At 44.2% G+C, this 144179-nt stretch overlaps 1 protein-coding gene across 2 annotated transcripts; it reads right to left on the bottom strand.

Moving 5' to 3' along the window:
* Positions 1 to 38784: 38784 nt before the first annotated feature.
* plppr4a (phospholipid phosphatase related 4a) lies at positions 38785 to 116127 on the bottom strand. Of its 2 annotated transcripts, XM_078219439.1 has the most exons (7): positions 116038 to 116127; positions 86991 to 87176; positions 73092 to 73221; positions 68580 to 68775; positions 49123 to 49180; positions 45058 to 45231; positions 38785 to 40125 (listed from the first exon to the last, which is right to left on the bottom strand). In XM_078219439.1, the coding sequence occupies exons 1-7, from the start codon at positions 116113 to 116115 to the stop codon at positions 38785 to 38787; spliced, it is 2163 nt and encodes a 720-aa protein (XP_078075565.1). In that variant the 5' UTR covers positions 116116 to 116127. The 2 variants fall into 2 exon arrangements, with proteins under 2 accessions (XP_078075565.1, XP_078075564.1); XM_078219438.1 differs by lacking the exon at positions 45058 to 45231 and having other exon boundaries at positions 116038 to 116115.
* Positions 116128 to 144179: the final 28052 nt, after the last annotated feature.

Genomic DNA, 144179 nt, shown 5'->3' on the forward strand with positions numbered 1-144179 from the left:
ACATTGTCTGTATCTCAAGATTAAATTACAGCGCGACTCACTTTCTACCATCAATCCTTTTAAAAATGTTCTAAGTAAGGTGAGACAATATCTATTTGAAATTAATTATCAGATAACTGACAGCATTGTGCAATAAATTTTAAACCTGTCTCCAAAAGCTGCACTGCTTAGCGAATGAATTGTAGACAGAATTAATCAATCATCGCGAATGGTCTTGTGTACCAGCATTGCTAACTCGCCATGTCAGTGGAGGAATGACCATACACTGGTGGTGGTGCAATATCTTTGTGGGAGCAGAAGGAGCCTGTGAAAAAATTGCCCCTCAAGTTGTTCCCCGGCCAATTTTGAAGTGGCCTCCACCTCGTCCTTCAAGGATCTCAAGGTAAGCCACGGGACCAATGGATCGGGTCTGTGCTGCACCAATTACTTCTTCAGAATTGCAAATGGCTTCCTAAACTGACACGGGACCCCATTTTCCAAATGTAAACAACTTTTCATGATGTGACCATTCAGCCTGCCTGAAAATCTTATCAAGCTGTCTTTGGGCTTGAGGGGCATCTGGTATTTTCAACTGCCAGGCAGCTCATAAACAAGGTAATTGAAAATCATGCCGTATCTATTTTTAAAAAATCCTCATTTCATTAAAGATTCATGGGAGTTAGCCATGCGGAGGGAGACTATTAAACCCATTGTCCCTGTTCTCCTCTGAATTAGCAATCTACTTCATTCTATTCCCTTGCTCCTACTCCACATTCTTGAAAATAAAACATTTTTCAAGTACCTATTCATTTCCCTTTTAATATATATCACGGATTCAGCTTCCAACAGTGGCTTTGGTCAGTTAGCTTTGCTTAAAAATTATCAGTCATATTGGATACGTATTAAGGTAATGGAAGGCTCAAACATTACAGGATGGGAAACTGAGACAAGTAGAAGGAATCACAAAGTCTCCTTGGAAAATTCCAACAAACTTGGATGGGATGATAATCCTTTCGGCATCAATTAAAACTAACTTCTTCCTATTTACTTCCATAGGAAATAAATGCATTCCTCAACATGTTGCAGCCAATAACATTGTGATGTCTGTGGTAATAATATTAAACAAATGTTTGTATTTGCATCATTTCAAATGGGTTAATGCCTTGGCTAAAGTGAACGGCACAGTGGTAGCACCAGGGACCCGGATTCAATTCCCGGCTTGGTTTCACTGTCTCTGTGGAGTCTGCACGTTCTCCCCGTGTCTGCGTGTGTTTCCTCCAGCTGCTCCGGTTTCCTTCCACAGTCTGAAAGTGGAGCTGGTTAGGTGCATTGGCCGTGCTAAATTCTCCCTCAGCGTACCCTTGTGGCGACGAGGGGATTTTCACAGTAACTTCATTACAGTGTTAATGTAAGCCTACTTGTGACACGAATAAATCAACTAAACTAAAATGCCCATGAATCCATAAAAGGAAGATTTTGGCATTTGGATTGAGTAACCCGCCATCAGAAGGCTGAAAGGCCAAAAAATAGGGAAAAATAGAGGAGGAAAAAAATGATAAGCAAACTGCATATGCAGCAAATCTGAAATTAAAACAGAAATTGGTGGAAATTGCAATAGGTGCACAAGTTATAAGAGAATGCACAGATTATGTCAGAATCCAATTAGTGGCAGCTGCGGGGGTTCAGTTGGCAGCAATGGAAAGGCAGGAGATGGAGAGAGGGAAAGCCATGAAGGGATTGGAGAATGCCAGTAATGGATTGTATGGAAGTAAAGGGTGGGTGGAAATTGAAAACATAGTGAATGAAATTTCCCCGATCAGAGCAAGGACAGAAAGAAGCACAAATGCAAAAATAGCAGAGGAAGAGGTCAAGGAGAGGTTGGACAAAGAACGATTCACAGTTCCTACAAAAAGAAAGACAGAGCTGGGATCCAAGTGGGTTTCCACGGTGACAATTTTTATCTGGAGCATGTGAGTAGAATTCAAAGTAAGGTTGTTCAAAGTGACAACAAACTCAGCTGCAGTGGAGGTAGATAATGGTAGATGGCAAATGAGAGGCTCATTGGAAATAGGAGAGTGCACAGAGGCCATCTTCATGATAGATAGAGATGTAGCGGGGGTGTGAGTCATGGGGACTAAAGGTTGCTTGGGGCTGAAGAGTCTGAAGCCATTAAAGTGGCGGAGGAACTCAGAAGAATCACAGATATATGATTAGGGTTTTATCACCCGGGATTAATAGCTAAGGACTAATGCTGTTGTGCACAGAAGTCAGTCAAAGTTTTCAGGCAGGGCAGATGCAACCATACAATTTTCATATAGCCATCTCATCCGCATGATTATACATTGGCCCAAGCACTGTTGTTTTCTCCTCCAAGCTACCTGTGATTTCTGTGCACAGCAGGGGAAGCGACAGCACTGTTTGCCAATCACTTGGTCCAGCCAGCCCATTCTTTTTAAAGGCAGATTGGATCTTGAGTAGAAATCGAATACAAATTTTACTGCAATGTAAACTATTGGAAAATGAACACCAGGACAGACAGAACATTCCAGAGTGATAGATGTGGCACTGGACGTATGGGTGGTGATGGGCAGGAGGAGAGATGTCATTGTGCAGGATGGCAGCATGAGGTGGATGGCCATCCACAGAAAGCAGTGAGAGATGGTGGCCAAGGATGTCAACTCCCATTGTCTGGACCCAAAGACCTGACAGCCATGTCACAAGAAGACTAACGAACTCACAGGGGTGGTTAAGGTCGAGATTGCATCTTCAACTTACACCTCCCACCCACCCCAAATCATCAATCTCTTACCCTCTTCAATGTACCAAACCCCATCCCTCACCCAGCAGCACTTCCTGGCGCTCAGCAGCATGCCTAACATCAATGCTAGGATTTTCCAGTCCTGTCAGCTGCAGGACTGGAAATTCACACCCAAAGTCAACAGACCTTTGACTGTTCTATCAAACATTCTATGAGTGTGACTGCAAGAGGTGATGCGTGAGGCAACGTTTCACCTTCATAAAAGTTAGTCTGGGTCAAATAATATTAGTGTTGCACCCTATGACAGTAATACCACTTTTGAATGGACCTACATCGTATTAAACTGATCTTTCTCTACACCCTAGCTATGACTGTAACACTACATTCTGCACCCTCTCCTTTCCTTCTCTATGTACAGTATGCTTTGTCTGTGTAGCGTGCGAGAAACAATACTTTTCACTGTACACCGATACATGTGACAATAAAAAATCAAATCAAATCACTTTGCAATGATGAACAAAGGGGAGAAGACTAGGCAGTTAAACCTTATTTAGGTACCCCTAATGTTATCGAAAAGAGAGACATGTTGCCAAAGCTTCTCATCTCTCACTCATCAGGACAAAGAGAAGAATACTAAATTTCAATCACTCGCAACAATTTGTACTACTGCTGAGTGCAAGACAAAAAGCTTTGGCAACATGCTTCTCAGCAATATTCGAGTTCAGTACTGCCAAGTGCTTGTTCGTACTGCTAATGTTGCTATAACTATTTTTAGGGGAATGAACCTATCTTAAATTCAATATGCCAATACCAACTACCTTATGGAATAATAATAGGGGAGATATATCACTATTAACAATCATAATTCATTTTAGCAAAATCTTTGGAATCAACCTGAGAGCCTAAATAGCGTTTTATATCCAGATTTATTTTTCTGGTTGGAGTCATTGCAACTAACAACGAGATGCAGCTATTGGATTTCATACTGTACATGGTGCCTTTCCTCCCCTTGCCAGGAGATAACGCCCATGCATTCATGCGAAAGCACTCTAGAAACATAGATAATTCAGAGGTGCAGACTCTTCAATATATAAAGCCTTTTAGCATCCAGTTGGGAATACAGTAACTCAGCGTTGTTGCATTTAAAATGGTGTCGGTTCATTTCATTAACTAACCCAAGACTTGAGAAAGTAATTTTCGTGGTTTCTTTACCTCACCCAGGGACTAGAGCAGTGCACCAGGAATGCACTGCACCTGTTCAGACTTGGGATCACTTCACTGTCTTGATCAAAAGTCAATGAAATAGCTCAAGGCATCCTTGGTGTAAATCAAAAAGTACTATATAGATTTGAATCTATTCCTGGAGAGGGGAAGGTCAAAATATATCAAGAGGTTTGCCTTGCATTTTTGATTTCTTAGCTCACTGCATTAGCAGATACTGTGCATACAAGGTCAAACATTGGGCTGGATTTAATGAGTCTGCCAGGGGTCTCTGCCAACAGTTCAATAGCCAGCGAGAGCCTTGTGTTACTTTTTTGTTGAATTAAGTGCCATTCAGTCAGTTAACTAGAGAGCATCAGGTCTTCCCTGGGTTCAAGGAACCAGGACGAAGCAAGTCCTATCCACCAAGAGTTCCCAGCCAGTCAATTGACTCAATTGAACAGCAGTGCCATTGGGGAGCTAGTGGCTGTTGCTGGTATGACACCCATCCAAGATCAAGGATTGTCACTGGATACCAGACCACAGTTGAGTAATGGAAAAGAGGGGGGTTTGTGGGGTGCAGTTTGCAGAAGAATGGGGACAACAGCAAGTGCTGTGGATGGCTCTCAGCAGCTTCCTGCTTCCTGATCTCAGGTCATTCGATGAGACACTAAGTGCCTTTGAATGCCACCTCTGTCCCCTCCACCTGGTCGGGAACTGGAGGGCAAGCCTGCACATGCTTGCTTGCATGGAGAGCCCCCTGCCCATTGTTGAGTTAATGCCAATGGTCGCAGGATGAGACCTTTAAGTGAACATGAATTGGCCACTTAAGAGCTTAAATTGGCGGTGGGGTGGGAAGACCATCCAGAGGTCTCCCTGCCTGGATTAAATAGGGGTGGATATGGGAAGATGGTGGTCTCCCCACCTGCAACCCTCCTGCTTGAGTAAATACCATGTCCCTTCACCAATCTCACGACAGGGTAGGGCAGAAGATTCCAGTCACTGCGTCACTCTGAGACCACCAGAAAATATCATGTAAATCATGCTTGTTCCTTTCCCACTGAACCTTACACGATTCTTTCAAGCTCCTTGATATATGTAACAGATATTGATACATTCAATTTTATTCTTAAATTATACATAACCAAAAATTTCTATTCAAAACTTATGTTAAAATGGAGTGAAGTATCACTAAAACAAATTATGCAATGCAGAGAAACATGCACTTATTTGTAATCTGAAACATGCACTTATTTGTAATCTGAAACATGCACTTATTTGTAATTCTCCCTAAGGTGAGCTAAAGGCTCTACCAAGTTATTTATTCTAAAAAAAACACCTCATGAATCTATGTCAGGGTTAGTCGTTTATGAGTGCAATGTGTGTTGGGATGATCACAAATTCCATACTATTCTGCTCCCGGGATTTGTTCTTCCCAACGTGTACTGAATTGTCAAATTTCCTTTCAATCTGGGCCTGTCATATAAAACAAAATATCCTCTTATTTGAAATTCAATTACACCATTCCCATTAGCATAGGCCATTGATCTGTGTCTCACAACACCTGGAGAGAATTCCCATAGAAAGCACAACATTCAATGCCAGTAATAAATCTGCCAGTCACGAGGAGATTTATTTCAAGGCTCACTGTCAGCACTAATGTACAATGTATTTAAATGTAATTTTTACCCAGGCAAAATCTAATTAAACTTATGTAAAACACCCGAGGCCTGATTTTCAATAGTTGGTGTTTTTACTGAGTTGGCCAAGCACTGTGCCATCTTTTCAGTTGCCCCTTTAATTGGCATTTTTAATGTTATCATGCCTGCATCTTAAACTTAGAAGGGCTCTTGATATCAAGGTAGATGGCAGATTAATGACACAAATGTTACTCCACTAATCCTCCTATTATCAATAATGTTCAAACTTGGTGCTTGCCTCATATTGTTAACCTTGCTGACACAATGATGGAAAAATTCTCCAAACACAGCCATTGTGCTCACAGATAAATAAGTGCATAATTAAGAACCTTGTTATTCTCGGCGTCAGTCACTGTCTGTGCAGAGTCTGCACTTTCTCCGTGTGTCTGCGTGGGTTTCTTCCAGGTGCTCCAGTTTCCTCCCACAGTCCAAAATACGTGCTAGTTAGGTGCATTGGCCATACTAAATTCTCCCTCAGTGTACCCGAACAGGCGCCGGAGTGTGGCGACTAGGGGGATTTTCACGGTAACTTCATTGCAGTGTTAATGTAAGCCTATTTGTGGCACTAATAAATAAACTTTATTCTTTACAAATGACAAATAACACAGCATCACAGTTTCTCACTAGTTAGACATAGTTACATATTTTGCTCACTTCAAAGGAATCAGTTTAACCTCTCACCCAAATAGTACCTTCAATAATAGTGAACCTTAGTACATCTAGTATCGCCTCCATTACAAGCCAAGACCTGAAATGGTTCCTTAATCTACAGTTTTTTAATTAAAAGGTACAGTTACTGCCAAATGACTCGAACACTATAGCAACACGTCAAAAAATATTGGCTTCTAAAGGCATCACTTCTATGGGAAATTGGTTAAAAGTTACCAAACAAGTAAAGATGTGATTTGGAAATCTATCTTCTAATTTAAATTTAATTCCAATTAACATTAATATTCCAAAGCATTCCGCAAAGCAGTCATTTATTATCATGCAGGAACAGATGCTACAGCCTTGCAATATCTGCTGCTATAAAATCTCTTGCATCCAGTGTCTCCCATAGGCAGAATTTTATTGTTCCCTACTTACACTGAAGTCAAAAATGTGGTTTTATTAAAAATTATTTTTGTCTGCATTTTCATTACAAATAATAAACAGAAGATACTGTCTTGGAGACATTTATAATTTTATTATTCATCAAGGAAACTTTCCCCAGCTATTCGAACTCACATAATATTGCTCCTGAAATTGCTGGAGTGGTGCATATCATGGTGCGCTCCCTAAATTAAATTATTTACCTCACCCTTCAGATCATACAAACTCTGCGCCATCAACTGCTGAAAATATGAATTGATAATGGCCAACAGCTCAATTGGGATCTCCGCAGGTGCAATAGTTCATCTCTTTTACCAATTAAATTTAAGAATAGAGAAATAAACAGAGAAAGAACAAAGAACAAAAATAATTACAGCACAGGAACTGGCCCCTTGGCCCTCCAAGCCTGCACCAACCATGCTGCCTGCCTGAACTAAAACCCCCTACTCTTATGGGGACCATATCCATCTATTCCCATCCTATTCATGTATTTGTCAAGACGGCCCTTAAAAGTCACTACTATCGTATCGGCTCCCACTAGCTCCCTCGGCAGTGAGCTCCAGGCACTCACCACCCTTTGTGTAAAAAACTTGAGGGTGAATTAGGATGAATTAGTATCAAATTAGACACAGAAAGAGGATTAAAAGGCAGAAAATACAGTAGGTCAGAAGAGAAGAGAAAGGAAAATTAGGATAATTTTTAATACAAAGACCTTTAGGAACTATCCAACACTGCCTGTGGGAGTGTTCCTCTGCAGCTTCAGTTGTTCCTTCTCTGGGTGTCCAAGGTTGAGTTTCATGCCAGGATCATAAGTCAGGGTTGGGATTTTACAGAGCATTGGTAGCCTTCATCCACCTGCCAGAATATATTGAGCAACCATACCTTGCCTGGCTATGGAAGAAACAACTTGGTTTGATGTGACTGACTGCAGTCAGGACTCCCATCCTCCTAAGGGTTGGGATCCCACCCCCAGGAGCTGCCAGTCTCTGGAAAGACATTGGTAAGGCCACACTTGGAATACTGTGTACAATTCTGGTCACCCTAATATAAAATGGATATTATTAAACTAGAAAGAGTGCAGAAAAGATTTTACTAGGATGCTACCGGGACTTGATGGTTTGAGTTATAAGGAGAGGCTGGATAGACTGGGACCTTTTTCCCTGGAGTGTAGGAGGCTTAGGGGTAATCTTATAGAAGTCTATAAAATAATGGGGGGCATAGATAAGGTAGATAGGTGGCACGGTAGCACAGTGGTTAGCACTGCTGCCTCACAGCGCCAGGGACCCAGGTTCAATTCCCAGCTTGGATCACTGTCTGTGCGGAGTCTGCACATTCTCCCCATGTCTGCGTGGGTTTCCTCGGGGTGCTCCAGTTTCCTCCCACAGTCTGAAAGACGTGCTGGTTAAGTGCATTGGTCATTCTAAATTCTCCCTCAGTATATAACCGAACAGGCGCTGGAGTGTGGCAACTAGGGGATTTTCACAGTAGCTTCATTGCAGTGTTAATGTAAGACTACCTGTGACTAACAAATAAACTTTTTAACTTTACTTTTTTCTTTTCCCAAAGGTAGGAGAGTCTAAAACTAGAGGGCATAGGTTTAAGGTGAGAGGGGAGAGATACAAAAAGGGCCAGAGGGGCAATTGTTTCACACAGAAGGTGGTGAGTGTCTAGGACGAGTTGCCAGAGGTAGTAGTAGAGGCGGGTATAATTTTGTCTTTAGACAGTTACATGGGTAAAATTGTTATGGAGAAATATGGGCCAAATGCAGGCAATTGGGACCAGCTTAATGGTAAAAACTGGGTGGTATAGACAAGTTGGGCTGAAGGGCCTGTTTCCACGCTGTAAACCTCTGTGACATTGTGACTCTGCAGTAGCAGCAGCACTCTGGGGACGTTGTCAATGCTGGGACTAAAACCATGCTGTGGAGATGTCGGTGTTGGACTGGGGTGGACAAGATGAGAGGTCACACAACACCAGGTTAGTCCAACAGGTTTATTTGAAATCTGACTTCACCTGACGAAGGAGCATCGCTGCGAAAGCTTGTGATTTCAAATAAATCTGCTGCACTAAAACTTGGTGTTGTGCAACCTCTCATCAAGACTAAAACCAGGCAGCAGCAGTTTCGATGGAAGAGGGCTCTGAACTCAGATGAGTCAGGTCGGTCTCAGTGGGGCCATTTAGGCAGATTAAGCAAGGGAGAGGGACAGTTGTCGTTCTTGAGGATTGGGGAGTTGCCAAAAGGATAGCCCCTTCTGTGGACTAAATGGTGCCCAAGTAGGATGGCCACAAAGTGCCCAGCAACAATGGGATGTAGACTTTAATTGGCCTCTTAAAGCTTTCAACTGGTCTAAGGGTAGCCGTGCCATCTGCCACCATAGATATTTGCTTTAGAATTTTGCGAGCCTGGCCTGTTGGAGTACGGTCCGTAACTACCTGCCCATGCTTGCAAAATCCAAAACAAGATGTCTACTGTTAGAATGATTCTTCAAGTGAGCAACAATCCTGAGTGTGGTAATAGCTACATTAGCAAGCAATTTCAGATAATCAGCTGAGCTCATAATATAGCTCATTTACACTTGCTGGAAGCAATGTACATTTATATGCAAGGTCCCATTCCCCGCAAACAAAAGAAATCTGTTTGAACCTTGCACCTTTTTTGAATTCCTCAGGAGCTTGGGAAGCCGATAGTTCCTTCTTGCTTTGTAAGAAGTCTCACAACACCAGGTGAAAGTCCAACAGGTTTATTTGGTAGCACAAGCTTTCGGAGCACTGCCCCTTCATCAGGTGAGTGGGCATAACGCAATGCCATCTGCACTCTCAAGACCAACCGCACATTGTCTTCAAACCAGCAAACAAAGGAGGGGCCACCATCATTTTGAACAGAATGATTACTGCAAAGAAGTGTACCAACAACTGAACAATCAGGAACACTACAGACAGTTACCCGCAGATCTGACCAAAGAACACACCCATCAACTCCACAGACTGATCAAGACCTTTGATCCAGATCTTCAGAGAACCCTCCATGCCCTCATCCCACATACTCCCCATGCTGGAGTTCTCTACTGCCTCCCGAAGATACAAAAGGCCATCACACCTGGCCGTCCTCCCGTATCAGGCAATGGGACCCTGTGTGAGAACCTCACTGGCTACATCGAAGGCATCCTGAAACCCATCGTACAAGGAACCCCCAGCTTCTGTTGCGACATTACAGACTTATTACAGAAACTCAGCACCCATGGAGTAGTTGAACCAGGAACATGCCTCGTCACAATGGACATCTCGGCACTCTACACCAGCATCCCCCAAAATGACAGCATTGCTGCAACTGCCTCAGTATTCAACACCGACAACTGCCAATCTCCAGATGCAATTCTACAACTCCTTTGCTTCATTCTGGACCACAACGTCTTCACCTTTAACAACCAGTTCTTCATCCAGACACAGGAACAGCTATGGGGACCAGATTCTCACCTCAATATGCCAACATCTTCATGCACAGGTTCAAACAAGACCTCTTCACCGCACAGGACCTTCAATCGATGCTATACACTAGATACACCTGATGAAGGAGCAGTGCTCCGAAAGCTCGTGCTATCAAATAAACCTGTGGGACTTTAACCTGGTGTTGTGAGACTTTTGACTGTGCCCACCCCAATTCAACACTGGTATCTCCACATCATGCCCTCTTGCTTTCTCCTTGGCAATGTGCTGGCCAATTAGAGCCACTTGCCAATCAATCAGCACCATTTTTTCCTGTACTATAACTTGTTGTGATTCTTTGAAATTTTGCATTCTTATATTTGTCCTGGTGAATGCAAAACAGAAAGCCTTGTCTTTCTTTTCAGTAATAAATATAACTGGTTAGGAATTCCAAGGTGAAAAAGGACTAAGGCCCATCTGAGATTTTCTTCAACATCATGTTGGTTGCATGATACAACACTAATGGATTTGTTAACTAATCATGGCAATCAATTAATTTACAATGGTCCCAGACGTGAGATGATAAAAATCCCCAGCTTTGAGAATACTATACCTGAAGTCCTTTCCACCAATTACCAATTACAGCCCGATCAGTCTACACTCAATCATCAGCAAAGTGATGGAAGGGGTCATTGACAGTACTATCAAGCAGCAGTTATTCAGCAATAGCCTGCTCACTGGCACTCAATTTGGGTTCCTCCAGGGCCATTCAGTTCCTGATCTTATTATAGATTTAATTCAAACATGGACAAAAGGCCTGAGGTGAGAGTAGCTGCCTTTGATGTATCATGGCCGTATTTTACCGTGTGTAGTACTAAGATGCCCTAGCCAAACTGGAGTCAATAGGAGTCATGGAGAAAACTCACCACTTTAGAGTCATACCTAGAACAAAGGAAGATATTTTTGGTTATTGGAAGTTAATCATCTTAGTCCCAGGACTTCACTGCAGGAGTTTCTTAGGGTAGTGCCCTCGGCCCAAACACCTTCAGCTGCATCATCAATAACCTTCCTTATAAAGTCAGAAGGAGAGCTATCCCCTGATGATTGTTCAATGTTCAGTACCATTCGTGACTCCTCAGATATTGATACAGCTCGCATCCTTATGCAGCAAGACATGGACAGCATTCAGGGCTGGACTGTTAAGTGGCAAGTAACATTTGCGACACACAAGTGTCAGGCAATGATCATCTCCAACAAGAGAAAATCCAATCATCTCTCTTGACATTCAATGGCAATACATAGAACATAGAACATAACAGCGCAGAACAGGCCCTTCGGCCCACGATGTTGCACCGACCAGTTAAAAAAAAACTGTGACCCTCCAACCTAAACCAATTTCTTTTCGTCCATGAACCTATCTACGGATCTCTTAAACGCCCCCAAACTAGGCGCATTTACAACTGATGCTGGCAGGGCATTCCAATCCCTCACCACCCTCTGGGTAAAGAACCTACCCCTGACATCGGTTCTATAACTACCCCCCCTCAATTTAAAGCCATGCCCCCTCGTGCTGGATTTCTCCATCAGAGGAAAAAGGCTATCACTATCCACCCTATCTAAACCTCTAATCATCTTATATGTTTCAATAAGATCCCCTCTTAGCCGCCGCCTTTCCAGCGAAAACAATCCCAAATCCCTCAGCCTCTCCTCATAGGATCTCCCCTCCATACCAGGCAACATCCTGGTAAACCTCCTCTGCACCCTCTCCAAAGCCTCCACATCCTTCCTGTAATGTGGGGACCAGAACTGCACACAGTACTCCAAGTGCGGCCGCACCAGAGTTGTGTACAGTTGCAACATAACGCTACGACTCCTAAATTCAATCCCCCTACCAATAAACGCCAAGACACCATATGCCTTCTTAACAACCTTATCTACTTGATTCCCAACTTTCAGGGATCTATGCACACATACACCTAGATCCCTCTGCTCCTCCACACTATTCAAAGTCCTCCCGTTAGCCCTATACTCAACACATCTGTTATTCCTACCAAAGTGAATTACCTCACACTTCTCCGCATTAAACTCCATCCGCCACCTCTCGGCCCAACTTTGCAACCTGTCTAAGTCTTCCTGCAAACTACGACACCCTTCCTCACTGTCTACCACACCACCGACTTTGGTGTCATCAGCAAATTTGCTAATCCACCCAACTATACCCTCATCCAGATCATTAATAAATATTACAAACAGCAGTGGCCCCAAAACAGATCCCTGAGGTACACCACTTGTAACCGCACTCCATGATGAATATTTACTATCAACCACCACCCTCTGTTTCCTATCCGCTAGCCAATTCCTGATCCAATTTCCTAGATCACCCCCAATCCCATACATCTGCATTTTCTGCAGAAGCCTACCATGGTGAACCTTATCAAACGCCTTACTAAAATCCATATATACCACGTCCACTGCCTTGCCCCCATCCACCTCCTTGGTCACTTTCTCAAAAAACTCAATAAGGTTAGTAAGGCACGACCTACCTGCCACAAAACCATGCTGACTATCACCTATCAATTCATTACTCTCCAAATAACTATAAATCCTATCCCTTATAATTTTTTCCAACATCTTGCCGACAACAGAAGTGAGACTCACCGGTCTATAATTCCCGGGGAAGTCTCTGTTCCCCTTCTTAAACAATGGGACAACATTCGCTAACCTCCAATCTTCTGGTACTATACCAGAGGCCAACGACGACCTGAAGATCAGAGCCAGAGGCTCTGCAATCACTTCTCTTGCCTCCCAGAGAATCCTTGGATAAATCCCATCCGGACCAGGGGATTTATCTATTTTCAGACCCTCCAGAATATCCTGCACATCCTCCTTATCAACTGTAATACTGTCTATTCTACTCCCCTGCAACCCAGTGTCCTCCTCAGCTATATTCATGTCCCCTTGCGTGAACACCGAAGAGAAATATTGGTTCAATGCTTCACCAATCTCCTCCGGTTCCACACATAACTTCCCTCTGCCATCTATAACTGGCCCTAAACTTGCCCTAACCAACCTTCTGTTCTTGACATACCTATAGAACGCCTTAGGATTCTCTTTAACCCTATCCGCCAAAGTCTTCTCATGTCCCCTTTTAGCCCTTCTAAGCTCGCTCTTCAACTCCCTCTTAGCCAATCTAAAGCTTTCTAGTGCACTACCCGAGTGCTCACGTCTCATCCGAACATAAGCCTCCTTTTTCTTTTTAACCAACAAAGAAACTTTTTTGGTGCACCACGGTTCCCTAGCCCTACCAATTCCTCCTTGCCTGACAGGGACATACCTATCACAGACTCGCAGTAGCTGCTCCTTGAAAAAACTCCACATGTCGGACGTTCCCAGTCCCTGTAATCTCCTAGTCCAACCTATGTTTCCTAATTCTCTCCTAATAGCCTCATAATTACCCTTCCCCCAGCTAAAACCACTGGCCCGAGGTTCATGCCTATCCCTTTCCATCACTAAGGTGAACGTAACCGAATTGTGGTCACTATCACCAAAATGCACACCAACTTCCAAGTCTAGCACCTGGTCTGGCTCATTTCCCAGCACCAGATCCAATATAGCCTCACCTCTAGTTGGCCTGTCTACATACTGAGTCAAAAAACCTTCCTGCATGCTTTGAACAAAAACTGACCCCTCTAACGAGCTAGAGCTATAACAATTCCAGTCAATATTAGTCAAGTTAAAATCCCCCATAACAATTGCCCTATTACTTTCACTCCTAAGCAGGATTGACTCCGCAATCCTTTCCTCAACCTCTCTAGAACTTTTAGGAGGTCTATAAAAGACTCCCAACAGGGTGACCTCTCCTCTCCTATTTCTAATCTCCGCCCATACTACCTCAACAGATAAGTCCTCATCAAACCTCCTCTCTGACACTGTGATACAATCTCTGACCAATAATGCTACCCCTCCCCCTCTTCTACCTCCTTCCCTACTTCGACTAAAACATTTGAACCCCGGGACCTGCAGCATCCATTCCTGCCCCTGCTCTATCCATGTCTCTGAAATAGCCACAACATCGAAGTCCCAGGTACTGATCCACGCTGCAAGTTCACCCACTTTATTGCGAATACTCCTGGCATTGAAGTATACACATTTCAAACCCTGCTCCACCCCACCTCTGCAATGCCGTGCATTGCAGTCCCCATCCATGCATCCCTCACTTTCAGCCCCACTACTCAGGATCCCTCCCCCCCCCCGAATCAGTTTAAACCTCCCTGCATGGCCTTAGCAAATTTACCCCCCAGGATATTGGTCCCCTTCTGATTAAGGTGTAGACCATCCTTCTCATAGAGGTCACACCTTCCCCAGTACGAGCCCCAATTGCTTAAGTACCTGAACCCCTCCCTCCTGCACCATCCCCTCAGCCATGAATTCAAACCTTCCCTCTCCCTATTCCTCTCTAAACTATCCCGTGGTACAGGCAAGAGTCCAGAGATAACCACTCTGTCAGTCTTGGCCTTTAGTTTCCACCCCAACTCCATAAATCCCTGCCTAATATCCCCTTCCCCTATCCTCCCTATGTCGTGTGTCCCCACATGTACAATAACTTGTGGTTTATCTCCCTCCCCCCTAAGAGTCCTGAATACCCTGTCAGACACATCCCGGACCCCAGCCCCTGGTAGGCAACACACCAACCCTGAGTCCCTACCTTTAGTTCCGACCCTCCTATCTGTCCCCTTAATTGTGGAGTCCCCAATCACAAGGCCCAGTCTTTTACAGCCCCTAACCACCTGAGCTTTCTCACTCGGCTCACCCCCAGAGATCTGCTCTCTATGCTCAGTTGATTCCTCCTCAACTGTAGCCTCCAGCACCGAAAACCTATTATGGAGGGGATCCGCCCCAGGGGATTGTCTTCCCGATTGCTTCTTACCCCTCCTCCTGGCATTGACCCAAGCCTCATTTCTAGGAGTTACTATTTCTCTATAACTCCTATCAACTTCCACCTCCGCCTCCCGAATTATGCGGAGTTCCTCTAACTCCCCCTCCAGCTCCTTTACACGCTTCTCCAGAAGCTGCAATCTAATGCACTTCTTACAACTAAAATCTCCTGAAACACTACTGGATTTCCTCACCACATACATCCCACAGGAGATGCAGCATACTGCCTGAACTGCCATCCCTGAAGCCATTACCAGCAAGAAAAAAAGAAAACAAAAAAACTTCCCCACACTTATAATTAGGTTAGAGGAGGATGGAAGGGTGGGATCCTCTACCAGTGTAGAGGATCGGGTATCTCCTCTGCACCAATTTATAGGGCTAGGGGCCCGAGAGAAAAAAAAACTACAGCTACCGGCAGGCTTCGCGATGCGGCCTTCCGGTTTCCGTTAATTACAAAAAACCTCCCGAAAATTAGACAAAAAAACCCCAGAATTTACTCACAGTCCGCGCTCTCTCTCTCACCGCTCACAGTCTCCACCCCGCAGGTCCGCTCCCAGAGGAACACTGAGGCCGATACCCCAAGGCGAGTACTTATAAGGTAAGTGAGAGAAAAAAAAAAACTACAGCTACCGGCAGGCTTCGCGATGCGGCCTTCCGGTTTCCGTTAATTACAAAAAACCTCCCGAAAATTAGACAAAAAAAAACCCCAGAATTTACTCACAGTCCGCGCTCTCTCTCTCACCGCTCACAGTCTCCACCCCGCAGGTCCGCTCCCAGAGGAACACTGAGGCCGATACCCCGAGGCGAGTACTTATAAGGTAAGTGAGAGAAAAAAAAAAACTACAGCTACCGGCAGGCCTCGCGATGCGGCCTTCCGGTTTCCGTTAATTACAAAAAACCTCCCGAAAATTAGACAAAAAAACCCCCCAGAATTTACTCACAGTCCGCGCTCTCTCTCTCACCGCTCACAGTCTCCACCCCGCAGGTCCGCTCCCAGAGGAATACCATAATTGAATCCCCAACTATCAACATTCGGGGGATTACCATTGACCAGAATACTGTGGCTACAAGAGCAGGTCAGAGGCTGAAAATTCTGCAGCAAGTAACTCACTTCCTGACTCCCCAAAGCCTGTTCATCACCTACAAGGCACAAGCCAGGAGTATGATGAAATTCTCGCCACTTGCCTGGATGGGTGCAGTTCCAGCAACAATCAAGGAGCTTGACAACATCCAGAACAAAGCAGCCCACATGATTGGCACACTTGTACCACCTCCAACATCTACTCCCTCCACCACCATTGCACAGTGGCAGCAGTTTGTGCCATCTACAAGATGCAACTCACCAACAGGCCTTCGACAGCACCTTCCAAAGCCATCATGTCTATAACTTGCTGCATAAGGCCAAGGGCAGCGAACGCACGGGAACATCACCATCTGCAAATTCTCCTCAAAGCCACACACCACCCTGATTTGGAACTATATCACCTTCACTGTAGGCCGGTCAAAATCCTGGAACTCCCTCCACTGTGGGCATCCCTAAACTAAATGGATTGTGTGGTTCAAGAAGGCGGATCATCACTCGCTTCTCGAGGGCAATTAGAGATAGGCAATAAAATAAATGATGGACTAGCTAGCGATGTCCATATCTTGGGAAATTTTAAAAAGGCACAAAAGCACGAGGCAATGACCATCTCCAACAAGACAGAATATAACCATCTTCTCTTGACATTCAATGGTATTACCATCACTGAATATCCCAGTGGTATATATGGATTTTAGTAAGGCGTTTGATAAGGTTCACCATGGTAGGCTTCTGCAGAAAATGCAGATGTATGGGATTGGGGGTGATCTAGGAAATTGGATCAGGAATTGGCTAGCGGATAGGAAACAGAGGGTGGTGGTTGATAGTAAATATTCATCATGGAGTGCGGTTACAAGTGGTGTACCTCAGGGATCTGTTTTGGGGCCACTGCTGTTTGTAATATTTATTAATGATCTGGATGAGGGTATAGTTGGGTGGATTAGCAAATTTGCTGATGACACCAAAGTCGGTGGTGTGGTAGACAGTGAGGAAGGGTGTCGTAGTTTGCAGGAAGACTTAGACAGGTTGCAAAGTTGGGCCGAGAGGTGGCGGATGGAGTTTAATGCGGAGAAGTGTGAGGTAATTCACTTTGGTAGGAATAACAGATGTGTTGAGTATAGGGCTAACGGGAGGACTTTGAATAGTGTGGAGGAGCAGAGGGATCTAGGTGTATGTGTGCATAGATCCCTGAAAGTTGGGAATCAAGTAGATAAGGTTGTTAAGAAGGCATATGGTGTCTTGGCGTTTATTGGTAGGGGGATTGAATTTAGGAGTCGTAGCGTTATGTTGCAACTGTACACAACTCTGGTGCGGCCGCACTTGGAGTACTGTGTGCAGTTCTGGTCCCCACATTACAGGAAGGATGTGGAGGCTTTGGAGAGGGTGCAGAGGAGGTTTACCAGGATGTTGCCTGGTATGGAGGGGAGATCCTATGAGGAGAGGCTGAGGGATTTGGGATTGTTTTCGCTGGAAAGGCGGCGGCTAAGAGGGGATCTTATTGAAACATATAAGATGATTAGAGGTTTAGATAGGGTGGATAGTGATAGCCTTTTTCCTCTGATGGAGAAATCCAGCACGAGGGGGCATGGCTTTAAATTGAGGGGGGGTAGTTATAGAACCGATGTCAGGGGTAGGTTCTTTACCCAGAGGGTGGTGAGGGATTGGAATGCCCTGCCAGCATCAGTTGTAAATGCGCCTAGTTTGGGGGCGTTTAAGAGATCCGTAGATAGGTTCATGGACGAAAAGAAATTGGTTTAGGTTGGAGGGTCACAGTTTTTTTTTAACTGGTCGGTGCAACATCGTGGGCCGAAGGGCCTGTTCTGCGCTGTTATGTTCTATGTTCTATGTTCTATTATCAACATCCTATGGGGTTGCCATTGATTAGAAATTGAACTGGACCAGTCATATAAACACGGGAGCTATAGTTTATGTTTATTTATTAGCTTCACAAGTAGGCTTACATTAACACTGCAATGGAGTAACTGTGAAAATCCCCTCGTCGCCACACTCTGGCGCCTGTTCGGGTACACTGCAGGAGAATTTAGCATGGCCAATGAACCTAATCAGCACGTCTTTTGGACTGTGGGAGGAACCCAGAGCACCCGGAGGACACCCATGCAGACATGGGGAGAATGTGCAGACTCCGTACAGACAGTGACCTAAGCCAGGAATCGAACCCGGGTCCTTGGTGCTGTGAGGCAGCAATGCTAACCACTGTGCCACCCCAAGGGCAGATCAAAGACTGGGAATTCTACGGTAAGTAACTCACCTCCTAAATCCCCAAAATCTGTTCACCATCTACAAGGCACAAGTCAGGAGAGTGATTGAATACTCTCCACTTGCCTGGGTGAATGAAATTCCAACTACACTCAAGAATCTCAACACTATCCATGACAAAATAACTCACTTGATTGATATCCCATCCATCACCTTAAACATTCACTCCCTAGTAATCAGAGCACAGTGGTAGCAGCATATATCAACTATAAAAGGTGCTGCAGCAGGTTCAGCAGCACCTTCCAAATCTATAACTTCTACCATCTAGAAGATTTTATTTATTGAATCATAGAATCATAGAATCCCTACAGTGCAGAAAGAGGCCATTCAGCCCATCGAGTCTGCACCAACCACAATCCCACCCAGGCCCTACCCCCCATATCCCTACTAATTTTTCCCGCTAATCCCTCTAACCTACGCATCTCAGAACACTAAGGGGCAATTTTAGCATGGCCAATCAACCTAACCCGCACATCTTTGGACTGTGGGAGGAAACCGGAGCACCCGGAGGAAACCCACGCAGACACGAGGAGAATGTGCAAATTCCACACAGACAGTGACCCGAGCCGGGATCGAACCCAGGTCTCCGGAGCTGTGAAGCAGCAGTGCTAACCACTGTTCTACCGTGCCGCCCCTATTGGTGTCACAAGTAGGCTCACATTAATACTGCAATGACATTATTGTGAAAATCCCCTCGTCACCACTCACTGGCGCCTGTTCGAGTACACTGCGGGAGAATTTAGCATGGCCAATGCACCAAACCAGCATGTCTTTCAGATTGTGGGAGGAAACCAGAGCACCCAAAGGGAACCCACCCATGCAGACACAGGGAGAACGTGCAGACTCCGCAAAGACAGTGACCCAAGTCAGGAATTGAACCCGGTCCCTGGCACTATGAGGCGGCAGTGTTAAGCACTGTGCCATCATGCTACCCATATGTCTATCACATACAGCAGTGGCTGAAGTGACTCATGACCACCTCCTCATCTTAGGGATGGCCAATAAATGCTGAACTTCACAAAAATGCTCATATCCCAGGAACAAATAAAAAAAATATTTTCTGGAAGAAACGTCTCTAATTTGCACTTGAATGAATCAAGAGTATCTTCTTCCATCCTCACACTGGGGAGCCTGGTCCACTGATAGACTACACGCTTACTGAAATAATGTTTCTATAGATTACTTTTGAATTTACAACTCTTTTAAAATATGGAGCATGTCTTCTAGTTCAACAGTTCGAGACAAGATGAAACATGTCATTATCTAAATTGTTATGATCACTGTAGAGATCAATAACTTTTAGAAAGAAATTTGAGCTCCAGTAAAAGATTGGCACGTCAAGATTTTACATTTTAAAACCCTTACTGTAACAAAGGAATAAAGGTACCATTGATTAAACACAATTTTCTTTTTGTAGGCAACTTATACTTTAAACAACACAGGTGACCATTATCTTTTATACTGATCACATAATGCATTCTCCATGGAATTATAGTTTATCCTTGCGTCCAGCTTCAAATGGACTCCTTATCCCCCTTTCATCGAATAATAACTTTGAGTGACTTTTGGAGAGTTTTGAAAAGCCAAACTAGAACAATAATGCCTGTTTCAAAGAATCTTCTTCCCATGGCCATGCCTGGCCAAATCTCCCTTAGATACCTGCAGAATGCGTTTCTTTGACTAAAGTTTATTCATTAGTCACAAGTAAGGCTTACATTAACACTGCAATGTAATTACAGTGAAATTCCCCTAGTCACCACAGTTTGGCGTCTGTTCGGGTCAATGTATTTAGCCAGCACGTCTTTCAGAATGTGGGAGGAAACCCATGCAGCACGTGGAGAATGTGCAAACTCCACACAGACAGTGACCCAAGCTGGGAAACAAACCTGTGTCCCTGACGCTGTGAAGCAGCAGCGCTAACCACTGTGCTACTATGCCATCTATTAGAGAACTTCTTCCTCCTGCATCTGCCTGTGATAGCTCACAGAGCTAAGTAGTTTCTTCTCTCCAATGACCACATAGAATTTCTGCTGTCTGCCCATAATTTCCATTGATTTTAAAGAAGCCTGTAACCTGATCTCAGAATTGACTTCCTCTGCCCTCTTCCCCATAGCAAAGTAAAACACATTGAACAGTCTCTTAAGAATCCTAAGAACAAAGGTCACATAACCTTTCAACCTTCCCTTTTCCAGTGATTGTGTGCTCAATTTACACAATTGCCCATTATAAACCAATCCATACATCCTTTCAATAATTTTAGTTGCCCTCTTCTATATCCTTTCAATAGCTGTTATATTTGTTTTTTGTACTGTGACTACCAGAACTGTCGACAATGGATGAATGAACACTGCTCGACAATCACAAGGCAAGAGTGTTGTCTTCCTATTGGGGAACACTTCAGCGGTCACGGGCATTCAGCCTCTGATCTTCGGATAAGCGTTCTCCAAGGCGGCCTTCACGACACAGGACAGCGTAGAGTTGCTGAGCAGAGACTGATAGCCAAGTTCTGCACATATGAGGATGGCCTCAACCGGGATCTTGGCTTCATGTCACACTACCTGTAACCCCCACGACTTGCCTGGGCTTGCAAAATCTCACTAACTGTCCTGGCTGGAGACAATACACATCTCTTTAACCTGTGCTTAACCCTCTCTCCACTCACATTGTCTGTACCTTTAAGACTTGATTACCTGTAAAGACTCGCATTCCAACCATTATTTTGTAAATTGAGTTTGTGTCTTTATATGCCCTGTTGGTGAACTGAACTCCCACTTACCTGACGAAGGAGCAGCGCTGCAAAAGCTAGTGGCTTTTGCTACCAAATAAACCTGTTGGACTTTAACCTGGAGTTGTGAGACTTCTTACTGTGTTTACCAGAACTGTACACAGTATTCTGAGTTCGGTCACATCAATGGTTAATGGTAGTTAACACCAGCAAAAGTATTTAGCAATGATAATTCTGAAATATGAACAAATAGCTTGCTGACTCCACTGTGAATTAATCTTTACAATCTACATAATGATATAGCCAATGATTACATTATTTCCATGTTTTCCTGCATTTAGATTTCTCTATATTTCATGACAGGATGTGTATAATTCAAATACATCCTGGTTAGTTTGCATTTAATTTGCCTTATATAGGTCAGTTTAAGAGTTCTGGTTGTCACAGTTAGGTTCTCATGGTTGGTTGCAGGCCGTACGAATGATAAAATGCCATAACGCATCTTTTCCAAAATCCTTGATGCTCACAGCAATATCTTTAAAATTACTTGTCAAGGGCTGAGCCATTAACTACCATGGACTGGAGCGGAGCTGTAATGGGAACATTACAATTGAAGCAGCGCTGCATTCAGAGTAAATACATTGCAGATTTCAGCAAAAGAACCATAATGATAACATTATGGAGACAAAATTCAATGGTCCCCCAAAAAGGGCCACAGATCACCATGTGAGATTAGAAGCACCCCAAATTCAGCCTGCCTGTTAATTTATTTTTTTATTTTTCTTTCATAGGATGTGGGCATTGAATAAATTAGACAGATTTTTCATTGGCAAGGGAGTGAAAGACAGAAATTTAGGGTTGGATTTTACCGGGCACTATATCCCCTATCTCCCCGACTAAAAAAAATAAAGTAAAAGTAAAATTTATTTATTAGTCACAAGTAGGCTTACATTAACACTGCAATGAAGTTACTGTGAAAATCCCCTAGTCGCCACAATCCGGCGCCTGTTCAGGTACACTGAGGGAGAATTTATCATGACCAATTCACCTAACCTGCACATCTTTGGACTTTGGGGTAAACCAGAGCACCCGGAGGAAACCCACGCAGACACAGGGAGAATGTGAAAACTCTGCACAGACAGTGACCCAAGCCGGGAATCGAAACCAGGTCCCTGGCGCTGTGAGGCAGCAGTGCTAACCACTGTGCCACTGTGCCACCCCAAAGGTTGTTTGAGAGCCCACCCACCAAATATCAACTGCCCCACAACCATTTTATACTCGGAGGCATTCATTAGCTCAAGGTGAGACTTCCGTCCCCACCATGGTTGGAAATCTTCGATGATTGCTAGCTAATCTGATTGGATGGTGTGATCTGTAATCCCATCAGCGGCAAGTTCAAATGGTGGTCATTAGTGGTACGGTCAGTCCAAGACTGGCTCCCCAACCTTCACCCTGGGTGGAGCTTGTTTCCCAGGTCATCTGACCCGCTCTTTTAAAGGGATGGTACATATCCCTATACATTTATACACTGTATATATAAAACACTTCCTTACCTAGATCTGTCAGCATGGCCCTGCCGATAACCAAAGTTCTCTTGAAGTCTGGCTGCATGACCTTCTTTTGTTCAGACACTGGCTGTAGTCCCGTGAACTGTACAAAGGAACACATTCCTAGCTAAAATCAGTTATTAGCCTGCATTCCCAGCATCTACTGCATGTTTACCAGACAAATTGGCTCGTGTAACAAAACACTTCTTCTTAAAGAAACCATGTCTTATACATAAAATATATCAAAATGGCACAGTATGATCACACTACTTCTACAGTTCTGGAGAAGTCAGATTGGATTCAAAACGTTAACATTTGCTCTCCACAGCTGAATTTTTCCTGCATTTTCTGCTTTTATCTCATTATATATGCTTGGCTGAGAGTCCAAGCAGCTATTAAATTATGAGACCACCTGCTCCCCAGAGTAAACATTGTTTAATTGACAGTTCAGGCTCAGAGATCTTTGCGGTAAATTTTGCAATGTGGTTTGCACAAGTTAAATGGTTTCAAGGGTTTATGGTTTATGGTTGCAGATGCTTCAAAAGCTCTGGATGATTGAAACTTTTATTAGCTTCTACTTCAGACACTTTTTTCAATAGGAGAAACCTCTCAATGAATGACTTATTTTTCAAGCTTTTAACACATTCCGCTATAGGGTTCCCTGCTTCTTCAAAGTGTACAGTGGGTCAATGGCAATGGGAGCGCCAAGCTTGGCATGGGGGCATTTGGTTTGGAATGCTTATTTTGTGTTGGCTCCTATTTTGGGATAATGGCCTAGTGGGTGCTATGATGGTTAGTAATAGAAGAAAAGTGAAATGTGGAACCATCAGAACTCTTTCTATTTGCACTTTGTGATTGCCATTTGTGCACAATATGTTCCAAAGTATAAACATCTGTTTGATTAAATCACCACGTATCAAACTTGAGAATGAAGAGTGAGTGCAAACATCAAAGTACAATAATCATATACGGCTATACATGATGGAATACATGCCAAAGATATCTTTGCAGCTCCAAGTAAAAATCTTCCATTTAGTCTCAATGATACTGGCTGTGTGACTGGGAATGACTCAAGTCAATACAAATGTCTTATTCCATAACCATGAAAGCCCAAAATCCCAAGATCTTGTTCAACTCCTATGGTGGAGTGGGAGCTTCAACTCACTGGTGACCTAAGTGTCTGTCCCCTTTTGATCTTCCAGTGTTTTTATAATAGTGGTGGGCACCTGTAACGGTATGGGCATCTCTCAAGCATCCACTAACTGGGGAGGGTAGTGCATGAGGTTAGAGGCAGCAAAATGCAGCACTGGCGCAACTTGTGAGTGAAGCTGTTAAGTCTGGCTGAAAAATTAAAGTAAACACAGTTTACTTTAATTAAAAAATTAATAAGAAAAATTAAATACATTGTACCCTCTTCAGCAAGAACGCTGGCCTTGAAGAGCAAAGTCATTTACTGATTTAATCAGGATGCAAACACGTATGTTCAAAACCAGGTCTGCTTGTTGCACAAAGGTACCACAGTCTTGTATCTTGCCAGGAATTGTATATGCTAGAGGCTCAGAAGGTCGAACTAGCAGTGCAAGGGATGAGTACAACAACTGGCTCTCCTCAATCTCACACAAAATTTTGTTTTCGCAAGACAGAGACCTGGAATTACTGGAACCTACTCCATTTTGTGCCCAATTAGTCTACATCTTCCCCAAACCCCAAGGAAATCCTAGATCAATGTATTCATTATTGCACAAGACTCCAAAACATTTTCTAACGTTTCTAATTAAGCAATCAACGTTGATGAGGATCATCTGGGGGGTTAGCATTGACCAGAAACTGAAATGGACTAGCCTTATAAATACAGTGGCTACAAGAGTAGGTCAAAGGCTAGGAATTCTGTGGCAAGTAACTCACCTCCTGACTCCCCAAAGCCTGTCCACCATCTACAAGGCACAAGTCAGGAGTGTGATGGAACACCCTCCATTTGCTTGGATGAGTGCATCTCCAACAACACTCAAGAAGCTTGACACCATCCAGGACAAAGCAGCCCACATGATTGACATCCATTCCACAAACATTCACTCTCTCCACAACCAACAACTAGTGGCAGCAGTGTGTACCATCTGTAAGATGCACAGCAATAACTCACCAAAGCTCCTTCGAAAGCGCCTTCCAAACTCACAACCACTACCACCCAGAAGGATAATAGTAGCAGACACATGCGAACACCACCACCTGGAGGTTCTCCTCCAAGCCATTCAACATCCTGAATTGGAAATATTTTGCCGTCCTTCATTGATGCTGGGTCAAAATCCTGGAACTTCCTCCCAAACAGTACTGTGGATGTACCTACACCACATGAACTGCAGCGGTTCAAGAGGGCAGCTCACCCACTACCTCCTCAAGGGCAATGAGAGATGGGCCTAGCCAGTGATACTCACATCCCGTAAATGAATAAAAGAATGGACTAATTCTATTCTGATGCAAATACTCTTGCTTATAGATACCTGCCAAACCCTTTAACTTTAAACTTTGTGCAGAGACTAGGCATTATATTACACCATTCCTCTGCTGAGTATAGAGTCATAAAATCCCTACAGTGCAGGAGGAGACCACTTGGCCCATCAAGCCTGCACTGACAATAATCCCACCCAGGCCCTATCCCCGTAACTCCATGTATTTACCCTAGCTTGCCCCCCTGACACTAAGGGGCAATTTAGCATGGCCAATCAACCTACCCTGCACATCCTTAGACTGTGGGAGGAAACCAGAGCACCCAGAGGAAACCCACGCAGACGTGGGGAGAATGTGCAAACTCCACACAGACAGTGACCCAAGCCGGGAATCAAATCTGGGTCCTTGGCGCTGTGAGGCAGCAGTGCAAACCACTCTGCCACCATAATAGTACATTACTATTTGGTTTCCTGTTCCAATCAGCATGGTTTTGTAACTCCTGAGACAGTTGTACAAGCATCTGATAAAAGGGTCATAGACCCAAAATGTTAACTCCATTTTTCTCTCTCCCCAGATGATGTCTGGCCTGCTGAGTATTCCCAACATTTCCTGTTTACATTTGAGATTTCCAGCATCCGCAGTTTTTTGACTTTTGTGTTATATAAATATCAGGGCCTGTATCCATTTGCTGTAATGGGGCATTACTCTTTTCGAGATTCCCATTGCCAAACAAGTTCCTGATAAACTTGAGTCCATTTTGAGCTTACTGCCTTTTTCAAAAATCGATGCAACTGTGGGTGGGATTTTCCAGCAGGGCAGTGCGGTCCCACCAAAAGTCAATGGACATTTGGCTGAGCGGTGGATCTCCCATCGTGGGTCCTGCCATGACTGTGCCAGAAAACCCCAGCATGTAAGTTTGATTGATGGGTGGAGCCAGTGTAGACAGTATGCTAGTGAGATCAGGAATAGGAGAAGCGACTGATCATAGGTGTGGCTGGAGAGACAGTGCAGGAGGAAGGGATTTAGCTTCCTTAGGCATTGGAACCAATTCTGGGAAAGATGGGACATGTGCAAGCTGGAAGGGTTGCAACCCAGCAGCACTGGGACCAATATCCCCACAGGGATTTTTTTTAATTTGTTCATGGGAGGTGGACATCACTGGCTGGGCCAACATTTGTTGCCCACCTGAGAGCAATTGAGAATCAACCACATTGCTGTGGGTCTGGAGTCACATGTAGGCCAGACCAGGTAAGGACAACAGATTTCCTTCCCTAAAGGGCATTAGTGAACCAGATGGGTTTTTATGACAATCAACAATGGTCATCATTGGGCTTTTTAAAAAACATTTCAGATACTTTTTGTTGAATTCAAATTTCATCATCTGACTTAGTGGGATTTGAACCCAGGTCCGCAGACTTTTACCCTGGGTCATCTGGGCCAGCGACAATACCACTGTGCTACTGCCTCCCCAAGTGCTGTTGGGGAGAGTTTAATCTAGAGTGGCGGGGGATGGGAAACCGAGTGGTTGCGTGGTGGGGGTGGGGAACAAGAGGAAGAAACAAAGATAAAAACGAAAGACAGAAAAGTAGAAACCAAAAATTAAAAGCAGAAGAAACAAGGGCCAGCACTAAATAGGACCATAGTACAAAAGAAATAAATAAAGTAAAATGCTAAAAAGATAAGTCTAAAGGCACTGATTCTGGAGCATTCACAATAATCTGGATGAATTAATAGTGCAAATACACGTAAATGGGCACAATATGATGGTAGGTAAGGAGAGATGTCTGCAGATTGACCAAGGTTGGGAACTGAAAATCCAAGGATACTCAATATTTCGGAACTTCAGGCAAAAAAGAAAAGGAGGTGGAATGGCATTGTTAGTTCAATAGCGACAGAGGATATTGTTTCAGAAAATTTAGATGTAGAATCAGTCTGGGTGGAGCTAAGAAGGAACAAGGAACAGAAAACATTCATGGGAGCTGGCCATAGGCCTCCAAACAGCAGTGGAAGGTAGGGGATAGCATTAAACGGGAAAATAGAGATGCATGTAACAAGGGCGATATAGTAAACATGAGTGACTTTAATCTGCATATAGGCTGTGCAAACAAAATTAGCAATAATATAGGAGCAGATGGATTCCTGGAGTATATACAAGATGTTTTGTTTTAGACCAGTACATCGAGGAAACAACTTAGAAGCAGGTTATCCTAGATTTGGCATTGTGTCATGAGAAGGGGTCAATTAATAATCTTGTTATGCGGAGTTCTTTAGGAAACAGTGATCATAACATGATAGAATTCTTAATTAGGATGGAAAGTGAAGTAGTCCAATCTGAAACTGGGATCTTATATCTAAATAAAGGTATGAGATGTGAGTTGGCTAAGATAAATCAGGGAATTTCATTAACAGGCATGATGGTAGATAGGTAATGGCTAATATTTAAGGAATGAATGTATGCATTGCAGCAGTTACACATTCCTTTCTGCCATAAAATGCTCAACAGGAAAAGCAGCCTAACAATGGCTTACAAAAGAAATTTAGGATATTATTAAGTCCAAAGATTGGCCATATAAAGTTGCTAGAAAATGTAGCAAGCTTGAGGTTTGGGAGCAGTTTAGAATTCAGCAAAGGAGCACCAAGAGATTGATTAAGAGGGGAAAAATAGAATATGAGAGTAAACTTGCGAGGAATATAAAACAGACTGTACAAACTTGGGGAGGCAGTGATGCAGTGGTATTGTCACTGGATTAGTAAGCTAGAGATCCAGGGTAATGCTCTGGGGACCCGAGTTCAAATCATACCATAGCAGATGGTGAAATTTGAATTTCATAAAAACCTGGAATTAAAAGTCTCATGGTGACTGTGAAACCATTGTTGATGGTCATAAAAAGCCATCTGGTTCACTAATGCTCTTTGGGGAAGGAAATCTGCCGTCCTTACCAAGTCAGGCCTATAGCAATGTGGTTGACTTTTAAATGTTCCCTCAAGGGCTATATAGGGATGGGCAACAAATGCTGCCTCAGGCAGCGGTGCCCACATTCCATGAATGAATTAAAAAATATTTTAAAACTTCAATACATAAGTAAGAGGAAAATGATTACACCCCAGTGTTCTAAAAGAGAGAGCTGAGGAAATTGTGGAGGCATTTGTGGTGATCTTTTAGGAATCACTGGAGGCAGGGAGGGTCCCAGAGGATTGGAAAGTAGCGAATATAACACCGCTGTTTAAGAAGGGAGGCAGCAGACAGGAAATTATAGGCCGGTTAGCCTGACTTCGGTCATTGGTAAGATTTTAGATCGTGGAGTACTTGGAAGTGCATGATAAAATAGGACTGAGTCAGCACAGCTTCATCAAGGGGAGGTCATGTCTGACAAATCTATTAGAGTTCTTTGAGGAGGTAACAAGGAAGTTAGATAAAGGAGAACCAGTGGACATGAATTATTTAGATTTCCAAAAGGTCCTTGACATGATGCCGCATCAGAAACTGTTAAATAAGTTAAGACCCCTTGGTGTTAAGGGTAAAATCCTGGCATGAATAGAGGATTGGTTGACTGGCAGAAGGCAGAGAGTAGGGATAAAGGGATTTTTTCAGGATGGCAGCCGGTGACTCGTGCTATGCCTCAGGGGTCGGTGCTGGGACCACAACTTTTCACAATATACATGAACGATTTGAAAGAAGGAACTGAAGGCACTGTTGCTAAGTTTGCAGATGATACAAAGATATGTAGAGGGGCAGGTAACATTGAGGAAGCAGGGGGGCTGCAGAACATAGAATATAGAACATTACAGCGCAGTACAGGCCCTTCGGCCCTCGATGTTGCGCCGACCTGTGAAACCAATCTAAAGCCCATCTAACCTACACTATTCCAATATCATCCATATGTTTATCCAATGACCATTTAAATGCCCTTAATGCTGGCGAGTCCACTACTGTTGCAGGCAGGGCATTCCACGTCCTTACTACTCTCTGAGTAAAGAACCTACCTCTAACATCTGTCCTATATCTATCACCCCTCAATTTAAAGCTATGTCCCCTCGTGCTAGCCATCACCATCCGAGGAAAAAGACTCTCACTGTTCACCTTATCTAATCTTCTGATCATCTTATATGCCTCTATTAAGTCACCTCTTCACCTTCTCTCTAACGAAAACAGCCTCAAGTCCCTCAGCCTTTCCTCATAAGACCTTCCCACCATACCAGGCAACATCCTGGTAAATCTCCGCTGCACCCTTTCCAATGCTTCCACATCTTTCCTATAATGCGGCGACCAGAACTGTACGCAATACTCCAAGTGCAGCCGCACCAGAGTTTTGTACAGCTGCAACATGACCTCATGGCTCCAAAACTCAATCCCTCTACAATAAAAGCTAACACACCATACGCCTTCTTAACAACCCTATCAACCTGGGTGCCAACTTTCAGGGATCTATGCACATGGACACCGAGATCTCTCTGCTCATCCACACTACCAAGTATCTTACCATTAGCCCAGTACTCTGTAATCCTGATACTCCTTCCAAAGTGAATCACCTCACACTTTTCCGCATTAAACTCCATTTGCCACCTCTCAGCCCAGCTCTGCAACTTATCTATGTCCCTCTGTAACCTGCAACAACCTTCTGCACTGTCCACAACTCCACCGACTTGAGTGTCATCCACAAATTTACTAACCCATCCTTCTACGCCCTCATCCAGGTCATTTATAAAAATGACAAACAGCAGTGGCCCCAAAACAGATCCTTGCGGTACACCACTAGTAACTGAACTCCAGGATGAACATTTCCCATCAACCACCACCCTCTGTCTTCTTACAGCAGAAGGACTTGGACAGGTTAGGAGAATGGGCAAAGAAGTGGCAGATGGAATACAATGTGGAAAAGTGTGAGGTTATGCACTTTGGAAGGAGGAATAGAGGCATAGAGTATTTTCTAAATGGGGAAATGCTTAGGAAATCAGAAACACAAAGGGACTTGGGAGCCATTGTTCAAGATTCTCTTAAGGTTAACGTGCAGGTTCAGTCGGTAGTTAGGATGGCAAATGTAATGTTAGCATTCATGTCAAGAGGGTGAGAATACAAGAGCAGTGATGTACTTCTGAGGCTGTATAAGGCTCTGGTCAGACCCCATTTGGATTATTGTGAGCAGTTTTGGGCCCCATATCTAAGGAAGGATGTGCTGGCCTCGGAAAGGGTCCAGAGAAGGTTCACAAGAATGATCCCTGGAATGATGAGCTTGTCGTATGAGGAACGGTTGAGGACTCTGGGTTCATGAAGGGCAGGTCATGTTTGACTAATTTGGTGGAATTCTTTGAGAACATTACATGTGCAGTGGACAATGGGGAACCTGTGGATGTGGTGTATCTGGATTTCCAGAAGGCATTTGACAAGGTGCTGCACCAAAGACTGCTACATAAGATAGAGGTGCACAGTGTTACGAGTAATGTATTAGCATGGATAGAGGATTGGTTAACTAACAGAAAGCAAAGAGCGGGGGTAAATGGGTGTTTTTCTGGTTGGCGATCAGTGCCTAGTGGTGTGCCTCAGAGATCAGTGTTGGGACCGCAATTGTTTACGATTTACATAGATGATTTGGAGTTGGGGACCAAGTGTCGTGTGTCAAAATTCGCAGATGACATTAAGATGGGTGGAAGAGCAAAGTGTGCAGAGGACGCTGAAAGTCTGCAAAGGGATATAGATAATCTAAGTGAGTGGGCGAGGGTCTGGCAGATGGAGTACAATGTTGGTAAATGTGAGGTCATCCATTTTGGTAGGAATAACAGCAAAATGGACTATTATTTAAATGGTAAAAAATTGCAGCATGCTGCTGTGCAGAGGGACCTGGGTGTCCTTGTGCAGGAATCTCAAGGAGTTGGTTTGCAGGTGCAGCAGGTAACTAAGAAGACAAATGGAATTTTGTCCATCATTGCGAGAGGGATGGAGTTTAAAAACAGCGAGATTATGTTGCAGCTGTATAAGGTGCTGGTGAGGCCATACCTGGAGTACCCTGTACAGTTTTGGTCTCCTTACTTGAGAAAGGATATACTGGCACTGGAGGGGGTGCAGAGGAGATTCACTAGGTTGATTCTGGAGTTGAGAGGGTTGGCTTATGAGGAGAGACTGAAGCTATACTCATTGGAATTCAGAAGAATGAGGGGAGATCTTATAGAAATATATAAGATTATGAAGGAAATAGATTAGAAGCAGGGAAGTTGTTTCCACTGGCGGGTGAAACTAGAATTAGGGAACATAGCTTCAAAATAAGGGGAAGCAGATTTAGGACTGAATTGAGGAGGAACTTCTTCACACAAAGTGTTGTGAATCTGTGGAATTCCCTGCCCAGTGAAGCAGTTGAGGCTACTTCATTGAATGTTTTTAAGGCAAGGATAGATAAATTTTTGAACAGTAAAGGAATTAAGGGTTCTGGTGAGCGGGCGGGTAAGTGGAGCTGAGTCCACAAAAAGATCAGCCATGATCTTATTGAATGGCGGAGCAGGCTCGAGGGGCCGAGTGGCCTAATTCTACTCCTATGTTTTATGATCTTATGGTCTTACGATTAGTGAAGACAAATGAAGATCCCGTACATTCTGAAAGAGGAGAATTTATAATAAAGGACAAGGAAATGGCAGAGGAATACTTTTGTTCTGTCATCATGGAGGAAGACACAAATAACTTCCTAGAAATTCTAAGGAACCAAGGGTCTAGTGAGACAGTGGAATTGAAAGGAATTACTAAAGGAATAGAAATTAATGGTATTGAAAGCTGATAAATCCCAGGGTCTAATAATTCATCCCAGTGGGTGACCATGGAAATAATGGATCCATTGGTCGTTATCTTCCAAAGTTCTGTGGATTCTGGAACAGTCCCAGCAGATTGGAGGGTGGCAAATGCAACTCCACAATTTAACAAAGGAGGGAGGGAGAAAATATGGAATTACAGACCGGCTAGCCTGACATCATTAGTAGTGGCAATACTAGCGTCTATTATAAAGGATATGTTAACAGGACATTTGGAAAATATCAACAGGATTTGACAAGGACTTGGGTTTATGAAAGGAGGATCATGTTTGTTAATCCCACTGAAGTTTTTTGAGGATGTAATGAGCAGAACAAACAAGGAAGAATAAATGGATGTTGCGTACTTGGATTTTCAGAAAATTGTTGATAAAGGTCCACATAAGAGGTTACTGTGCAAAATTAGATTGTGTGCGTTTGTCGGTAATATATTGGCATGGATTGAAAACTGGTTAACAGACAGGGAGCACAGAGTGGGACTAAATACGTTCTTTTCAGATGGCAGGCAGTGACAACAGGTATCAGAACTTGGGCCTCAGCTATTCACAATATCGTTGAATAATTTGGATGAGGGATAAAATGTAATATTTCCAAGTTTGCTGAGGACACAAAACATGATGGGAATGTGAGTGGTGAGGAGGAGGAGGAGGTTTCAAGGCAATTATGACAAGTTGAGTGGACAACTACATGGCAGATGCAGTATAACATGGATAAGTGTGAAGTTATCTACTTTGGTAGGATAAGTAGAATGGCAGAGCATTATTTGAATGGTGATAGATTGGGAAATGTTGATGTAAGAAGGGACCTGGGTGTCCTCGTACACCAGTCACTGAAAGCAAGCAAAGCGGTGCAGCAAGCAGTTAAGAAGTTATGTGGCCTTCATTGCCAGGTGACCTACAGGAGCATTGATGTTTTGCTGCAGCTGTACGAGACCACACCTAGAGTAGTGTATGCAGCTACAGTCTCCTTATCTAAGGAAGGATATACGTGACATGGAGGGAGTGCAGCAAAGATTCACCAGACTGATTCCTAAGATAGCAGAATTATCATATGAAGAGAGATTGGGTTGACTAGGTCGATACTCACTGGATTTCAGAAGAATGAAAGGGGATCTTACTGAAACGTATAAAATTCTGACAGAGCTGGACAGACTGGACACAGGGCTGTTGTTTGCTCTGGCTGGGAGCAAAGGCTCACAATCTCAGGGCATGGGATAGGCCATTTAGGACTGAGATGAGGAGAAACTTTGTCAACACTGGTGCCCCACAAGGCTGTGTTCTCAGCCCCCTACTATACTCCTTATACACCTATGACTGTGCAGCCAAATTCCCCTCCAATTCGATTTTCAGGTTTGCTGACACCACCGTAGTGGGTCGGATCTCAAACAATGACGAAACACAGTACAGGAATGAGATAGAGAATCTGGTGAACTGGTGCGGCAACAATAATCTCTCCCTCAATGTCAACAAAACGAAGGAGATTGTCATCGACTTCAGGAAGCGTAGAGAACATGCCCCTGTCTACATCAATAGGGATGAAGTAGAAAGGGTCGAGAGCTTCACGTTTTGAGGTGTCCAGATCACCAACAACAAGTCCTGGTCCCCCCATGCCAACACTGTAGTTAAGAAAACCCACCAATGTCTCTACTTTCTCAGAAGACTAAGGAAATTTGGCATGTCAGCTACGACTCTCATCAACTTTTACAGATGCACCATAGAAAGTATTCTTTCTGGTTGTATCACAGCTTGGTATGGCTCCTGCTCTGCCCAAGACCGCAAGAAACTAAAAAAGGGTCGTGAATGTAGCCCAATCCATCATGCAAACCAACCTCCCATCCATTGACTCTGTCTACACTTCCCGCTGCCTTGGCAAAGCGACCATCATAATTAAGGACCACGCACCCTGGACATTCTCTCTTCCACTTTCTTCCTTCGGGAAAAAGATACAAAAGTCTGAGGTCATGTACCAATCGACGCAAGAACAGCTTCTTCCCTGCTGCTGTCAGACTTTTGAATGGACTTACCTTGCATTAAGTTGATCTTTCTCTACACCCTAGCCATGACTGTAACACTGCATTCTGCACTCTCTCGTTTCCTTCTCTATGAACGGTATGTTTTGTCTGTATAGCGTGCAAGAAACAATACTTTTCTCTTTATGTTAATACATGTGACAATAATAAATCAAATCAAATCACTCAGAGGGTGATGAACCTGCGGAATTCTTTACCACAAAAGGCTGTGGGGGCTATGTCACGAAATATAATTAAGAAGGAAATAGATAGATTCTAGAGGAGTCTGTAATGAGTCTTCAGAAGCAGAAGTCCCTTCACCAAAATCCCTTTATTTACAAATTCTAACAGCAGTACACAGAGTGCTAGCAGTCAGCAGTCTATCTCTGGGAGTGTCAGAGGAACTGACAGTCCTGGTTAAATACAAGGCAAAGACTCCCCAATTGGCCCATCAATTAGACCCGCAATCAGGGAGTTCATACTCCAATAGGTCTGATTGAAGTCATTACAGCGTGAAAGGGTTTGGGGAGAGCACGGGAGGATGGCGTTGAGATAGAGTATCAGCCATGATCATATTGAATGGCGGAGCAGGCTTAAGGGACCACATGACCTTCTCCTGCTCTTATTTCTATGTTTCTGAAGATTGCAACTGCCATTTCCCCAGAACTCTTGAGGCTGGGCTCGCTGCAATGTTGTTCATCCAACCTTGAAATCCTGGAATTTGAATTTTGTCCTGTCTAAACCATATTTTGTGAATATGTTTGAAGTGGGTTGCAACTGTAAAGTCTTCCTGTTTAGGAATCTAAGTAAAGCTGAGGACTATAATAGGGACTGTGAGGACTGTAACTAAGTAATAGTTGCGGACTTCAACAACCCCAATGTCAATTGGTGGAAATATTGGAGCAAAAACTCTTTCACCCAGAGGGTGTTGGACATCTGGAATTCATTGTTGATAGTTGAGGCCAAAACATTTAATTTATTTAAAAGGTACCTGGATCGGAATTTGAAGCATTGTAACTTGCAGGGCTGTGGACCAGGTGCTGGGAAGTGGAATTCAGATGAGCGGCTAGTTTATTTTATTCTCTCTTTTATTGGCCAGGACAGACACAATGGGCTGAATGGCCTCTTTCCGCGTCGTAACTTTTCTATGGTTCTTTGCTTCCATGGCTGAGTTTACATCCTGGCTATTTGCTAAACATCAGTCAACTCGTACACCTAGAAATCTGAGACCACAGGGCTATATGACTTTAGTCTTCCCTTTCTCTACCCCTCCAAAAAGAGGAGAAACAGATTAAACATAGGTACTGAGCTGCTTGTTAATGGAATAAAACATGTTATCATCAGACAGCTTAGCTTTGATCCAAGTGAACCAATATGTGTTGGTGCATAAGCCACCTGATGTCTACTTATGAGACTTGTAAAATTTCGGTGATAGAGAATTAGAGGATAGCTGTGGCTTCCACCACCTTCACTGGTAGTGTGTCCCAGGTACCCAGCACCCTGTGTGTGTGAAAGACTTTCCCTGCATGTCTCCCCTACACTTATCACCTCTCACCTTAAACCTGTGCCCTCTTGTAGTCGACCCTTCCACCGTGGGAAAAGCCTCTGATTATCTACCCTATCGATCCTCTCATAGCCTTTCTTTACTTTCTACGTTTTTTGTACCACCTAACATTTTTTTGCATGCAGTACATGGCTAACCACCCACAGTTGTCCTGAGAAGGAATAGTGGGCTTCATTCCTGGATTGCTAAAGTCCACATGCTGATTTTCTCTGACAGTGTAGTGGATAAAAGCATAAAATGTTCCATGACATTATCACTTTTTCTAACTATGTACAGAGAGTATAACAATAAAGAAGAAATGGCAAATTTGTACAGATCAGTGGCATGGTCATTGAAAGTTTCAAGTTATCATTAAGAGAGTGAGGCAAAAGATAGGCAGAAACATCGGTAGAGAGAGCTTGGAGCATGCGATGCTTTGCGAGAGGGTTGTTGAGGTAGAAACCATGGTTGCTTTTGAAATTGGATAACTGAAATTAAGAAACAAGATTCTGGGGAGAGGAATGAGACAAGAGGATTAATTTAGAATTAATCTGACAAAGAACACGCACAAGCAGGATGGGTTAATGGGCTTCACTGTGTGCTGCAAGTGATTTAGGCGTTTTTATTTTTCGTTTTAGATGTTCACTAGTGCTGGAAAAAGTTGTGACAATATAATGCGTGATCATCGAAAATATGCAAATTGTTAGACAATGCTTGAATTAACACAGAGAATAAATTACGCGTTGGGTATCTTAAAAATTTGGATGAAATCTTGGTATGGTTCCTGCACTGACCAAGACCACAATAAACTACAAAGGGTCGTGAACGTAGCCCCGTCCATCACGCAAACCAGCCTCCCATCCACTGACTCCGTCTACACTTCCCGCTGCTTCGGAAAAACAGCCAGCAAAATCAAGGACCCCATGCACTCCAGATATACTCTCTTCCACCTTCCTCCAAGGGGTAAAAGATACAAAAGTCTGAGGTCACGTACCAACTGACTCAAGAACAGCTTCTTCCCTACTGCCATCAGAATTTTGAATGGACCTACCATATATTAATCTGATCTTTCTCTACACCCCAGCTACAACGGTGACACTACATTCTGCACTCTCTTGTTTCCTTCTTCCCTATGTACTCTATGAACAGTATGCTGTATAGCATAGTCTGTATAGCACAGAAGAAACAATACTTTTCACTGCATCCCAATACATGTGACAATAATAAATCAAAGGAAACTGTTGTGATCCAGTAAGAAAAAATAATACACTTCTATTTCTATTTGGGTGTTATAACGAAATAAAACATGATTTACAAGCATCCATTGCAATTAAGAAACATTTATTTTGTAAATAACCAACACACTTGGGAAAGGTACAGTGTAGCTGATATCTTTCAAATATGATAATAGAGGCATTGATTTTCTTTTTCAATAGAAATAAGTTCCAGTATTTCTCCCTTGGTTACTTTTTCACGAGACTTTTGTATACCACAATTTAAGAACTCTCACACAATAAAGTTTTGCGCACACTTACTGAACCAGTGCTCTTTTTTCAAAACACTTCTTGAAAAAATAGTTAACATGACATTTTAAACACATATGCCACTATACATACCTGTGCATACCTTAGTTAAACGGTCTTCCCTTTAACATACAAATCACTTAAATATAATTTTACTGGGCAAAGAAACAAACCTTCAAAAAGATATCACAGTTTGTACCAACTAGTAATTATTTACAATTAAAAAATGATGTCACCTGTTAAATAATTCCTTGATAAATATTGAATGAAGGTATTGTTGCAATGAAAATAAAGTTTAATTTTACAGGAGGTACTGTATAAAAGATACATGCAGATGTTTGGATTTTCTTCACAGTCCAATGCGTTACACCCACTCTTATAGTAGTAGGAACACTACAGCTTCACCTATCCATCATAATAAAACATAACTAGGTCATGGTGCAATGTAAAGAAGGTTTTTACTTTAGCCACTGGAATCGTTCAAGTTGATAGCTCTCCAAATGGAATGATTCCTTAAGGACAAAATGATTATGCTCACCAGGGTTTGAACAAAGACATTGAGGGAAAGTGTTGTAACACACTGTTTTAACTGTTGTCTGAAGGTGCCTGACTGTTATGTACCTTTTCGTATAAGCTGTATTCAAAACCACGAGTATAAACGAGTAAAAACTACACATCATTTTTTTTTCCTATCAATATGGATCTAGTAATAAAAGCCCAAACCATTTCCCTTAGCAACTCAAAAAGATAATACAGCATTATATTTGGTACACCATTGGGGTTAGTATGGGTGTGGGGAGGAGCTGGGGGTTTGCTGGGGGAGGGGAGAGGGTTTGGGGAAGTGCTGGTGGGGGTGGGGTGGAAATAGCAGCGGAGTTCTATTGGACACCTTCCTTCATTACTGAACAAAGTAGAAACAGCTTGGTACGAAGCCTGTAACTTATGATTAAAGGCAGATTTTATATTTTTAATCATTTTGAAATACAACCTTGTAAGCTTACAAAAAAAGATGGTGTCTATATTACTTAAAAAACACTTTTTTTAAAGGCATGATATCAGTATGCTAAGGCTACAGTAGGTATAAAAATCTATGATATAAATAGTGACCAGTAATCAATTACTGTTCATTTTACATTCTGTGAGAAAAAAATTCTAGTATTTGTAACGTACGTGGTGCACATGTATATGTATTTCAATATAGTTTGCATGTAATTTCTATAAAAGCTACATGATTTTCTCATCTACATGGTCCCCTTGGAAGGAAGCTTTGTAACTAACTAAAACTTTGACTGATTGTTGAGCAAGTAATCATTGCAACCCCAATAATGTTTCCACAAATAAAGTTTCACCAAACCCCTCATAACAGTTGGGTATATATGTACTACCTAAAGCTTTAATCAGGAAATAAATTCTAAATTGGTCGTTACAGAAAAAAGCAGTACAGCCAAAGCTTTCTGAAAATATATCCACTGCTCAATACATGAGTGACATGTTCAAAATGGGAGAAAATGCATTCACAGTTCATTGATATAGCAATGTAGCAAATACTTCTTTCACAAGGCTCAGGCTTTGCCCGTGTGCTTTTGATTAGTATGTAAAAATATCATATTCATGCAACCATGTTTAAATATCAGTAACTTCTCAAATAATAAACCACTGAATGGCACATTTATGCTGCTCAATCTATTATCGATAAGCACTGGCATTCAGCATCTGTTTACACTGGGATTGTCTTTCAGCAGGCTTCTGTGATCACGATTCACTCTTTGTAAGCTCGAGTGGGCGATGTTCCCTTGTAGAAGATATTTCTTGTACTTTCCGGGCTGTTTCCTCTTTCCGGTATTAAAATGATGTTAGCTTTCCGCCTGAGGGTTGAATCCCGACTGGAGGACACCGAGTGCGTTTCGGAAGCCGCTTCGCTGCCTTCCACTGGTGTCACTCTGATGGTGGTGATTCCGTGGTGATGGTGCTCACTGCTGTCTGGATTGGCTTTCTTCCTTTCCGCTGTAGCGTAGCTATCCTTTACTGATTCGCTGCTTTCAGAGTCCCTGTTAAGGTCGTTTAGCTCAAATGCTTGGCGAATGCTGGCCTTTTCGTGGGACTTCCATTTCCACGATCCACTCCCTTCACTGCCCGAGGGTACTTGCACCAGAGGCCTGTTGTTTTCCGGATGGGCTTCCACTCTGACGATACTACTGGGTTCATGCTCTGTTAGAGCTTTGTACCTTATAGATCCCGTGCAGGATACTGTACTGCCATCGGTACTTTTTGGGCTGCTCTGTAACATGCCTTGCTGCTTGGACATAGCAATAACCTGCATAATTCTCGGTTGAGTGTTTGCCCGACCAACTCCACTCTTCTCAGCTACTTTAAGCCACTTTGATCGAGCTGAACTAGCTTTTGGAGAAGTACTTATGTTCTCATGCGTTTCCTCAGGTATGTGAACCAGTTGTGATGAACCTGGGCGTGACTGCATGGAGACTCTTGCTCCTCCACCAATGTTACTGGTGCTGTTAGTCCCAGGGATAGTACCAGCCTGAATTTTCAGATACTGGTTGAGCTGTGCCTGTTGGTCTCCATTGAGGCCTACTCCTGCTGGTTCTGAACTGGATCTCATCTCCATGGACTTGGGCGGTGAGTGCCCAGTATCCGTCTCCATTACTTGCAGGGAGAGTTTCCGACTTTCATTCTTGGACTTCCACTGGGATAAGAGCTGCTTAGAACGGGCAGAGTCCATCGAAGCATGAATCGTCGCGTTCCTTCTGGCTGCCTCATCCAACGATGATGTGTTGACACGTGGCAATGTGTTGCTAAAGGTCACCATGTTCTCCTTCGCCATTGGACTACGAGGAGTAATGATCTCAACATCGGCACTGGTTCTCTTTAAGTTTGTGAGGGAGCCAGATTCTCTGTGGTTTCGGTTCAGAATGCTTTCTGAATGGTGCGATGAAATCCCATCAATGCTACTGCCAGTCTTTCCTTGGAGTTGTCTACTGCTTTCCTGGCTGAGGTCCGTCAGCGATCTCAAAGGTTCTCTGTGATGCGTCTGGTGGGTTATGCCATCGTCACTAGGCTGGAAATTGCTCACAGCATAAAGACCCTGCATGCAGAACACAAAATAACATGGAATTTTGTGGGGCTATTTATTTCACAGAATCAGACAGCTCAGAGGCTACTCAAGTCAATGTGTTTATTTTTGTTAACCAAATAAAGCAAATCAACAATCTCTAGGGCAGGCCAGTATGATTCAAAGCCGTGTGTGTTCCTCCTGCACTCTGTGGGAAGCCGGGAAAATTTCCAGTGCCCGGTGCCAGTTTGTGTGCAGGAAGTGTCTCCAGCTGCAGCTCCTGGAAGCCTGGATTTCAGAGCTGGAAAGGCAGCTGGGGACACTGTGGAGCATCCACAAGGTGGAGAGTATCGTGGATAACACATATAGAGGGGTGGTCACACTGCAGGCTATGACTCCACAGGTTGGAAGGGAATGGACGACCAGCAGACAGAGCAAGAGGCAGGCAGTGCAGGAATCTCCTGTGGCCATTCTCCTGGAAACAGATATACCACTTTGGCTATCGTTGAGGGGAATGGCTTCTCAGGGGAAAGCAGCACAGCCAAATTTGTTGCTCCATGGTTGACTCTGCAACACAGGGGAGGAGTAATAGCATAAGAGTATAATGGTTATAGGGGAGAGGTAAAAGTGCAGAAATCCAATGGTTATAGGGGAGTCAATCGTAATGGGAATAGATTGGCATTTCTGTGGCCGCAAACAGACTCTAGGATGGTATCTTGTCTCCCTGGTGCTAGGGTCAAGGATGTCTCAGGGCAGCTACAAGTACATTCTGAATAGGAAGGGTGAATAGCCAGTGGTCATGGTACAGATTGGTATAAATAACATAAGCAAAAAAAGGGATGAGGTCCTAAAAACAGTATATAGGAAGCTAGGAAGCAAGTTGAAAAGTAGGACCTCAAAGGTAGTGACCTCAGGATTATACCAGTGCCACCTGCTAGTCAGAGTAGAAATAGCACAATATATCAGATAAATACATGGCAGAGAAGATGGCGTAGGGGGGAAGCTTTCAGATTCCTGGGACATTGGCACTGGTTCTGGGGAGGTGGGACAGTACAAACTGGACAGGTTAAGCCTAGGCAGGATTGGGACTGATGTCCAAGGGGGAGTATTTGCTGGAGCAGTTAGGGAGGGTTTGAACTAAAATGGCAGGGGGATGAAATGTATCATGGAATGGGATGATATCATAAGAACAAAGAAAAGTACAGCACAGGAACAGGCCCTTCGGCCCTCCAAGCCTGCGTTGATCATGATGCCTGCCTAAACTAAAACCGAATGCACTTACAGAGTCCGTATCCTTCTATTCCCATCCTATTCATGTATTCGCCTCGTTGCCCCTTAAATGCCACTATCGTACCTGCTCCGATCGCCTCCCCAGGCAGCGCGTTCCATGTACATTTTTGGTCTCCTTATCTGAGGAAGGATGTTCTTGCTACAGAGGGACTACAACAAAGGTTTAGTAGACTGATTCCTGAGATGGCGAGACTGACTGATGAGGAGAGACTGAGTCGGGTAGGATTGTATTCACTGGAGTTTAGAAGAATGAGAGGGGGGATCTCATAGAAACCTATAAAATTTTAACAAGACTAGATAGGGTAGATGTAGCAGAGATGTTCCTGATGATGGCAGGGAGTCCAGAACCGAGGGTGATAGTCTAAGGACACGGGGCAAACAATTTAGGACTGAGATGAGAAGAAATTTCTTCCCTCAGAGAGTGGTGAACCTGTGGAATTCTCCATGACAAAAAGCAGTTGAGGCCAATACATTGTTGTGGCCTCAAGGGAAAGACTGGCCTCAAGGAAAAGACTCTTAGTACTGTAGAGGATCAGAAGGACCTTGGGGTCCGGGTCCATAGGACTCTAAAATCGACCCCGCAGGTGGAGGAGGTGGTTAAGAAGGCGTATGGTGTGCTGGCCTTTATCAATCGAGGGATTGAGTTTAGGAGTCCGGGGATAATGATGCAGCTATATAAAACCCTCGTCAGACCCCACTTGTGCTCAGTTCTGGTCGCCTCATTACAGGAAGGATATGGAAAAGATTGAAAGGGTGCAGAGGAGATTTACAAGGATGTTGCCTGGATTGAGTGGCATGCCTTATGAGGATAGGCTGAGGGAGCTCGGTCTTTTCTCCTTGGAGAGACGTAGGATGAGAGGAGACCTAATAGAGGTATATAAGATGTTGAGAGGCATAGATCGGGTGGACTCTCAGAGGCTTTTTCCCAGGGTGGAAATGGCTGCTACGAGAGGACACAGGTTTAAGGTGCTGGGGGGTAGGTACAGGGGAAATGTTCGGGGGAAGTTTTTCACACAGAGGGTGGTGGGCGAGTGGAATCAGCTGCCGTCAGTGGTGGTGGAGGCAAACTCAATAGGGTCTTTTAAGAGACTCCTGGATGAGTACATGGGACTTAATAGGATGGAGGGTTATAGGTAGGCCTAAAAGGTAGGGATATGTTCGGCAGAACTTGTGAGGCCGAAGGGCCTGTTTTGTGCTGTAGTTTTTCTATGTTTCTATTGTTATGCTTTCAAGAAGGAGTTAGATATAGTTCTAGGGGCTAAAGGGAGCATCGGATATGGGGAGAAATTGGGAAAAGGCTACTGAGTTGGATGATCAACCATGGTCATAATGAATGGTGGAGCAGGCTTGAAGGGCCGAATGGCCTACTTCTGCTCCTATTTTCTATACTTTTATATTTCTATGTCTGTGCAAGACACAAGTGACTATGTTTAAAATAACTTATTTGTCGGTAAAGTGTTTTGGGACTTCCTGAGGTTGTAATGGGTGCTACACAAATGCAAGTTTTAAAAATATTCCTCCTATTCAATTAGTCCTGCTCATTTGTTCTTTCCCCAGAAGGCTGCAAATCTTTTCTTCGTAAGTACAAAATCAATTTCCTTTTGAAAATTACGACTGAATCTGCTTCCACCATCTTGTTGGCACTCCAGATCAGGACAGCACAGTGGTATAGTGGTTCGCACTGCTGCCTCATAGCGCCAGGGACCCAGGTTCAATTCCAGCCTCGGGTCACTGTCTGTGTGAAGTTTGCACGTTCTCCCCATTTCTGCCTGTGTTCCCTCCAAATGTTACGGTTTCCTCCACATTCCAAAGATGTACAGGTTAGGTAGATTTGCCATGCTCAATTGCCCCTTAGTGTCAGGGGGATTAGCAGCGTAAATACTTGGGGTTACGGGGATAGGGCCTGGATGGAATTGTTGCTGGTGCAGGCTTGATGGGCCAAATGGCCTCCTTTTACACTGTAGGGATTCTGTGATTCCATGATAACTCATTTCTTTTAACCTAATAAACTTTTTCAATTTTCAACCTTACAGGTTACTTCTCAATTGCATGTTGTTTACAGTTTAGATTGAGTGTACATTTATTTTCTCACATTGTCCCTTTTTTGGAGAAACTCACCAGGATATCTTTATGAAATTGATGTTTAAACCTCTGTGTGTTATTTGTGGTATGTTCCAAGTGCTTCTCCCTTGCTACATCTGGTTCAGTTGAGCAGCAGATGTAACAGACATTGTGCTTTGTCTCACTGTACCACGTGGTGCCTGGGAATTAGGTCAGGTCCTGTGTTAACTGGAATTGCTGAGCTACTGTCTGCTCATTGCATCGTGTTCAATTGGAATATGTGCTTAAGCCTTTATCTGGATTTGTATCTGAAGTTCGTTTTGGGGGCAGGGTGAAGCTCTAAATAGATTTTCTCCACTTCTCATAGAATCATAGAATCTCTACAGTGGAGAAGGTGGCCATTCGGCCCATCAATCCTGCACCGGCAATAATCCCACCCAGGCCCTATCTCCGTAACCCCACGTATTTATTCCGCTGATCCCTCTAAACTACACACCCCGGGACACTAAGGGGCAATTTAGCATAGCCAATCAACCTAACCCGCATATCTTTGGACTGTGGGAGGAAACCGGAGCACCCGGAGGAAACCCATGCAGACATGGGGAGAATGTGCAAACTCCACACAGACGGTGACCCGAGGCAGGAATTGAACCTGGGTCCCTGGCGCTATGAGGCAGCAGTGCTAACCACTGTGCCACCATGCCGTCCTGATCTGGAATGCCAACAAGATGGTGGAAGCAGATTCAGTAGTTATTTTCAAAAGGAAATTGGTTTTGTACTTATGAAGAAAACTTGCCCTAATATGATGTTTGTCAGCCTGAATGTTAGAACAAAAGCTACATTTAAAAAATAAGATGGTAACCGTATCCATTTGAATTAAGGGCCGGAATTCTCTGGCCATACAAGCCCCTCACCGTCGACAGTGAGGACGGAGAATTAGGCGCTCAGCCAAATCTGTTCACTGCAGCGGGACGGGAGAATCCGAGCTACGAGCGAGGTTGGAGAATTCAGCCCTTAAGAGGACAGCACGGTGGCACAGTGGTTAGCACTGCTGCCTCACAGTGCCAGAGAGCCGGGTTCGATTTCGGCCTTGGGTGACTCTCTGAATGGAAGTTCCTCCAGTGTCTACGTGGGTTTCCTCTGGGTGCTTAAATTTCCTTCCACAGTCCAAAGATGTGCAGGTTACGGGGATTGGCTGTACTATATTGCCCCTTAGTGTCCAAAAATGTGTGGGTTAGTGGGGATTAACTATGGTAAATGCACGGGGGTGACAGGGATAGGGCGGAGAGGGGTGGGCCGGGGTAAGATGTTCTGTCAGAGAGTTGGTACAGACACGATGGGCTGAATGGCCTTCTTCTGCATTGTGGGGAATCCAAGATCACTTATTAGAAGTCAACCTACCTATCACTAAGGTAATCCTTCTGATTTAAGCTGAATGGGCCCACATATCTGTCTGGATTATCTGCACAGCTTTTTTCCCATCTAGTACCATAACTTATCGCAAAATTTGAGACCACCAGACTAATAGCACAAGTGGCTAAACATTTGCAAAATAATGAGTTTGCACCATCAAGAAATATACATCTGTAACAAATTCAAAGACGCGACACTTACCAAATAGACAGCAATTCCTCCTCCTATCATAAATCCACAGTACACATCAATCGGGTGATTCTTATACTGGATAATGCGTGTTAATCCAGCGATCACTGCACAGATGATAAATGTGAAGACTAGCAGTGGCTTGAGGAGTTTGGAGGAATCTGTCAGGGTTGCATTGAAGTACATCTAAATGATAAGTAGCAAATGATAAAAAACGGAATCAGTTTTGAAATAAACTAAACATATTATCGTGTTGCTGATCCATACACAACATTTATGAAAATCACTGAACTTAATCCAACATCTGAACTGCCTGAATTATATGGCTGAATGCCACAGAATTAGCAGCATAGAAAGAGTCCACTTAAACCAGTGTGAGTTTTGCAATTGAAGCTATCTACTGCCCTGCCCTTTCTCATATTACATCCATCTTTTTCAAATGTGTATCCAATTCCATTTTAAATGATGTAGAGTCAATGTGGGAAGGTAAGTACTGTGATAAATGTTTCTCTGTGTATTAAAATTTCTCCTAAGAGCTGTTGCACTCTTCTAATGATAATCCTCAGTCAATAGCCAGAATTCTCCGGTCGTTCACGCCCCGCTGCCACTGCCAGTGAGAACAGAGAATTTGGCACTCAGCCAAATCTCTGTTCCCTGCAGCAGGACTGGAGAATCCCAGTTGCGGCGAGGTCGGAGAATCTGGCCCAATGTCTATTTATTATCAATTCACCAACCATTACAAACCAGTATTCCATCATTTACTCTCTCAAAGTCTTTCATTACCTTGGAAAGTTCCATTAGATCATTGATCAAATTTCTGAATTCCAATTTAAATATTAAACCTCTCATCAACATAAAAAACTGATATCATGCTCGTGAATCTTCTCTGTACCCTTCCTGTGGTTCCATACACACTTTATTTTGTAGAGTCCTAGAATTCATGCAATCCCACTCTGGGGCCATTCAGTATCTGATATCACTTGATTTTTCTATTCAATGTCTCTACCAACAAAGCTAGAATCCTTATTTTTGCCTTATTTATGGCACTTTTAACCTGCATACCAACATTCAAAGGCATATTTGCACCTCTTGGTTTCAATGTTCATCCACCGTTACCATTTCAAGTCTAATTATTTTGTCCATTTTACATTTCTTTGTCTTAATATGCATGTGTGTACTCTGCTACCTTATCTATGTCTTCCTGCTATATTGTTTTTGGCATTCCTCCTAGTTTGCCGTCTTTGTCAAACTTTGATATCATTCACTGAGTACTACATCCAAATTATCTAAGTAAGTTGAAAAGAACAGACCCAACACACTTCCTTAGGATATGTGTCCTGTCAGTTTGAAAATTCCGTTGATCCTTCTAGCCATATTGTGACTTTCCCTTTCTATTTTATTCATGCATGGGATGTGGGCTGGCAAAGTCAGCGTTTATTACCCATCCCTTATTGCCTTGAACCGCTGCAGTCCATTTAGTAGGTACACCCATACTCCAGTTAGGGAGGGAGCTGCAGGATTTTGACCCAGCGACAGTGAAGGAATGGCAATATGTTTCCAAGTCACGGTGGTGAGTGGCTTGGAGTGGATCTTCCAGGTAGTCGTGTTCCCATGTATCTATTACTTTATCCTTCTTGATGGTTGTGGTTGTGTGTTTGGAAGCTGCTGTCTAAGGAGCATTTCTTTTAACAAAGGCACAATTGTTGTCACCGTCCAGTATTTTGGCACAATCCCCATTTCCACAATCTTTTTTGAAAAATTCTGGTTAGCATCTCCATTATCACTATCATAGATTTCTTCAGCATTGTGGGATGCATACTATCTCAGCCTGTGAGGATTCTATTTGCAGCTAATTCTTATTAATTTTTTAGGACTGTACTTTTTTGCTACTTTTTTGACTAGCCCACTGTCATATCCTATCCATAGTATTTGTACCATCCAAGTTTTCTTCTGAAAATATTGATGTTAAATATTTATTAAACACCTTGTCACTGTGAAGTACCGTTTGGCCCTCTTCATCTCTAATTATGTTTTTGATCAGTACATACAATGATCTCTTGCATAAATGTCCCTCTGTCCAACATTTTCCACGAGGGAGATCTTAGCCCATTTATTTAGGGCTAGTTAACATCCTTGCTAAAATAGTACTAGGAGGAATTTCAGATAAGCATGTTAAGTGTCTGTATGCTTTTGGGCTCAAGGCATCACATCCGGGCTACAGGTCAAATTGCACAGCATCATAACTTGTCCTTATAATGTTAAAGAAACTATTGTCGTAAATTGGAATTGAATAATTAATTACATAAATACATTTGCCAAAATAGATTGGGATAATAAAATTGCTGCTATGCTTACATTATGTAGTTTTGTTGCATCTTGCCAATTATCTTTCAATATAAAACATAGCTTAAAGATCACTTGCGCAATTAATTCAATTTTAAAGGGTGTGCAGGAACAGAGACCCAGGGTTAGACGTACACTAATTTTTAGTTGTAGGGCAAGTTGTGAAATCTGTAAAGAATTATAACAGATCCTTGGCTTTATGAATGGAAGTAGTTTACAAAAGCAAGGAGATTTACTCTAAACCTTTAGAAATCACTGGTTAGTCTCCAGCTGGCGGCCAGCTCAGTCAGTAGAGAATGAGGCTCTTTACCTCAAGGTCATGGCTTTGAGCGACATGTTGGGCACCATTGTTATGGGTGACTTGATGGCACAGTGGTTTGCACTGGTGCCTCACAGCATCAGGGACCTGGGTTTGATTCCCGGCTTGGGTCACTGTCTGTGTGGAGTTTGCACATTCTCCCCATGTCTGTGCGGGTTTCCTCCAGGTGCTCCGGTTTTCTCCCACAGTCCAGAAATGTGCAGGTTAGATGGATTTGACATACTAAATTGTCCCTTAGTGTCCCAAGATATGTGGGTTTGGGGGATTAGCGCGATAAATACGTGGGGCTAGGGGATTAGCGGGATAAATACGTGGGGTTGGGGGACAGAGCTTGGGTGGGAGAGTTGGTGCAGACTCGTGGACCAAATAGAATCACTACAGTGCAGAGTGAGGCTATGATTCTATGAATGAGCTGGCACAGCCCATGGTCTCCTTCAATACTGTTTAAGTCTATGATTCTATGACAAGTTACAAAAGTAATGTCTGAAGAGGACTGAGGAACATGCATTCAAATTGTAGGATGTTAAGCAGTTTTCCTTTTGCCAGGGAGTAGCGGGCCTTTAGAATACAATGCCACCTGGCATGTTAGTTGTTGACTCTCTGCCTTCAAGAGATAAGTTCTTGATTGCGACAGAAATAATTTCAAATGGAAGGCAAATGTCTTACCGGATAACACTCGGTTCATGTGAACTGTTGGAATGGTTTTATCATAGAATATCAAAAAGCCACACAGTGCAGAAGGAGGCCATTCGGCCCATTGAGCCTGCACTGAGAACAATCCCACCCAGGCCCTATCCCCATAACCTCACGTATTTACCCTGCCAATCCCCCTGACACCAAGGGACAATTTAGCATGGGCCAATCCATCTAACCTACACATCTTTGGACTGTGGGAGGAAACTGGAGCACCCAGAGGAAACCCGCGCAGACACAAGGAGAATGTGCAGGCTCATCACGGAGAGTGACCCGAAGCTGGAATTGAACCCGGGTCCCTGGCACTGTGGGGCAGCAGTGTTAATCACTCTGCCACCATGCCACCCTGATTTGGAGGCGGCGGGGGGGGGGGTGCGTCAGAGAGTTTTCCAGAATATGTTTTTCTCCTTTATTGACTGCATTTCTCTTTTTTTTTGGCCTCCCCCTGTGAGAATACATGGTTGTGGTGACGGGGGAGGGAGGAGTGTTTAATTATGATGGTTCAGCATAATAAACCAGCTGGTCTTTTCCTACCCGTCAATTTCATATGTTCTGGTCTGAATTATTTCTAATTTTCACGCTGATCATTTCACCTCCTAATGAGGAATGCAGCTAATCTTCATAGCCGAGCAAGGTCTTACTCACAGTTCATCATTAATTGACAGATTCAACTCTGCTGATTATAACACTGTGGATCACACAAGACGGCTCTGAATACTTACCGAAACATACACAGCTGCAAAGGCTGCGAGGGTAGCGTGCTGGGATGGGAAGGATTTTCTGCAAAGAGGAAAAACAACAATTTAATTATGCTGTTGATGTTCTAGTCACTTATTAGGACATTATCGTCGCGCAGAATAATTTCACTTCAGCAGATGAGTGTCATTGAACGGAATTATATACCACCTAAGTAGCTTTTTGTAGCTGCTGTTAATTTTGCTAATTTGCCCAAGCATTTCCCTGTGCCATATAATAAGACTGGACAATTAACTATTACATCTGTGCAGAATAACAGTCCTAAAGCTAATTAAGTTTATCTTTTACAGATTCTTTTTTCTTGATACTTTACAACTGGTGTCATTTGCTACATTTTATGTGAAGTACAGTGTTAAATGTGCTAATTCAAGACACAAGTTACCTTCTCAAAGGTAGCCCGCCATTCTTCAATATATATGCAACAACCTGTCCTAGTCCCTCCACACCAACACTATAATTAAGAAAGCCCACCAACACCTCTACTTCCTCAAGAGGCTAAGGAAATTTGGCATGTCCGCTACGGCTCTCACCAACCTTTACAGAGGCACTATAGAAAGCATTCTTTCGGGTTGTATCACAGCTTGGAATGGCTCCTGCTCTGTCCAAGACCACAAAAAACTACAAAGTGTTGTGAACAAAGCCCAGTCCATCACGCAACTCAGTCTCCCATCCATTGACTCTGTTTACACTTTCCGCTGCCTCGGAAAAGCAGCCAGCATAATCAAGGACCCCACACACCCCGGACATAGTCTTTTCCACCTTCTTCCGTTGGGAAAAATGATACAAAAGTTTGAAGTCAAGTACCAACTGACTCAAGAACAGCTTCTTCCCTGCTACCATCAGACTTTTGAATGGACTTACCTTGCATTAAGTTGATCTTTCTCTACACCCTAGCTATGGCTGTAACACTATATTCTGTACCCTGCTTTAACAAAAAACAAAGAACAGAGAAAATTTGTCTGTATAGCGCAAGAAACAATACTTTGCACTGTATACTAATGTATGTGACAGTAATAATTCAAACCAAACCAAGTCATCAATCAAAGAATTTCTTCTACCTAGAGAAATATATTATCTAAAGCACATTTTACTGATGGCAGTAATCTTCTGCATTTGTTACCTGACATTAGATTGACTTTTTTGGGGGAAACGAGAATTGAAAAGATTTAATCTATAAAAAGCGGTGTTAATATTTTTTCCATTACAGTCAGCAGACTTTTAAATCATCAGTTTTAAGTTGACATGCAATTGTTCATCGTGTGAAATCTTTATTACATGAAATTCAATAAGTCTCTCTGCCAGGAAATAAAATATAGTGGTTTAATTATGAAGACATCTTCAATCACTGCTTTCCTGTTGAATCTGTCAGCCTCCTCCATCTTACAGCCGCGTAAATAAGCAAACGCTAACTCTTTCCAGCTGAGATGCTATCTATGACCTATTGGCTTTCTGCATGGCTGTGTAGTTATTTACATCATATGTCACGTTGCCATGTTAGCATTACTGAACCTCCTGTCTGCTTGTATTAAATATTGGATTTTGAACAAGCACCAGTACTTTTCAATTGTAACATTCCAAAAAGGTCAGTGCTGGAAAATATCACCACGCTATCTGGCAGCGAACTGTCATGTGGTGGGTCTAACAGTAAGCAAATACATGATTCAGAAAGCATCTGTGGGTTTGTTCTTAGTAGCTGTGTTTGAAAGCAGCTTTAGTGTCTCTCAAATGAGCTTCTTAAGGTAAGTTGTCGTGAATGTATCAAGAAAGAACACTTTGCTATGATATCAAGTAGATTGTGGCATCTGAACACTTTTTTGGCAAACAACAAAGAGAACAAAGAACAAAATAACGCACAGGAACAGGCCCTTCAGTCCTCCAAGCCTGTGCCGATCATGATGCCCTAACTAAACTAAAAAAACCTTCCGCCCTTACTTGGTCCATATCCCTCTATTCCATTCCTATTCATGTATCCATCCAGAAGCTTCTTAAATGTTTCTAATCTGCCTGCTTCCACCACCTTCTCTGGCAGCCCATTTCAGGCACTCACCACTCTGCACGAAAAACTTCCCTTGCACATCTCTCTTAAACAGTCTCCCCTCACCTTAAACCTGTGCCTCCTTGTAATTGACACTTCCACCCTAGGAAAAAGCCTCTGACTATCCACCTATCTATATACCTCTCATAGTTTTGTAGGCGTCTATCTGGTCTTCCCTCAGCCTCTGTCTGAAGGCAACCCTAGTTTATTCAACCTCTTCTCAACACCCTTGAGACCAGGTCACATCCTGGTGAATCTTCTTTGCACTCTCTCTAAAGCTTCCACCAGTTAAACATGTCAATCCTGGGATGCTGCTGAATACTGAAGTTTCTACTTCCTATCTCATCCAGTAGAAAAGTGAGTTGACAGTGGGGCGGCACGGTGGCACAGTGGTTAGCACTGCTGCCTCACAGCACCAGGGACCCGGGTTAGATTCCCGGCTCAGGTCATGTCTGTGCAGAGTTTGCACGTTCTCGCTGTGTCTGCGTGTGTTTCCTCCGGATGCTCCAGTTTCCTCCCACAGTCCAAAAGACATGATGGTTAGTTGCATTGGCCATGCTAAATTCTCCCTCAGTGTACCCGAACAGTTTAAAGTTTATTTATTAGTCACAAGGGTTACATTAACACTGCAAGGAAGTTACTGTGAAATTCCGCTAGTTGCCACACTCCGGCGCCTGTTCGGGTCAATGCACCTAACCAGCACGTCTTTCAGACTGTGGGAGGAGACCAAAGCACCCAGAGTAAACCCACACAGACACGGGGAGAATGTGCAGACTCTGCACCAACAGTGAACCAAGCCAGGAATTGAACCCGGGTCCCTGACACTGTGAGGCAGCAGTGCTAACCACTGTGCCACCATGCCGGACAGGCACTGGAGTGTGGCAATTAGAGGATTTTCACAGTAACTTCATTGCAGTGTTAATGTAAGCCTACTTGGAACACTAATGAATAAACTGATTGAACATAATGACATAAGAAATAGGAGCAGGAGTAGGCCATCTAGCCCCTCGAGCCTGCCCCGACATTCAATAAGATCATGGCTGATCTGAAGTGGATCAGTTCCATTTACCCGCATGATCCCTATAACCGCTAATTCCCTTACCGATCAAGAATCCATCTATCCGTGATTTAAACATATTCAACGAGGTAGCCTCCACCACTTCAGTGGGCAGAGAATTCCAGAGATTCACCACCCTCTGAGAGAAGAAGTTCCTCCTCAACTCTGTCCTAAACTGACCCCCCTTTATTTTGAGGCTGTGCCCTCTAGTTCTAGTTTCCTTTCTAAGTGGAAAGCATCTCTCCACCTCTACCCTATCCAGCCCCTTCATTATCTTATAGGTCTCTATAAGATCCCCCCTCAGCCTTCTAAATTCCCACGAGTACAAACCCAATCTGCTCAGTCTCTCCTCATAATCAACACCCCTCACCTCTAGTATCAACCTGGTGAACCGTCTCTGCACTCCCTCCAAGGCCAATATATCCTTCCGCAAATAAGGGGACCAATACTGCACACAGTATTCCAGCTGCGGCCTCCCCAATGCCCTGTACAGATGCACAGATGATTGACATGATTTAGACTAGGTTGTCTATAAGCCACTGCGTATTCCTCTACAGACCTAGAAAGTCCAAGACCGCAGGTGCTGAAGCAATGAAAAATTCACTCTTGTTTTGAAACCTCGAAGTTCCTCAATATTCACGTTAAGATTAAGTTATTTTGCATTAACCAAGGTAGGATTTGCCAATACTGAGATATGGGTCATTTTTCCATTACTGATATCAGGGGCATTCTTTCATGCTGTACAATGATGATCATCACATCTACTTTGATCATGTTGTTGTTTCGATATATTTATCTTTAATAATGTAAATTAAAATGACATGGGCTCTAACAACTGTAACTGTTCCAGGAAATTAAGGAACATATGTAATCACACGGTCCGGCATACCACCGCCTCCCCACCTCCCACCAGTCTAATATTAACATCAAGTCGGGGGATCAACCCTGGTTAAATGAAGAGTGCAGGAGGGCCTACCAGGGGCAGCACTATGCAAACCAAAAATGAGGTGCCAATCTGGTGAAGGCACAATACAGGACTACTTGTGTGCCAAACAGTGGAAGTAGCAAGTAATAGACAGGGTTAACCAACAGATCAGATCTAAGCTCCACAGTCAAACTACATCCAGCCATGAATGATGGTGGACAATTAAACAACTAACAGGAGGAGGAGGCTCCATGAATGTCCCCATCCCCACTGAGCAGACTGGGATGAAATGCATTGGAATTTAGAAGAATAAGGGGGGGATCTTACAGAATCATATAAGATTATGAAGGGAATAGATAAGACAGAAGCAGGGAGATTGTTTCCACTGGTGGGTGAAACCAGAACTAGGGGGCATAGCCTCAAAATAAGGGGGAACAGATTTAGGATTGAGTTGAGGAGGAACTTCTTCACCAAAAGGGTTGTGAATCTGTGGAATTCCCTGCCCAGTGAAGCAGTTGAAGCTACCTCGTTGAATGTTTTTAAGGCAAAGATAGATAGATTTTTGAACAGTGAAGAAATTATGGTGAGCGGATGGGTAAGTGGAGCTGAGTCCACAAAAAGATCAGCCATAATCTTATTGAATGGCAAAGCAGGCTCGAGGAGCCATATGGCCTATTCCTGCTCCTAGTTATTATGTTCTTATCCTCAATAATGGGGGAACTCAGTGTATCAATAAAGCATTTGCAACCATCTTCAGCTAGAAGTGCTGAGTGGATGATCCATCTCGGCTTCCTTCTGACATCTCCAGCATCAAAATGTCAGTCTTCAATCAATGCAATTCACTCCACGTGATAAGACAAAATGGCCACAGGCATCAGATACCGCAAAGATTATGGGCCTTGACAATATTCCGGCAATAGTACGGAAGACAGGTGCTCCAAAACTAGCTGCATCCCGAGCCAATCTGTTCTAGTACAACTGCAACACTGGCATTTACCTGGCAATGTGAACGTTGCCCAGGGATGCCTTGTCTACAAGAAACAGGCCAAATCTAACCTGGCCACTTACAGCCCCATCAGTCTACTCTCAATCATCAGCAAAATGATGAAAGAGGCCATTAAAGTGGGAAACATTCTACTTGCCTGCCTCCCATTGTCCACTCGCCATCATTTCCAATTCATCCAGCAGCTTTTCATATCCTCTCCTGCATCAAGTTCTGCTTATTTCATCGCTATTTCATCATCACTATTGCTAACCTACACTGGCTGTTGGTCACACTGGCCGGAACTCTATCATCTTGCCCGCCATGGAATCGGCACGGGCGAGGGTCTGACAACAGAAATCTCCGTTGACTTCGGGAGGAAACTTCCGGTCTCACCTGAGAGAGGCCGTAGAATCCCGCCCACTATCTCTGTACCACCCCCTCCCCCTCCTCCCTCCTCACATTTGTTGTTCTTGTGCAGCTCTCTTTTTCAATCTCCACAAATGCTAGCTATGTTTTCACTGCCCATTTTGTTTCTGGAATCTCCGCCCTAAACCTCTTTGCCCCTCGCTCCTTCCTTTCTTTTAAGATATTGCTTAAAATCCATCTCTTTTCCCACCCTTTCATTCACCCCATCTCATCTCCCTCCTTTGGCTCAATGCCCATTCCCCTCAAACCTCCATGATCTGCCTTGAGGTGATTTTCCGAATTAAAGGCGTGATGTAACTGTAAATTGTTAATGAAAGAGAATGATGGTGAATAGAGATCAGCCTATTTTGGACCCATCACTCCTCAGAAAAGGAGAGCATTGGTTAAGTCGAATCAAAAAGCCCCCTTCAGGCAGCAGCATAATATGTCTCAGTGCTAATTACAGAAGGGCATCTTTAATCTATCAGCATGACAATTCCTAGATTAGTGTTCCTTCCCTGCTCCTGCTCTTCACAGTAGGAATGTGCAAATTATTAGAAATGAGTCCATCAGGAACTGAGTTAAAGATGCTTAACTCCATCTGACAGCTATCAAAGAGATGAGGCATTTGTCTAAGCAGTCTAAATGAGACCAGAACAAGGATCCTCTTAGTTTATTTCAATATTAAAAGCATAGAAAGCATTAGATAGCACTTAGTGGTAATTCCGTCATTAAATATCAATTTTTAAAAGAAATCTCATCTATTGAAAGTGACCTATGATGTGGACAGGGTAAAGGCAGCAATTCAGCATTTCCCCATTCACTTCTTGTCACACAGCTGGAAGCATCATGCCAGTTGTGGCAGCCCAACAGCATCTATTTTATTGATTCATTTACGGGATTTGGGCATCACTGGCTGGGTCAGAATTTATTGCCTATCCCGAACTGCCCTGCATTTCAGAGGGCATTTGATAGTCAATCATTGCTGTGGATCTGGAGTCACATGTAGGCCAGGCCAGATAAGGATGGCAGATTTCCTTCCCTAAAGGCCACTAAAGGACAACTGACTCAAGAACAGCTTCTTCCCTGCTGCCATCAGACTTTTGAATGCGCCTATCATATATTAAGCTGATCTTTCTCTACATCCTAGTAACACCACCTTGTGCACCTTCTCCTTTCCTTGATTTGATTTGATTTATTATTGTCACATGTATTAACATACAGTGAAAAGTATTGTTTCTTGCGCCCCACACATAGAGAAGGAAACAAGAGAGTGCAGAATGTACTATTATAGTCATAGCTGGGTGTAGAGAAAGATCAACTTAATGCAAGGTATGTCCATTCAAAAGTCTGACAGGAGCAGGAAAGAAGCTGTTCTTGAATCGGTTGTTACGTGACCTCAGACTTTTGTAACTTTTTCCCGAAGGAAAATTCTTTATGAATGATATGCATTAGAAATCATAGAAATCATAGAAACCCTACAGTACAGAAAGAGGCCATTCGGCCCATCGAGTCTGCACCGACCACAATCCCACCCAGGCCCTACTCCCATATCCCTACATATTTTACCCGCTAATCCCTCTAATCTACGCATCCCAGGACACTGAGGGGCAATTTTAGCATGGCCAATCAACCTAACCCGCACATCTTTGGACTGTATATTGTCCGTATAGCGTGCAAGAAACACTTTTCACTGTATTCCAATACATGTGACAATAATAAATCAAATTATCAGTGAACTAGACAGGTTTTTATGACAATCATTTCATGGTCATCACTAGACTTTTTTTTTATTTATTGAATCCAAATTTCACAATCTGCCGTGGTGGGATTTGAACTCGGATTCCCCAGGGCATTAGCCTGGCTCTCTGGATTACTAGTCCAGTGACAATACCACTATGCCACCACTTCTACTGAAAGAGAGACAAAGATGGAGCATGGTTGGATGCTATGCTGTCTGATTTTATAAAATAATCTTAATTATAATCCACTTTTCTTCAATACACCTCAAGAAATGTACTTAAAAGTTTACTGTAAATAAGTAATTAAAACAAACTGGGGAGGGGGAGGGGGCAGGAGTAATTAGATTATATTTTGCTCATTTTTCAGACAAAAAGACTGCCTGCTTAAAGTGTCATGATGTGGAGATGCCGGCGTTGGACTGGGGTAAACACAGTAAGAAGTTTAACAACACCAGGTTAAAGTCCAACAGGTTTATTTGGTAGCAAAAGCCACTAGCTTTCGGAGCCTTAAGCTCCTTCTTCAGGTGAGTGGGAATTTCGTTCACAAACAGGGCATATAAAGACACAAACTCAATTTACAGAATAATGGTTGGAATGCGAATACTTACAGCTAATCAAGTCTTAAAGGTACAAACAATGTGAGTGGAGAGAGCATTAAGACAGGTTAAAGAGATGTGTATTGTCTCCAGACAGGACAGCCAGTGAAATTCTGCAGGTCCAATGTCACAATGAATTTTCCTTCGGGAAAAAGATACAAGAGTCTGAGGTCACGTACCAACCGACTCAAGAACAGCTTCTTTCCTGCTACTGTCAGACTTTTGAATGGACGGGTTCATGTCACACTATCTGTAATCCCCACAGCTTGCCTGAACCTGCAGAGTCTCACTGGCTGTCCTGTCTGGAGACAATACACATCTCTTTAACCTGTCTTAATGCTCTCTCCACTCACATTGTTTGTACCTTTAAGACTTGATTAGCTGTAAGTATTCGCATTCCAACCATTATTCTGTAAATTGAGTTTGTGTCTTTATATGCCCTGTTTGTGAACAGAATTCCCACTCACCTGAAGAAGGAGCTTAAGGCTCCGAAAGCTTGTGGCTTTTGCTACCAAATAAACCTGTTGGACTTTAACCTGGTGTTGTTAAACTTCGTACTGTGCTTAAAGTGTGCCAGAAGTGCACGCAGCACCGTAACGCATTGGGTGCTCTTTAGATGTCCCTGGTGCACCCCCCCCTGACAGAAACCCCGGCATTCTTGAAATATGTTGATAAATATTGTTAAAATATATCATTTCCAGCAAGCATAAATAAGCCGTGGTATAAGAGCTCAACTGATTACATAGACTCATAAACAGAGCCACATTTTCAGCAAACAAAAGGAATATGTTCAAGCCTCGCACATTTATTTTCAATTACCTGGGAGCTTGGGGAGCCAACAGTTCCCTGTTGCTTTTGCCATGGCAACACCTCAGCCAACCAGAGTTGATTTGCCAACTAATCTGCACTCTCTTCTCTGTATAGATCATTGTGATCATTTGAAATTTCACCTTCTTGCGTTTGTCCTGCTATAGGGGGTGATCTTACCTAAAAATTACCTAAGAGTTTCAGACCTGTTCGGCACTGCCCATAGATGCCGCCCCCTTCCTGGGCACAAACCCGGTTTTTCGCCCCGCTCGCGATCTTATCAGCCCAACACGCCGGTCGACAGTAGACTTTTGGCAACATCTCTCCTTTTAGCTGTAAGTTTTCCACGCTTATGGCGATCAGAAAAGGTGACAGATGCACTGTTTGTGAGCCACCAATAATTCATCATCTGAGCAGGAGGAACGGTCACTAGGATCTTCTCATATTGCTTAACTTCCATAGGTGCAGGTCCATCCTAGGCTACGGGCTGAGTAAAACACACTGGTTCCACACCTAGAAGTTGACTACGTTCCAATATCCGGACCTGCCGTAGTCTCACGCCTAATAATAACGCTAATTGTCACCAATTAACTGCAATTGGCATAGGTCAGTGTCAGGTGACCCATCATATGCTTATTGGAAAGGAGAAACTGTGGATTGTGAAGACTGTTGAGTTTTGTAGTCTATTAAGTCTTTTAATTTGATCTTTTGTCTGACAACCATATCAATCTTCAGAGGTACCAAAATGTCATAAGTGTTCCACTTTTAGACACTGGGGAGTTGGACATTAATGACATATTTCCATGCGCAGGGATCTGCACCATTGGAGTGTGAGGTGAGGCATGCCAAAAGGGTTAAAACTGCCTTTAGATTCAGTCAGGTTGCCTCAATACCCTCCTGCATGCAGTTGAAGACCAGCCAATTATAGAACTGGGAAGAGGAGGAAACCTGTCAGAGATCTCATTGAAACTTACAGAATATTGAAAGGCTTGGATAGAGTGGACATGGGGAAGATGTTTCCATTAGTAGGAGAGACTAGGATCCAAGGGCACAGCCTCAGAATAAAGGGACGGCCGTTCAAAACCAAGATGAGAGGAATTTCTTCAGCCAGAGAGTGGTGTATTTGTGGAATTCATTGACAGAAGGCTGTGGAGGCCAGGTCATTGAAGGTATTTAAGACAGAGATAGATAGGTTCTTGATCAATTAGGGGATCAAAGGTTAGGGGAAATGGTGGGAGAATGGAGTTGAGAAACACATTAGCCATGATTGAATGGTGGGGAAGACTCGATGGACCGAATGGCTAAATTCTGCTCCTATATTTTACAATCTTATGGTCTAAGTCTCACCCTGAAGACATATTGTTCCCTTTTGACCAATCATTCCAGTTAATTAGGAAGTTGATTGGCTCAATTGGGTTTTAAATTGCCACTTAAATAATGCTGGCGGTTTCCTGGCTTTTTGACCCACCCACGTTTGGTATTATCATAAACTAGTGTGATGACATTGTGACTCAATGCAATCACACCCCAAAATACGCTCTATGAAATGGGAAATACCCCCGATCGCGGAACGCATTATTCAAACCTACACATGCGCAGCCCCTGCATACAACTCATCAGGGGGCAGCATGGTTTTACAACAGAAGGAGTTTCCATTTGTTTGATATTCAGCTTGTATGTGACTACAACTAGCGCAGGTCTGTGTTCAGTTTCTCAGCAATCGTCATGATGGGTTTGTGCTGCGCCAGTCCAGTCCCACTCAGCCCATCATGTGGCAAGCTGGGGGCTGCTTTCATGGCATCCTTGGTTGTCTTCCTTGTTGCAGTTCTTGCCCCTGATTTAGGAACCTCAAGGATTAACCCAGCAGAAGTTCCATATTCAGCAAGTGAGACTGGGTAGAATCACTGAAAGTGATTGGTCCCTCCACAAATTAACTGTGCAGAACTGTCTTGCAAACAAATACCTGTTAGTATAACTTGGCCCTAAAGCATTCTAGAAGCCTAAGATGACTAACCAGACTTACCCTAAGGATCCCTATACATTTCAAATGGGAAAACTGCTTGCCAGCTGTTCCCACAAAGATTTGTGGGTGAATTAAGAAAGAGTCACTGCAGGCATGCATGGATACCAATTTCCCAATAGGGGCCTGATTCAGGCACAGGATCTGTAATAACAAATTTAAGTGATGCCTACATTTGTATTAAGTAACTGCCAGTGACACCTATCAAGCACCCAATCTACACTATGATATTGGAATAGTGTAGATTAGAGGGGCTTTAGATTGGTACCACTGGTCGGCGCAACATCGAGGGCCGAAGGGCCTGTACTGCGCTGTAATGTTCTATGTTCTAATCCAATATAGCATAGGGCACACTTCCAGAACTACTCTGATGTAGGGCACCCCACTATAATCTCCACCTCTTGGCAGCTGTTTCAAGCCTGGAAAACATGCAAAATGCACACCAGTGAGGGGAGAGCAAGTGCCCTTGACATCAAGGCAGCATTTACAGAGTGTGGAATCACAGATCTCTCAGTTGATGTCACTGAGAATCCATGGAAAAACTCTCCATTGGTTGCAGTCAAACCAAGCACAAAAGGGGATGGTTGTGGTTATTGTAGGCCAAACATTTCAGCCTTTGGACATGGTTGCAGGAGTTCCTCAGAGTAGTGCCCTGAGCCTGACCATCTGCAGTTAGCACCGCTAACCACTGTGCCACAGTGCCAGGGACCCAAGTTCGATTCCTGGCTTGGGTCACTGTCTGTGTAGAATCTGCACGTTCTCCCCGTGTCTGCGTGGGTTTCCACCGGGTGCTCCAGTTTCCGAAATACGTGCAGGTTAGGTGGATTGGCCATGCTAAATTCTCCCTCAATGTCCCCGAACAGGTGCCAGAGTATGGCGACTAGGGGATTTTCACAGTAACTTCATTGCAGTGTTAATGTAAGCCTACTTGTGACAATAATAAATAAACTTTAAAAAACTGCTTCATCAATGTCCTTACCTCCATCATAAAGTTGTAAGTAGGAAGTTTACTTTCGATTGTACAATGTTGAGTACCATAAGCAACTCCTCAGATTCTGAAGCAGTCTGTGTGTAAACGTAGCAAGACCTGAACAATATTCAGGCTTGGGCTAGTAAGTGACAAGTAACATTTCACACAAGTGCCAGGTAATAACTACCTCCAACAAGTGATAGACATTCTTGACATTCAATGTTATTACCATCACTGAGTCCTCCACCATCAACATCCTGGGAGTTAGCATTGACCACAAACTGAACTGGACTAGCCATATACATACTGTGGCTACAAAAGCAGGTCACAGACTGGGAAACCAATAGTGAGTAATGCATCTTCTAACTTCACAAAGCCTGTTCATCATCTACAAGGCACAATGTCAGGATTGTAATGGAATACTCTCCCCTTGCCTGGATGAGGGTGGCCCCAATGACATTCAAGAAGCTTAACACAATCCAGGACAAAGCAATCCACTGGATAGACATCCTGTTCATCACCCTAAACATTCACTCCCTCCACCACCGACAAACAGTGACAGCTGTGCATACCATCTACAAGATGTACCGCAGCAACTCACCAAGGCTCCTTCAGCAGAATCTTCCAAACCCGCAACCTCTACCACCTAGAAGGACAAGGGCAGCAGACACATGGGAACAAATTCCCTTCCAAGTTACACATCACCCTGACTTGGAACTGCATGGTCTTTCCTTCACTGTCGCTGGATCAAAATCTTGGAACTCCCTCCCTAACAGCACTATGGGCATACTTACACCAGATGGCATGCAAAGGTTCATGAAGGTAGCAAACAACAAGCTTCTCAAATGCAATTAGGAATGTGAAACAAATACCTGTCTTGCCAACAACACCTATATCCCATGAAAGAATACTTTCTAAAATTATTTCCATGTTATAGTGTTTAGCTATACCCACACAGAGGCAATATTGCCCTGGTGTTGTAAGAAATTATGTATGATTCTGTGTATTTTTCACATTTTACTTTATATGCATAATTATAAAACTGCAGAATCATTTTGCATGCCAAAAAAGTATATATTTTTAAAAATCTACAGCGCAGGTAACCTACAGTAAGGATGATGTTGGGAGTTTATTATATTCAAGTATATTTAGCAAATTAAAGATGACTGTAGGTTTCCAAAGGATAGCTTATTTCATGTCGCTTAATTGGAATTCTATAACAGTGTCACTAGTGATTAATAAAGAACTTTTTTTCCTGTAGTGTCTTTAATATATTCAAGTTGTTCCAAGTACATTGCAATCATTAAATTACTAGTGCCATGACCGCTATCATATAATGATTTTCAAACAAAACGTACTGATCAATGTTAGAAACTATCAATTATAAAGCTTTGCAGGGATTGGTCCCAGGGTAATTATTGTCACTAATAATCACAGCATAGAAGGAGCTGGTACAAATAATGGATAGGACGAAATATGAAGAGGCTAGTGTAGTTGATGTTGTGCATTTGGACTTTCAAAAGGCTTTTGATATAGCACCACAGAATAGACTTAAGCAAAGTTGATGCCCATGGGATTGCAGAGACAGTGACAGTCTGGATATTAAATTAATTAGGGGACAGAAAGTAGAGAGTAAGTGGTGACCTGGAGCGATGACCTGGAGGGAAGGTGGTGTTCCTCAAGGATTGGTATATGGATCACTGCTCTTTATGCTAATTGTTCCTAACTTGGACTTGGGTATTTAGGTCAGAATGTCAAAATATGTAAATGACACAAAACTCAGAAATGCAGTGAACAATGTGAAGGACCCTAATAAAGTTCAGGTAAACCAGCTGGTTAAAAGGGCAGACAAATAGGATATTTAGGAAATTCACGCAAAGAATGAGGGTAGGCAAGCTAGGCTAAACAGTACAATTTTGAAGGGACAACACACACACACACACAATAAAACACAGTTGGTGTAGAGTAGGCACACTGAATGGTACCAGGATAAGGGACTTCAGTGACATGGAGATACAAGCAAAGCTGGACCTGTTCTCCTTAGAGCAGAGGAGATTTGATAGAGGTGTTTTATGTCATGAAGAATTTTGACAAAGTAAATTAAGGTTTTTTTCTGATTGGCAGTCATTGACTAGTGGGGTTCCACAGGGATAGGACCCCAAACGTTCACATTATATATTAATGATTTGAAAGAGGGAATTGAATGTATTATCTCCAAATTTGCAGATGATGCAAAGGTGAATGGTCGGGCGAGCTGTGAGGAGGATGCAGAGATGCTTCAGCATGATTTGGACAGGGTGAGTGCGTGGGCATCTGCATGGCAGATGCAGTATAATGTAGATAAAGGTGAGGTTTTCCACTTTGGTACAAAAATCGGAAGACAGATTATTACTTGAATGTGTGTAAATGGTGAGAGGTGGACCTTGGAGTCCTCATGCATCAGTCACTGAAAGTAAGCATCTCGAGTCCAGAACCAGGGGTCATGGTTTGAGAATAAGGGGTAAACTTTTTAGAACTGAGGTGAGGAGAAAGTTCTTCACCCAGAGGGTGGTGAATGTGTGGAATTCATTTTCACAGAATGTAGTTGAGGCCAAAACTTTGTCTGATTTCAAGAAGAAATTAGATATAGCTCTCGGGGCTAAAGGGATCAAGGGATATGGGGGGAAGGGGGAATCAAGATATTGAATTCGATGATCAGCCATGATCAAAATGAATGGTGCAGCAGGTTCGAAGGGCCGAGTGGCCTACTTCTGTTTCTAGTTTCTATGTTAAGAAGAAACTGTTTTCTGCGGTAGAAAGGTTGATACCGGAAGGTATTGACAAAAGAACCAGAGATGACATAAGGAAAAGAAGTTCTGACCCAGCAATGTTGCATTCTGGAAGACAGTTTAATGGTGAAAGCAGAGTCAAAAGCAACTCTCACAATGATATTGATGAATACTTCAAGGGGAGAATTTGAAGGGTTATGGGGAGAGAAGAGTGGGATCAATTGGATTCGCTCAAACAGACACAAGAATTGGCAAAGATACCATGGGCTTCATTTACGCCGAGTCACGATGACTTGGGAGTCCTTTAGAAATGGCGGGTGGGTCCCATTCCGGGATTCCCAACCCCATTCCTGGGGGATTCCGATCATCAGGAGTGCCTTTTAAGGATTTGAATTTAAAGCCTGCACCCTCAGCTCCTGACCTGGCGAGTTCTACTGCAAGATTAGGCTTGTCCTAGTCCTCCACAATTTTCATAGACATGGGCAAGCATGAGGGAACATTTTGAAAGGCAAGTTCAAAAGGTCCTGCTCATGCCCCCTTTGCTGTGCAATGCCCCACCCCTCAAAACAACCCTATTGCCCCTGTGCCCCCTATGCCAAGCTATGGCACTTCCATGCTCAAACAAAAAAGGAAAGGAGGTGGGGTGACGTTGTTAGTTTAGGATGAACTAGCGCAATAGTGCAAGAGGATATTGGCTCAGAAAATCTAGAAGTAGAATCAGTCTGAGTGGAACTAAGAAGCAACAAGGGGCAGAAAACAGTGGTGGGAGTTACCTAACGGCTTCCAAACAGTAGTGCTAACGTAAGGGATGGCAATAAATATGAAATTAGAGGTGCATGTAAAAAAATCATGGGTGACTTTCATTTAAATATGGATTAGACAAATAAAACTAGCAACAATACTGTGGCAGATAAATTCCTGGAATGCATATGAGATTTTTTTTTTAGACCAATATGTTAAGGGAACAAGCTATCCTAGATTTGGTATTGTGCAATGAGAAGGGGTTAATTAACAATCTTGTTTTGCAGGAACCTTTAGGAAACAGTGACCATAACATGACAGAATTCTTACTTTGGACGGAAAGTGAAGAAGTTCATTCTGAACTCGAGTCCTAAATTTGAATAAAGGAAAATATCAAAGTATGAGGTGTGAGTTGTCTAAGATTGATTGGGTAACTTCATTAAAAGGCATATCAATGGCTAGACAATTATTAATATTTAAGGAACAAACATATACATTGCAACAGTTATACTTTCCTTTCTGGCGCAAAAACACAACAAGAAAAGTGGCCCAACCATGGCTTACAACAGAAATTAGGGATAGCATTAGATCCAAATAGGAGTCATATAGCATTGCTGGAAAAAGTAGCAAGTCTGAGGATTGGGAGAAGTTCAATATGCAGCAAAGGAGAATGAAGAGATTAATTAAGGGGGAAAAATGGAGTACGAGAGTAAACTTGCAAGTACCATAAAAGCTTCCGTAAGTGTATAAAAAGAATAGTGAAGGTAAATGTAGGTCCCTTACAGTCCAAAATAGGAGAATTTATAATAGAGTACAAGGAAATAGTGGAGCAATTAAACAACTACTTTAATTCTTTCTTCCCAGAAGAAGACACATATAACTTGATGGAAATGTTAAGGAATCAAGGGTCCAGTGAGAAGGAGGAACTGAAGGAAAGTAGTATTACTGACAAAATACTGTTGGAGAAATTAATTGGACTGAAAACCAATAAGTCCCCAGGGTCTCACAACCTACAACACAGGGTACCAAAGGAGTTGGTCATGGAAACAGTGGATGTGTTGGCTGTCATTTTCCAAAATTCTGTAGACTCTGGAACAGTCCCAGCAGATTGGAGGGTGGCAAATGTAACCTGCTATTTAAAAAATGGAGGGAAGAAGAAAGCTGGGAACTGCTGACCAGTTAGCCTAACATCAGTTGTAGGGAAAATACTAGAGTTGATTATAAACAGAGGGACAACAGGACACTTATTAATGGGATTAGACAAAGTCAACGTGGATTCATGAAAGATAAATCATGTTTCACCAACCTACTGGAGTTTTTGAGGATGTTATTTGTAGATTAAATAAAGCTGAACCAGTGGATGTGGTGTATTTGGTTTTCAGAAAGTTTTTGATAAATTCCCACATAATGGGGCGGCACGGTAGCACAGTGGTTAGCACCACTGCCTCACAGCACTAGGGACCCAGGTTCAATTCCAGCCTTGGTCACTGTCTGTGTGGAGTCTGCACGTTCTCCCTGTGTCTGCATGGGTTTCCTCCGGGTGCTCTGGTTTCCTCCCACAATCCAAAGATGTGCGGGTTCGGTTGATTGGCCATGCTAAATTGCTCCTTAGTGCCTAGAGACGAGCAGGGGTTTCGGGGGTAGGGCTTGGGTGGGAACTTTATTGGTGCAGGCTCGATGGGCCGAATTGCCTCCTTCTGCACTGTAGGGATTCTATGATTCTATTCTACGATAAGAGGTTAGTGTGCAAAGAATTCATAGAATTGGGGAAAATATATTGACATGGATTGAGAATTGATTAGCAGACAGGAAACAGCTCATCTCAATGAAAGTGTCAGACCTTTTAAAGTATCAACAGCTGAAACTGCAAGCACTTGAAACCTCTTAATCTTATATAAATACGTATTATGAAATTGACAGATGGGATTAGAGAGCCAGAGCTGTTATTCAAGTAACATATTCCTGGGGAAATTGGATTGCATTTCTGGACTCGCTAAATACATGTCAGCATGTACGCAATTGCACCTTATGATACAGATTGGATGAGGGATATGAACATTGAGAATAGGATTGGCCTTTATTAACAGGCAAACCAAGTGCCATCTTTGACCAGCTCAACGTAAACTGCCATCATGATTTGTAGCAAAGCAAAAGCCTTGCCCTGTCGAAGGAAAACCTTAAGGGAGCTTTTCCCAGTGAGCAGAGATGCGCAAAAACTAAACTTGATCAGTACAGACAGTAAATCTCTCTGGTAATGTAGTTATAATTTAATCCTCGTCATAATTTGCAGAAGTAATACTATTTATATTTGATTACTGACTAGGAAGGATGACTGCATTCTAACAATTACGGAGTTTCACATTTAAGATTTATAAATGAAAGAATGTTGCTGCAATAAATTACTCCAAGTAGTTGTGTGTAATTGTGCACATTACTCAACTCCCAGACTTCAGATTTAATCACAACAGACAGGCAGTATGTCAGTGTTTATTTTCAATTTTGATAATTAGTATTTGAATGGCAGAGTAAAATGTTTGCAGCAAGGTTTTCAGCAACAGCAAGGACAACAAAACTGTCAGTCTATTTTTGATTCTGATTAATGTCGCAAGTGTCGAAACAAAGTTTGCTAGGAACTTTTAGAAAAATTGGGTATAATTTTATTGCTAAGTCTAAAAGCAAAATGCAAGTCCTATTCAAACATTTCCAACTTCAGCTGCAGTGACAAGACGTGCCCTCACACTATCAAACATGTTATACGTCACATGAGCAACTTGGAATGCATCTTAATTAACCCCATCATTGGCCGGGATTTTCCACCCCATCCTGCGGTGAGTTTTCCAGAGGTGGTCAGCATCTTCCGGTCCTGCCAAAGTCACTGGCTATTTGCATTGCTCACTGGCCGCAAGACCAGGGAACCCGCCGTGGGGGTTCACCTACGATGGGAAGGGCTGGAAAATCCCACCAATTGTCCTTTCCAATACTGCTGTCAAATATAAAGGCCAGATTTTCAGCAAAGTGTGCAAAACATCTAATTATAATTTGCAGAATAGACGTGACTACAAAAGTAAAAATAAAATACTGCAGATGCTGGAATCTGAAACAAAAACACAAAATGCTGGAAAATCCCAGCAGGTCTAACAGCATTTGTGGAGAGAGATTAGAGCTAACATTTTGAGCGCTCTATTCTCTCTGCACAAATGCTGTTAGACCCATTGAGATTTTCCAGCAGTTCTCTGGTTTTGTTGTTGAATACAAATGTTTTCGGGGAATGAGACAAGGAGACGCGTAAAAACAAAAATCAGGGATAATGGGCTTTACAGCTTTGCTCAAAGACCATCCATCCACTTAGTTAGTTTATTTATTAGTCACAAGTAGGCTTTCATTAACGCTGCAATGACGCGACTGTGAAAATCTTCTAGTCGCCACATTCCGGCACCTGTTTGGATACACCAGGGGAGAAGTTAGCATGGCCAATGCACCTAACAGGCACGTCTTTCAGACTGTGGGAGGAAACCGGAGCACCCGGAGAAAACCCATGCAGACACAGGGAGAACGTACAAACTCCACACAGACAGTGACCCAAGCCAGGAATCGAACCCAGGTCCCTGGCGCTGTGAAACAGCAGTGCTAACCACTGTACCACCGTGCCGCCCACATGTTTCAATGCAGTTTTAAATGAGGTGAGGTTCCTAAGGAATTTCTGGTGGGCATGTGTGCCCACATTACAGAATAAATCCCGATTTGCATGAATAATCCAGTTATAACTGTTGGAAATGATGGGAGGTGAGCCTCTTATGGCGGCTGGCGACATGGTGGCACAGTGGTTAGCACCGCTGCCTCACAGTGCCAGGGATCCGGGTTCAATTCCCGGCTTGGGTCACTGTGTGGACTTTGCACGTTCTCCCCGTGTCTGTGTGGGTTTTCTCTGGGTGCTCTGGTTTCCTCCCACAGTCCAAAAGACGTGCTGGTTCGGTGCATTGGCCATGCTAAATTCTCCCTCAGTGTACCCGAACAGGCGCCAGAGTGTGGCGACTAGGGGATTTTCACAGTAACTTCATTGCAGTGTTAATGTAAGCCTACTTTTGACTAATAAATATACTTCACTTTATATTACATGAAAAAGCTGCTCTGAGATGACGATTGAGGTCAGTTTTTAAGATAATAAAGAGCCGTGCAATTAATTCACCTGAGGGCGCTTTAAGCCTTTATTCCTTCGCTTGCAAGTTGGTTGGTGAACACTGCCTTGGGCTTCTGCACCATGATCAAACATGCTATTGCTGAAGTTATGCATTGATTAAACACATTCCCAAACTGAGCGCAGAATAAACAAGCCACTCTTTTGTCATACAGCAAGTGAAATGTAAAGTCTAACCTGCCAGCGTTAATGAGAGCAGGATCGGATCCTGTGCAGATATCCTCCACAACATATGGATTTTCTTCGCAGGAAGTATTTAGCACGGTATAATTGGGCTTGCACACGGTAAGAAAATATGGGGCATGGTACCCAGTTGACAGCTGAATGATGTCAGTGATGAGTGCGGTAGCACAAAGGCCAAACACATGAACTCCTGAAACACTCAAGAGAAATCAAAAATAATTAGCGTGACAATTTTTATCTCCAGCTGCTAGTTCAGAATCATATGGTACAAGAGTGTTAATCCCAAATAGTGACAAATTAATGCCAAAAATATCAAAGCTGCTAGAAAATACGCGTACCATTAAGGAACATAATTAGCCCAATCAGTATACCAGAGAGAATGAGAGTTTTGGACCTGTTGATGAACTGTGTTAAGTTGAATATACAGTTTCTATCAATATATTTTCACAGAATAATAACACTTCCAGCAAATGGGTGAATAAAATGTTGTCTCTATGATTCTTATTAAAAGTAATAATTGAAATATAAACTCAGCTGAAGAGCAGAAATCATATTCCACACAAAGAAACAAAGATTTTGTTTGTATATATTTATACCTTAATCTATGTTAGATGACATGCAGATAATTTTCCCTTTTAATGTTGGCTCAGATAAAGTTGAAGGGGTAGAAATTCATCTCGGGCAGTGGTGCCTGTTCCAAGCAACATCTCACACCTAATTCCAAGTCCAGTGGAGCTCAGTATCAGGAGCTATGTATAACGGTCAGCTGTTCCAATATTGTCTATATTTCACTACCACTTGAAGCAAATTTCTACCCTAAAGCGACAGAAGCATGAACCTACAAGCTAAGCAGTTCTATACAATCAAATGTTTCTTCACCCAAAGAGTGGTGAGCCTGTGGAATTAATTATCACAGGAAGTAGTTGATGCCAAAACATCAAATGTATTCAAGAGGCAGCTAGATGTAGACTTGGGGTGAATGGGATCAAAGGTTATGGGGAAAAAGCAGGATTAGGCTATTGAGTTGGATGATCAGCCATGATCGTAATGAATGGCAGAGCAGGCTTGAAGGGCCAAATGACCTCCTCCTGCTCCTATCTTCTATGTTTGCTATGTTTTGATAGTATAGCACTTGACTATGGCTGAAAAAAGAGATGTGATACCAAAGTTTTTTGTCTTTCCCTCATCAGGACAGCTTTGGCAAGAAATTACCAAACTAATGGAGAAACACCAATTTGTACTGCCTGAAAAGACAGTGCTGATTGGTTGGCAAGTGGAGGAACTGTCATGGAGAATGCAACCCAGCAGCTGCCCAGCTTGGGTCAAATTCTCTTCCATGCTGTATTCGCCATGGCAACACCTCCAACAATCAGTGTCCACTTGCCTATCAATTAGCACTCTCTTCTTGTGTAGTATAAATTGTCGTTTCCCTATCACTGTTGATGATTTCTTGCAAGCGATCCTGACGAGTGCAAGGTGAAAAGCTTTGATAACATGTCACTTTTTTCAGCAGTAGTCAATGTAATGTATTCTTATTGATTATCTACACACTAAAATTTAATTTCCACACCAAAAATATATTATAAATTAGTTTTGTTTCTTTAAAAAAATTGCAAGACGCAAAGAAACATTGGATTTGTTCTTATAAGCCTGATTGAATAAAATTAATTTTGTCAGCTTCAGTGTATTAATTAATCATTAGAGTTATGATGATTGTATACATGATGATATCTATGCAACATTCAATTTGAAATGTGCCTCTGAGACTCAGATCTTTGTTTATGATCACATATCCTGAACTGGAAGTAATCCCCCCAAAACATGAATGTGGTATTTGTGTAAGCAACTTATAAACACTGTGCTGTCAATAAATCATTGCAATGTCACAAGCAAATCATGTATCAAGACAATGGTGGCAGAGTGGTTAGCATTGCTGCCTCACAGCGCCAGGGACCCGGGTTCAATTCCGGCCTTGGGTGACGGTCTGTGTGTAGTTCGCACCTTCTCCCCATGCCTTCTTGGTTTCCTTCGGGTGCTCCAGTTTCCTCCCCCAGTCCAAAGATGTGCAGGTTAGGTGGATAGGCTGTGTTCAATTGTCCCTTAGTGTCCCAAGATGTGTAGGTTAGGGGGTCAGCAGGGATAAGGGCCTGGGTAAGATACTCTATCAGAGAGTCAGTGCAGACTCGATGGGCCAGGTGGCCTTCTTCTGCACTGTAGGGATTCTATGATTATTTTGCTTTTATAATTGGAATGCAAATTTAAACATCAGACCTAGAGATTTTTTAAATTAAATATTGCTGATACATTCAGGAGAATATCTCACTGTGAGTAAATCCGTATTTTCAATAGGAGCTTTTGTACTATCCACACTCTGCTCTACAATCTAGAACTGATTTTAAAAGGACACGATTAACAATCGAGTATTTTCTGTAACTCGATAGCGGTCAAATCTTGTTGCACTTGGTGCTGGGACAGTACAACCTCCCAAAATGATCACCAAACACAGTGAAAAGGAGCAGATGGGTGAGACACAGAGACTTGTATATTGAATGGAATAAATAGCTCTTTTAAAATTGATTCATAATTTATATCGTAGAGTTATTTTCACTTGCTGGCTGGTAATAGACTTCCTGTTGTTAGCACTGAAAACAGCTGGGATTTCTGAGGTAAACACAGTGAGAAGTCTCACAACACCAGGTTAAAGTCCAACAGGTCTATTTGGCAGCAAAAGCCACTAGCTTTCAGAGCGCTGCCCCTTCGTCAGGTGAGTGGGAGTTCAATTTGATTACCTGTAAAGACTCGCATTCCCATCATTATTTTGTAAATTGAGTTTGTGTCTTTATATGCCCTGTTTGTGAATGGAATTCCCACTCACCTGATGAAGGAGCAGCGCTCCGAAAGCTGGTGGCTTTTGCTACCAAATAAACCTGTTGGACTTTAGCCTGGTGCTGTGAGACTTCTTACTGTGTTTGCCCCAGTCCAACGCCGGCATCTCCACATCATTTCTGAGGTAACCCATCAGGTTTAAATGTAAAATTGACGTCCCAAACAGGATTGTAATTCAATGGCCAGAATGTGAACTTATGCTGTTCACTTTTGAGACAAGACAAGGTGCCTTTCGGTACGCAGCCAGAGAATGAGAACAAGTTAAAAACAGATGGATCAGGAAAAGATGTTGATAGACCCCAGTGCCATTGTTGGGCACTGTTTCCGCAGTGTGGGCCTTGAGTGACCCGGGCAGTATCAGCTGGTAGCTGGGCTGAAGACAATGCACAAGTTGAGTTCCTCTTTATTTTAGTGGATCGGGGAGGAGCAGGGGTGAACCTACCATTTCCATGAACCTAACTGATGCTCTGGCATCTCTCCCACCAGCCTTCAGTCCATTAGACCACCTAGCCCCCCGGACCACATTCCTCCAGCTCATGGGTTACACGCAAGCCACTTGATTTCTGGCCTCAAGCCCCAGCTGACCTAAGTTAAATGATATCCGGTCCTATAATAACTCCAGGAGTTGGCTGTGAAGGGACCGGGCTTTCATTGCACAAATGAAAATAAACAATAACCACCAGTCTGTGGTGAAACACAACAGGTCCCAAGCAGCACTAAAAGGTTAATGGACCCTCTCTGGGTCTTGCTTTATACAGGGCCCGATATATGACTCATTACCAATCATCAGAGAGCTTGTATTCAACGGGCCCAGCTGGGAGGTCAATTAATGATTCCCCATGCAGACCATGGGAGTTATCACAGGTCCTTAGAAATGGACCAAGCCTCCTGGGCAGGCACATTCCTCCAGCTAGCCACTGGAAACCATTCTGGGGGATGGGTAGAGGGACTGGCAATGCACCTCATTATTGCTATAGCCTTTGAAAAGTAAATGCGAATTGAATCATAGAATCCCTACAGTACAGTAGGAGGCCATTCGGCCCATCGAGTCTGCACCGACAACAATCCCATCCTATCCCTGTAACCCCACATATTTATTCTGCTAATCCCCCCGAAACTAGAGTCCATTTAGCATGGCCAATCAACCTAACCCACACGTCTTTGGACTGTGCGAGGAAACCGGAGCACTTGGAGGAAATCCATGCAGACATGGGGAGAATGTGCAGACTTTACACAGACAGTGACCCAGGCCAGGAATCGAACCCGGGTCCCTGGCGCTGTGAGGCAGCAGTGCTAACCACTGTGCCACTGTGCCATCCATATATCTAAATATCCTTCCGTTCAAGCTTATATTCATCGTGGTCATTTCCCAATTCCACTAGATTGTATACCAGTGTGTTGGTTTTAAAACATAGTGCAGCTGTTAGAACCAAACACATACTGCTTCAGTAAAGATTATGCGCTCCTTTCCTGAATTACATGAGTTGGTAACAATATCAAAGCGGAATGGCATTTTCATTTCAGCAGAAGCGTAAATGGAAATCCATGAGTAATCACATCAGATCTTCAGAATTGCTATTCAATGATATGTGAACCTGAGTGACCAGTATTTGAACCCACCAACAAATCTGACAGCACGCCTGAGGAAGGAGTTGAAGTTACAGCCACCGGCGTTGATGTTGGCCTCAGAACCTATTCCATTTCTTCTTTTAGTCAGACAACAGTAAAGAATGCCCTCGCCTATCATAATCTGCAATGACAAGAAGGATGGTTATGCCTATTAGTCATGTCATTGGATAGCATATTAGAACTGAAAATGCTTTGCGGTATCATTGGAAACATTCTTCATAATTTCTCACAACAATGTTTTGTCATCTCCTTATCACAGATTAAAAGGAATTTGTTGAACAACATTTCCAAAATGTGTCCTCCCTGCGATTTTCTTTACCAATCACTGACTGGAAATGCTCTCCTTCCATTAGGAAATAGTATTCTTAGAATGTTAACCATTAATTTATTTCTTCAGTTTTTAACCATTCAAACATGCTCTGTGCATGATGAGAAAGATCTTTCCATATGCAATGTAACAGCTGGGGAGGTGATGGCCTTGTGGTATTATCGCTAGACTATTAGTCCAGAAACTCAGCTAATGTTCTGGGGACCAGGTTCCGAATCCCGCCATGGCAGATGGTAGAATTTGAATTCAATAAAAAATATCTGGAATTAAGAATCTACTGATGACCATATGAAACCATTGTCGATTGTCGGGAAAACCCACCTGGTTCACTAATGTCCATTAGAGAAGGAAATCTGTCGTCCTTACCTGGTCTGGCCTACACGTGACTCCAGAGCCCCAGCAATGTGGTTGACTCTCAACAGCCCTCTGAAATGACCTAGTCAGCCATTCAGTTTCAAGGACAACTAGGGATCAGCAATAAATGCTGGCCATCCAGCGATGCCAATGTTCCCACAAATTAATTTAAAAAGTAAATAAATTAAATGCAAGTTTTCCTTTGTTAAAAGAATCAGGGACTGAATTTTAAGCTCCCCACTGGGGGTTTGGAAATTGGGCAGGGGCATAAAATTGTGAGAAATGCCAAGGGCATCATTTCCGTTGCCTACTCAGCTATTCCAAATTTTATAAATGTGGGGAGGAGATGGCCAACTGAGGCCATTAAATGGCCACGGAAAGATCCCTTTCTGCCCCCATTGCATCTTCCCTTATGTCAAGTGGAGGCCAGCACTGAGTGGGACGTTTTGGAGTGCTCACTGCTCACAATGCCAACAAACAGCGGAGGGTAACTCCTTTAACGGCCTTTCTGGCCCATCAGACCTCTCTCCTGCATTACCCCACCCCACCGTCCCCAACCCATGTTCTTCTCCTCTTGTGGTTTCTCCTTCTCTGACCCATCAGTTCAGGCACCGCTCACCCACCCTTGCTATACTGGTGTCTGGCTGTCTATCCTGCTGAAACCTTTTACCACCCCCTCCCCCAAACTTAACTGCCCATCTTTTTTGATGAAGATCTCTGTTTGGAATTGGGCGGCACAATGGCACAGTGGTTAGCACTGTTGCCTCACAGCACCAGGGACTTGGGTTCTATTCCAGGCTTAGGTCACCATGTGTGCAGTCTGCACATTCTCCTTGTGTCTATGTGGGTTTCCTCCGGGTGCTCTGGTTTCCTCCCACACTTCAAAGATGTGCAGGTTAAATGGATTGGCCACGCTAAATTGCCCCTTAGAGTCCCAGGATGTGTAGGTTAGGGGGAATAGCCATGGTAAATTGCCCCTTAGTATCCCAAGATGTATAGGTTAGGGGGATTGGGCATGGTAAATTGCCCCTTTGTGTCTGAAAATATGTAGGTATGGGATATTGGTGGGGTAAATGTGTGTGGTTACGGGGATAGGGCAGGGATAGGGCCTGGGTAAGATGATATGTCAGAGAGTCGGTGCTGACTTGATGGACCGAATGACCTCCCTCTGCACTGAAGGGATTCTATGACTGTGTGCAGTCCCAGCAGTTGCCACCTCTCCCAATGGCACTGTTGGGACCAGAGTGTAATATTAAGTCTCGGTCATCATTCTGAAGCTAGACTAACCAACATACAGCTGAGAGTTGCCAGCAATTTGTATAGCCGGCAGCTCTCGATGACAGTGCTTCCTCCCCAGGTGGGGCGAAGTCTTGCCAAGTCAATTAACACTGCTGAGCGTTAAAATTCCTCTGGAGCATCCCACCCGATGGGGGTGACTTTGCCCCCAAAATGTAGGCCAAGGGGAGGATAGCAACATTGGTGCAACATAGAAACTTCCTCAGACTTTGTTCCCAGTGACAAAGGAACACTTGCCATTCACTTTGTGGGCAGCTGGCCACAAACCTTTCACAGTTTGCCTGTGGTGATTTTGTCTGATTTATATCCATTCTAGCATGGCACCCTCTACAGAGGATCTACGGAGCTGGATTCTCTCATTGGGGACGGGAAACTGGAATCAGATCCGATTTTTGTCAGAAACACCTTGACTGGGTTTCAGATTTTCCTGGGGATTTTCCTGTCCAATAAGGGCTAGTGGAATGGAGATGGATCTCCATGGCAGTCATTGTGGAGATTGCTGCTTATCCTAAGGGAGCGCCTTCCACTGTGCCACAGGGACCCAGGACGGCACTGGGGAGCCTGAGGCCTGGCCCCCATGAGGAGGAGGAGGAGGGAGATCCACTTCCCAAAAGGTGGTGGGATGAGGGCACCTCGCTGAGCAGCGTGGGCATCTCACTTTCCATCTCCCTCTGCCAGAAGGGTTTTCAGGATGCCACCTGACTGCTCCAGAGGCCAGACCCAGTGTCTTTTGAGCCCAGGAAGCCCCAGCAGTGAATGCAGTGTCCAGCAGCGATAAAGAAGGCATCTGTCACCATTGCCACAGAAGTCTACACTGACGAGGGCACAGATGTCTGTGAACACCTTCCTGGAGAGTCACAGGGTAGGATTTTCCAGCCACACTCACCCCAAAACCAGAAAATCTCTCCAGAGGTCAACGGATCTTTACATAGTCCGCCCCCCCACCCCCCGCCTCAGTCTCCTTCAGTGCTAGTAATCAGTCTTCGATAAGTCTCTTTGCCTCTGCCTATGGATCCAGTGCTCATGGCAGTGCCTTCTTTTACTTTGTGCCCCTTATCTCTCTCTCCTGATCTCCTGATGTGTGGCGCTCTGCCATGCTTGTGCAACTGCTGCTCCTCCATCACTGATGGCTTCGCTTTCTGAAAATGCACCATCCATTCCTATTTTCTATGCTTCCTGGCACTCAAGTGTAGCCCAAACAGCCACGCCCACAGTTTCAATGTCCAAACCATGCCAGAAGGTTGAAGATCTCCTGAACTGGCAAAGTTCGTAATTCTGGTTCCTCTCTAAACCATAATAGAGCTTTAACTACAAAAGGGTAAGACCTGTAAATATTAAAAAAAACATTTTTATTTACCAGGATAAAAGCAAGGCAACTGAGATAGCTTTCAAAGGCCTTCACACCCTTTCCCGATGCTCCCTCAATCAGGCACTGAGTGCCAGTGCCTTTGAATGAGAGACGCACCCCGCGCCAAACCCAGGAGCCTGCGATTTGATTGTTGTACCTCCTACATGGTAAACCTCATGTCTCCTGCTGGATGAATATCTGTAGTGGAGGAATGAGGCCCTTTAGTGAGTACTAATTGCCCACTTAAGGGCCTCGACTGGCCAATTCCATGTGCCTTCTCATCAGGGGCTCAATCAGGGTGGAGGCAGGAATGTGGCAGGCTCCCCACCCGCCAGTCTGGCTAAATGCCCCTCCCACACCTTCAGATCCCCTCCCCCACCCCCCCTCTCATCCCCCCAAGTTCATGGTGAGTGAGGGCACAAGATTCAGTCCTAAATGTGAGCTCAGGTTAAAATTACATTTTCTCTCACATCTGGGCCCTGGATTTCAATCCAGTCCAGACAAATGTAATGAAAACCTCCTCCCTCTGGCAGGTCCAAACTATTAAGAATGGCTCAGCATTCAGCACAATTTGGCAATCTCACTCAGCAGGGCAGAATTCTCCGGCCGCGCTGATCTAAAAGCTGGAAATTCCCGCCCGACCGTCAACAGCGTTTCACATTCTCCGCAACCTGCCCGCTAAAAAATTCCAGTGGCGGGTGGGATGAGAGAATTGGGCCAATGTCGCCAACCTGTTCAAATGGAAAAGTTTACATTGGCACAGCAGGGAGTAACATTTACAAAATGGGCATCAGGTACACTGTTGTGAAAGGATCAGTCAGAATCCATGTCGTACATTGGACAGCAATAACATCAAGCACTCTCAGCCAAAGTTGAAAATTGTTCCATCACTGATTGACTTAGGAAGAAATACATTTAAAAGAGTCGTCTGCAAAACAAAAAGATTCCCAATCTTTAAGATTTCCAATTCTTTTATTTCAATTTGAAATCATGAGATTGATTCTAGAATCCTCAGGAATTCATTGATCGTGCATCCAACATGACTTTTTAAAATCAATTTAATGTGTAAGTTTGGTATTGTGTATGGTAATTATCAAATTTTCCTCTCATACTCTAAGTAAATTATAGTGCATTGATCATGAATATATAACAATGCAGTTTATTCACATCGAAGTAGCAGGACTCAAATCTTTAATGATGTTATGATGAGCTGCTCCTTATCAATTCATTCACTGTAAGAAAAGGAAGCATGTCAATGGTGAAATGTGGGATTCGAAACACATGGAACAGAGAGATTCAAATAGCTGTGGAACAATCAAAGTGCTTGAATGTCCTTAATGTAAAGAATTGACTGACTGCCTTTCCATAATGCATTATGATTTACAAAGAGAGGCTCTACCCACCATGTAATTTTAATACGCAAAAGGACAAAGGCCATTTATGTAACTTCACTCATGTAAAATAACATCTTTTAAGCTTCAAATGGAGACAGTCTAAAAGCTATTATTTGTATTTTACGTTTGGGGATATTGTGATAATGGTTGCATTTTACTCTTAGATTTGTACCTCAAGGTTCTCTCAGTCCCAATTTAAATTAATATCGCTGTGAGCTTTTTTTTTGCGATAGGGAGTCTTGCTAAAGTCAACAGAGAAATGTTTGTCCCATGATGAAAAATAACAATACTTCATAATATGCTTCAAGTTCTGTCATCAGTGATAATTTTGTATGCAAAATAGAGATCTGGTTGAATACAAGTTGACTAAGCTGTCGCTTAATCAGGAAAACAGTTATAATCTACCTCAGCCACTTATTATTGTTTTCTTTCTTCTACCTCATTTGGGAAACTGGGTAGTGAAGTAGGTTTGCACTATTATTTAGAATTAAGCTTTTACTTGTGGATATGTGTTTGAAACCACCTCAGCATTAAGAACGGGATTTTCCGGTCGTTTCGAAGGGAAGGCTCTTCATGGGCCTTCCCACCACTGATTGAATTGGTTGGGGTATAGGGAGGAAGATGGAAGAGTCCCGACCTGCCAACTTCTGCCTGATTATATATATACCATGCCACCAAACCTGCATACAGCAGGGCGTTAAATTCTGCCTGATATCTTGAGCCCCCCGGGGCACCCCATTCTGTGGCATAAAATAATTCACGTAATTACTCACAACCTCAGTCGTTGAGTTAAACGGATCTAGAGATCGCAAGAGAGGAAACCTACATGGGGTGGCATGATGGCACAGTGGTTAGCACTGCTGCCTCACAGCACCAGGGACCCAGGTTTAATTCCGGCCCTGGGTGACTGTATGTGTGGAGCTTGCACATTCTCCCCGTGTCTGCGTGGGTTTTCTCCGGGTGCTCCGGTTTCCTCCCACAGTCCAAACATGTGCAGGTTAGGTGGATTGGCCATTCTAAATTGCCCCTTAGTGTCCAGGATGTGTAGGTTAGAGGGGATTAGTCATGGTAAATATGTGGGGTTGCAGGGAGAGTGCCTGGGTAAGAAACCTGTAAGATATCTGACAGAGAGTCGGGTGCAGACTTGATGGGTCGAATAGCCACCTTCTGCACTGTAGGGATTCTATGAAACAATTGTTGACAGTATACAAACAGGCTCCAGCTCTGCAATAACCATACTGCTGATGATACTGTCAGAAGGAATAAGTCAAAAACACATCCAAAATAATTACTGACTGCTAATTAAAACAGTGCTGTTGCTGCACCAGGTTTGTGAACATGGGTTGAGAAAGGCAAAGTGCCAAGGGAAACTGAATATTTCAAAGATTCTAATCAAAAACATTTAAAAGAAAAACAGATTTTGAATAATAATGAGGCACAATATGTGAATGCCTCTATCTGTACGATAATACTTTGCCGATTCTGCCCAGTGAAGGAAAACCTCTGCAATCCTGATCTGTCAAAGGCTACAATCACAAACAGTGCAGGCTGAAGAGTTGATGCTACGGTATTGGAATCAAGTTCAATGTCAAACTCAATCCTGACAACTGTTCATAAACTTGCTTTGATTGACTGGCAATTTTGCCACTTTTGGTGAACATATTTTAGCTGCTTATTTAAGTTTTTTTTGTTCATTTGTGGGAGGTGGGTGTCGCTGGCTGGCCAGCATTCACTGCCCGTTCCTCGTCACCCTTGAACTGAGTGGTTTGCCAGACCATTTCAGAGTGCAGTTGAGAGCCAAGCACATTGCTGTGGCTCGGGAGTCACATATAGGCCAGACCAGGTAAGGACGGCAGATTTCCTTCCCTAAAGGACATCAGTGAACCAGATGGGTTTTTCAGATAATTGACAATAGTTTTATGCTCATCAGTAGATTCTTAATTCCAAATATTTTTTATTGAATTCAAATTCCACCAGCTTCTGTGCCGGGATTCGAACCCGGATCACCAGAACTTTAGTTAAGTTTCTGGATTAATAGTCTAGTGACAAAGCCACTGGGCCATCATCTCCCCCAGTTGTTTTGATCGCTAACTCAATGGGTGCTTCATTTCACTCACTAATTCTATATCCTCCTGTGGTGTGACCTGTGCAATCTCTGGCCTGACCCCGCCCCCCCAACCCCCAATACAGACAAGCATTTGAAGGGGTCTTTCTATATCTTGCTAATGCAAAGTAATTTCTATTACTTTTAGCCTTTTCAGTAATTCAATTTAAATAATAATACAAATTGCCCTGTATATTAAACTTTTGACAAGAGACAAGATATAATCTGATTGATTAGAACAAACTAACTGGAAATTCAATAGTTAATATCAATTCGCATTATGTTATCATCAATATCACCAGTTAACAGGGTCCAGGATATTTACATTGTAAAAGCAGCAGCTTGTACATTAGATCAATGGTAACACAGGGGCTATTTTATTGGACTAGTCATCTGGAGACACAAACTCAAATTCCACAATGGCATCAGAGGAATCCATGTTCAATTAGTTAATTAAATTTTAGGAATAAAAAGCTAGTATCAATAATGGGCCCCCTGTAAAAACCCACAGGATTCAATTAATGTCTTTTAAGGGAAGGAAATCTTCCATTTTTACGCAGTATGGTGTCAATTATAAGCCAGACATACAGGGCTCTTAATTGCCCTCTGAAATGGCCTAAAAAACCACTCTGCTGTTTTCAAGAAGGAATTCCACCACCAGCTCCTCAAGGGTAGTTAGGGACAGGCAATAAATGATGGTCTTACCCACAATGCCCATATCCTGCGATTGAATAAAAAATAAAATTCTGACATACCGTGATCGGTCAGTATAAGGTTTATTTTTATAATTCTTTCATTAATAATGGGCCATATTAAAGCACCCTTTCATTACAAACTCTTTAGTATGGCTCCTAAAGACATGATCGTGCTGCATTTAAATAGCTATTGTTCATTTTCATTTATAGTAAATAAGCAGTTATATTGCATCAGTTGTAATAGCCTAAATGTAGTAAAATCATCAGCTGTGATGTTGTTGTAGAGTTAAATATTGCACCTTCAGGCTGCAGATTTAATTTTCTACGCAATCCAGTGTGAGTCAGTCCATGGCTGTACAAACAACTCCAGCATCTACTGAATTACATTTGATGGATAGTTTGAAGTACCCAGTTGTAAACCTGTGGAGAATCTTTTCACAATCTGCCATAACTGACAGAATCACTGTGCCTCTCTTCATGTTACATCACAGTATTTAAACATATAAGTCCCATCAAAGGGATTGCGGGTAGTGTGTTGAGATGGATAGAAAACTGGTTGGCAGATAGGAAACAAAGAGTAGGAATAATGAGTCTTTTCCCAAATGACAGGCAGTGACAAGTGGGGTACCGCAGGGCTTGGAGCTCAGACCCCAGCTATTCACAATATACATTAATGATTTAGACGATGGAACTAAATGTAATATCTCCAGAGTTGCAAATGACACAAAGCTGGGTGGGAGGGTGAGCTGTGAGGAGGATGCAGAGATGCTTCAGTGTGACTTGGACAAGCTGAGTGAGTGGGCAAATACATGGCATATGAAGTACAGTGGAACCCCGATTTAGCGCAAATTCGGATATAACGCGATGAATCATTGGACCCTTTTTTTCCCGCAAAAAATTGGCAAATTTAGCGCGACCCCGATTTAGCGCGACCCCGCTTTTTTCGCGATAACATTTTATGGACCCCAACCATCGCGTTATAATGGGGCCACACTGTATAATGTGGATAAACGTGAGGTTATCCACTTTGGTAGCAAAAACAGGATCTCAAATTATTAACTGAATGGCTATAAATTAAGAGAGGGGAATGTGAAACTGGGTGCCCTCATATACCAGTCGCTGCAGGTAAGCATGCAGGTACAGCAGGCGGTAAAGAAGGCAAATGGTATGTTGGCTTTCATAGGGTGAGGGTTCGAGTACAAGAGCAAGAATGTCTTGCTGCAATTATACAGGCCCTTGGGAAGGCCACACCTGGAATATTGTGTGCAGTTTTGGTGTCCTTATCTGCGGAGGGATGTCCTTGCTATAGTGGGAGTGCAGCAAAGATTTACCAGACTGATTCCTGGGATGGTGGGACTGACATAAAAGGAGAGATTGAATCAGATATTATATTTGCTGGAGTTCAGAAGAATGAGGGGTAATCTCATAGAAACTTATAAAATTCTAACACGACCAGACAGGGTGGATGCAGGAACGATGTTCGCAATGATGGGGGTGAACAGAACCAGCGGTCAGAGTCTAAGGATACGGGACAAACATTTTAGGACTGAGATGAGGAGAAACCTCTTCACCCATGGAGTGGTGAGCCTGTGGAATTCACTACCAGTTGAGAGCAAAATATTGTAAGTTTTCAAGGAATTAGAAATAGCTCTTGGGGTGATGGGGATCAGACGATATGGGCAGGGAGGGAGGCAATTGCAGGCTAGCTGAGTTGGATGATCAGCCATGGTCATAATGAATGGCGGGGCAGGCTCGATGGGGTGAATGGCCTACTCCTGCTCTTATTTTCTTTGTTTCTGTGTAATTGGGTCTTCCTGAAGTCGCGACAGACCTATTTTCTTTCTCTTTTTATGATGCCATTTTAAAGATCTTCCTTGTGATTGCTAGGTTCCCTAATTGTTCCGTTTGTTGCAGTTTTCCGAATCTGATATTTCAGATGGTGTGACCTTTGCAGGCCTGAATATTGAACACTCACACACAGCCCCACCTCCACCATCCCAAGATGGGCGGGAGAGGGTTAGAGACGAGTGATGGGGTGGGTGGGGGGGCTGGGGGCGCAGAGTTGTGTGCTGAGGGTATAATGGGGAGGAGGTTAAAAAGTGAAATTTGCGTAACCTGACCACACACACTGCGCACCCCATGAGCATGTGTGACGCTGCTTATCACATTTAAAATGGCCTGCCTGGGAAATGAGAATTCCCAGTGTGGGGAGTCCCCGAGCCCTGCTCAAACCCTTGGCATCACTAAACGTGTAAGTGCAAAGCAGAGGTCCCTTCCCTTACAAAGTGAATGGGAGCCGTTGGAGTTGGCAGGATCAAGCTGTACCCTGGTAGGTTCAGCTGAACCCCTTTATATGGGAGACCTGGCAGAATTCTTGAGGAATTTCAGGGCTACGACTATCTTTTTCAACATATAATTTTTGGGGAGGACCTGGGCTGTGTAGACAGCTCTGCAAGACTATAAAACACGGCAGAAGTAAGTTGTGTATTCAGCCCAGCAAGTCTGCTTCACCATTCAATGAGATTGCAACTGATCTGATGTGATAATCCTCAACTCCACTTTCCACCCTTATCCCACAACCCTTGATTCCCTAAAGGGCATTAGTGAATCAGATGGGTTTTAATGACAAACGATGATAGTGCCATGTTCACCATTACTGTGAATAGCTTTCAATTCCAGATTTCTTAATTAGTTCCACCAGCTGCCTTGGTGAGATTCGAACCCATGTCCCAGAGTACAACCTGGGCCTCTGGCCTTCTAACCCAGTGACATAACCACTACACCACCATTTCTGCAGAAGTCCAAACACATTTTCACATGTAATTTGGAGATGCTGGCCTTTGACCTCTTAAGGCCAGGGTTCAATTACTCTCTTAAATCGGCCTCGCAGGTGGAGGATGCGGTCAAGAAGGCGTATGGCGTACTAGCCTTCATTAATCGAGGGATTGAGTTTAGGAGTCGGGAGATAATGCTGCAGCTTTATAGGACCCTGGTTAGACCCCACTTGGAGTACTGCGCGCAGTTCTGGTCACCTCATTACAGGAAAGATGTTGAAGCCATTGAAAGGGTGCAGAGGAGATTTACAAGGATGTTGCCTGGATTGGGGGGCATGCCTTATGAGGATAGGTTGAGGGAGCTTGGTCTCTTCTCCCTGGAGAGACGAAGGATGAGAGGTGACCTGATAGAGGTTTACAAGATGTTGAGGGGTCTGGATAGGGTGGACTCTCAGAGGCTATTTCCAAGGGCTGAAATGGTTGCTACGAGAGGACACAGGTTTAAGGTGCTGGGGGGTAGGTACAGGGGGGATGTCAGGGGTAAGTTTTTCACTCAGAGGGTGGTGGGTGAGTGGAATCGGCTGACGTCGGTGGTGGTGGAGGCAAACTCGTTGGGGTCTTTTAAGAGACTTCTGGATGAGTACATGGGATTTAATGGGATTGAGGGCTATAGATAGGCCTAGAGGTGGGGATGTGATCGGCGCAACTTGTGGGCCGAAGGGCCTGTTTGTGCTGTGGCTTTCTATGTTCTATGTTCTATGTTCTATGATGGTTGGAAGTGGTTTATCTGAAATCGGTTTCACTCGTCTCAATCCAGTTTTTAAAAATTAATTCACTGGACATGGACTTCACTGACCGGGCTGACCTTAATTGCCCATCCCTAGTTGCCCTTGAGAAGGTGGTGGTGAGCTGCCTTCTTGCAAGTAGTCCTTCGCAAAATTGCAAAACTATCTTACTTTGATGCTAATTGTCCCTCTCATTCGGAAATATCATGGAATGGCTGATTCTACAAATGGAAATATTTTGCACTATCCCAGTACAAGGTATTCTTTTGAGATTAGGGTCGAGGGGCAGAATGTGGAGCAGAGTAAAGTGAGCTCAATCTGTGTCCAGTTGAGATACCTGATGCAGGATACTGTCATTATCTTCAAGGAGAGAGATAAATGATGCTGTGGAAACTATCGAGGCCTTTCACACTTGTCCATAGCAGCAAAACTCCTGACACATATTCTCGTGAACTGCCTACTTCTTGTGGTTGAGGACATCCTGCCGGAGACACAATGTGGCTTTAGACCTTCCAGATGAACCTCCAACATGTATTTTTGCCAGACAGACAAGAAAAATGCCAACAACAACACCAGGAACTCGTCACTGCACTCATGAACCTGACCAAAGCATTTAACTCAGTAAATCACAAAAATATATGGATTGTGTTCCAAAGGTATGGACATCCAACACCTCACTAACTGCTTCATGATGATGTGACTGTGACTATCTTGGGTGGGAGATCTGAAATAGTCCCTTTCAAAATCCAGACTGGGAATCAGCAATGCTTTGTGATAAGACCCAAACTATTTACAATCTACCTGATAATCACCTCATCAAAGATCAACTGCCCTCTGGTGACACTATTAAGTACTGTCTAGATGGAAAACATTAATCTCAGTTGCCTCCCTACCAAAACTAAACTAATCATCATAGTTATACAAGATCTGCAGTTTGTGGATAACTGCAGTGTCGTTGCCCACTCTATATTGGATCTGCAAGCTACTCTCAATCTCCTCAATTCTGCACACAAGAAACTTGACCTATCCTTGATTGTTACCAAAACAAAACTCAAATCAACCCACAGCTTGTCGGCCAAATATTCCACCTCCCACATATGTTGGAAAAACATTGTGCATTTCCCACATCCTGGTATCTCTCAAAAGGCTATCACTGACAAGGAGATCTAACACCAGATCAGCTACAGCAGCTCTAACAACTACCGCAGTGAGGGTTTGAAAACAAAGACCTTCCCATGGCAACTAAAATCCTAGTGTGCAGAGCCGTTGCCATCACCACACAGCTGTACTGCAGTGAGATCTGGACTGCGTATCAGCAACACATCAGATGTATTCCATCAACAATGCCTCTGCCAAATCCTCCAGATTCAATGGGAGAGTCATCAGATAAATGCTAGGGTCCTTGTTGAGGTCAGGTCCACAAGCATTTCGGCACAACAACTGTAAAATCAGCTATGATGGACTGGAAACCTTGTCCAGATGGCCAAAAGTTTCCATTGCGCTAGGGTAAGTTTCCATTCTCTCAACTCTCAAACGGTCAATGTTCCAGGTGCTGAGCGGGGTGTTGGTTTTACAGAACAGTGTCTCTTAAAGGGGTCTTCATTGTCTTCAGTAGATTAATTGTAAGTCTTATTAACATGTAGAACTATTTACAGATGTAAAAGGCACAGGCTAGGTGCTAACTCCATGGTTATGTCTTAACCAGTCTCTGATCAACACCACACTTGAGTCTGGGTCATTTGCCTTCTTACATCATTGTGTGGGTGGTACTGTACTCAGTCCCATATTAACCCTGTATGTGCCAGCCCCTTAAACTTTACATCCCCCCAAATCTTTCTCCAGTGCATATGGAGTTATGTTGGTATTTAACCTCCTGGACACTTGATGCTTGATGGAAGTTTCAGCCAGTTGGAATGGAGAGGTCTGAAGTTAAAGCCCTCTCTCTGCCCCTCAAATTGACCCACCCATCATTAGCCCCCAGCCTCCACCTCCCCACCCCATCCCTCACACAGCCTCTCCATCTGATCATGGTGAACCCACCCCACTCATCTGTTTCCTGGGGCTGCACCAGTGATCCAAGTTGCAGATGGCACTACAGTACCAGCAGTGGCCACCGTTCCCAATGGCAGTGCCTGTACAGGAGAACTGTTGACCTGGGATTGGCCAGCAGCTGAGGCTGGCAGCTCCAGGAGGTGGAACTCAAGATGGCGGGCAGATAAATACCCGATTGAGATTAAAATCTCATCAAGACTCCTGAAAAGGGCCATGGCAGGGTTTCCAATTGGTGGACAAGCCATGAGTATTTAAATTCTGCTCCAGGTGCAGCAGAGTGCACCCAGCACAACTCACTGCAGAATGAAAAGTAACAGGGGGATGGGTAAAGCAAGGTCTTTGCTACTCTTGGAAAGGGTGGAGCCAACTGCACAACTGCTGCTGCGAAAGGGCGCCCACCTGGTTTATCTACTTCTCTTGATGGGCACGAGGCTTTGGCAAAACCTTGAAAACAGCATCCAAAGGAAGCATAAAAAATCACATTCTGCGGCCAGCTATTCAATATTATTTTAAATAGGAATTATCCTTTAAAATGCTCGTGCGTGAAATCTCAGTCTCGTGGGCAGTGAAATTATCAGTCAGGCTTGCAGAATAACAAGGAATTATGCATGGTCTCAATGACTTTCTTTGATTTGATTTGCACTTAAGTATGAGGGTGGGTGGGGAGGCGCAACTGGAAAGGGCCCTAAAATCAATCATATGTTAAATATCATGCTTCAAACATTCAGATGGATTTCTTAATATTATGTGAAGTACGCACCATGGCTGCAGGTCCAGCAAATGCTAAGCTAAGCAACATGAGGAAGGGGATGACTTCCTGAGTGGGTTCGATGTACGGCATGCTGAGCGTCCTGTCATGGCAGTTGAAGCCCGAGCGAACTGGCTTAAAGACGTCCGTGAGCTCCAGGAAGTAAAGGCTCACAATGGAGGAGGCCAGTATTGGTAGCTGAGAAAGGGAAAACGAGAGAAGGACATGAGCCCAACATACTTGGCCACTAAAAACAATAACCATTCCAGGAAATAATCTGACGCCCATTAAATATTACAAGCTAAATTATTCACGTGTCGCCTGTTACTCGCAACATTTAAATGTTTAAAGGCAAAATACTGTGGATGCTGGAATCTGGAACAAGAACAGAAAATGCTGGAAAGACTCAGCAGGTCTGACAGCATCTGTGGGGAGAGAATAGAGTAAGAAGTTTAACAACACCAGGTTAAAGTTCAACAGGTTTATTTGGTAGCAAAAGCCACACAAGCTTTCGGAGTTCCAATATCGACACAGACATCAAGTTTCTACACTCCGAAAGCTTGTGTGGCTTTTGCTACCAAATAAACCTGTTGGACTTTAACCTGGTGTTGTTAAACTTCTTACTGTGTTTACCCCAGTCCAACGCCGGCATCTCCACATCGGGAGAGGATAGAGCCAACGTTTCGGGTCTGGATGACCCTGCATCAGAGCTAATTTAAATGTTTATTTGATTCCTATAGTTGTAAGAATAAAGGATTAAGAGCATGCACCACAGAGTGCAAACACTTGCATTTTTATAATAAGAACAATACACCAATATAAGATTATTCATGTTAAATGTGTTTTTTTTTCATGTGTGCTATAATCACCAAGCTTGGCTATAGCTTCAGGAGTGGCTAAACAGAGGTCTCTGAGCTGAATTTTGTCAGGAGGTTCCATGTGCTGTGTTACCAAGACTACAGCAGGAGTAATGGGAGTACTGTGTTGATTACATATTACACGATGGGGCTGGCAATCCTCCAGGAATGGCCTGGAGTCTCTAGTAATGACCTGGAGTTTCCAGGAATTGAAGATCAATCCCCAGGACACTACTGGAGAAAAATCTTTGGAACACTAAAAAAATATTTTTTTTTCATTTCTGTTTGAACTTGAGGGTTTTGATTTCCAATGAAAGAGCCTGAAATGCACTGTTTTGCAATATAGCAAGTCTTTTCAACACTTTACCAAAGAGATAAACTGAAATATTCCTAAATCTCCCTCTGCCAACGGGCGCAGAAGTGAGCTGGTTAAAACGCTGATGGGAGTTAGCGGGAAGCAGAGAGATCAAGGGTCAATGGATATTTCCGGGCTGGAGAAAGGTTTGTAGTGATGTTCCTCAGGGGTCAGTATTGAGACCCTTGCTTTTCCTCATATATATTGATGATCCAGATCTTGGTGTGTAGGGGACAATTTCAAAGTTTGCGAATGGCACAAAACTTGGAAGTATTGTCAACTGTGGGCAGGTTGGTGTAGTATTTCAAACGGACTATAGACAAGTTGGACAAAACATACTCAAAATCATGAGGGGGCTTGTCATAAGTCTTCGGAGGCAGAAGTCCCTTCAGCAAAATCCCTTCATTTACAAACTCTAACAGCAGGACACAGAGTGCTATCAGTCAGCAGTCTACGGTAGCACAGTGGTTAGCACTGCTGCTTCACAGCTCCAGGGTCCCGGGTTCGATTCCCGGCTCGGGTCACTGTCTGTGTGGAGTTTGCACATTCTCCTCGTGTCTACATGGGTTTCCTCCGGGTGCTCTGGTTTCCTCCCACGGTCCAAAGATGTGCGGGTTAGGTTGATTGGCCATGTTATATTGCCCCTTAGTGTCCTGGGATGCGTAGGTTAGAGGGATTAGCGGGTAAAATATGTAGGGGTAGGGCCTGGGTGGGATTGTGGTCGGTGCAGACTCGATAGGCCGAATGGCCTCCTTCTGCACTGTAGGGTTTCTATGATTCTATCGCGGGGGGTGTCAGAGGAACTGACACACCTGGTTAAGTACAAGACAAAGACCCCCTGATTGGCCCATTATTGGATCCAGAATCAGGGAGTTCATACTCCAAAAGGCCAATCTCAATTGCCTAATTGAAGTCATTACAGAGGAGATAGAGAGAAACTGTTCCCACTTGGATCAAGAACGAGAGGGCACAGAGTTGAAGTGATTTGCAAAAGAAGCAAATGTGATGTGAGAAAATGTTTTCACACAGTGAGTGGTTCGGGTTTGGAATTCACTGCCTGGAAGTGTGGTGGAGACAGGTCCAATTGAGGCATCCAAAAGGGCATTCGGTGAGTATATGAATTGAAACAATATGCAAGGCAGAGGCAGAGGAAAGGCACTAAGTCAGAATGCTCATTTGGAAAGCTGGCGCAGACATGATGGGCCAAAGGGCCTCCTTCTGCGCTGTGACAATACTGTGATTCGGTGATAGCAGGGTGGATGCTCAACCTCTACTGGAGCCTATGCTCTGAGGCAGTCACCTCTCACCAGTTACAATACTGAACTGGGTGAAGTTACTTTGGTCGAGTATCCTTTATCCATAAACCAAACACATTGAAAAACCACACTTTTTTGAAACTCATGGACCTTCAGCACAGGAAGTCTAGATGTCTGCCTGCACTGTTTACCTGTGGTGAACATGTCAAAAAGAAACTTATTGCAGAAGCTCTGCATTTATTATTTAGTGATGCATCTCATTTTTCTAACCATTTTACTTAGACGACAGCTAGCCTAGGCTTAGGCTATTGCAACATAAACATGGCATCCGAAAATTATCTGAAATCCAAAATGCAATTGGCCCCGAGGGTTTTGGATGGAGGGTACTCGACCTGTATTGCAGCCAATACCTTGCTGAACAGGTCTTTGCCAAATATTATAATTGCTTGACTATTGAACTAACCCCATTTGACCAAATAAGCTTGTTCCAACCTGGTCATTTTAACTGCTCTCGGGAGAGGGGGGGAGCGGGGAAACAGACACCAATTTCTCTGAATTCACATCAACAATGCCATAATAAGCAACAGCAGATCCTTCAAAGGAAAAGACAAGGATCTTTTCATACCTTTTTCATTTTGGGTATAGAGTAATACAGTCTTGATAAAGAAAATACTTTCTTTCCAGTAACAATACTGCGCCAGTCCTACTGCCGATCATTCCAAACTTCATCAGCATCAAAAGTTGTTGCAAAGTTTCAAATATAACAAGCTGTTACCTGATCACTGTTAACCTCAATACGAGTTACTCAACTTGTAATGTCTGCTGTTCAATAATGAAGTGATTCTCCCGCCATCTGGTATGACGTTCGACGGGTGACTCCCCAGAAGCTTCTGGATAATTTAAGCAGCTATATTCACTTTCACCTGGCTGAAAAGGTGGTCTTTCATGATAGACATGGCAAGCTGTTGAATTCGCTGATCGAAAGGATGGGAAGCACCACGTGAGAATGCTTCTCGGCCTTTTGGCTAAGATCGAGCTTCAGGTCAAGCCCAAGATGGGATGTGGTGCTTTATCTTGTCAGCTTGGATGTTATTGGTCTCTCTTATGGGGACTATGAAATGGATTCAATTGGAATTTGAATTTGGTTTTTGGAGCAAGCAAGGAATGGATTTGGTTTGGCCGGTCTATTCTCAGCTTTGGCATTGTAACTTTAAAATTTATTTATTAGTGTCACAAGTAGGCTTACATTAACACTACAATAAAGTTACTGTGAAAATCCCCTTGTTGCCACACTCCAGCACCTGTTCAGGTACACTGAGGGAAAATTTAGCATGGCCAGTATACCTAACCAGCACGTCTTTCAGACTGTGGGAGGAAACCGGGGTTCCCAGAGGAAACCCACGCAGACACGGGGAGAATGTGCAGACTCCACTCAGTGACCCAAGCCGGGAATCAATCCCGGATCCCTGGCGTTGTGAGGCAGTGCTAACCACTGTGCCACAGTGATGGAATAGAAAAATAAAGACAATATTTTCCACCTTCTCACAAGAGTATGCCTGACTCCATCGAGGAATTGTGCCAATTTTGGTTCTCATGTCATCAATAACTTCGCAGCCGTCATCAAAACTATGCTGCTCAGTTTGATGATCTAGCTATCGTCTGCAGATGATGAAAACAGAATTGGGGTCAGCGGCTGGTTAAATGGTGTAATCACTCCAGCATTGAGGAAATCAAATCAATAAACCTGTCTTGAGTGATTGACTGTGGTGTTGACCACCCATGCTTACTCTGAGGGTGAAAGCCATTTTCAGTTACAGATTTGCCATTCCAATATTGGGTAATCATATTCGACTGTGCAGATCCAAACAAGTGATTGGTTTAGGTTGAAAAATGAGGGTACTTCTAGTAAGGGTGTAGTGCATTTGTGAGCTATCAAGGGTATTTCTCTCATGCACAGCTTATATTCATAGTACCACAGAATGGTTACAGCACAGAAGGAGGCCATTCAGCCTGTCGGGTCCATGTTGGTTCTCAACTACATTCTGTGGTAGTGAATTCCACACATTCACCATCCTCTGGGTGAAGAAATTTCTCCTCACCTCAGTCCTAAAAGGTTAACTCCTTATCCTCAAGCTATGATCCCTAGTTCTGGACTCCTCCACCATTGGGAACATTCTTTCAGAATCTACCCTGTCTAAGCCTGTCTTAGACAGGGTACCCTGTCTCAGAATGTTATAAGTTTCTATGAGATCTCCTCTCTGTCAGCAAAGTTGAGGTAATTGAATTAATCCCTGAAGACCTTCAGCAGACTTGGCCTCCTGCTGAGTAGCTTTCATCCTCCTCCTCCCATTTCCAGTTCCTACAACGTGTGATCTTTCTTAATTCTCCCAGTCATGTTCCGTTCCCAGCAGTAGCCTTACCCGGCTGCCAAAATTCGGTAATGATAAATTTCAAATGAAATATTGCAAAAGAAATTCAGCTTGACCCCAATCTGGGCCATCCTTTATCCATAACCCTGCAATTATTTTTTATGTTCAGGTGTTTATCAAATTCAATTTTTCCACAACTGAATCTGCTTCCACCACACTCTGAGGCAGCGCATTCCAGATGCAAACCACTCGCTGCGTTAACAAAATGTTTTCTCATGTCGCCTTTGGTTTTTTTGCCAATCACCTTAAATTCACCTTCTCAACCCCCCCCACCAAAGGGAATGCTTTCTCCGTCTACTCTGTCTAGGCCACTCATGAAGTTGAACCTCTCCACCAAATCTTCTCTCAACTTTCTCTGTCAGGAGAACTATCTTTGCTTCTCCTCTCTATCCACATAACTAAAGTACCTAATCCCTGGAATCATTCTCATAAATCTTTTCTTCACCCAAATAAAGCCTTCACATCCTTTCTAAAATGCAGTGCCCAGACAGAATATCATACTCCAACCGAGGCCAAACCAAAAAGGTCCATCCTCAGGTCTTTGCTTTTGTACTCTGTGCCTTAATTTATAAAACCCAGGGTTGCCTCCATCTTTTTCACCACTTTTTCAACCTGTCCAGCCAACTTCAATGACTTCTGTACACAAACACCCAAAAAATTCACCCACCAGCCAAAATATTGGGGCTGGGTTTGACATGCCCCTTAAGTGGCCAATAATCGCTGCAAGGTCAGCATCTGGATGGTTACATGAATAGGGAAGGGATAGAGGGATATGGACCGAGTAAGGAGAGAAGGATTTTTTTTTCATTTAGTTAGGACATCATGATCGGCACGGGCTTGGAGGGACAAAGGGCCTGTTTCTGTGCTGTACTTTTCTTTGCTCTGCAGCCCTGAAAAAGGTCATCCAGACTCAAGATGTTGGTTCTATTGATGCAGATGATATAAAAATATGTATAGGGACAGATAGTATTGAGGAAGCAGGGGAGCTGCAGAAGGACTTGGACAGGTTAGGAGAGTAGGCAAAGAAGTGACAGATGGAATACAATGTGGAAAAGTGTGAGGTCATACACTTTGGAAGGAGGAATGGAGGTATAGACTATTTTCTAAATAGGAAAATGCTTAGCAAATCAGAAACACATAGGGACTTGGGAGTCATTGTTCAAGATTCTCCTAAGGTTAACGTGCAGGTTCAATCGGCAGTTAGGGAAGCAAATGCAATGTTATCATTCATGTTGAGAGGGCTAGAATACAAGAGCAGGGATGTACTTCTGAGGCTGTATAAAGCTCTGGTCAGACGCCATTTGGAGCATTGTGAGCAGTTTTGGGCCCCATATCTAAGGAAGAATGTGCTGGCCTTGTAAAGGGTCCAGAGGAGGTTCACAAGAATGATCCCTGGAATGAAGAGCTTGTCGTATGAGGAACAGTTGAGGATTCTGGGTCTGTACTTGTTGGAGTTTAGAAGGATGAGGGGGGATCTTATTGAAACTTTCAGGATACTGCGAGGCCTGGATAGAGTGGATGTGGCGAGGATGTTTCCACTCGTAGGAAAAACTAGAACCAGAGGTCACAACTTCAGGCTAAAGGGACGATCCTTTAAAACAGAGATGAGGAGGAATTTCTTCAGCCGCAGAGGGCTGTGGAGGCCAGGTCACTGAGTGTCTTTAAGACAGAGATAGATACGTTCTTGATTAATAAGGGGATCAGGGGTTTTGGGTAAAAGGCAGGAGAATGGGGATGAGAAAAAAAAATCAGCCATGATTGAATGGCGGAGCAGACTCGATGGGCCGAGTGGCCTAACTCTGCTCCTATGTCTTATGGTCTTAAGGTCTATTCTTTCCCCAAAGATGCTGTCAGAACTTGCTGAGATTTTTCAGCATTTTCTGGTTTTGTTTCAGATTCCAGCATCCACAGTATTTTGCTTTTATCTCTATTCTTTTCTTTGCTCTATGTTCGTCGTCAGGGAGGCTGGGAACCCAGAGGAAATCCCCTCTTTCTTCAATTTCACACTCCTTCTCAGCCAAAAACCGGCAGGGGCTGCGTGAAATTCAGGCCATTGTGCTGAAAGATGTTACCACATTTTGGTGGCCGGGTAAGGCTACCGCTGGGAACAGAACATGACTGGGAGAATTAAGAAAGATCACCCATGGTAGGAACTGGAAATGGGAGGAGGGGGATGAAAGCCACTCAGCAGGAGGCCAAATCTGCTGAAGGTCTTCAAGGATTAATTCAATTACCTCGACTTCACTGACAGAGTGAGGGGATCTCATGGAAACTTATAAAATTCTAACAGGCTTAGAAAGAATGTTCCCAATGGTGGGGGAGCCCAGAACTAGGGTTCACAGTTTGAGGATAAGGGGTAAACCTTTTAGAACTGAGGTGAGGAGACATTTCTTCACCCAGAGGGTGGTGAAGGTGTGGAATTCACTACCACAGAATGTAGTTGAGGCCAAAACATTGTCTGATTTCAAGAAGAAATTAGATATAGCTCTAGGGGCTAAAGGGATCAAGGGATATGGGGGGAAGGGGGATCAGGATATTGAATTTGATGATCAGCCACAATCGTAATGAATGGCAGAGCAGGCTCAAAGGGCCGAATGGCCTACTCCTCTCTAGTTTCTATGACAATCAATGTGTTGATTGGTTCACAAAAGAAGCTTTAACCGCTGCATCCATAATTGCACCTGGCATTACTTGGTAAAGTTTACTTCCATAGTCTTTCACCAAAGATCGAATTTTTACAGGAGGTGCAGCCTCATAGCAGGTTCAGGACAGTATTGTCTACGGCTGTCAAGATCATCATGGTATTTAATTTGTTATTGCTCCTGGCTACTGCTGGAGAAATAAGTAAGATCTCACAGATTACACTGCAATGCCACTGGATCTCCCTATCACATTAAAAAGCATTTAATTTCCTCTTGCCAGAGCCAAGCAGGAGGAGCAAGCGTGTGACTTAACATGGAGTACAAAGTTTCCACATGGTGCAGGTCAGGTGCCATCAACTGCACTTTTTTCTATTTGTTCATGGGATGTGGGCGTCACTGGCTAGCCCAGCATTAATTGCCGTTCTCTGAGGGCAGTTAAGAGTGAGCCACATTGCTGTGGATCTGGAGTTACATGTAGGCCAGACTAGGTAAGGATGGCAGATTTCCTTCCCTAAAGAATATTAGTGAACCAGATGGGTTTTTAACAGCAATCTACACATGGTCATCATTTGACTTCTAATTCCAGATATTTATTGAATTCAAATTTCACCATCCGCCATGGTGGGATTCGAACCCAGGTCCCCAGAGCATTACTCTGGGCCTTTGGATTATTAATCCAGTGACAACACCACTACATCACTCCCACATCCATGTCTTCTTGCAGGAGCTTATCATATTTAACCCCAGCATCTCGTATTTTGTGTCATTGCTATTTGAGGGATTGTTCATATTCAATGGACAGCATGAACACCTACCTACCTATTCATACAGGTTGTTTTATTGATGGGTATCCTTTATCATTAAATGGTTTGCTGTTTATTTTTTATAAGGGGCTAGTATTTTATGTTATCAACTCCTATCAACCTTGTTCTTGTCAAAGTAACCCAACCAGGGAGTATATAACCTGTTCAATGTGCTTAAGCATTCAATCAACTTTTAAGGTTATCAAGGTAAAACACACTGAGTACTGAAACGTGTCAATTTTTCAAAGAAGCTGATTAGTTAAGAAAGATGTTCAAATACACTTGTCTCAGTATTGGAATTTTATATTTTAAATTTCACACATCACCAATACTGAAATAATGTATTGAAATCATGAAGGAATGGTTGAAGCAAACTCAATGTGACACATAGAGCAGGGTTTTGCAGCCTCACTCATCCCGGAAACTGTAAAACCTAGCCCAAGGTCAACGGACCTTTCCATGGTCCACCCCTCGCCTGCTCCGATTTCCGTGGCAGGCAGGACGGTAAAATTCTGGTCATAGTTTTACAGATATACTCTTACTATAAAATTATTCATATACTCAGATATGGATATCAAGGAAACCAATCTATGTCTTCTTTTGCCCCCATGTTCTGGGCTTCCATTCTGTTAGTGAAAATCAGCAATGGGAACTATCTGTGTCGAAGCTCCTTTCCAATGACATAATGATGGTCTTCTCCAGTCTTAAGGAAAGGAAATAACTTACATTGGCATAGCAGCTTTCATGAACTCATGAGATTGCAAAACGTTTTAGAGGCAATCAGGTACTTTTGAAGGCCAGTCGAATTTATAACTTCGACTGGCCTTCAAAAGTGGTTGGGGTGTGGAATGGACTGCCTGCAGTGATAGTGGAGTCAGACACTGTAGGAACATTTAAGCGGTTATTGGATAGGCACATGGAGCACACCAGGATGATAGGGAGTGGGATAGAAATCTGAGAAACCTTACAGTACAGAAAGAGGCCATTCGGCCCATCATGTCTGCACCGACCACAAACCCACCCAGGCCCTATCCCCACATATTTACCCACTAATCCCTCTAACCTAAGCATCTCAGGACACTAAGGGCAATTTTTTAGCATTGCCAATCAACCTAACCCGCACATCTTTGGACTGTGGGAGGAAACCGGAGCACCGGGAGGAAACGCAAGCAAACACGAGGAGAATGTGCAAACTCCACACAGACAGTGACCCAAGCCGGGAATCGAACCCAGGTCCCTGGAGCTGTGAAGCAGCATTGCTAACCACTGTGCTACCGTGCCGCCCAATGATGGTCTTGATCTTGCTATAGCTTGATATAGCTTGATCTTGGTTTCAGATAAAGCTCGGCACAACATCGTGGGCTGAAGGGCCTGTTCTGTGCTGTACTGTTCTATGTTCTATCTATGTTCTATAACGTGGCAGCTAACTTGTACACAGCAAGGTTCCACAAACAGCATGAGGTAAAAATCAGATAATCTGTTGTATTAGTGACGTCGATTGAGGGCTAAATATTGAGCAGGACTCTGCGGAGAATTCCATGGTTCTACTTCTACATCCACCTGAGAAGGCAGATGGGGACTCAGTTTAACATCTCAGCTGAAAGTCGGCAACTCCGGCAGCGCATTACTTCCTCAGCGGTATGCTCAGGTGCCAGTCTGTGAGTGCAAATCTCCGGAGCATGATTGGAAATCATAACCTGTCGATTCAGTGCTAGCACTGAGTCAAGGAAACAGGGTAGAGTTTAGAGAAACACGCAAAATGCACAATGTCACTGGACTGGAGATTGTGCACACATTATTTATTAGCAATCTGCTCCAAGCCAATCATTTTCAAAGCAAAAGCCAGGGAAGTAAAGGAATGCTGAGAAACATAGTGAGCGCATCAGTTAAAACATAAGAGACTGGATGGCAAGTCAATGCAGTATTGTTCTCCATTTACTTCAGAGAATGAAGCATATAAATCAATTCATAAATTTGCTCAATAATTTTAAGCAAACTAATGAATCTTCCATTGTTCAGGAATTCTGCTGGGTGGAGACATGGTGGCCCAGTAGTTAGCGCTGCTGCCTCACAGCACCAGGGACCTGGTTTCGATTCCCGGCTTGGATCACTGTCTGTGTGGAGTTTGCACATTCTCCCTGTGTCTGCGTGGGTTTTCTCTGGGTGCTCCGGTTTCCTCTCACAGTCTGAAAGACGCGCTGGTTAGGTGCATTGACCTGAACAGGCGCAGAAGTGTGGCGACTAGGGGAATTTCATAGTAACTCCATTGCAGTGTTAATGTAAGCCTTACCTGTGGCACTAATAAATAAACTTTATTTTTACTTTACAAGGGGGAGAGAGCTGTCAGGCTGGATGTAAAGTTGGTGTAAGTACTAAAGATGTATTAGTACAGATGGTTCGTACTAAGGGCTAGACACTGAGGAGGGACTGGAGGCGTCTGATGGGCATTGGATAGGCCCCAGCAAAAATTACATCGGCGCACCAATCTTAACAATGAATTTATTGATTTCAGTGTGCGACTTTTGATTTAAAAATTGTCATTTAGATACTAAACAGTTCCATCTGTCCAATTTTAATAATGGATAAACACAAAACTCTCATAGCAGCTAAGTTGTAATGGGTTCACTGATAAAAATGACTAGCCGAGAGCGACATGGTAGAAAGACTTTGGTAAAATGTGGGTTATTTTTGTGTTAGAATTGGGACTGTGCCAGAATCTTTAAGCATCAACTAGTTATGCCAATTGATCGCAGCGAGCAGATTTCTTGAGGGAACAACATCTTGGCAGCCAGAGTAGCTTTCAGAAATAAGCAGAAGTCGTAAATATATATATATATATATATAAATGTGCACACAGATTAGGGACAAATCATACCATTAAGGACCCAATGGCCATTTTTTTTCTCAGCTCACCAGATTACCATCAGTTCCTGCTAAAGTTAAGATTGCTTCTAGTCATAATTCAAGGAGATCTTCAACTGTTGTCAGGGAAAGCCTTTTGGAAAGTTGGAAGAAGCTATAGGAGACATGGGGAGCAATGTAACCGCAGTAGCTGGGGGCGGGGGGGGGGGGGCCTGGTTTAGGCCATGGAGGCTAGCTGAGAGCAGCAGAGGCTGAGTGACAGATCGCTCTACTCTCAGAGCAGAGGGGATCTGCACATGTGCAATTGCGCTCTCTGCTGCCCTCAGCCAGTGTTTGGGCAATTTAAGCCCCACTCCCTCCCCTTACAGGCGAGAAACGGTTTTTGAGGTTTTGTTTAATGCGCTGAGTGCATAAGATCGCAGATTTGGACTGGCCCAAAAAACGGATCAGGAATGCTCTCGTTTTCACACTCGTCCAGGACTTAGAATTTTTTTCATAAGATGGATATGACAGTCAGTTGTGCATTTTGAACCTCAGGGGTTTTCGAATGTGATGCATTTGCTTCTGTAGGTTATTTAGACGTGTTGCTTGCTGCTCCAAATTACTGCTTCTTCCTTTCCTGGATATTAATATGCCTCCCCTTTAAGGAGCTGCCGCTAGCCCTGCACAAATAGATAATTTCCTGTCTCTGGATCGGTGACCTGCCGATCGGGAAGTATTTCCATAAGCAATGCACGGCCACGTTATAATAAGGACCGAGGACCAAAATCGAGAACACCACTGACTATTCAACAACACGGTGGCATGGTGGTTAGCACAGCTGCCTCACAGCGCCAGGGACCAGGGTTCAATTCCAGCCTTGTGTGACAGTGTGGAATTTGCACGTTCTCCCCGTGTCTGCGAGGGTTTCCTCTGGGTGCTCCAGTTTCTTCCCACAGTCCAAAGATGTGCAGGTTACGTGCATTGGCCATGCTAAATTGCCCCTTAGTGTCCAAAGATGTGTCGGTTAGGTTGATTGGTCATGGGGAAAGCAGCTGGGTAAGATGCACTGCCAGATAGTCGATGGGCTGAATGGGCTCCTTCTGCACTGTAGGGATTCTATAGTTCTATTGTGGCCAACTATCATAAATATTCTATCCACCACCCACACATGCAAAGTGCATCATGGAAATCACCCCTAATTGATTAATTTTATCACCAAAATATCCATTTATAAAGGAGAATATAGTCGCCAATCAAAGGCATTAAAAGCACTGAATTTGAAAGGACAGACTTGAGCCCACAATGAATAAATTAGAAAGCTCGTGGCAGATGTAAAACTGCCAAATAAATAGATATGACAGTTTACACAATTTGATAATATCATGTCTAAAAGTAGGATATAAATTAATGTGACCATAGAAATATATTATGTCTGTAAAAGATCATGTCACTTCTTTCCAATTATTTTTAAATATTTGTGACAGAAATAGAATATTTTACTTTTAGATTACAGGGAGCCATTTTTATGCTTTTGAAATATAAAACTGTCTCCTGCCATTACAAGTTAATGAATGTTCTATATACAACTGAAAGACTGTTTTACAGATGTCCCTGATGTCTGCTTTGAATTGGGTCATGATCTATTGTCAAGGACAGCCAAAAATTGCAATTTTCTGTAATTGTCCCCAGTGATTCAATGCCTACATAGAGTGCAATTGCTTGATATCCACTTATCCTAACTCACTTTATTTAATTATTTTTTTTACTTTCCTTTATAAAAGGAATAATGTTTGTTTTCCAAGTTCTCTTGATTAGAATTACTGCAGTTTTCTCTGGATCATGCAAATCTGCAGATTAACAACCTGATTGCTTTTGTAAAATGGTGATCTTGCGTCTAATGTCTGATAGCTTTTGTTGTGCAATATATTTTGGATAAATTCCCATAACCCATGATTCAATTTGCATTTAACTTAAGTCATGCTCCAGTATACTATGAACTTTCAGACAGTACTTTAAATTTTTTGGATACGAAGACAATGACTGGAATTTTCCTGTCCCGCCCGCCACAGGAATCGTAGCAGGAGGGACACGGACCATGAAAAGGTCCGTTGACCTCGGGCAGGATTTTCCGGTCTTGGGGCAAGCATGGCTGGAAAATCCCGTCCAATGTATTAAAATGGCCACTGAAAATCATGCGATCCTTTTCATTTTGGGCTTCAGACAGTGCTAAATCTCGAGTAAAATAGCTAATTAAGTATGGACATTCATGGCTAGCCAGGAAACTCGCACATCTTTTTGTTTAAGGATACACCATCAAAATCAGAACAGTGGCATTCCAGGTGACTCATCTCTCCATTTCACCATGGACAAAAGAAACAGTGAAACTCAATGTGCAAGGGGCTCCATCAACGCTCTTTTTCATCATGAAGGTTTCCCACCCAAACACAACAGGATGAATTTCAAAATGTTAACCAACAACACAGGATGTGCAATCAACTCCTCACCTTGTTTTGGAAAGATAATTTTTGAACCCATACTGGTCAGATGATGAGCACAGCCATGTTTTCTGTCTGCTTTTTAAATGGCAAATGCAGCTTGCAGAGAGAGAGTCGTACTGAAGTCCATCAGAAAAACTATCAAACCAGCTGTATGCCAGCTATGCAGCCAAGGTAACAAACCACAATACTTTAAAAGTGGGAGAAGAACCCTCTCCAAACTGTTTCAACTCCAAGTTCACAGGAGAACACGAGATCTGGAAATTCAACTATAAGAAGCCTTGTAACTTAATGAGTTCCTCTCCTGACACCACCTCCACTTCAACTAAAAGCATCAACTCATCTGGGAATCTACAGGCCTGCCATGAAAGAGAGACTTAGACAATTGTACTTTATAATTGTATATTATTTTCTTCATCTGATCTATCTTTTTGTGAGTGGTAGAGTGTGTGAGATGAGCGAGTTAGATCTGACGTTTTTTCTTAAAACTTCCAGGGTTAGTGTAGGGTAATAAATAACCTTCTTTATTTTGAAGCTCACAAAAAAGCTTGCTGCTGGAATTATTTAAACTGGGACAACTACTCTGAAAGTAAGAAAAGGCACAACACGTCACATACAAAACACATTGATATTGGGCAGTAAGAAGACACATGAATTTCATCTGTGGCACTTCTTTTGAAATGTTATTGAGTGTTTCGTTATTTTGAAATGTAATTAATAGGCTGAAACATTAATGAGCAGGCTACTGGAAAGGAGGGGACCGCTGCCACATGCTATGAAGTCTAATGTTGAGTTTAGTCTATGTTGAACTCCCAGGTAAGTACGTGGCATCCTCCGACCCCTGCCGCCCCACACACACACACATATCCAAAAGCAATGATATTATTTTAAGAAATCTTCATTATTCTATGATTTCAATTCGTGTCACACATCATTCCGATATATTGCACACATGGCCATTTGTCACCATATATGCACCTCATTCCCACTGTTATTTCTTGAGTCAAGGTTATAATTGGATATCTCACATCCTTTAAAAAGTATCTGGATGAGCACTTAGCACATTATAACATTCAGGGCTATGGGCCAAGTGCTGGCAAATGAGATTAGGTGGGAGTTCAGTTGTTTCTAATGTGCCAGTGCAGATTCGATGGGCCAAAGGGCCTCTTCTGCGATGTATGATTCTACGATTCCTCCTGACCTGAAAATGTTCATGTATAAACACAGAATGAAATCCCAACCATGGAGAATTTGTGAAGCCAATATCAGCTCCCTTTAAACCTGAAAATTAAAGATATGCATTGCCAATGTTCAACTGGATTATTTTAAATTTGAGGGTGTAAATTTCATATCTTCCAAACATTTCAATGTGTCCATTAGTGTTCCAACTTAATTTGCAAAATATATAAAGGTTTATGGCCCTTGTTTAAAATATACAATTCTTGTAATATATTTATTAAGTAGCAAATATTGACTGGTGTTACAAGTTAATCTTTTATTGCCACCAAGTTAAATTTCCCCTCAGAGAATATCAGGAAGCTGTACACCGTAACTCTTACATTGTTGCAAAAACAGAAAATGCTGGAAAATCTCAGCAGGCCTGACAGCATCTGTGGAGGGAGAATAGAGCCAAATTTTCGAGTCAGGGTGACCCTTCGTCAGAGCTGCCATCCTGACTCGAAATGTTGGCTCTACTCTCTCTCGATGTGGAGATGCCGGCGTTGGACTGGGGTAAACTTTACTTTGGGGTAAACCCGGTTTCTTCCCACAGTCCAAACATATTGGGGTGTTGTTAAACTTCTTACTGTGTCTACTCTCTCTCCACAGATGTTGTCAGATCTGCTGAGACTTTCCAGCATTTTCTGTTTTTGTTTCAGATTCCAGTATCCGCAGTAATTTGCTTTTATTTCAGCTCGTTGTGTTATCCATGTTACAGAGCAAAGCCACAAAGACAGAAATGAACTAATTGTGTGTTAATATGGTTAGGAGAAGTGAAAATGAACTTGCATTTATATAACGCCTTTCATGACAAGAGGATATTCCAAAGCACTTTACAGTCACTGCTGTAATGTAGGAAATTCAGCAGGTGGTCTACACAGGACAATCTCCTAAAAACAGCAACCTGATAATGACCAGATATTCTGTTTTAGTTCTGTGATGTTGATCAAGGGTTAGGCTTTGGCCAGATCACCAGATCTAACTCCTCTGTTCTTTTTTCAAAATCATGCCATGGGACCATTTACATCTGGGACAGCACATTGGCAGAGTGGTAAGCATTGCTGCCTCACAGCGCCAGGGATCCTGGTTCGATTCCTGGCTTGGGTCACTGTCTGTGCGGAGTCTACAAGTTCTCCCCGTGTCTGCATGGGATTTCTCCTGGTGCTCCGGTTTCCTCCCACAGTCTGAAAGACATGCTGGTTAGGTGCACTGGCCATGCTAAATTCTCCCTCGGTGTACCCGAACAGTTGCCGGAGTTGGCGACTAGGGGATTTTCACAGTAACTTCATCGCAGTATTAATGTAAGCCTACTTGTGACACGAATAAAATAAACTTTCAAACATCAGGCATGATCTCAGTTTAACATCTCATCTGAAAAACCGTCTCTCAGCAGTGCAATACTCCCTCAGTTTTGCAATGATTTCATCTTAGTTTCTTGCACTCAAATCCAAGATTTGATCACACCAAATTCAGACTCAGCGCGAGTGCAACCAACCACAGCTGACATCCAAATAGGGCAGGAGAAGGAACCTATGGACCAGTTGGGCCAAACAACCTGTTTCTGTGCTGTAAATTCAATGTAATTTTCCAAGTTAAATTATCCACCCACAGTGTAAATCAGAGCAATGCAGATTCCTCACTACATGCTGCAACTTAGAACTCAGAACAAAGACCTGACCAATGGACAAATGACGCATAGATTTGTCTAGAGAGTAGGAGGAAATAATGGTAAAAGAGAGCATTGAGGACTAGGGGCGGCAGGTTGGCACAGTGGTTAGCACTGCTGCCTCACAGCGCCAGCGACTCAGGTACGATTCCGACCTCAGTTGACTGTCTGTGTAGAGTTTGCACATTCTCCCCATATCTGCGTGGATTTCCTCCAGATGCCCCGGTTTCCTCCCACAGTCCAAACATATTGCGGGTTAGGTGGATTAACCATGCTAAATTTCCCATTGGTGTCAGAGAGATTAGCAGGGTAAATATGTGGGGTTACGGGGATAGGGCCTGGGTGCAATTGTTGTCGGTGCAGGCTCGATGGGCCGAATGGCCATCTTTCTGCACTGGAGAGACAAGGATAGATATATTCTTTAAAGAGAGGAAAGAAGTAACTTCTACAGACCAGGGTGTAAGGAAAACAGGTGTGACTAAAAATAAAATGAGGCGAAAAATGGCAACCATAGGGAGTAGCTCCAGGAGATGGTTGATGTCAATTGATATAAAATATAACTTTGTGAATTTAAGGTAATAATCTACCGGTGCATAGTGTTGACTTACAAAAGCATATTGCCTGGCATGCAGACTCTTATATTAATATTTTTAATACTCTTCTTGAAATTTTCCCTCAATATACAGAAGCCATAAGATTTTCTTGTATTAAGTGTCCAAATGTTTCATTGGGTGGAATTTAAAACCAATTAATGCCCACTTAAGGACCTCTTGCCGTCACCGCTGGCATTCATCGAACGGTGATTGGGGCAAAGAAGCCGAGGGGAGTCCCTCATTGGCAGGCACGCAGGCCGGAATTTTATTGCCCTGCCTACCACGGGAATGGGAGCGGGCGAGGCGTGGACCCTGAGAAGGTCCGTTGACCTCGGGCAGGATTTTATGGTTTTGGGACGAGTGAGGCAGTAAAATCCCACCCCCAGTGTCAAATCAAGGGACCCGACATTAAGAAATCAGGGAGCCCACTAAGTCACTCCCCTGCCCTTTCTTCCAAACGTCTTGCGTACCCCCCCCCCCCCCCACTGCCCCCAACAGTCCCGCTCTGATACTCTCTCCCCACCTTCACCTATCACCTGGATGAAATTCCACTCTTCATCACTAATTCATGTTGCAAAAAAACTTCTGGTTTTATGACACAAAAGCAGAAAGTGCTGGAAAAACTCAGCAGGTCTGGCAGCATCTATGGGGAGAGAAACAGAGTTATCGTTTTGAGTCCTCATGACTGTTGTCCAGATCTCTAAGTAAGTCATATGGACTTGAAATTTAACTCTAGTTGTCTCCCCACAGATGCTGTCAGGTCTGCTGAGTTTTACCAGTATTTTCTGTTTTGTTTCAGATTCGAGCATTCGCGGTATTTTGCTTATATTTTAGTTTTATGATATAGCTCAATATTTCTGACTTAAATGACTCTGCTGTTCATTTGCAAATTCAGCAACCATCGAACTTAGGAATATGAATACCTTTAAAAGAGTAAGGTATTGTTATTTTCCTCCACAGTTCTATCCATACACAATGATCTTCCTTGGTACTGTGAGCTTTTACAAGGGTAACAGAATCCAGTGTGAGTCTCGACAATAACATCTTGCATAGTCCATGATGTCAATTTAACTTCCATGTGTTAGTTCTTTGTAACATTATTTAAAGTGAGCTATTCTACGAATATTAAACTTTGTGGAATATGTTTTAAAAGTGTTTTTGAAGATTGACAAGAAAGGAACTATGGGGGCGATTCTCCCAAAAATATTCTGCGTCGAATTCACGTGAAAACTGGAATAAATCACGCTGTTCTTTTTCCAGTAGGAGTTCAGAGAAGCACTGCTGAGTGCACTAGTGTAATTCCAGTTAAAATTCAGGGGGCGGTGCCTGTCCCCGCCAGGGAGGCAGACAGCATAGCGCTGAGCGGGCCACTGCACGTGTGCAGATCTGGCCGCGCCGAGATTGGCGCATGCGCAGTGGCCCCTGTCTGCCGGCCTCCCAATTGCTGGCCAGTTCTGCGATTCCCGCAACGCCGGCCCTCAGAGGCCTCCACGGCCTGATCGCTGACTCCCAGGCATGCCTGGGCCCAGTCTCGACCCCCACCCCCAACATTAGCGCACTACAAGTGGGGAGCTATAGTAATCCCCGCTGGAATGAAATACTCCTGGCGGGTGGGAGAGGATAGCGGGCCTGGAGACTTCAGTCCTGGGCCCGCTAATTACATGTAAATAGGATTAAGATTAGAAGCCACATGCATTAGGCAGCTCCGCGCCTATTTCCGATGCAGAGCTGATGGCGCCGGAAATCCAGCGCTGGGAGACGCGCTCGGGGCTGGCCACCCAGCACGCATCACGCTAATCCAGCGCCGCTGAAATCTCCCAACTCGCTGCGCTAAAAAGTCAGCACAAGGGGATGGGAGAATCGCCCCCTATATGTTTAACAATGGAAATAAGAATATTTGGCACAAGCCAAATGCCCTCTTGAACTTTATTTTTCAAGTTTATTTTTAAGTATCAAATTTTGTTCATGAATTTCTGTATTTGTATTAATGCAAGACAATACTTTAGTTCACAGGAGCAGGGAGAAGAACATATTTAAAATGGATTCATTGGGCAGAATTGTATGGGCTCTTGCTGGCAGGTTTCAGTGGAGGCGGCCTGTAAAATTCCCTGGGTGGTCTTCCTGCCTTCCCCTGACCTGTGCAGAATTATACAGGCAGCGGCCAATGTGTAGGGCAGCTAAACTTCCCTCGATCCAATTGAGGCCCTTATGTGGCCTACGCGGTGGCACAGTGGTCAGCACTGCTGCCTCACAGCGCCAGCGACTCGGGTACAATTCCTGGCTTAGGTCACTGTCTGTGCAGAGTCTGCACATTCTCCCAGTGTCTGCGTGGATTTCCTCCGGGTGCTCCGGTTTCCTCCCACAGTCCAAAAGACGTGCTGGTTAGCCATGCTAAATTCTCCCTCAATGCACCTGAACAGGCAACGGAGTGTGGCAACTAGGGGATTCTCACAGTAACTTCATTGCAGTGTAAGCCGACTTCTGACACTAATAAGTAAACTTAAACTTGATTTGCCATTTGGGAGCTGCTTCACACCTGGCTGCCTCATCTCAGTCAACAGGATGGGGTCAGGGGAGGGGGCGGGAAAGCCCAGCAGGTCACTCTGCTCGAGCCTCAGTTGGGAAAAAGAGAGGCCACCCCTCCCCGCCGCCACTTTCCAGATTAGGCACCCCACTCCACCCAACCCCCACCACCCCACGCAGCTCCCTGCTGGCCTTGCCATCATGACAACCACCATCACCCAGTTCTCCCGACCACACCACCAACTTCCCTCCTGACTCTGTGGGACTACACATCTCCCTAGTCCTGGGGGCTCCAGCACTTAAGATTGTTGGGACGGCTTGTAGTCCCAGCAGTGGACACTGCTCAAGGAGGCGCTGCCGGGACAAATTTGACGGCAGTGCTCTGAAGAAGGGGTGGCAATCTGTCCTCCAATGAGTTAATGCTCCACAGGGCAGGTAGGCAAAAGTTCCTAGCCATAGTGGATTTGGCAAAGATCTTGTTTAACTTTATTTCTTTACCTGCGTTCAGTGACCAGTGCAAGATATACCATGAAGCCCTGAGGTATATGTGGGCAACATTTGGAGGGGTTGCACACAGTGAAGCTGTTCTTCCCCAGATATAATCGAATTTTGTCATAAGATATACAGAACTACAGGTGTATAGGATTTCAATTCCATTTCAGAAAGCTATGGGGTGTTGTGTTTACAACGATTAAGTGATTTGATAGGTAGATACAGAGGAACAATTTCATCCTGAGGGGGAGTTCTGAGCAAGAGTAAATAATCATAAAATCAGAGGTGCACCATTTAGATGTGAAATCAAATAGTACTTTTTCACACAAAGCCGATGGAAAATTTGGAACTCACTCCACCGAATAACTGTGGACGCTTGTTTCATTCGAATTTTAAAGACTGAGATAAATTGACCTTTTTGGATAAGGGTGTCTCAGGACACAGAACCATAGAAATGTTACAACACAGAAGGAAGCCATTTGGCCCATCTTGTCCATGCCAGCCCGAGGACACCCAGGTGCCCTTGCGAATACCACCTTCCTGCACCCGGCTCATAAGCCCTGTAGCTTACAACACTTAAGGTGCAGATCCAGGCATGTTTTAAAAGAGTTTAGGGTCTCTGCTTCCACCACCAACTCAGGCAGCGAATTCCAGACACCCACTACCCTCTGTGTAAAAAAGCTCTTCCTCATGTCCCCACTACACCTACTACCACTTGAATCTATGTCCCCTGGTCCTAGAATTCTTTAAGAGTTTTAACAACACCAGGTTAACCTGGTGTTGTTAAAACTCTTACTGTATTTACCCCAGTCCAACGCCGGCATCTCCATTAACCTGGTGTTGTTAAAACTCTTACTCTAGAATTCTTCACCAGGGGAAATAACTTTATCCTGCCAACTCGATCTCTTCCCCTCATAATTTTGTGCACCTCTATCAAGTCACCCCTCAGCTTTCTTTGTTCTAAGGAAAATAACCCCAATCTGTCCAATCTCTCCTCATAGCTGTACTTTTCTAGCCTGGCAACATTCTTATAAACCTGCTCTGCACTCTCTCAAGGCAATTACATCCTCCCTGTAATATGGGTCAGAATTCTACCGCCCTGCCCGCCACTGGAATCAGAGCAGGCGAGGGGTGGACAATGAAAAGGCGCGTTGACCTCGGATGGGATTTTACGGTTTCGGGACGAGCGAGGCCGTAGAATCCTGCCCTTGGTGACCAGAACTGCACACAATACTCCAGTTGTGGCCCCACCAGTGTTTTGCACAATCCCAACATTATATCCTCACTTTTATATTCCATACCTATGCCAATGAAGGAGAGCATTCCACATGCCTTCTTTACAACCTTGTCAACTTGAGATGCTGCCTTTAGGGACCTGTGTACTTGATCTCTCACTTCATCTACCCTTCTTGGAGCAATGATGCGCAAATGAAGCTGAGATAAAAGGCAGAACATGTTTGAGGAGTTTGCCCAGGTCACAGTTACGAAACACTCGGTGCTAGGACTCCAACTGTTTACGTTATATATTAATGATTTGGAAGAGGTAACTGAATGTATTATCTCTAAATTTGCAGATGATGCAAAGTTGGGTGGGAGGGTAAGCTGTGAGGAGGCTGCAGAGATGCTTCAGTGTCATTTGGAAAGGCTGAGTGTGTGGGCTGTGCATGGCAGATGAGGTATCAAGCGGATAAATGTGAGGTTATCCACTTTGGTAGCAATAATAGGAAGACAGATTATTATTTGAATGGGTGTAAATTGAGAGAGGTGGATACTCAGCGAGACCTTGATGTCCTCGTGCATCAGTCGCTGAAAGAAAGCGTGCAGGTACAGCAGGCTGTAAAGAAGGTCTTCACAGAGAGAGGATTTGAGGATAGGGATGTTTTACTGCAATTGTACAGGTCATTGGCAAGGCCACACCTGGAGCATTGTGTGCAGTTTTGGTATCCTTATCTGCGGAAGGATGTCCTTGCTATAGAGGAAGTACAGTGAAAGTTTTCTAGGCTGATTCTTGCGATGGCAGGTCTGTCATGAGAAGAGATTAAGTCAGTTAGGATTATATTCACTGGAGTTTAGAAGAATGAGAGGGGATCTCATAGAAACTTATAAAATTCTAGCAGGATTAGCCAGGGTAGATTCAGAAGAATGTTCCCAATGGTGGGGAAATCCAGAACTAGGGGTCATAGTTTAAGGATAGGGGGAAAACTTTGGGAACTGAGGTGAGGAGAAATTTTTTCACCCAGAAGGTGGTGAATGTGTGAAATTCACTGCCACAGAATGTAGTTGAGGCCAAAATGTTGTCTGATTTCAAAAAGAAATTAAATATAGTTCTAAGGGTTAAAGGGGTCAAGGGATATGGGAGGAAGAGGGGATCAGGATATTGAATTTGATGTTCAGCCATGATCAAAATGAATGGTGGAGCAGGCTTGAAGGGCCGAATGGCCTACTCCTGCTTCTAGTTTCTATGTTTCTATGCTGTAATTTATGACAAGAATTAAGGAGAAAAGACAAAAATTTGACTCAGTGATCTAAATTTTAAACAATTTTTCCCTTTAATCTTGAAGTGAAATATCAGAATCTATACACAATAAAACGTTCATACCAGATGATGCTTTGGAATGAGCTAAGGATTGTTACACCACAGAAGCCTGATAGATGTCAGTTATATTTCAGGCAACTATGTAAATCTTTGATTGGAGAAAAAGGAAAATTGCATGTTTTCAAAAAATTTATTTATTAGTGTCAGAAGTAGGCTTACATTAACACTGCAATGAAGTTACTGTGAAAATCCCCCAATCGCCACACTCCAGCTCCTGTTTGGGCACACAGAGGGAGAATTTAGCATGGCCAATGTACCTAACCAGCATGCCTTTCGGACTGCGGGAGGAAACCAGTGCACCTGGAAGAAGCCCACGCAAACATGGGGAGAATGTGCGGACTCCGCACAGACAGTGACTCATGCCAGGAATCGATCCCAGGTCCCTAGTGCTGTGAGGCAGCAGTGCTAACCACTGTGCCACTCCATGCTTGCTTCTATGCTTAGACTTCCATTCAAATTAAACGCTAATTGAAGGATAATATTCCACCCTGTTGGTTCCTTGCTAACTTAAAAAAAAACATTTAAACTGAGCATTTAAAAGTTTTCAGATGAACAATGGGCATTTTGAGCTTGGATTAGCACATCTGCAGTTATACTGTAGCAGGTATGAAGCTGATGTGAAGTATGAAGTGAAATGAGATTACCTCCTGGAAGTGGTCTCACACCTCACTGAGAGTGGTTTCAGGGTGTACAGATAAGTGGCAAAATAATTCGGAGGACTCTACGAAGCTGTGACATGCTGACTTTAGCTTCCAAATGTGTTATATGACTCAAAGCACACTTCAGTTGATTTGACACTCAAAAATCACACCGCAAACTTTATGATGATGAGGATCAACTGTGTTTGCATCAATACAAATTCTGTATTTAAATTTGTGGTTGGGTAGAAAAAAATTGGCATAATATAATCATGAATTTTTGTGTCCGATGTAACATATATGAATCTTACAGGATTGTTTCGTTACTTTCATTGAGATTGGGGTAGTGGCAACTCTGTCTCTAAGGGAGGGGATGGAGGTGGGTGGGCATCTGTCTCGAAGCAGAGGCTGAATAGTATACTTACAGTGTATTGTAGCTATTGGTCTTGGACAGTTCCAATTTGGCAGAACTGCATTCATATTGACTGCTTCTAATCGTAGACAAACAATCATATGCATTAGATTTTCCTGCTTCTGTTACCTCTAGACTCAACTATTCCAACACACTCCTGACTGATCTTCCACATTCTACCTTCCTTAAACTTGAGACCATCCAAAACTCTGCTGTCCGCATCTTAACTTACAGTAAGTCCCATTCCACTATCGTCCCCGTGCTTGCTAACTTCCATTGGCTCCCAATCAAGCAAGGGCTTGACTCAAACATTTTCCTCCTCATTTCTTAAACCCTTCCATGGCCTTGTCCTGCGCTATCTCTGTAATCCCCAGCTCCACAACCCTCTTGCGATATCTGGACTCCTCTAAATCTGGCCTCTTGAACATTCCCAATTATAATTCCTCTATCATTTGTGGTCGTGCCTTCAGCTGCCTGGACTCCATGCTCTGGAATACTCTCCCTACATCATTCCACCTCGCACCACCTTAAAGACACTCCTTAAAACCATCCTCATTGACCAAGCTTTTGGTCATCTGAATTAATATCTTCTTTGTTTCCCTACAGTGCAGAAGGAGGTAATTTAGCCTATCAAGTCTGCACCAACTCTCCGACAGAGCAACCCATCCAAGCCCTATCCCTGTAACCCCACACATTTACCCCGCTAATCCCCCCTAACCTACACATCTTGGGACACTAACGAGCAATTTAACATGGGCAATGCACCAGACCTGTACATCTTTTGACTGTGGGAGGAAACTGGAGCACCCGGAGGAAATCCACGCAGACACGGAGAGAATGTGCAAACTCCACAAAGACAGCCAACCAAGGCTGGAATTGAACCCGGGTCCCAGACGCTGTGAGGCAGCAGCATTAACCACTGTAGCCTATCCTTATGTGGCTCGGTGATATACTTTGCTTTATAATGTGCATTTAGAAGTGCCTTGAGATGATGCATTATGTTCATGGTGATATATAAATATTGTTGCTGCTTACTGTTTGGCAGGAATGGTAGTCGCCTTCTCCAGGAGAGAGTTCTGCATTTGCTTACATATGTAAATTATGGACAGAGCTCTCTCCCAACAGCAACAAGTGTAAATATTTACAAAAGGGGGTGTGCTTGAGCTCCTTAAACCTTAAGCATAATAGAATGGGGGAATGTGTGTGTGTTTTTTTTGTGTGTGAGAGAGTGAATGAATAAGTGAGTGAGAGATGGGGATGGGGGACAGTTCCATGGATTTACATTCCTTGTGGCATTGGGCTGCACGGTGGCACTGCTGCCTCGCAGTGCCAGGGACCCGGGTTCGATTCCCAGCTTGGGTCACTGTCTGTGCGGAGTTTGGACATTCTCCCCGCGTCTGCGTGGGTTTCCTCCAGGTGCTCCAGTTTCCTCCCACATTCCAAAGATGTGCAGGTTAGGTTGATTGGCCATGCTAAATTGACCCGAGTGTCAGGGGATTAGCAGGCTAAATATGTGGGGCTACGGGGATAGGGTGGGATTGTTCTCAGTGCAGGCTCGATGGGCCAAATGGCCTCCTACTGTATTGTAGGGATTCTATAATTCTATGATTAGACAGAAGCAGCTTGAGACTATCGCCATAAGTGATGGCATCTCCAATCAAGTCAACGAGTACCAGTTACTGTGCTGATGGGAGAGTAGCTACTTCCAGACCACACATATTGCATTGGAAATCCAATGGATTTCCAAGCATGCCAAGCAATTGGCAGCCAGGCTTTGCAACCTCCCTGCCTCAAATACATTCAAACTGAGCCAGCAGAGTGATCATGGTCTGCCGATGGCCAAAATTTCCCAGCTACTGTTTTGTTGTTTAAAAATGTTGACATTATGCATCTCCACGACTGTAAAAGTTATTACTTGCATTGGGTGAGCCACCATGGAACTTCACTTCCACCATGATAAATTGCCCCATAGTGTCAGGGGGATTAGCTGGGTAAATATATGGGGATAGGGCCTGGGTGGGATTATTGTCGGTGCAGGCTGGATGGGCCGAATGGCCTCCTTCTGCACCATAGGGTTTCTATGATTCTATGAATATCCTCCCAGAAATTCAAGCTCGATTTTGGTTCGTTCACGGAACATCCAACTTGATTTCCTCAGCTTGTCAAATCTAGGAGGAGTGAAGCGTATCAGGGCCCTCCAGTGATGCTCAAATTTAACATTGATGCAAGGCTGAAATTGTGATGTACCATCACTAAACATGCTGTGTGTAAGTACCTACTCAGGGTGAACTGAAAGTATCTGAGAATAAAATGATTGGAAGAGTCTGGGGTACTCCACATACAATAACAAAGAAATGGATTGGTTCACATTACATTGTTCAATTGGAAGTGAAATAATAGAATCATAGAATAGAATCCCTACAGTGCAGAAGGAGGCCATTTGGCCCATCGAGCCTGTACCCACAACAATCCCACCCAGGCCCTATCCCCCCAACCCCAGGGTATTTACCCTGCTAATCCCCCTGACCCTAAGGGGCAATTTAACATGGCCAATCAACTTAACCTGCACATCTTTGGATTGTGGGAGGAAACTAGAGCATCCGGAGGAAACCCATGCAGACACGGGGAGAATGTGCAGACTCCACACATACCCAAGGCCGGAATTGAACCCGGGTCCCTAGCGCAGTGAGGCAGCAGTGCTAACCACTGTGCCACCATACTTGATAGCACAGCAAACATTAAAAGCAGGATATTACTGTGCTAATTTGGAGCTGACTACTAATCTCCAAAATTCAGCAAATTGTACGATTAGGAAATAACACCATTGGAGACACGTCGAGGAATAGAATTGGAAAATAAAAGACTAGTTCAGTTCTTTTACAAAAAGTGCCCTGGAAGGAGCAAAGAATTTCATTGTCCTAGCTCTGTCAGGTACTACCTACAGTCGCTCTCTGCTGAGAAGGTATCATCAGCTAACCTGCATGAAAGTGGCGTGAGCTTCTGTTGCTAGCCTGTTGTTTTAATAGATGATAAAAGATGAGTATATTCTCCTAACTGGAATAGAATAATTATTGTGCTCCTGTTCAGGATGTGGGTCCTTGAATCCCTCCACACAGGGAATACAAATGCACATTCACTGCATTTTGCAAGGATGCCCCAGAAACTGGTGGAATGGCATATCTCATGGAGTGTGCTGCAAATTGGAATTTTTTCCCTCAGATTGTATTATTTTCACACTGGATATTGCTGGAAATTCAAATTGATAGCAGATAGTGGGGTAAGGTCAATGGAGTATCTGGGACCTCCTGACCGTCAGATCCACTTCCTTAATCAATCAGATTTAAGAATAAATGGTGGCACAATGGTTAGCACTGCTGCCTCACAGCGTCAGGGTCCCAGGTTCAATTCCGGCCTCGGGTCACTGCCTGTGTGGAATTTGCACTTTCTCCCCGTGTCTGCGTGCATTTCCTCCGGGTGCTCTGGTTTTCTCCCTCAGTCCAAAGATGTGCGGGTTAGGTTGATTGGCCATGCCAAGTTGACCTTAGTGTCAGGGGGATTAGCAGGGTAAATGGGAATAGGACCTGGGTGGGATCATAGTCGGTACAGACTCAATAGGCCGAATGGCCTCCTTCTGTACCATAGGGATTCTATAAATAAAGAGCCATAGAATGCCTACAGGAGACCATTCGACCCATTGAGCCTGCACTGACAACAATCCCACCCAGGCCCTATCCCCATAACCCCTGACTAAGGGGCAATTTATCATGGTCAATCAACCTAACCCGCACATCTTTGGACTGTGGGAGGAAACTGGAGCACCTGGAGGAAACCCAGACCGACACGGGGAGAACGTACAAACTCCACACAGACAGTCACCCGAGGCTGGAATCGAACCCGGGTCTCTGGCACTGTGAAGCAGCAGTGCTAACCACTGTGCCACCGTGTCGCTCCGGCCAATGAAACTGACCAAACGGCAGAGAATGAAATGGGATAAATTAGGTCTAATCTGATACAGTAAATGAAATAAAGTGAGAGAAAGAAAGTGGATTAATACAGAACAAAAAAAAGACAGAAAGGAAAAGAGACATTTTCCCCGAAAGTGGATGTTTTTAAATGTCAATTTAAACGAATGCAAGAACAATTTACTACCTGTGGAAATGATACTCTGTTCTTTTTTTGGGGCCTTGAAGTTTGAGGACCAGAAGTCACATCATTAGCATGTCCCTTATGGCATGGACTATCAACCCTAAGTAGCTTTGACGAGATTCATTCGCAATTTTTTTGGCGTGCAATGGAGGGGGGGGGGGGGCTTAGAGTAAAATGGTTTTGACAAGGCTAATGATGGAGCAAGGCAAATCATCCAGCAAGCTGTGGTGAATCCAATCTCACATGCAAATTGTACTTTTTAAATGCACCCATAATGGTGGGCACTCACTCCACTTCCAGCTATTTCCAGGCCATTCTAGGTTCACTAGGTACACTGACAAGCTGCTAATGCTGTCTATTGTTTGCAATGAATATGAAATATAAGCAACAAAACCCAAACAGAAAATGCTGGAAAATATAAGCAGTTGGTTTAAAGCTTCCCTTAACACAATGGTTCTGGTGATTAGCTGTGTCTTCTCTCCAGAGCGATTTTGAAGGGTGCATTATATTATTCTAGTCTGCAAGATGACATTCAGTGGTGAATAATGTACCTTTCCTTAAATAAAGTGCTGTTCCAGTGCCTGTGGATGTTAATAGAGGGAAATAGCAGTGTTGTTGCTGCCGCTTTCACTACTCAAGCACTCCCAGGGTGTAAATGCGAATCTTGCCTGTGCATGCACATTTTTTTGTATGTGTTTGAAATGCACTAATCGAATAATTGCACCGTTCGCCTTGAACAACTGGGAAGGGAATGCTGGAAATACTGCGCCAGATGTATCGTATTTTTTTTCTCTCCTTCTCTTGGAGGCATGACCACTCTGGGTCGATGCTTGCTCGCTGAGTGCACACTTCAGCTGCTGCCGACGTGATTCCCATGCACGATGGTCTGAACGCTAAATAAATAAATGGCTCGCATCTTGGCTTTATCATTGGGGAAGGGAGACACGACCATGGAGACCGAGGAAGCAGGACTGTCCCCGAATTGACATGGGCTTGGGAATGCCACTGTCTGGAAGTTGCAGGAGTCATCTGTGGCTAAAGGTGGGGATTGGGGGGGGATGTCTTACCTGCCGGCGATTGCCGCATCCACTTACCTCCACGAAATAGAAGCAGGGCAGCAGGGTAACGCTGTCTTTCGTGAGCCTCCCTTTCTGCCTCTCCTTCGAAGACATGTCGGATCTTCAAGCTCCTCTTTTCCCCCTCCCCAAAAAATACACACACAGATACGCCGCCGATTGCTCCGAGTTGCTGCTCTTACACACTCCTGTAGCTCATATTTCCCCAGCCCTTATTTTGCTGGGGTGGGGGGGGGTGGTTCTCAATAAATCTCCCCGCTTTTCCAAGCGCCCCTGTAAATAACCAGGCTGTGCAGGCAGAGCTAACGCAGTGTAAGTCACACAGGCTTGTCCGCACGTTGCCACATTTCAATTACTTGCCCCACTTCTGCCGATTGGTGACTGTTAGGTCCCCCCCATCTCCTCTCCTCCCCTCCCCGCGGCGAGAACATGCTCCAATTATTTCACCATGCATATTAAATCGCGGGGCTTGGCACACGGGGACAGAGCGTCACTAACCGGCTCCATATCAGCGCTGTGGTTAAAGGCATATGTACACACACACACAGATAGAAATTCATAGAGGCAACTGTATCGCTTGTCAGAGAAGACTTAGGCTACGTCAACAACATTTTGCTTTTATATAAAGGTTCAAGACTCAAGAACAGATTCTTCCTTGTTGCCATCAGACCTTTGAATGGACCTACCTCGCATTAAGTTTTTCTTTCTCTAGCTATGACTGTAACACTACACTCTGCACCCTCTCCTTTCCTTCTCTATGTACGGTATGCTTTGTTGGTGTAGCGTGCAAGAAGCAATACTTTTCACTGCATACTAATACATGTGACAATAATAAATCAAATCAAACTACTGTGGACGCTGGAGTCTGAAACAAAAAGAGAAACAGGGTGGCACAGTGACACAGTGGTTAGCACTGCTGCCTCACAGCTCCAGAGGCATGGGTTCAATTCTCGGCTTGGGTCACTGTCTGTGTGGAGTATGCACGCTCTCCTGTGTCTGCGTGGGTTTCCTCCGGGTGCTCCGGTTTCCCCCCACAGTCCAAAGATGTGCAGGTTAGGTTGATTGGACATGCCAGATTGCCCATAGTGTCCTGCGATGTGTAGGTTAGAGGGATCGGTGGGGTAAATCTGTGGTTTTGTGGGGATAGGGCCGAGGTGGGATTGTTGCCGGTGCAGACTCGATGGGCCAAATGGCCTCCTTCTGCACTGTAGGGATTCTATGATTCTAGATAAAATTGATGGAAAGTCTCAGCAGGTCTGACAGCATCTGTGGAGAGAGAAAAGAGCACCGATGAAGGGGTCATCCAGACTCAAAACATTGGCCAGAATTCCCATTGATGGCGGCTGGATCAGAAATCCTGCCACTAGCAAACAACATGTCACCTCCCACAGGCGGGAAACACACCGGGAGGCCAGAGAATTTCATCCATTGGGGCAGATGGTGGAATTTGAATTCAATTTTCTAAAAATCTGGAATTTAGAATCTGAAGACTGTGAAACCATTGTCGATTGTCGGAAAAACTCATTTGGTTCACTCATATCCTTTCGGGAAGGAAATCTGCCATCTTTACCCGGTCTGGCCTACATGTGACTCCAGAGCCACAGCAAAGTGGTTGACTCTCAATTGCCCTCCAAGGGCAACTAGGGATGGCTATAAATGCTGGCCAACCAGCGATGCCCGTGTCCCATGAATTAATAAAAACAAAATTCCTATTCCACTCACCCACCAATAAAAAGGTCCATTGACCTTTGGCAGTATTAACGTTTTTTAAAGTTTATTTATTAGTCACAAGTAAGGCTTACATTAACACTGCAATGAAGTTACTGTGAAATTCCCCCAGTTGCCACGCTCCGGCGCCTTTTCGGGTCAATGCACCTAACCAGCACGTCTTTCAGATTGTGGGAGGAAACCAGAGCACCCGGAGGAAACCCACGCAGACACAGGCAGAATGTGCAAACTCCACACAGACAGTGACCCAAGCCGAATCGAACCCAGGTCCCTGGCGCTGTGCTAACCACTATGCCACCGTGCCGTCCCACAGTTTCGGTTTCGGGGTGAGTGCGGCTGGAAAATCCCACCCATTGGTTCTATTCTCTCTCCGCAGATGCTGTCAGACTTACTGAGATTTTCCAGCATTTTCTGTTTTTGTTTTGCATTAAATGGCGCCTTTGACATAAGAGGGGAGTGGAATACGGTTTATGTGGAGCGTCAGCAGGCACAATTATCAAATGGATCAATCTTCCTGAGCCTGGGAGGCAGGTCTCGCATTCCTGAAGAGTGAGGTAGATTTTTTTTACCAAAACACAAATGAGTGAGGTTTAACAGTGATCCCTGGAAATGGTTCCGTTCCCCGCCATTAGGATCTTTCCTTTTCATATGTGTTGAAGGCTGGTTGAGTAATTGCTGCTTTCCAAAGGCAGTGTTTCCGAGAATGTCTTTTATTGCAGTCAAATAACACAACTCAAACCCAGGTCTTCAGCCCAGTGGGAGTTTCTCTATGTGACCCCCACACTGTCATTTTGACACTTTGGTGACACACATGGGAGGGCAGTGAAAGCAATACAAGAAGAAGCAACCCCACTGTATGGGCGATCATATAGAAAATTGGGCATCTATATTCTCGTACAGGGATCCTTTCTAGTCAGCGTGCAGCAATAATTAATCAGATATACTGACTCTGGGTTCAGTGCTTAGCAAGTTGGCTTTTATTGCAATATTGTCATCTTTCCAAGTTTGGCAACCCTTGCCTTCGAGGTTTGAGCAAACTTCACAAAAGTGATACATGAGCGAGATTTCTCTCGAAGTTCACCCACTCGCGCAAGAGTTAAAATCGGATAGTGATCTGTCTTATTCTTGGGACAAACATCCTTCACTTCAAGGTTACACACCTTTATTTGCGTATCTTTTGGTATTTTATTCCAACCAAAAAACCCAATTCAAATTAAATCCAATTCATGGTCCCCACGTGAAAGCGAAGGAAATCCAAGTTAACAAGATGCACCCCATTTTGTTTTTTTTAGAGTTTATTTATCAATGTCACATGTCAAGCTTACATTAACTCTGCAATGAAGTTACTGTAAAAATCCCCTAGTCACCACACTCTGTTGGCTGTTCGGGTACACTGAGGAAGAACTTAGCATTGTCAATGCATCTAACCATCATGTCTTTCGGGCTGTGGGAGGAAACCAGAGCACCCAGAGGAAACCCATGCAGACACAGGAAGAAAGTGCAGACTCCACACAGACAGTGACCCAAGCTGGGAATCGAATCCGGGTCCCTGGCATTGTGAGGCAGCAGTGCTAACCACTGTAGCTCAATCAAACAAGATCCAAGCTGACAGGGTGAGGCATTGCACCCCTCCTGGGCTTGGATTCATGCTTCATCTTAGCCAAAAGGCCGAGATGGCTTCGAAAAATTGCATCAGGTTGAGCCTCAATTTAACCTCATTGGCTACCCTGACCTTTGATCCTACCCTAGCCTGGGCAAACCACCATTGCCTGCATCAGCACACCCTAAGTGTGGGCTACCCTTGTTACCTGCATGATTGAAATGCTTGTTTATCACATTTTGCTCTTAAAAAGACATTGGGCCCGATTTTACCAACAATTTGCAGCCGTTTACGGGCACGAACTCGCGGTAAAGTTGGGTGTGAGGCCTTTAGTGTGATCTGCACCCGCCTCTGCGCAGATCGCCACTTTACCGAGACCCGCGAATGGCGGGGATTCGTTCCGCGCCCAAATTGGGCGCAACGACAATTTAAATGCATTTGCATGCATTTAAATTGAATTAATGAACTGCCCGCCCAACTCTATCAGCATTTCCCCCTTTACCACCGCGTTTGCCGATCCGGAACCGTGCTTTTAGGGATCTGCTAAATAAAAGTCTGAATCGGGTGCTCCAGCTGCTGAGGAGCGTGTTCAGAGCTTCCAACGGCTCCCTGGCTCAGATCAGTGGTGGGGGGGAGGAGGGAGGTGGGTCAGATCATTCTCTGGTTGGATGGGGGGAGGAGGAGGAGGTGGGTCAGATCATTCTCTGGTTGGATGGGGGGAGGAGGAGGAGGTGGGTCAGATCATTCTCCGGTTGGATGGGGGGAGGAGGAGGAGGTGGGTCAGATCATTCTCTGGTTGGATGGGGGGAGGAGGAGGAGGCGGGTCAGATCATTCTCTGGTTTGGGGAGGAGGAGAGTGAGGCCAGATCATTGTCTGGTTGGGAGGGGGAGGAGGAGGAGGCGGGTCAGATGTATCTCTGACGGGGGAGGGGGGAGGGGGGAGGGCTGATCATTGTCTGGTGGTGGGGGGGAGGGCTGATCGTTGTCTGGTGGTGGGGGAGGGCTGATCGTTGTCTAGTGGTGGGGGGGGGAGGTGGGTCAGATGTTCCTCTGGAGGGGAGGGGGAGTGAGGCCAGACCATTCTCTGGGGGGGAGGAATGAGGCATATTCGTTGTCGGGGGGGGGGGAGTGAGGCCAGATCGTCATCTGGGGGGTGGGGAGTGAGCCAGATCATTGTACGGGGGGTGGGGGGTGAGGCCAGACCATTCTCTGTGGGGGGGGGGAGGGAGTGAGGCCAGATCGTTGTCTTGTGGGGGGGGGAGAGGAGGGTAAGATGTATCTCTGGTGGGGGGGCAGATGGATCTCTGGTGGGGGGGGCAGATGGATCTCTGGTGGGGGGGTCAGATGGATCTCTGGTGGCGGGGGCAGATGGATCTCTGGTGAGGGGGCAGGGGGGTCCGCTGCCACTCTGCGGGTGATCGCTGGGGGAGAGGGGGGCAGGGGTGGCGATCAGTCTGGGTAATGGTGGGGGTGAATAAGGGGGACACACACACATCACTGTCCCCCTTATCCACCACCCCCCGCTCCCCAGGCCAATCACCAACCCTGCCCCGCCCCCTCACCAATCGCCCGCAGAGTGGCAGCAGACCCCCCTGCGCCCCCCGCACCCTCACCAGAAATCCATCTGCCCCCCCCCCACCAGAGATCCATCTGCGCCCTCCCCTCCCCCCACCCCGAGGTACACCCTCGCTCCCGCTTGTCACACTCGGGCCGCTTTCTCTGCTTTCTGCGGCTCGGGAACGATCCGACACGGGCGCGCTTTTTCCAATTTTTTTCTAACTGCGCATACGCAATTCAGAGCTCACAGCGTGAATGGGACTGGAGATGGCTGAGAGCGTATGGGGGCGCCTGAAAGCGGATCTCTAAGTCGGATCTGTACTACGCCCAGTTTCGGCACTTAGAATGAAAATGGTAAAATCGGGCCCATTAAGTCGTACAAAACATTTCACAGTTTAACAGCGATTATGTCTTAACTGTCTTTGACAATTCCTTTTCTCTGATGTCTGTACCCTAAATAATAAGTGGTGGTCTTCAAGGAATTTGGGACGTCCCAGAAACAAATAATAAATGTCGCAACCAGAAGATAAATCCTTACCTCTGGATTTCCTGCTCTCTTAATGCTCTCTTAATGGCTTTACTGAAATTAAACCCACCCTTTGCTGTATCTTATTATCAAATTAACAACCGAAAAAGCTTTAAAATTTGTTTTGAAAAAAGGAAATGTATCAAAATTATGGGAGTGCATCAATAAAAGAACCTGCATCACAACTTGCGGTTGAATAATGCAGTGTCTGCAAATCAGAAAGTCATAAATTCGGCTCCCAATTGCGATTTGAGACGTGTTAATATTAGGTAATAGTCTGCCTGTTGAATACATATGCTTTTCAAACTACGTGCTTGAGGTGTATAAGATTATGAGAGGTATGGATGGGGTGAATAGGGAGCAGCTGTTCCCCTTTGTTGAGGGGTCAATCAAGAGGGGGCATAGTTTTCAGGTAAGGGGCAGGAGATTCAGAGGGGATTTGAGAAAAAAAAATCATTCAGAGGGTGGTGGGAATCTAGAATGCACTGCCTGAGAAGGCGGTGGAGACCAGAAACTTTACAAACTTTTAAAAAATATTTGGATGAGCACTTGAAATATCATAACATTCCAGGATATCAGATAAGTGCAGGAAAATGGGATTACTGCACCTTTTGTGGTAGTCATTATCAATGCAGACTTGATGGGCCAAAGGACCATTTCTGTGTGCTGTATGCCTCTATGACACTATGGGAATCACCATGGGAATCGTAGTGGGTGAGACACGGGCCATGCAAAGTTCCGTTGACCTTGGGTGGGATTTTCCAACCCTGGGGCGAGTGCGGCCGGAAAATCCCAGCCTATGACTCTATGAAATGGTTCCCATTTTTGAAGTCTGCAAGAGACCACGTGCTATTTCCGAAGTATTTCAACCGGAAGGTTTCACCATAGGTCATGGTCAGTCAGAGCCAGGTGGTTTTTTTAACAACAGGTTAGTTCCTTCCTTCACATCAAAACAAACCATTGCGTTCTGTGAGTGAAACCTTCATTCTAATTCATCATTAAATTATTCACAGCTGTGAGTTACTTGTGGCATGTTGCTGGACATCATGTCTACACAGTAATATAGATCATGATGCCCCAGGGTGGCACGGTGGTACAGTGGTTAGCACTGCTGCATCACAGTGCCAGGGACCTGGGTTCAATTCCCACCTCAGGTCACTGCCTGTGTGGAGTTTGCACATTCTCCCCGTGTCTGTGTGGGTTTCCCCCGCGTGTTCCTGTTTCCTCCCACAGTCCAAAAATGTGCGGGTTAGGTTAATTGGCCATGCTAAATTGATCCTAGTGCCAGGGGGATTAGCAGGGTAAATGCGTGGGGTTACGGGAATAGGGCCTGGGTGGGATTGTGGTTGGTGCAGTGTGGTCTCTGCACTGTGGAGATTATATTATATGAAAAGCCAGATAACATTCAGCTGGTAATAGAGTAAATCTCTTCCCTTATCGATGGCTTTGATGCTTTTTGCTGGTTCCTGGGAGGAGAGCTATTATTCCATTTTAAGACTTTAAGAATCTGGCTCCCTGGTCAGTTTCATCTTCCGGCCCAGTTCCCCATCAATGAGAAGGTAATATATTTTCTATTAGGAAATACAGCAGTGTTTTTTAAAAATTCATGGCGTCTTAATAATAACCAGTAAGAAAGATAATCTCCTCGCTGTTAAATGATTGGGGTGGTAAATCCTCAGCAAGAGAATGCCTGCAGGCAGGAGGTAGGTAAGGGTAAGACAGTGTTACTACTTTAAGCACTGCATTGAATCTGGGCTTTGTACTTCATTCTGATAACAGCCTTGTCACCTTTTACATCTTCGCATCTCTACCACCTACTACCCGCTCCTTTTAATGCCCCTCAAATTCTGGTTCTCTTTTGCTTCAATATTTCTCATTATTCTTTTAACCGCGCACTGTCAAAAGAAGCTAATGGAAGCTATGGAGTGTTACCTTATCTCTTAACCTTTGCATGCTATTCCCGTTTGTTATTTTTATAAAAACAAATTTTATATTCCAGATCGGTTGGGACGTGATCAGATCTGTGGTTGTCTCATCCATTGGTCCATTGGAAACGTTGCTACCAATACAGCTGCACGTTTTGTCTATAATTTATAATTCATGACAAATGCCCATCATTACCTTCCATTGCCCATCCCCGCTACCCACTTAATGCTACCAATAGCCCTATTAAAATTAGTTGGAAGCATTGCATTTGATTCACAAGTCATTTTACTCTTTCTACCGACGTGTTTGGAGAATATTTTTGTTTTCTAGATTGATTCCAGGGATGAAGGACTTGTCTCATGAAGAGAGATTGAGCAATGGGGCAAAAATGCCAAAACGTGGGGTCAGGATGAAGGAAACTGCACCTCATCTTCCCGTTAGGCATTGTACAGCCTTCTGGACTCAATGTTGAGTTCATCAACTTTAGATTGTGAACTTTCACCTCCATCTTGACCCTTTATGGTTTCATTGTTTGTCCATTTTTTTTGTCCTGTCACAAATACCACCCCCCTCCCCCACAGGACCATCTGTTTCTTGTTCTTTAGTTTCACTTTCACTGAGCACTGACGTTGGTTCTTCTGTTAACAAATTCTGCCATCTTACCTTTATGTCACTGTCAGCACGTTCTTGAGACTTTAATGCTACCATTAATACTCCCTTTGTCTTGTGAGCATGTCAATCTCTCCTAACCTATTCCCTAACCTATCTCTGACCTTCTATTCTGCCCCATCTTTTCCATCCCCCTTTGTAACTACACAATCCATTACATTCCTACCCCCTCTTCAGCTCTGAAGAAGTCATACGGACTTGAAATGTGAACATTGTTTCTCTCTCGACAGATGCTGCTCGGCCTGCTGAGTTCATCCAGTAATTTCTGTTTTTAATCACAGAACTGGACATTTCAGGTCGAGTTTGTCATTTGTCCTGAGTACAGCCTCATGGCACTTGTAACATCCATCCTTCTTGGCGTCACTGGGCACAATTGCTCTGCGAATTCCAACCAAATCTAACTCCCTAGATTAATTCTTCCCTGATGCTGCAGTTGATAAAATGCGAGTCAATGAGTCATGATATGGTACTTTGAGCAGTCAGTAAGGGAGAGAACTGTAGGAAAGTTACGGTGCCCAGGAAGAGGCCATTCAGCCCACCTGTCTGCAGCGGCCAGAAAAAAGAAAAAAAGATTGACCGCTGATTTTAATCCCACTTTCCAATACCTGGTCTGTAGATTTACAAGTTACAGCACTTCAAATTCAGATCCAAATATATTTTAAAATTAATTGAATGTTTCAGCCTTAACAACCAACTTAGGCAGTGAATTCCAGAAGCCAACAAATCTCTGGGTGAAAAGACTTTTCCTCATGTTCCCTCGACCAATCACTTCAAATCTATGCCCCCCCGGTAACTGACCACTCAGCTAGCCGGAAACAAATCTTTCCTGCCTACCCTATCTAAGCCCCTCATAATTTTGTATCCTTCAATTAGGTCACCCCTTAACCTCCTCTGCTCGAAGAAAAACAACCCTAGCCTGTCCACGAGGTGATTTCTGCGTGTGCTCACAAACAGCTTTTAATACTCTGAAAACCAGGAATGCTGCAGACCACGTGAATCAGCTTTGCACTCTCCTTGAGCTCTGAATCGTAGAATAGAACCATAGAACACCCTACAGTGCAGAAGGAGGCCATTCGGCCCATCGAGTCTGCACCGACCACAATCCCATCCCAGGCTCTATCCCCGTAACCCTACTTATTTACCCTACTAACCCCCTGAAACTAAGGGGCAATTTAGCATGGCCTATCAACCTAACCCACACATCTTTGGAGTATGGGAGGAAATCGGAGCACCCGGAAGAAACCCACGCAGACACGGTGAGAACGTGCAAACTCCACACAGACAGTGACCCAAGCTCTGGTGACTTTAAATAATTTGCTGTTCATGTGATTACTCACTGACCTGACACTGGATTTTTCACTGTTTTTCTGGGATATTCCTGGGGTTACTATTAGGAATTTATGCCACTCTTTTAATTGCCTTTTGTCTGCAAAACAATTAAACTTTTCTCTATAAATTGCCAGGAGTGATGTTAAAATTGTACAATAATTCCCTGCTATCCAGTTCAGTTTATTAATAAGCTGAGCACTCCAGCGCTGAGAATTCTCGATGCATAATCTAAAAGGAGTACTTTTGCAATATTGGTTGACAGATGGAGAATGGAAGGTATAATTTATTTATTGCAGAACTTATTCCCACACTCATCAAACACACATTTACAAGGATCGCCTTTGCTTCAGAGTTTACATTTGAGTGATCTACTGGATTTCTGAAATCTTCCATTAGTAGGGAACACTAATCTCTCCAAGATGTTTAAGTTTATTTATTAGTGTCATCAGTAGGTTTACATTAACACTGCAAATGAAGTTACTGTAAAAATCCCCCAGTCGCCACACTCCATTGCCTGTTCGGGTACATCGAGGGAGAATTTAGCATGGGCAATGCACCTAAACAGCATGTCTTTCGGACTGTGGGAGGAAACCGGAGCACCCGGAGGAAACCCCCACAGACATGGGGAGAACGTGCGACTCCGCACAGATAGTGACCCTAGCCAGAATGTAAGGTTAGCATTGTTGCCCATCTTATTCAAATGATACATTTCAATGAACAATAATCAATATTTTAGAAATTATAATTTCTTTGCAAAGTAAACCTGAAATTGAATTGACATTTTCAAAACCTGGTGTGCAAATATGATTTTATCAGGCAGTGTAGTGTGTGTAAAATGTATAGAATTTTGTCACATTGGTTATCTTATAACTGCTTTCACCTTGCAATGCCTTTAAAGGCATGCACTTGGTGTAATTTTCCATACAATGGGAGTTCTTTGATAGAAGATGCAACATTTCAATGAGCAATTTACAAAATTATCATGTATTGAAGGGGACTGGCTTTCGAAAACATAACAAATGAATAGCTGGTTTCATAATGAGCTATGACTCAAATATGTTGGCCTTAAAAATCTGTAGGGGTGAACCCTCTGCCGCTCCTGGCAAATTTAGGAGGAGGAAATTATCGCATAGTCCTGCTTGTGACACCGTGGGCAGAATTTTCCATTTTGGAGAGTAAGGGCAGCATTTCCCGGCTGCGCTGGCCCCAAGACCGGAAAATCCTGTTCGAGGTCAATAGACCTTTGCATAGTCCCGTCCCGCCTGCTATGATTCCCGTAGCGGGTGGGATGGGAAAATTCCACCCCAAGTGCAGTGGCGGGCAGGAAATGCAGTGTAATTCCCACTCAGCGGCAGAGCAGATGAACACACACGATCCTCCGCTTTTCAACTCATTAGTTATGCATCAGCATGAAGCCCAGCAAATTTCAATTAAGTTGCCTGTTACTCTTTTAAACTCAAGAGGATGCAAGCCTAGCCTATCTAGCCTTTCCTCATAGGGCAACCCACCCATTCCAGGTATTAGTCCAGATGGCTCAGTGGCAGCGGCTGGCACTGCTGCCTCACAGCACCAGGGACCCGCGTTCAATTCCGACCTCGGGTCACTGTCTGTATGGAGTTTGCACTTTCTCCCCGTGTCTGCGTGGGTTTCCTCTGGGTGCTCTGAACAAGAACAAAGAACAAAGAACAATACAGCACAGGAACAGGCCCTTCGGCCCTCCAAGACCGCGCCGCTCCCTGGTCCAAACTAGACCATTCTTTTGTATCCCTCCATTCCCACTCCGTTCATATGGCTGTCTAGATAAGTCTTAAACGTTCCCAGTGTGTCCACCTCCACCACCTTGCCTGGCAGCGCATTCCAGGCCCCCACCACCCTCTGTGTAAAATATGTCCGTCTGATATCTGTGTTAAACCTCCCCCCCTTCACCTTGAACCTATGACCCCTCGTGAACGTCACCACCGACCTGGGGAAAAGCTTCCCACCGTTCACCCTATCTATGCCTTTCATAATTTTATACACCTCTATTAAGTCTCCCCTCATCCTCCGTCTTTTCAGGGAGAACAACCCAGTTTACCCAATCTCTCCTCATAACTAAGCCCCTCCATACCAGGTAACATCCTGGTAAACCTCCTCTGTACTCTCTCCAAAGCCTCCACGTCCTTCTGGTAGTGTGGCGACCAGAACTGGCAGACCGAGCAGGAAGTTGCCCACCCCACTGTTACCTCATGGGGATCAGAGGTCCTGGCGCTATATTTAAATGACACTCAGACTCACATTCACTCATTGCTGGCCAGGAGCTCTGCATTACTACTCCAGAGTCCTTGTGGCTGCAACTCATACTTGAGGAGCTCATGGATGTGAGCGACCACAATCCTGGGACATAGGAGGATGTATCCAGCATTGTCTTTTGCTAAACCTTTGACAGGAGCACCGCTGGCAATGCACCAATGGTCGAGTCAGTGTCCGCCATTGCAGTGTTCCATGTTCACCAGTCCATTGAACTTATAAAGACCCCGTTGACTCTCGCTTCTCAGACCCTTGCTCTTTATGGCCCTGTGTCAACCAGCGATGGGACCTACATCTCCTCATCTGGAGGAGAGACATGATGAAGGCGGGGTTGCCTGCAGCCTGCATCATCGACCCCTCAGTGGACATGTGAATGAATTGATGTGATACATTTAGTGAGCATGTCCTTTACAGGTTTCCCTCCAGACAACAGCCAACAGACAAATCCAAACCCATCACCTGGCCTCCGACTGTCAAAAAATAAGGAGTTGCCCATTAAAGACAGAGATGGGGCGAATTTTTTTCTCTTGAGGGTTGCGAATCTTTGGAACACTCTTTCTCGCAAGGCAGTTGAGGCAGAGTCTTTTAATATTTTAAAGGCAGAGATATGTAGGGTGTTCTTGATAAGCAAGAGGGTGAAAGGTTATTGGAGATGCGGTTAAAGGGATTGTTGAGTTGATGTTATAATTAGTTCAACCATTATGATTAGTTCAGCCATGATCTTGTTGAATGATAGAGCAGCCTCGAGGAACAGAGTGGCTTATTAATTCACTTGTTCACATGCCTGGCACCCCCACCCCATCTTTTCCAGGTAAAGAACATCCTGGAGGGCCAGAGATGGGGTTTCCTCTTGTTCCTACATGAAAGCACAGGGAGACATTGCCCTTTGACCTGGATGATGAGAACTATGTGCAAGAACCCCCATTTTCCACTTGTCTCCACCACTCCTGAGACTCTATGGAGAGACCAGTGCCTCTGCAGTATGGAAGACCAGATGCATGATCGCTTGTCAGCCATCCACCTGGGAGGGGAACGGTTTGGAGCCGTGAGTTAGCTGTCCTCTACCAGCTGTGCCTTTTGGAGCCATCCACCACCCTCCTTCCATTCATCCCTGCCTCTGACTGCGGCCACTGGCAAATGGCACAGAATGAACGGCAGCTCCACACTTTGCTGGGATCTCGAAGTTATGAGACCCATGAGTCAGGAACAACCCTGATGAAGTACATCCTTCACAAAGAGAGGAGCACACAGGTGGGGCAGCACGGTGGCACAGTGGGTTAGCATTGCTGCCTCACAGCATCAGGGACCCAGGTTCGATTCCCGGCTTGGGTCACTGTCTGTGTGGAGTCTGCACGTTCTCCCCGTGTCTGCTGGGTTTCCTCCCACAGTCCGAAAGATGTGCTGGTTAGGCGCATTTGCCATGCTAAATTTTCCCTCAGTGTACCCGAGCAGGCGCCGGAGTGTGGCGACTAGGGATTTTCACAGTAACTTCATTGCAGTGTTAATGTAAGTCTACTTGTGACTAATAATTAAATAAACAAGTGAGGATCTTTTACATCCAGTTACCCATAATTATCAGGGTCTCCCTTGAACCAGCCATTTGTGTTGCCTTTGAACTCCACTCACCCTTCTCTTATTTGTGAATTCACCATACAGAGCAACTGAGTTGCCAAGAACAACTTTAAGAAAATGGTGCACATAACTGTAGACAAATATCAACATCTTCTACCCTCCCCAAGTCACCCATCACCATTGACCCACCCAATATCACCATTCCTCTCTCCTTGAACCTCCCTCCCATCCCCCCCCCCCACCCCCTGTTACCATGGTCCCAATCATGATTCACCTGCATACCATTCCTCCTCTACACCTGTTACTTTCCCCGTGCCCTCCCTGATCTGACCCCCTCCCTTTATCCAAGCCGCCAGTCTCGCCCCTCACCCGTTGTGACATTCATCTACTAGACTTTCACCATCAACCTCCATCCTAATACATCCCACTTCCCTCTCTGTGACTGTTACCTCCAACCACCTTGAGACCTCACCCCAACCCTTCCCCCCAGGACACCACTGTCGATACTACCGAACCGGCTTTTAAGGCAGCCTTATCCCTTCCCCAACCAGTTCTCTACCTTCCCTAGACACAACCCTGAAATCTCGCAGCGATGCTCTTAAAGAAAGGTGAGAGCAGTGTCAACATACCTCAGAGTCGTTAATGAAATGAAGCCTGCCAGGTGTATGCCATCTATATATGGCCAGGTAACACACCATTCTAATTATTCACTGGTGGGGCACTTAATTTGAAGTGGGGAGGGAATTATTTTTTTATTCATTTATGAGACATGGACATCGCTGACTGGCCAGCGTGTATTGCCCATCCCTGGTTGAGAGTCAACCACATTGCTGTGGCTCTGGAGTCACATGTAGGCCAGACCAGGTAAGGACAACAGATTTCCTTCCCTAAAGGACGTTAGTGAACCAGATGGGTTTTCCTGACAATCGACAATTGGTCATCAGTAGATTCTTAATTCCAGATTTATTTTATTGAATTCAAATTCCACCACCTGCCATGGCAGGATTCGAACCCAGGTCCCCAGAACATTAGTGGAGTTTCTGGGTTAATAATCTAGCGATAATACCACTAGGCCATCACCTCCCATAAATTCTGCCAAGATAGCTTTTTAATAAACATTAATCATAGAATCATAGAAACCCGACAGTACAGAAAGAGGCCATTCGGTCCATCGAGTTTGCACCGACCACAATCTCTCCCAGGCTCTACTCCCATATCCCTACATATTTTACCCACTAATCCCTCTAACCTACGCATCTCAGGACACTAAGGGGCAATTTTAGCATGGCCAATCAACCTAACCCGCACATCTTTGGACTGTGGGAGGAAACCGGAGCACCCGGAGGAAACCCACGCAGACACGAGGAGAATGTGCAAACTCCACACAGACAGTGACCCAAGCCGGAATCGAACCCAGATCCCTGGAGCTGTGAAGCAGCGGTGCTAACCACTGTGCCACCATGCCGCTTAATGAGATGCAAACAAATGCAAATGTCGTACCTGACAGTCGGAAAATTGAGCCAACTTCAACTCGACTTCGAGGCGGAGGACAAAATTCCGAACGAATTTCCAGCCAGTGGGACACTGACTTTCGCCATCATACTAAATTCAGTGCCTCTGCCAGCCACAATTCCCACCACTGGCGGGAGTGCAAAATCCTGCCATATAACAACAACAACTTGTATTGATGTAGGGCCTTTAGCTTAAAAAAACCGTCCCTGGGTGCTTCACAGGAGTATTATGATACAAAATATGACATTGAGCCACATAAGGATATTTTGGTTCAGATGACTAAAAACTAGTCAAAGGAGGAAGTTTTAATGAGTTACTTAAAGCAGCAAAGCGTAGGGAAGGATGTCCAGATTTTAGGTTCCAGGCAGCTGTAGCTGTGGCTAGCAATGGTGGAGTGATTGGGAATGCACAAGAGCTGTGAATTAGAGGAGTGCGGATACCTTGCAGGATTGTAGGACAGGACGTGATTACCGAGATAGGGAAGGAGCAAGCCATGAGGGGATTTAAAAACAAAGATGTGAATTGAGGTGTTGGTTGACTAGGTGTCCGGGTAAGTCAACCAGCACAAGATGTGATGGTGAATGGCATTTGGTGTGAGTTAGGACATGGGCAGCAGAGTTTTGGATATTTTCAAGGTAATGGAGGCTAGATTTTGGGATGCCAGTCATGAGTGTATTGGAAAAGTCATGTCTGGAGATATCAAGAGCACTGATAAGGGTTTCAGAAATTAAAAAAGCTGAAGCGGGGGTGAGGATGGGCAAAGTTGCAGAGGTAGAAATAGGAGGCAACAAAAACAGAAAATGCTGGAAAACCTCAGCAGGTCTGACAACATGTGTGGAGAGAGAATAGCACCAATCGTCAGAATTCTACCGCCTCGCCAGCCATGGAATTGGAGTGGGCGATGGGCAGACAACAGAAATGCCCGTTGACGTCAGGTGGAATTTTCCAGTCTCGCTCGAGCGTGGCCGTAAAATCCCACCCAATGTTTCCCATCCTGACTTGAACCATTGGCTCTGTTTTCTCTCCAAAGATGCTGTCAGACCTGCTGAGATTTTCCAGCATTTTCTGTTTTCGATTCAGATTCCAGCATCCGCAGTATTTTGCTTTTATCTTAAAAATAGGGGGTCTTAGCAACAGCGCAGATCCGTGGTTTAAAGCTCATCTCAAGGCCAAACATGATACTGAGGTTGCAGTCTTCAGTGATAGCAAGGAAGAATACCATGTGGGCCTTGCAGGTAGTTGGCTGTTGTATCACCTAATCCCAGATATCAGCGTTAAAAGTGGAGGTACACAAAGACATTTCTCCCTTAAATCTTTTTTGGCAGCGGAGCCAAAGGTGAGAACTCCCCACATTGGATGTCCTCATTCCCTAGTTCATTTGGGATCTGCATTGAAATAAAAACAAAAACTGCTGGATAAATGCAGCAGGTCTGTTAATCCTGTTTCTCTCTCCATGGACAGCGTCAGATCTGCTGAGTTTATCCAGCGCTTGCTGTTTTTATTTCAGTTTCCCGCATCCCCAGTTTTTATAATTAATTGTATTAGAGATGAGTAAATTGCAAGATTAGACATAGATGCACAGTGGTACAATGGTTATCACTGCTGCCTCACAACGCCAGGGATCCGGGTTCAATTCTGGCCTCGGATCACAGTCTGTGTGGAGTTTGCACATTCTCCCCGTGTCTGCGTGGGTTTCCTCCGGATGCTCCGGTTTCCTCCCACAGTCCAAAGATGTGCGGGTTAGGTTGATTGGCCATGCTAAATTGACCCTAGTGTCAGGGGGATTAATAGGGTAAATGTGTGGTGTTATGGGGATAGGGCCTGGGTGGGACTGTGGTTGGTGTGGACTCGATGGGCCGAATGGCCTCCTTCTGCACTGTAGGATTTCTATGATTCTATGAACCTCCAGATAGGTTGAACGCCAGTGTCTGAGTGCTTTAGTGGAAGATCAGACTGAAGCCACACAAGCTCAGCTTGTTGCTTTGTAGGTTCACACTGCTGCCATCATGGTTGTGCTTATGAGGGCTTTAAGGGGATTTTTACAGTAGTCCAGCAAAAAGTCCCACTGGCACCGCTGAGACTGAAGAACCTCTGGTTCCCCAATTGGCTGCCAGCCAATTGAGGTGGGCACCCATCTTTTAAAGGCATTGGAACCCGAATGGCAACTAATTCATTGCAAGTTTGGCCTAAAATGCTTTTGGGGAGGGAGTCCCCGAGACTCTCAAGGTTGTGTTGCCCTGGCTTTCTGGACAATTGTTGTTTATTTATTTATTAGTGTCACAAATAGGCTTACATTAACACTGCAATGAAGTTACTGTGAAAATCCCCTAGTCGCCACACTCTGGCACCTGTTTGGGTACACTGAGCACAAATATAGCATGGTCAATGCATCTAACCAGCACATCCTTTGGACTGTGGGAGGAAACCGGAGCATCCGGAGGAAACCCATCCAGACAAGGGAAGAACGTGCAGACTCCGCACAGAGTCTGGGAAACCCACGCAGTCACGGGAAGAACGTGCAGACTCCGCACAGAATTGGGACAGTGACCCAAGCCAGGAATTGAACCCGGGTCCCTGGCGCTGTGAGGCAGCAGTGCTAACCACTGTGCCACCGTGCCACCTTGCTACTTTAACCAAATTCAGGCCACAATGTCCAGGGGGAGCACGTTGCCACTTTATACCTAAAACCATACCCACAACGTCGAAAATACATGCACCATGCATTTAGCATCCAAAATGTGAAATTAGATATGTCAGAAAATACGCTTCACCTGCACAAGCTACTGTTTCTAAAAAATAATCTTTTATTCACCCTTGTCAACAGATATTGATTCAGTGACTTTTAAAAGATGTTAATTGAGTCAAAAATGAATTTGTTCCCTGAGAACTTGGATCCTGCTCTTTTCATTCACCATCAAGATGTTCCACCATTTTAAGATGTCACGGGGAGGCGACGGCCTAGTGGTATTATCGCTAGACTATTAATCCAGAAAATCTGCTAATGTTCTGGGGACCCGGGCTCGAATCCTGCCATGATAGATGGTGGAATTTGAATTCAATCTACTGATAACCATGAAACCATTGTCAATTGTCGTAAAAACCCATCTAGATCGCGAATGTCATTTAGGGAAGGAAATCTGTTGTCCTTACCTGGTCTGGCCTACATGTGATTCCAGAGCCAGAGCAATGTGATTGACTCTCAACTGCCCGCCAAGGGCAACTTGAGAATGGGCAATAAATGCTGGCCAGCCAGTGACGCCCATGTCCCACGATTGAATAGAGATAAAGCTACCGAGGTCATCATTTGCTTGGTCCTTGGTGAAGATGCCTTACCACGCTGAGGTCAAAGGTGTTGTGCTCCACTGCACTAAAGGAAACAGATTGAGTGATTATTATGATTCTGAGGTCCTGCTGTGCTTTGCTAATCATTTCAGCAACGAAGCAATTAAATGTCTGCACAGTTCTCCCCTGGATTATATGCAATTGCAGCTCCACTTGTATTAAATAATTTAAATTATTTCAGGGGAGCAAACATGCTTATCATCCTCAAGAAAAGCTTTGCTATATTGCAATTGTGTCAAAGTTGCATACAATATTTAAATATGATTTATCTGACGCATCTCTGTGTAGGTGAGGCACGGTGACACAGTGGTTAGCACTGCTGGCTCACAGCGCCAGGGACCCGGCTTGTCTGTGTGGAATCTGCATGTTCTCCTAGTACCTATGTGGGTTTCCTCCCACCATCCAAAAGACGTGCTGGTTAGGTGCATCGGCCATGCTAAATTCTCCCTCAGTGAACCCGAACAGGCGCCGGAGTGTGGTGACTAGGGGATTTTTAGGGTATTCTCATCGCAGTGCTAATGTAAGACTACTCGTGACACTGATGCATAAATAAATTAAAATGACAGAGGACCAATTACTTCAGAGCCACCCTGTTTCATTTTTGAACTTAAACTTACTATAAGTACTGGGTACCTTTACAAAACTCTATTCAGACTGGCAACCATTATCCGATATGTCAAGCTTTCTTTCTGAGATTATGTAGCTTACACAAACATCCCACAGTGTCCAAAAGCCACAGCGTGATACATTAAACATCCAAGCCTATTCGTAATCAATGTGTTACAGATGTAACTGTGGTGCACGGCATGTGGTTTTCATATTACATGATGCATTTGCCTTAAAGTATAAAATCAAGATAAGTAAGACAAGCCATTGATATTCCAGGGAGGCTTGTGTTTAAACTACAGTAAGGCGAATTATTAAAATTTGGTGGAGCTTTTTATTGCCTGGTGCTCTCTTTCAATTACCTTGCATAACCTTTCATTCTAGGTTGGCTGCATATTTGATCTGTCTGTTGTCCCACAACTGCCTTCAATCCCCAAAGGAGTTTGCGTAAGAAAGTTTAATAAAGCAACATGTTCCTGGTTATTAGGAGTTATAGAGTGGCCGTGGGAAAGATGTTTCCATTAGTAGGAGAGACTAGGATCTGAGGGCACAGTCTCAGAATAAAAGGACGACCCTTTAGAACCGAGATGAGGACGAATTTCTTCAGCCAGAGGGTGGTGAATCTGTGGAATTCATTGCCACAGAAAGCTGTGGAGACCAAGTCATTGAGTGTATTTAAGACAGAGATAAATATGTTCTTAATTGGTAAGGTGACCAATGGTTATGGGGAAAAGGCGGGAGAATGGAGTTGAGAAATTTATCAGCCATGATTGAATGGTGGAGCAAACCTGATGGGCAGAATGTCCTAATTCAATATCTTATGGTCTTATCGCATATGAACCACCTGGTTGAGTTCAAATGGATAGATTATAAATTTGCTGTGGTTGATCTTTTTCAAATTTATTTTGCTTTATGGTGTCACTGCATTAGCTGTTCAGGGAATTGACACTTTGCTTTCCATTAATTATCAGTTCATATTCCAAAAGGCTGCAGTTGCCACCTTGACAACATTTGGAACTACCTTCTGAAGGAGGGATATTGAGTATCTTTTCCCGAATAGCTCCTGTTCAAAATACAATGAATCAAATGTGCAGCTTATTGTGAAGAATTTGATCACAGTGCCAAAGGTTCCACACTTAGGACTAACTGGAAGACCAAAATCTTTCTTGATTTCTTGTATAGGGCACTGTATAGGGCATCGGTGAGGCCACATCTGGAGTACTGGGTGTAGTTTTGGTGTCCTTATCTGAGGGAGGATGTCCTTGCTATCGAGGGAGTACAGCAAAGGTTTATCAGGCTGATGGCAAGACTAAGTCAGTTAGGATTATATTCATTGGAGTTTGGAAGAGTGAGAGGGGTTCTCATAGAAACGTATACAATTCTAACAGAGTTAGACAGGGTAGATTCAGAAATGATCATTGAACTCTGGGCTTATTGAATTCACGTTTATACAGAGTAACTTCACAAAATGGGTGGAGTTTCCATACCATACTTGTGAGAAATGGGGTCTGTAGTGTTTTCACCACACGAAAGGTCCAAGAGAATTTTACATTAATCTGGCATAACTTGATGCAGTCAAAGCAATTGTCTTCCAATCTTTAAGGACATCATTACAAAATCAGAGAATGATACAACACATGTCTGTGCTGGCTCTTCAAATGAAACGTAAATCAGTCCTTGATCCTTCCCCATAGCCTTCTGATTTTTTCACTTTAAATATTTATCCAGTTCCCTTTTGAAATGGATTATTCTTCTATCTGCTTGTATCACCCTTTCAGGCAGTGCATTCGAGATGGTAACAGGCCATTGCATTATTTTTTTCCCACTCATGTCACTTCTGGCTCATTTTCTAATCACCGTAAATCTGTGTCCTTTGGTTATTGGGCCTTCTGCCATGGGGAAAAGTTTTTCCTTAATCACGCTGTGTGGTTTTGAGCAGAGAGTTGATATCTATCAACTATCAACTCTCTCCTTAGTCTTCTGTCCTCAAAGGAAACAATTTCATTTTACTAGTCTCGCCACATAGTTGAAGTCTTTCACTCCTATGTCACTGACAAAATTTATGGATGCATTTTTATTGTCTGTGATCAATATGCGCATATGTAAAAAGTATGTTTTCTTACCCTCTGAGTAATTGTCCCGATTTATATCATACCCGCAGCAAGCTTTTTGAGAGTTTTTAAAAATTAAGACTTATTTATTATCACACGCTTACGCCAGAGGTTTAAAAAACTGGACTAACATTCTCTCACACACAAAGTCTAGATATGGGGGAAGGTAAAACAATACAATTATGATTTATAATTATCTCTGTCTCTGCATGGCAGGCCTGCAGTTTCTTAAATGAGTTGATATTGTATATGAAGTGAAGGCCTTGTAGAACTGAGGATTTCCAGTTAGCAGTGAGGCTTCTTGTGGTCAAATTCCAGGAGGCTAAAGTTGAAACAGATTGATGGGGGCCCCTCCCTCACTTTCAAGGTATTGATGTTAATTACGTTGGCTGCTGAACGTTGGCTTACGTTAAGCAGCCAATGTTGGCTTACGTTAAGCCTGGTTTGGTGGCTTCCTAATGGTACTCTGTCTGCAGAATAGCTCCTTCCATTTTTAAAAAACAAACAGAATGTATGGCTAGCTCATCATTTGACATTTTTCAACTCCAGAATAGTGAAGAACAGTGAAGATGATCCCTCGAACCTGGATACAGTGCCCCAAGAGGTTCAATGACCTTGGAAGGGCAGAAGAAGGTGAGTGGCATAGCACTTTCAAAATGCAAATGCCCAAATTTTGATTTTGACAGCATACTCCTGCATATCACTCCCCAAGACAACATAGGAATCTCCTCACATCCCCATCTGAGCGGCTAGTACGCTCACCCAGCATCACCCTGCTACCATCTCACACCCATGGCTTACAATTAGCCTCCAGAGCTTAGTTTTCAGAATAGATGGGTGGTTTTATCAATTATACATCCTATATGAAGGTTTTCATTCCTTGAGAGATTGAGTGTGTCTTTGTAGCTGAATTACCTCTTCAATTTGAAATTACCCCTTCAAATTAGTTTCAGGAAAAGGCATTAAGTCAACATTAGTCTGGAAGGTTTCTTTTGTTCTCTCTTCAGACACAGGAGTGATTCAATCATAGAATCATAGAATCCCTACAGTGCAGAAGGAGCCCATCAAGTCAGCACCGACAACAATCCTACCCAGGCCCCATCGCCATAACCTCACATATTTACCCTGCCAATTTCCTTTGACACTAAGGGGAAATTTATCATGGCCAATCAACCTAACCCACACATCTTTCAGATTTTGGGAGATTATGCCCTTGTTAAGAGAGATATGAGTGTAAATTGGAATGTGTGGCGGGATGGGAAAGAGAAAAGCTCTGGAGGCTAATTGTAAGCCATGGGTGTGAGATGGTAGCAGGCTGATGCTGGATGAGCGTACTGGCTGTGCAGATGGGGATGCGAGGAGATTCCTGCATTGTCTTGGGGAGTGATATGCAGGAGTATGCTGTCAAAATCAGAATTTGGGCATTTGCATTTTGAAAGTGCTGTGCCACTCATCTTCTTCTGCCCTTCCAAGGTCATTGAACCTCTTGGGGCACTGTATCCAGGTTCGAGGGATCATCTTCTCTGCTCTTCACTTCCTTGGCCACATCAACCCATGCTTCCTTGGATTGAGAGGTTGGCCTCTCCCTCACCTCCTTGGCAAACACCTCACTTCAGTCACTCAGATCTTGCAGTTAGGGCCCTAGGCCAGAAGTCTGAGACCCAGAGGGGCAGCCTTCCTAGATCTCCTTTCCAATCCTGCGGTTGTTGAAGCCAGAGGAATCAATGTACAGTTCAGCCATACAGACTCCAGCCAGTGCCACTTTAACTAGAAATCTTTCTTGTGGCAGATTTGGTGCGCCATCTTCCCTGCCACCTCTGACTGACCTGGAAACTCAGGAGCTGGATGCTTATGCCCTTGTTAAGTTAAAAATCCAAAACTATGCCGACTTCAATTGAAAGTGGGTTCATGGCCTGCAACCATCCTCTCTACTGTACGTAGGTCAGTTTGCCCATTGTGTCCAATTCTGGACATCACACTTTACACAGGATGTCAAGGCCTTGGAAAGAGTTCAGAGAGGATTTAATAGAGTGGCACCAAGTGTCATGTCCCAGTATATTCTGAACTTCAGACTAAGTTATATTTTAAAAACTGAAAACAAAAGGCTACAAAAAGTTCCTGCCCAAGGATCACCTGACTTCTCTTGTGGATTGAAGGAATGATTAGCACTGCTGCCTCACAGCGTCAGGGGCCCGGGTTCAATCCCCACCTTGCGTGATAGTCTGTGGGGAGAATGCACATTTTCCCTGTATCTGCGTGGGTTTCCTCTGGGTGCTCCAGTTTCATAGAATCCCTACAGTGCAGAAGGAGGCCATTCGGCCCTCTGAGCCTGCACCAACAACAATCCCACCCAGGCCCTATCCCTGTAACCCCATGTATTTATCCTGCTAATCCCCAGGACACTAAAGAGCAATTCAGCATGGCTAATCCACCTAACCTGCACATCTTTGGAGTGTGGGAGGAAACCGGAGCACCCGGAGGAATCCCACACAGACATGGGGAGAATGTGCAAACTCCACACAGACATTGACCCAAGGCTGGAATTGAACATGCATTAGGGATCCATGAGCCTGACCATTTATACTGGTTGTGTGAGAGTGGGACTGATGGGGAACAAGTGTTAGCGTAATTTTATTATATACCTTTTATACCTGTTGGGGGAGGATGCGCAAGGCTGAAGGTTCACCTAAGGCATCTTGTACTGGCTCTGGTTGTTATTGCCATTACTGCTCTTCCAGTTCCTAATCAGAGGTGCAAGGTAGAGCTACTTAAACTAAGCAGAGGCTGGCAGCAGGAAAGTGCAGATCACAGTGAGTAATGTCCAAGATGGGCAAGCTGACTTCCAAGAAACAGGAAATCATGTCTTAAAGAGTAGGAGAACATTTTCAATGTAAGTGCTGTGAGCAGCAGCCACTCATCTAGGCGTGGCTGCAGTTATTTGCTTTCATTGTTTGATGGCTTCCCATCTTGTCAACCTGACTGATGAACCACAGCCCAACTTGCATGTCCTCGTTGACCTGGCAAGATGCAGAGAGCTTTGGAAACCCATGTGCTGGCTGTTAAATCCAGGATTCGGGGTTCAATTCCAAGGTGGCACATTTCAATGACTTTCATCACAACTGCATTGAGGATCTGCACTCATCTGCAAACCCCCCACATCAAACCTGGAAGTGGGCAGATCAGGCCAGGTTCCCAACCAATAGCCACTTTTCAGGGTCATAATCAGGGCCCGGGAGAGGGTCATGCAATGGTGATAATCACTGGGGCTCATGCCTTTGGGGGAGGGCCTGGATTCTGGTATCGCTGCCTCTCTTGTGAGTGGTCACAAATGTGCTCACAAACAAACGTATGGTGGATGCTTGGCTTTGGTAAAAAGTTCTGCGGCATAAGGAGTCATTGGAATGAGAGCCCAACTCAACTCAGCCATTTGTTTAGACAGTCTGGATGCATTCTGGGTGATATAAGCACTCTTGGCCATGTTCTCACCCTCCTGCGCAGGCACTAGCCCACTGAAGAACTGTAAGAGTCAAGATGGCGAAATGGGTGGGGGAGACTAGGAGAAGCGATGGTTGCAACAACAGTGACACCTGGGGAAACTGGAGTGTTAGACGGGGCAGAGAGAAAGCATCTTCATAGCTGTCCGAAACCTCTGCACTGTGATAAAGGCCCGAATTTTACCAGCACACCCGCTCCGGAATCGGGGCAGGCGAGGCTCGCAGAACAGCATTCTCTGTTGGCCTCGGGCAGGATCTTACGAGCCTTCCCTCCTCCTGAGACATGGGAGTGGCCTGTTTTCATGCTGTGGGAGAAGAGGTCAGAGAAATCACTCAAATGCCACTTTCGGGCAACTGGTCTGTCAGTATGTAGCTTGGTGTCGGTTGCATGATTCATCCTGTTCTTTTTTATTCATTCGTGGGACATGGGCATCACTGGCTGGCCAGCATTTATTGCTCATCCCTAGTTGCCCTTGGAGGCCAGTTGAGAGTCAACCACATTGCTGTGGTTCTGGAGTCACATGTAGGCCAGACCAGGTAAGGATGGCAGATTTCCTTCCCCAAAGGACATTAGTGAACCAGATGGGTTTTTTCTGACAATCAACAATGGTTTCATAGCGATCAGTAGATTCTTAATTCCAGATTTTTTTTTATTGAATTCAAATTCCACCATCTGCCGCAGTGGGATTTGAACCTGGGTCCCCAGAACATTCATTGAGTTTCTGGATTAATAGTTTAGCAATAATGCCACTAGGCCATCGCCTCCCCTAGTGTGTGAGAGAGACAGCCCTGAAACTGGGAGTGAGCCAGGCACACACGCATACAGACAAATATAGACACACACATACACACACACACAGGCTGCTCAATGCGGGGACGCAAACAGTTCGTTCCTCCTCCTCCTCCAGACCCAAAAACCTATCCACACACCGGGACAGCAGGCAAAGAGGAAAATCCAGACTGAAAGGCAACCTGCTTCCAACCCTGACTTCTCAATGAGTTGCACTGAGGCCAGCTCATCATTTACACCATCAGCCCTCTGGGTTTTGTGTCATCTGCAAAACTATGCCCAGTATTCTCAAATTCAGTCATTAATACATCTCAAAATGATCAGTGGCCCCAACACTAACCCCGGGGAATACCAACGTATACCGGACTGAAAAACAACTGCTCAGCAATACACTCTCCTTTCTATCCCTGTGTTAATGTTGTATCCACACAGCCACTATCCCTCTCATCCTACGCATCTCAATTTTTCTAACAAGTCAATTATGTAATACTTTGTCAAGCATGTATGACATCAACCACTCTAACCTCCGTCACCCTTTCTGTTACTTTGACAAAGAGCTCAATCAACTTAATCAAACATGAAATGTCTTGAACAAATCCATGCCATCTGTCATTCATAAACACATCCTGTTCCAAATGCCTTTTGATGTTTTCCCTTGACTAATATCCCAAAAAGCCTCACTGCCAGCCATGTTGGACTGACTGACTTGTTTTTTGTTGTGGTGCCTACAGTTTAGGATTTATTTCTCTCTCTATTTTTGAACAGGGCTGGAACCTTAGCAATCCTGCACTCCTCTGGTATCATTCCCATATCTAAGCATCGTCAGAAAACTGTGGTCAGGTCTTAACAACTTCCACCCTTATTTTTCTCAGCTACCTAGTGTGTGCCTGATCTGGAGTGGGTGGCCAGAATTCTCCCAAAACGATTCTAAATCGTGAATTCGCGTGGAAACTGAAGTAATTCATGCTGATTTTTTCAGTGGGAGTTCAGAGAAGAATCTCCCACACTCTGCAGAGGCCACCAGCATAAATGTTATTGAAAACTAGTGGGTGGGGCCTATTCCCGCTGGAGAGGCTGAAATCAGTGCACTGAGCGGGCCACTGCGCATGCGCTGATCTGTCTGTATTGAGACCGGCGCATGCGCAGTGGCCCCACACTGCCAGCCTCCTGATTGCTGGCCAGCTCGCATTGACGCATTGTCGGCCCTCCGACACCCCACGGCTCGATCACTGGCCCCCCAACCATTCCCGGGCCAGCTCCAAACCCCACCCCTCTCAGCCAGCCCTGCTCTCCAGACCCCTCCTCCCCCCCCCCCAACGACCCCCCCCCCCCCCCCCACCCCACCGCAGTGCCGACCCCCCCAGCAGGCTGATCTGCTCCCCGGCTGACACCCCCGTCAGCCCATCCCGATCCCTGATCTCCCTTCCACCCCCACCGATCCTGACTGCAGGTGGGGGTGGGGGGACACCCTGCACCCCCGCCAATTGCCCCTAAGGCTCTGCCCCATCAAGTCCCACCCCTAGGCCTTGCCCTCTTAGGCTCCATCCCCTTGGCACTGCCCATGCCTGATGGCCAGTGCCAAAGTACCCCCTGGACATTGGCACTTTTGCCCCTTGGGCAGTGCCAGGGTGCCAATGCCCTGGAGACACCCCCCCAAATGCCCAACCCTTTGGGGGCCCCGATTGCCCCCTTCACTCCTGCAGGGTGGGGCCGCTAGTTCCCTGTTAGTGGGAAGCTACTGTAATCCCTGCTGGAGTGAAACACTCTGGCAGGGGTACAGGGGTGGGAGAGGGTTGGGGGGGGAGATGCTAGCAGGCTTGGAGATTTCAGTCCTTGGCCTGCTAATAGCATTTAAATTATATTAAAATTGGCATGCAAACTATTTCCATGCCTTCCTGCCAATTTCCGACACGGGGCTGAGGCCTCCGGAAATCCGGCACTGGAAGGCGGTATCACAGCGGGAGTACATGCGCGAAACCCACAAATTGCCCACCGCAATGTTCTCCTGGCCTGCTGTGCTAATTCTTTAGTGCAGCGATATGAGAGGATCACTCCCCCGGTGACTTTTCTAGTTTGAGCACTGCCTCCTCTTTGTCTATTTTCATCCTTTCCAATTTCTCTACTGACTCCTCCAACACTGGAACATTGACAGTATCCTCTTTGTTGAAGGCAGATGTCTCATATAATACCTCAGATATATCAGCTACCCCACAAAAATAACTTCTTTTTGGTCCTTACTCTTCCTTTGACTACCTTTTCACTATTCATGCGTCTATAAGTTAGCTTTTTTACTCTTGTAAACTCTCTACTCATCTCTTATTTCTTACTTCTTGTATTTGTTTATAATCTAATTGGGTCCCTCATGAATTCTGAACCCAACATTTATCAGAAGCTTTTTTCTGTAGAATTTAATCTTTATATCTGCAGTCATGCAGGAAGCCCGCCAGTTGGATGGCCTTCCCTATCCATCTGTCTAATTGCAAACAAAACATCCCCACTTTGAAGGCCTCCTGTTGCTCATTCACTGTTTTACCGATCAATCTTTTATTCAAATCCAACTGAGCAAGATTTCTTTTTATTCATTCATGTGACGTAGATGCCGCTGACTGGCCAGCAATTTATTGCCCATCCCTCATTGCTCGAGGGCAGTTAGGAACAAAGAACAAAGAAAATTACAGCACAGGATCAGGCCCTTCGGCCATCCAAGCCTGCACCGACCATGCTGCCCGACTTAACTAAAACCCCCTACCATATCCCTCTATTCCTATCCTACTCATGTATTTGTCAAGACCCCTCTTAAAAGCCACTACCATATCCGCTTCCACTACCTCCCCCAGCAACATGTTCCAGGAACCCACCACCTTCTGTGTAAAAACTCTGCCTTGTACATCTCCTTTAAACCTGTGCCCCCTAGTAATTGACTCTTCCACCCTGGGAAAAAGCTTCTGACTATCTACTCTGTCCATGTCCCTCATTATCTTGTAGACTTCTATCAGGTCGCCCCTCAACCTCCGTCATTCCAGTGAGAACAAACCAAGTTTCTCCAACCTCTACTCATAGCTAATGCCCTCCATACCAGGCAACATCCTGGTAAATCTTTCTGTACCCTCTC

This window comes from Mustelus asterias, chromosome 8, assembly GCF_964213995.1.
Source record: "Mustelus asterias chromosome 8, sMusAst1.hap1.1, whole genome shotgun sequence".
Classification (NCBI taxonomy): domain Eukaryota; kingdom Metazoa; phylum Chordata; class Chondrichthyes; order Carcharhiniformes; family Triakidae; genus Mustelus; species Mustelus asterias.

Bases quoted from the DNA above. Each gene is read 5' to 3' on its own strand.
- plppr4a (XM_078219439.1), bottom strand. From the start codon at position 116,115: ATGTCTTCGAAGGAGAGGCAGAAAGGGAGGCTCACGAAAGACAGCGTT. The intron at 73,222-86,990 runs GTGCGTACTTCA...TTGTCATTGCAG, and splicing joins TTGCTGGACCTGCAGCCATG to ATTATGATAGGCGAGGGCAT. The intron at 40,126-45,057 runs GTAAGTGTCGCG...TTCTGCATGCAG, and splicing joins GAGGAATTGCTGTCTATTTG to GGTCTTTATGCTGTGAGCAA.